Source organism: Pelophylax lessonae, assembly GCF_965119305.1.
Source record: "Pelophylax lessonae genome assembly, chromosome: 1".
Lineage (NCBI taxonomy): Eukaryota > Metazoa > Chordata > Amphibia > Anura > Ranidae > Pelophylax > Pelophylax lessonae.
The window spans coordinates 733,323,502-733,467,680 of record NC_138768.1 but is presented as its reverse complement, the minus strand read 5'-3'; positions in this window follow the sequence as shown (position 1 = coordinate 733,467,680).

The following is a 144,179-nucleotide window of genomic DNA, read 5'->3' as shown; positions in this document are numbered from 1 at the left end:
GAGTTGGGGAAAGTATTGGAGGTCTACTTTTGGGGGGCACCAAAGAAGAAAGTCTAGGGTGTTCCCTGGGACCGCCTGCCATTCAATAAGAACCCAGTCCGGTATATTAGTGCGCTTGTAGATCTCCGAAGTCTGGGCCAATCGGGCTGCCTGGAAATACCACCATAAGTTAGGCACTCCCAGACCGCCCTGTTTCCTAGATCGGAATAAAACCGTCCACGAAAGCCTATAACCCTTAGATCCCCAAATAAATTTAGTGATCCTACTTTGTAGGTGCTGTAGAGACCGTTTGGGAATCGGGATAGGGAGCGATCGGAAGTAGTATAATATTTCGGGTTGAAGAGTCATCTTTACAGAGTGGATTCTCCCCAGCCAAGAGAAACGCAGGTTCTTCCAGCTGTTGAGATCAGAGGATATGCATGCAAACAAACCAGGATAATTAGCTCCAAATAGCTGGTCCACCTTGGGAGTCAATTTAATGCCTAAGTATGGGAGGGAGGAATCTGTCCAGGAGAAATTAAAATTAGACTGGAGATTATATACCTCTAACTGATGGAGGTTAACATTCATAGCCAGTGATTTTGAGAAGTTCACTCTTAAGCCCGAGACTCTGGAGAAGGCCTTCAGGGTCCGGCATACATTCGGTAAGGAGACCAAGGGAGTTGTAAAAAACAGAAGTAAGTCATCCGCAAATAGAGCACTTTTGTGGTTGTTCGGACCGCAAGAAACCCCCTTGATATCCGGGTTATCTCTAATAGAGACAGCCAGCGATTCAATTGCTATGGCAAAAAGCAGGGGTGATAGAGGGCACCCCTGCCTGGTGCCACTAGAGATCAAAAGTGGGGCTGAGTAGTGGCCCTGCAATTTAATTCATGCTTTAGGAGTGGAGTATAGCACCCTAATAATATTCAAAAAGGAAGGACCAAACCCCCACTGCTGAAGCACTGCAATTAAATAGGTCCATGATATTGAATCGAAGGCCTCATGTAGGTCCAATGATAGCAGGAACCCCTTCTGTGGCTCTCCTCCATCCCAATTGGCCTGGAGAAGGGACACTATATCAATTTCTCTCCGAATCTGATCCAGTCCCTGTCTCCCTGGCATAAAACCCACTTGGTCCTTGTGTATGTAGGATGTAATAAAGGCGGCCATACGGTCAGCTAAGATTTTAGTCATGAGTTTAGGGTCATTATTTATCAACGAAATTGGTCTATAATTGTTTACGAGACTCAGATCTTTATCCGGTTTTGGTATGACTGAAATGAAAGCTGAGTTGAGTGATCTATCCAGTGCCAAGCCAGTGCGAAGAGCATTGAAGAATGCCGCTAAGTGAGTGGCCAATGTAGATGCAAAGGTTTTATAATATATGTTTGAAAAGCCGTCCGGCCCCGGCGCAGAGTTTGTTTTAGTCTGTTTGATAGCCCGTAAGATCTCATCCTCCGAAAAGGGAAGTTCAAGATCTGCGCAATGTTGTTCGCTAAGTTGAGGGAGGGAGAGGGAGGATAGGAAGGATTGTACTTCTGTCAGTGCAGGGGGCGAGGCAGGATTGTACAGGCTGTGAAAAAGTTCTCTAAAAGCATGTAAAATACGCTGTGGGTTCTGAGTCCACCCCGCTACTTTAAATTTTGGAAGCGCCTGCAGGCGATGTTTGGGATGTAGTCTGTGGGCCAGGTATGAGCCCATTTTATCTATTTGATGGTATAATTTAGCCGAGGTCCAACGCAAATGTTTTTCAGCCTTAGTAGTTAAGGCCAGGTTAAGACAGAGTCTGGCAGCACCCAGAGCTTCTGCAGACTGCCTAGAAGGGTCCTGTTTATGTTTGGCGCTTAGTTCCTGGAATTCCCTGTCAAGTCGTGCAACGTCAGCTTTATGTGCTTTGAGGGTGCGCAAGGAGATTTGGATGAGTACCCCCCCCCCCCCGAAGCGTGGCCTTGTGTGCCGCCCATAATGTCTCCTGGGAAATATCCTGAGTGTCATTCAATCAAAAATACTCCCGAATATCCCCATCAATCTCGTTAACAATGCTGGGATTACTCAGGAGAGATTCATTAAGTTTCCAAGTATAGTCACGTGACTGATGTCCTCCGTCCAGCAGATGCAGATAGACTTGGGGGCCAAGACTTGGAGGCCAGTGGGACATGTGTAGAAGATACGAAGATGTGGTGTATCCTAGCAAAAGAAAGGTGTGGATGAGAAAAATTAGTGTAATCTCTCCCATTCGGGTTGGTCTCCCTCCAAATGTCCACCGGACCCTGTCCAGTTAATAGCCTACAAATCCATAGACTTTGCTTGGATGGAGCCAGTCGCTGGTTTGACAGAGGTCATTTTTTTGTCAAGACTGTGGTCAAACGCTATATTAGAATCTCCCCCAAAAATGAATACCCCCTCCAACAGAGGGGACAATGTATCAAACATTTAGTGGAAAAATGTATATTGATTTTGATTCGGAGCATAGTAGGAAATAAAGGAGTATAGGGTGCCTGCTATTTGACCCTTTACCAGTATAAACCGTCCTTCTGGATCTGAATGCGTGGACACCATTGTAAAGGGACAGTTGCGAGAAAAAAGGATCGCAACCCCCCTTGTCTTGTTCTGCGCATTAGCCAGATAGAAGGAGGGATATTTAGCATGCAGGAAGGATGGGTTATAATAATGTGTAAAGTGAGTCTAATGGAGCAACAATATATCCACCCTTTGGGAATGAAAGCTCTGTAATACCTTTCTACGTTTGGTGGGTGAGTTAAGACCTTGCGTGTTTTGCGAGGGGGGGCGGGTATCATGTGTAGCCATGGAGGATGGGAGAATTCTTTAGCTTAAATGGAATGGTCTTACCTGAAAAGAAGGAGGTTCTGGAACCAAGATTAGGAGGGTTCAATGCTGGCCTGAGTTCCCATGAAAAGGTCTCCCTGGACAATGGAGAAGAAAGGGAAGGGTTAGACAGAAGAAGAAGGCTATAAGAGAGGATAAATATGCAATTGCCCCAACATGAAGGGGTCTTAGGCTGGAGTAAGGTTACCATCTTAAGGGGCCGGTAAACACAAAACCGGCCGGGATTGCAAACACAGAACAATATGAAGGCAAGACTAACAGACAAAGACATACAACACAGAAGGTCCTATAGGACCAAAAGTAGAGAGAAGGACTTTCCCCCTGGTGAGAGGGAAAGTCCCATGTTGGTAAAACTGGAGAACCAGCAACCAAAATGGGGAGAGGGGCATGATCACCGCCCCAGTGATCCGGATCCCCAAACATCAGCTGAACTTATTAAGAACCCAATAAAACTTTACATAAAAGACCAGAATTTTGATTACATTGGGAAGCTATCAAAAATGATCCAGGTGTACAGGGCTACAAATAGCCATGTCAACCCAGAAAACAATTCAGTGTCCAGCTTCCCACTTATCTAAAATGTGTGTACAAGGAGGTCCTTTTGAAACTGGTAAAAACAAGAACATAAACTCGAATGACCCAGTCCTTGTAATGCAAAAAGTAAAAAATGGGGAGAAAGGGAGAAAAAATAAGAATAAGTAATAAAAGAAAAAAATGGGCTGTTGTTCAGGAGAGTTCCAGAAGACGTCCACAGATCAAGTTGAGCCAGGAGGTAAGAGGAAGAGTCTCATGGTGGGCAGCCATCCTTAGATTTCTTGGACTTGGTTGTGTGCCATAAAGGTGATAGCGGGCTGGTAGGAAGTTGTCACTTGGTGGAGCTGGAAGCCGTAGATGAGGGGGGGGGGGGGGACCCAGGTTCTTGAGATATTAGATGTAGCTTGAGAAGATGTTTTTCACCTTCATGAAATGAAGAAAACGTATAGGATCTTTGCTTGTGATCAAATTTGAGGTTGAAGGGAAACAACCAGCGGTATTTGATGTTATGATGGATCAGAGCAGCCAGCAGTGGTTAAAATGATCTGCGACGTTGAATAGTGGTCGGGGATAAATCCGTGAAGATTTGGATAGGTGTGCCTTGAAAGGACAGGTTATCGTTGGAACGAGATTTCTGCATAACGTCCTCCTTAACGCCATAGTAGTGAGGTTTCACTATGATGTCTCTGGGCAGGCCATCCTGTCCAACTCCAATTTATGTGGGGCTATGTCTGGCAGAAGGCCCCTAATGATGGATTGCACTGCAGACGACACATCCTGGACGGATTCAGGGATCCCCCTGATCCCGAAGTTATAGCACCTACTGCGGTTTTCTAGATCATCTATTTTCAGGATTACTGTTTCCAACTGATCATGTAATTCCTGTAGACGTTGAGAGTTGTGGTTAGATTGGAGTACTGTGTGTTCAAGCTTGGTTTCTATAAATTCAATTCGGGTACCAAGGTTAATGAGATCAGCCTTAATTTCCCCAGTTATTTTAGAAGCTGTGTTAGTAAGGCCTCTGTCCAGTAGTTCTGCAAATTTATTAAACATAGCTTCCATCTGAGCTTGTGGGCTGTGAGAGAATACAGTTCCAGAGTAAGGAGAATGTGAATGGGCCGCCCCTGCATCCATGGGAGACCCTGGCATGGTGGACAACATCAGGCCGAACAGCGATTCTGTGGACGCTGGAGAGACAGACCCTCCTTTGGTACACTCACAGGGGAGCCCCCCGCAGGGCACGCTGATATGCCTTGACCCAGCGAAGAGGAGGGATGCTGAGAAGTGTTGGGGCCTATTGGGGCCTATCGGCGTGGCATCCACCATGTTGGATATTCCTGTCAGGTTTTCCGGAGCGGAGAAGAGTGCCGAAAGGTCCCTGCGGACCGAGCCCGATGACATAGGGTTGACCAGTGGGCTTTCCCCTACCTTCTGGTGCCGGTGGTGACAGGCTGCGGGTGAGTGGAGTGGCGCGGGGATCCGGTTCTATCTGGGGTGGGACGGAGCTCCGGCTTCAAGTGGCCATCTTGGAGTTGCCGCGAATGCGCTCTGATCCTCCCTCCTTTTTAACTAGTTGTGTGTAGGCCCATATTTGCGAATTAAAAATGCTATATTTGCGCCGATCGCCATCAGTGTTAGGTTATGCCACATTTGATCCACTAAAAAAATGATTAATATATTTTTAATATACCCTTTATCCTGGCACCTAGTGCCAGGATAGGCACTATTCATTGTAAGCAGCCACTTTTTACTTTTATTGTTCCTTATCATAATAAACACTATATTTTGGCTTCCCCACCATTTTTTCCATATACACCTGCCTGAGATCTATACCTAAAGGTCCTGAATTAAGAAAAGGAGGTGAAACAATCCTGTGCATACCAACATCCAGTCCCATTAATCTGCCACATTTCTGGAATGGAGGAGTTCGGTGCAGGATTGATCCATCCTTATAAAGGGATCAAAAGCGATTTAGGTCCTGGTGACCTAAGGCTATCTGGTAAGAGGCATCAATTGCTTGATTTCTCAAGAGCACAAATTGGAGCACGAGTCACTTTGAAGGTTTTCATTTTTGTATATGCACAGACTTTTTCACCAGTTGCACAAATTTTATTCAAATCACAGATTTACTATTCATATACTATTTATATGTATTGAATAGATAATACCATGATTTCATTTTACTAATAATCACAAGTGTCACACATTTGTATTATTAAACCATCATAAAAGTCACTATATCTGCACATAGCTTGTGACAGATTTTTTTGGATATTATTATTTTTTGAACAAGTTTTTTTTAATAAGTTTATATACTGGTATATCATACATGCATCAAGGTATTATTTGAGTTTTCATGCACACATAATTCACTGGCCACACTTCACTTGATAATAATAAAATATACATTAGGTATATATCCATATTGAAGATAGCCACATCTACTTATTATTTACAATTATATTGGCCATAAATACAATTTCATACGCCCACATTACCACCAGCGCCAATTTTTTCATCGTTTTAATAGTCATTGTTTTGGTACCCTTACCATTCAAATGAAAAGGGCAGCAGGTACTTTCTACCTATATAGGGCCACTCATTTAAACCAGACGCCTTCACCTTGAGAATTTAATACAGTATATTCTTTGAGCAAGTCCCCTGACGGATGTGTAACTACTGACCCCAGTCACACCTTCACCCACTGGTATCACCATGACCCTGAAATGCCTTTCCCTTAATGTAAAGTGCCTCAACCACCCTGCCAAGAGGTATTGCCCCTGGAAAGAGGCAAAAAAGGCCAAGGCAGACATGGTTTGTATACAGGAGACTCATTGCCACAACACAGCTACAGCTACTCCAAACTGCTATACATTAGTTATATATCCATATTGAAGATAGCCACATCTACTTATTATTTACAATTATATTGGCCATAAATACAATTTCATACGCCCACATTACCACCAGCACCCATTTTTTCATTATTTTTAAAGAATATACTGTGCCTGGAACCAGGGAGTTTGTGCTGGAGAAACAGGAACAATTAGGAAAACAAACTATATAACTTTATAGACATTCTAAGAAACAAGAACATAAAAAAAAGTGTCCATTGGAGAGACTGAGAGCAGAGAATCTGGTTCTGTAATTGTAGAGGGGACTTAGGAAAGCAATCAAACATTCCCTTGGCTGGGGTTTGTAGGTGTCTGTAAGATGGGATGAATCAGGAGCCACCTGTTATTTTTATCGTGGAAGAACACTTGTGGGAGACCACCTGTCAGTCGGAGATCCTCATCCATGGTTGTTATTCTCACAGCTGCTCCATTGTGGTTGATGAAAAGTGTGGCCGGGTACCTCTATTTGTGGAGCACTTTGTGGTTACGCAGAGCTTTGGTTATTGTTGTCAGGTTTCTATATCTTTGTAGAGTGTGCTGTGGTCGGAAAGGAACGAGGGCTTAAGCAGTTTGTGTATCCTGCCAATATCCATGCTCGTTAGGGATGGTGCCAGAGAGGAGAATAGGTCTTGTGCAAATTGTCAAAGCTGGGAGTCAGACACAGACTCAGGAACCCCTCTGAGCTTGATGTTATTTCTCCTGGTCCTATCCTCCAGGTTGGCTACTTTGTCCCTTAAACATGCAATTTCTTCAGAGTGTGCAGCATGGGCGTCAACCATGGTGTTGTACGAAGAGGTATATTCACACATTGAGGACTCCATTTTGTCCTGCAGGTCCCCTTTAAACTGCTGAACACATGTCATCATGTCAGTGTGCAGCGATGATCACAGTGAGAGGAGCATCTCTTTAAGTATGGTATTTGACACTGGTTGGCCCTGGGTTGGAAAGGCAGAGATTGGATCAGCGGATAGCTGGGGAGCTCCTGCTTGCTGGATTTGTAGAGTACCCACCTCCATATTGGGGTCCTGCAGGGTCCTCTGAGGTGAATCCCAGCTTTGACTTTACCGGACTGTGGGTGGTGGGAGTAGATGCAGCTGATGAGCCTCCGCTGCCCTGGGGTCTAGATGGGCTGGTATTGTGCCCTTGAAAGGTGCTAGGCCCTACTGGATGTTGTGATCGAGGCCCGCAATCACCTCCAGTTTGTTGTAACCTACGGCCTACCTTGTTAAAGAATCTGAGCAGTTTGCAAGGGTCTTTTCAGCAGCGCCATGCTGCTGGTCTCCTGCTATCCGGTGGTGGTCTTTAGGGTTTCTAGTAAAACACATCACATTAGTCCATAGTGGAAATTAAAACCAAGGTCTAGTGCTCAAAAATAGATAACCATCTTTGTCACAGTGCTACTAGCTGGATTAAAAGGATACTTTTACTGCTCTCATAAAATTTTATTTCTTAGATTAAGGAAGACAATTTTATCATATTGAAAGTATAAATTTTAAATAAAAAGGAGAAGATTAATTATTAACACAACATTCACACCTTCAAATCAATGGAAATGCGTGAAAATTTTGCTGAAACGTGTTTTAACTTCCATCACAATACACTTTGCATTGCATATGAAAGATACAGTGGGTACGGAAAGTATTCAGACCCCCTTAAATTTTTCACTCTTTGTTATATTGCAGCCATTTGCTAAAATCATTTAAGTTCATCCTTCTTCCTCATGAATGTACACATAGCACCCCATTCTGACAGAAAAACACAGAATTGTTGACATTGTTGCAGATTTATTAAAAAAGAAAAACTGAAATATCACATGGTCCTAAGTATTCAGACCCTTTGCTCAGTATTTAGTAGAAGCCCCCTTTTGATCTAATACAGCCAGGAGTCTTTTTGGGAAAGATGCAACAAGTCTTTCACACCTGGATTTGGGGATCCTCTGCCATTCCTCCTTGCAGATCCTCTCCAGTTCTGTCAGGTTGGATGGTAAACGTTGGTGGACAGCCATTTTTAGGTCTCTCCAGAGATGCTCAATTGGGTTTAAGTCAGGGCTCTGGCTGGGCCATTCAAGAACAGTCACGGAGTTGTTGTGAAGCCACTCCTTCATTATTTTAGCTGTGTGCTTAGGGTCATTGTCTTGTTGGAAGGTAAACCTTCGGCCCAGTCTGAGGTCCAGAGCACTCTGGAGAAGGTTTTTGTCCAGGATATCCCTGTACTTGGCCGCATTCATCTTTCCCTCGATTGCAACCAGTCGTCCTGTCCCTGCAGCTGAAAAACACCCCGACAGCATGATGCTGCCACCACCATGCTTCACTGTTGGGACTGTATTGGACAAGTGATGAGCAGTGCCTGGTTTTCTCCACACATACCGCTTAGAATTAAGGCCAAAAAGTTCTATTTTGGTCTCATCAGACCGGAGAATCTTAATTCTCACCATCTTGGAGTCCTTCAGGTGTTTTTTTAGCAAGCTCCATGCGGGCTTTCATGTGTCTTACACTGAGGAGAGGCTTCCGACGGGCCACTCTGCCATAAAGCCCCGACTGGTGGAGGGCTGCAGTGATGGTTGACTTTCTACAACTTTCTCCCATCTCCTGACTGCAGTGATCTTTGGGTTCTTCTTTACCTCTCTCACCAAGGCTCTTCTCCCCCGATAGCTCAGTTTGGCCGGATGGCCAGCTCTAGGAAGGGTTCTGGTCGTCCCAAACGTCTTCCATTTGAGGATTTTGGAGGCCACTGTGCTCTTAGGAACCTTAAGTGCAGCAGAAATCTTTTTGTAACCTTGGCCAGATCTGTGCCTTGCCACAATTCTGTCTCTGAGCTCTTCAGGCAGTTCCTTTGACCTCATGATTCTCATTTGCTCTGACATGCATTGTGATCTGGAAGGTCTTATATAGACAGGTGTGTGGCTTTCCTAATCAAGTCCAATCAGTATAATCAAACACAGCTGGACTCAAATGAAGGTGTAGAACCATCTCAAGGATGATCAGAAGAAATGGAAAGCACCTGAGTTAAATATATGAGTGTCACAGCAAAGGGTCTGAATACTTAGGACCATGTGATATTTCAGTTTTTCTTTTTTAATAAATCTGCAACAATGTCAACAATTCTGTGTTTTTCTGTCAGTATGGGGTGCTATGTGTACATTCATGATGAAGAAGAATGAACTTAAATAATTTTAGCAAATGGCTGCAATATAACAAAGAGTGAAAAATTTAAGGGGGTCTGAATACTTTCCGTACCCACTGTATATAGCATACATCAATACATGTCAACACAAGCATATTGATACATTGCATAGATGTGAACTTTTAAACAATGCTAACGTGTGTACGTAAATTTAAATATATATTTTTTTATGTTAAAAGATACTGGTGACATAACATTACTTATAGTGTGCAATTGAAAACTAGCCCAAATAGAAACAATACACTACTTCATACTTACAGAAAAAAAAGTATTCAGTGAATGTAAAAGGCATCACAGTTATCTATTTCAGACAAGAAACATCACAAATTCTTCAAAGACAGGTAATATCAGCTCCATGTCATCCGAGGGGCAAGCTTCCTTGCCATTGAAAAATTATTTTTGGCAGTGCTTTATCCCTAACAAGGGCAAGATGATAAAAGAGAAAGCGTACTGTATATGCAAAAATAGATAAAGAACAAAGAAAAGGCAATTTATCAATATATGTAAGAATATGTCATCATTTTGGGAGAGACACTTGGCCAAAAACGTTGGAAACCTGTACTGACAGAAATATGTAGGTTGCCATTGCAGACTTCAGTACTTTCTGACCCAAAGACCTGGAAAAAGTATAGAGCAATAAATACAGAACTCTTAAAGTGGTTCTATAGGCAGTAAACTCGATACCTTAATGTATTACTTGCATTAGGGTAAAAATCTCTTGTATTTGTATTGACCCCTCACCCCCTGTATAATGACCTGAGCCCAACCTTTATCTAGTACTGTACCTATCTACAGTGGCTCTCTCTTCTCCCTCTGCTCACAGAGGCAACAGTGGGAGCCATTTGCTCCTGTTTCTGTCAATCAAATCCTGTAAGTAGTGAGTGGGGGACAGGGCTGAGTCATGCTGTGTTTGTCAATAGAAGCACACAGACCGGCTCAGGAGCGAGTCTGCAGGTGCATCACCGTAGGAAGCTACTTTGCAATAACTTTTTTTCTGCATATGTATTACAGGTTAAATATTCAAAAAGGAATTTAGACATTGGATTTGCATAAAAGCCAGCAAAATAGTATGTGTAGAAAGCATATCAAGCATTTTCTCCCTATATATTTTTTTTTTTCAAGAAAATAGAATATTTATTGAGTAGAAACAGTACACTGAATAAATAACATAAACAGTTAATGCACCAGTGGTATAACCAGTGTTCAGAAACATACAAATGTATATAAATAATTATGTAACAGCAGCAGTACAAAAAAAAAAAAGTCATATCATCAATACAACAACACACTCAGGTGAACAGTACAGCAGAGGAAACAGTCCTGAGTATGTGCCCATGTGCAGAAGACAGGGATAAATAAGAACATACAAATATTCCCATCCAATAGTAACAAGACCATGCACATCCAGCAATATAATACATACCTACTGAGAATAGCAAAACACCCACTTGTAGTACTATGAGTAAAGGAGAAGGGAAAAAAAAAAACAGTGGCAGAAAACTTAGAAGGGAGGGGAGGGGGGGAGGGGGAAAGGAAAGATAAGGATGAGAAGATCCTGCATGTGAGACTGTCTCAAGAAATGCCACCCTATCCCATGAGCAGCCGATCCATAACCAGTTGGGGGGAAGCCAAGGCCGGGTCATCCAACCAAGGTTGCCTGATTAAAGAGGCATTGACCTGTGTTATCCACTGGCCCCTGCTTGGCACCCTGGAGGCGATCCAAAACCTAGCAATTAACTTTTGGGCAATGTATAACAAGCGCAACACTGCTACGTGAGCATTTGGGGTCAGAGTGTCCACCTCCAGAGCACCAAGCAAACAGACCACAGGATCCCTTAGCAGCTGAAAATTGTATACTCTAGAGATCGTGTCAATAACTTCCCCCCAGTAGCGAAATAGTTTGGGACATCTCCACAGCATGTGCATAAGTGTACCTTGGTCTCTCTCACATTTGGGGCACAGTGGGGTATCCCTGCATCCCCAATGAAACAGCTGCACCGGTGTTCTGTATGCTCTGTGAAACAGAAATAAATGAGATATCTTTTGAGATGCCGACACCGACACCAAAGGGATCGAAGAGAGACACAGATCCCCATCTATGGGTCCAAGAATCCCCTCCCACCCTGCACGAGCAGGGAGGGAAGAGGGGTCCTGCAAGGATCCCAACAGAAGGGCATACACCTGTGAGATCATACCCCTCTTGTCCGAGACCCGAAACACCTCACCCAACAGGCGGTGAGTGTCCGGTGTCAAGGTAGACAAGCCCGCCTGGGCCAGCACCGCATGTCTCAATTGTAAGTAGCGAAAGAAACAGTGCCTAGGAACATCAAACTCCCTCTGTAAGTGCTCCCTATATATTTATCTGACTGTATGTTTTGTTTTTTAATAACTCATCTTTAAGGACTGATTTTACCTCTTCCTGGCCACACAATGCATTTATGTGGGAGCAGGAAAAGTGGGCTTTCCCGCTCAGGCCCCACACATGGGTTTACAGCTATCTGAGGTTGTGTGCTGAACCCATGTTCCCTGTCTCAAAGAGCTCTTCATGGTTCCTGATTGGGAGCCAGCTGTGACTGCTGCGAGAGCCAACTAAATCAGTCACATGATTGGGAGGTCACTCCGCCTCCCTGCATTAATGGGCTACATCAGGAAGAGTTTAAGAAATAGATATTTTTTACTTTGCTGTGTGTTCCTCTCAGAAATGCCAAGGTCAGGGGGTTTATAAACTTCAATGAACCTGACTGAGTACTGGAAAGGAACCCAGATGACGATATGCAGACCTGTAAAATGCGTTAAGATTTGTACTTTTTGTCTCATTTGCTTGTTGTCCTGTCCCTTCTGTTTTTAACTTCCTGGTTTTCACTCTACTGGTTAAATCTCTGACTTCGTGCACCTTGATCTCCCCTACTCTCCCTGTCAGCATGTCCACTTAGCTCCGTCTCAGTTTGAAGGAGGCCATGATAATGCTGTCTGTGTGCTGTTTGTAGTCAGTACTGTACATGAAATTGAAATCTGTATCTTAGATATATGCCTTGCGGTCTTTGCAATCCAGTCCGTGTGTATGTGTATGTGTTTTTAAAGAGTACTCTGATTCTGTGATGACAAATTTTCTACCCAGCTCTTGATACTTTGGTTGCTTCTGCCTCTTTGTGTTCACCTTGGCAACAATCTCACTGAATTCTTGTTGACTTGTTGCCCTGCTCCCACTATTGTACCACTTGTTTTCTGTGTTTCTGTATTGGCCTTGTTTCCTTTACTATTTGATTATTTCCTGTATCGGGTTCTTTTTCACTATTTGACCTCTTTCATCTTCACAACAAACCCTACGTGTAGTGCGAGGTACTAATTTAACCTCTTTAGTTCCAAATATGCTAATGCTTGCTTTAGTCCCAAAAATGGAGATACTTGCTCTGTTCTCTCTTCATTTCAAGCTTTCATTTCATTACCATCATTTTTCTAGTAGTCATTGTATAATCAGTATTATTATTATTTATTACTATATTATTATACAGGATTTATATAACACCAACAGTTTGTACACGCTTAACAACGTTTGGACAAACAGTACAGTTACAATACAATTCAATACAGGAGGAATCAGAGGGCCTTGCTCGTTAGAGCTTACAATCTAAAAGGGAAGAAGTTGTTATTACTACTTGTGTGTCCCTCTGCTGGCAAGTCATTGACTCTGTTGCCCTCAACTGTGACAAGAGTAGGAGCGGTAGAAGTTGAGGAGGCAGATTACTACTAAGCTCTGATAGTTCTACCAAATTAATTCTTCTCCTGGCCTATAGCTAGGCACCCAGTCGGCCTCTTTTCCTCTTCTGCTTTAAATCTGTCTTCATATTGTCATTTTGACCTCGGATGACTTTCCCACTTGATTCTCCTCTCCTTTGTTGTTTCCATTATTACAAGCCTTAATCATGTCTACTTATTTTTTGTTAGCCTTAGCACTAATGCCTGATTCCTCTATTCCTGTCTAGCAGTATCCTACTGGTCCTGACAAAGGGTAAGCATTACTCTTTTAGCATCTCTGCTCCTTTATCTCTATACTAGTAGTGCCCAAAATAATTCACATTGCTGTTATGTATTAGGTTGCTGTTCTGTATTGTTGGTGGGGATGATGATTTTTTTTTTTTTTTTTCATTTAATGAAAGGACAGATACTGATGGGAACAGATCAAAACAGAGCTTAAGCTATAAACAAGTCATCAGCTTGCAAACCTAGCATATGGCTGTGCTTATTTACTCTAAATGACATGTATATTCATAGCATCAAACACAAAGACAACAATTATTTCAACACTGCATGACCTACAGCAGTGCTTCAGGGGAAACTTTGCTACTTCTACATTCATTATAACAAGTTTTATTTTTATTTTTTTCCCGCAAATAATAAATCATATATAAAACAGACATCAGTAAATATTTTGGTTTTGTGGGAACAAAATTTCAATAGTTAGCCATGTAAGGGGTATTTCAGATTCAGAGAATACTAGATGGTGGTAGCAGGAAAATATTTAATTTGATGAAGATATATATATATATATATATATATTTTTTTTTTTTTTTTTTTTTGAGCTGAGCTCAGATATAAAAATATATATAGATATAAGATATAAAAGTAAAAAAAAAAAAAAAAGAAAAATATAAAAGTAATAAAACAATACAGTACTGTAATTATTCATCATTACATGTTTTATTTTTTAATGCAAACAATGTAAGTACATGAATTTGATCTAATATGAGCCTCTTGCATTCCATGTACAGCAGGGATGGAGTTTGAGAGGAAGAAGCAGTACAAGGAGTCAATCAATCGATGTGAGGACAAAAAAGCAAGCTCTGAGGAAAAGAAATCAGAATGACAAAGAGATGAGCTTATCACTGTCCTATTTCTCTTTTCTCTGTCATAGGCTGGGAATGGGTGCAAAATGACCAAAACTCAGAGGAAGTGAGTGGAATGATGGCCATCAGGCTGAGAACATCTAGTGGCAACAAATAAGTACCGTTGCAAAATTCTAATATTCCAATCAGACCCTTATCCAAGGATGCAGCCTAGGTGGTCAGGAAAAGGAGGGCTGCAACTCCTTATGTCCTGATCAGATTTAGTTAAAGAAATCATCCAATAATTCTGGCAGTGTGTTTACATTTATACAGCTGGGCAATCTGTTAATTAGCAATTGGAGGGCAGTGTGAAGATCTTCAGGTAATGATTACCTTGACTTGGCTAGGCATTGTGATTAGCATGGATTTACATTGGGGTGATTAATAAAGTAGGAGTGGGCAGGTCATGGTGACATGTGCTTGTCATGTCCCCCATGTTCCCCTCCTTGTTGGGAGGGTCGCATGAGAGTCTTACCCCAGGGTGGGTTCTTCTGGGCTACTCTAGGCACTTAATACAGGGTGACTGCCATACACATGGGGTACCTTTACTTGAGCCACTCTCATGACCCGGACAGATGATCTAACATGAATGAACTCTAGTAAAATCTCATGATGTATTAAGCATCACCACAGTTACCCATGCATTTAGGTGGGACATGCAGAGCCCTTGTCCTCTCCACCTGTCCAGCATATCATGGCTAACTCACTGCCAGTAATGGGGTCCTGCTGTGCACCTAGCGTGGACTCCATGCACACACTTTTATTCACTTAATTATTTTCTTCCATACCTGTGTACAGGATGGGAGCCTCTGCAGTGCAGGTCCATTCCCATTGCGATGGGAGATGGATCTCGGCCAAAAGAGTGCCGAGAGCCTTGCTGAAAGAGGCTTTCCCATCTGCTGCATATACACATTTATGATAGGCTGCCAGAGAAATCTTTGTTACCCTTGGAAACCACTGTATTTTCACACTGTTATAAAGTGTTACTAAACCCAGGACCCTGAATTCACTATATCTGGTCTCCCACAGTACACAGAACATGGAGATGCAATAGTTTAATTAAATATAAACTGCTAAATATTTTTTTTCATCAGCAGTTAGAGCAGTCTTGGGACTTCTATCAGTGTCTAGTTTAAGCTTGTTGGAAAAGTTTTCATTCTCTCCTGGCTGCCCTATGAGGCTGCAGGACCCCTGATCCCCTGTCTGGACAGTGCTGATTGTCCCTGTGCCAATCACATGCACTCTCCCAAGAAAAAGACTAAAAAGACTCTCTAGCAATCAGTGTTGGTCATCTTACTTTAAAAAAGTAATTAGTTACAGTTACAAATTACTTTTCCCAAAAAGTAATTGAGTTACCACATTGAAAAAGTAATTAGTTACTCGGCAAAGTAACTGACTTTTTTTTAATATTCTATAATGCAATTACGTTCTATGAGATCTTTAATAGTGGTGGCGGTGTGGCACACTGTGGGGGTCTGAGTCCTGAGTCCTCCTGACTGTGAGTAACTATATTTTGTTTTGTTTTTTGGTACCTGCGGCCTGGAGTGGCTGGCTGTTGGTGGTGTGGCACACGAGTGGTGGCAGTGTGGCACACTGGGGGTGTGGCACGCTGCTGGTGGTGGTGTGGTGGCCGGTGGGTGGTGGCTGGTGGGGGTCTGAGACCTGAATCCTGACTGTCTGTGACTGACTGAGTTTATTTTTTTTTTGGTACCTGCTGTGCTGGGCTTGCTGGTGGTGGTGTGGCCTCTGGCCTGGCAGGCACACTGTTGTCTGGGTCCCTCTGGCTTCGTCCTCCTGCAGGCCTCAGGCCTGCCTGTCTGTGCCTCTCTCCTCTTCTGGGCTGGCTGTGTGCGTTGGACCATTGGTGGACTGGTGGTGGTGGACTTCCTGCTGCCCAGTGCCCTGTGGTGGTGGTGGAGTCTCCTGGACTATATTGTTTTGTAAGTAACTGCCACTGGTTGTTTTATATATATTTTGCCAGTCTGGCAAAAGTAAGGTCCCCCATAGATCCCCCTTCAGTGCAGGCCAGGGCAGGTCTCCCGTAGATCCCCTTTAGTGCAGGCCAGGGCAGGTCTCCCGTAGATCCCCCTTTAGAGCAGGCAGGTCCCCATAGATCCCGCTGTAATGCAGGTAGGTGCCCCATAGATCCCCCTTTAGAGCAGGCCTGACCAGGGTGAGGGTCCCCCATATTTATGCATCCCCTTTAGAGCAGGCAAGGGAGGCAGGTCCCCCATAGATCCCCCTTTAGAGCAGGCCAGGGCGAGGGTGCCCCATAATTATACATCACCCTTTAGAGCAGGCAAGGGCAGGCAGGTCCCCCATAGATCCCCTTTTAGAACAGACAAGGGCAGGCAGGTCAACCATCCCCCATAGATCCCCCTTTAGTGCAGGCAGGTCCCCCATAGGAGTCCCTTGCCTGCTCTAAAGGGGGATGTATAAATGTGGGGGACCCTCACCCTGGCCTGCTCTAAAGGGGGATCTAGGGGGGACCTGGGATGGCTGACCTGCCTGCCATTGCCTGCTCTAAAGGGGTATTTATAAATATGGGGGACCCTCACCCTGGCCCAGGCCTTGTCTTAAAGGGGGATCTAAGGGGGACCTGGGATGGCTGACCTGCCTGCCATTGCCTACTCTAAAGGGGTATTTATAAATATGGGGGACCCTCACCCTGGCCTAGGCCTGCTCTAAAGGGGGATCTAGGGGGCTCTAAAGGGGTATTTATAAATATGGGGGACCCTCACCCTGGCCTAGGCCTGCTCTAAAGGGGGATCTAGGGGGTACCTGGGATGGCTGACCTGCCTGCCATTGCCTGCTCTAAAGGGGTATTTATAAATATGGGGGACTCTCACCCTGGCCTAGGCCTGCTCTAAAGGGGGATCTAGGGGGTTCTAAAGGGGTATTTATAAAAATGGGGGACCCTCACTCTGGCATAGGCCTTCTCTAAAGGGGGATCTAGGGGGCTCTAAAGGGGTATTTATAAATGTGGGGGACCCTCACCCTGGCCTAGGCCTGCTCTAAAGGGGGATCTAGGGGGCTCTAAAGGGGTATTTATAAATATGGGGGACCCTCACCCTGGCCTAGGCCTGCTCTAAAGGGGGATCTAGGGGGTCCCCCCTAGATCCCCCTTTAGAGCAGGCTTAGGACAGGGTGAGGGTCCCCCATATTTGTAAATACCCCTTTAGAGCAGGCAACCCCCTAGATCCTCAATTAGAGCAGGCTTAGGACAGGGTGAGGGTCCCCCATATTTATAAATACCCCTTTAGAGCCCCCTAGATCCCCCTTTAGAGCAGGCCTAGGACAGGGTGAGGGTCCCCCATATTTATAAATACCCCTTTGTTAGAGCAGGCAATGGCATTGGCAGGCAGGTCAGCCATCCCAGGTCCCCCCTAGATCCCCCTTACAGCAGGTCAGGGTGACATTCCCCCTTAAAGCAGGCCAAGCAGGGTTCCCAGGCCTCCAGTCCAGTGAGTCCACCACAACCTTACCTACCGTTACAATCCTCCTCTGTTCTTCTCCCGCGCTGGACAGACAGTCACAGAGAGATCACTGCGCAGCCGCGCACGCAGGTCTCTCTCCAGTCTCCACCACGACTCCACTTTGTGGGCGGTGCCACTGCCAAACAGGAGGCGGGAGCGGACAACCCGAGGGAGGCCTGAGGCTCCGCCCCCGAGCGATCCGATTTCAGCAGACGGGCAGAGTGAGTCACTAGTTTCGGCGCGGCGGACACTGCAAGGACCGCTCACGGACACCAGTGTCCGTGTGCAGACACCTTGCCGACCCCTGAATACAATTACATCTACTGCCATCTAGTGGCGGTAAATGTAATTGCGGTAACGCAGCCGAAAGTAGCGGCAGCGGCGTTACAGGGACAAAATGAGTAATCTGATAGATTACTCGTTACCCTCAAAAGTAACTGCGTTAAGTAACGCCGTTTACTTAAACGCAGTTACTACCAACACTGCTAGCAATATACACCAAACTGAGCATGTTCAGCATATCCCCTGACTCTGTAATATCAGGATATGCATTGGGGACAGTGAAAGATGGGGAGGAACAGAGGAGACAGGATCAAACAGTATTTTTACACTTTTCACTTAGTACGTAGCACACTCTTGATATTTACACTTTGTATATAGCACATTCCTGATCTTTTAACTCTGTACGCAGCACACTCTTGAACTATAAACTCTGTACCCAGTACATTCCTGAACCCTGCAATCTACGTAGCACACTCCTGAACTGCATCAACGGTATTTAACAATACCCCATTAAGACTCTCCAATTGTTAGGCTGTAGTGGCCTGAGTAAGTTCCTGCACCTATTCTCTGAAAAAAAAGCCCTGCCTATAGTATGTCTGCAGTCTCTTACTGTCTCCTGTAATATGTCTGCAGTCTCTGACAATTGTTTCAACAGCCACAGCATGTACGCAGCAGCAGAGCAGGCATAACAGTCCCTGGGCCCCTATTCTTAGGTGCTAAAAGCACACAGGTTAGGGGGTTCAAATTACTTGCCTTGCCCCAAGTGCTGACAACCCACGTTACGACACTGAGAGGTGGCTCTTTAATTAAGCAGATTAGGTGATCACCTTAGGCCTCGCGGTCACAGGGGCCTCTCAGCTGCCTAATTTGCCTAAATTAAAGAGTAGGGATGATCGAACGGTTCGGGTCGACCATCGGTTCGACCCGAACATTGACTGTTCGAAATTCGGTTGAATTCTAAACTTTTTGCTGAAAAAGTTCGGAATTCGGCAACCAGAACCGACCAAAATGCAATGGGACTGGAACTCGGCTTTAAAAGCCCGTGATTGGACCAGAACCATCAGTAAAAGCCAATTGAGGGGGCAGGAGGATGCTAGAAATGTGATTGGAGTGACTAGGGGGTCCAGAGGCCAATCAGTAGTGAATACGCCCCCCCAGTATATAACATAGCCCCGCCAAATCTCTAGCATTGTAATACAGGGATGTGGAAGAGAGTGGAAGCAGTTCTGTTACTCCTGCTTCAAAAGTGTCATTTAGCAATTATTAGTGTGAGGAAAGGGATATCTAGTGTAGTTCGGGTACTATTTTCCACTATAGTTAGATTTAATAATCTAGTTTCTGTAGGGAAAGTGTTAAGTGTCAGGGTGACCGTAGTGTAGTGTAGGGTTAACTGACTCTGACTGCTATGGCAGGGTGACCAAAGTCTTCCATGTCAAGGTGACCACCATAGAAAAAAGATTGTTTGTATTAGAATTGCAGTAGAGCAGGATAGTGGCTTCGCTACTTTCACACCTGGCCGTTTTTGTTGCAGGCGTTTATTGGGCTTTTTTGTGGACGTCTTTGGAGGCAGGCATGACATCTGAACTTCTGTGTAGGGGTATATATACACACACACACACATGTATGTATATATACACATACACATATATAGGTGTCAAAGTAGCAGAACCCTATGCCTGCGCTAATGAAATTATTTGCAGGCATAGGGCTTTGCTCCTATCACACCTATATGTGTGTAAGTGTATAAATACATATATGTGTGTGTGCATATATACACCTATACAGAAGTTCAGATGTTATGCCTGCCTCCAAAGACGCCCAAAAAAAACGCCTGCAACAACACACCTGGGCGTTTTTGTTGCAGGCGTTTTTTTGGGAATTTTTTGGGCGTCTTTGGAGGCAGGTATAACATCTGAACTTCTGTGTAGGGGTATATATACACACACACTTATATGTATTTATACACATATATAGATGTGAAAGTAGCAGAACCCTATGCCTGCGCTAATAAAATTATTTGCAGGCTAAGGGCTTCGCTCCTATTACACCCATATGTGTGTATGTGTATAAATACATATATGTGTGTGTGTATATATACCCCTATACAGAAGTTCAGATGTTATGCCTGCCTCCAAAGACGCCCAAAAAATTCCCAAAAAAACACCTACAACAAAAACGCCCAGGTGTGTTGTTGCAGGCGTTTTTTTTTTTTTGGGCATTTTTTGGGCGTCTTTGGAGGCAGGCATAACATCTGAACTTCTGTATAGGGGTATATATACACACACACATATATGTATTTATACACATACACACATATAGGTGTGATAGGAGCGAAGCCCTATGCCTGCAAATAATTAGCGCAGGCATAGGGTTCTGCTAATTTCACACCTATATATGTGTATGTGTATATATACATACATGTGTGTGTGTGTGTTGTGGAATTTTTCCTCAGGTACAAAATACCTGTTACCTGTTAGTCAGTGATACCAAATCAGACAATATATAGCTATATATATAATGAGATCAGACAAGACTCAAGATGGTTGAATCATAGTGACCTGATTTATTACAACATTGCTGGAGTTTAAATATACTCAAAAATGGGTTTGTCATTACAATCTGACGTACAAGAAATGGGTTGTTATTAACATCTTTTGTCCAATCAAAGTTAACAACTAATTATAGTAAGCATTATGTCAATCTAGATCGTGATTCTCTGTCATAAGGGAAATTTCTTGGTGACGCTCAATAAAAGTTCCAAAGGGGTTTTTAGAAGATATTATTGGCTTTGTGGTCAGCTGTCCAGACAGAGTTGATATTCTGAGAGATAGGGAATTTCCACTGTTTCGGTCATCTGATATATTCTTAGCCTTTGCAAGCTCAGTGACACATGTAAAGAAATCAAAGTAAAATGAGATTAACTCAAAAGACATTTTGTTTAAGATAACCATTCTAAATGCCAGTCAAGGCATCCTGCATATCCAGCAAGGTATCTTGTAAAGGCCAATAAGGTATCCAGAAAATGCGAGATAGGTATGCCACGACATCTTCCCCCTCTTGAGAATTTATTGATCAGGCTAACTAACTACCTATTCCGCTTATCAGATTCCTCCAAGGGAGCAGCCCCTTACGCTTGGAACACTTGCCCAGAGGGCAAACCTCAGCGGGGGGTGTCCGAGTCTTGGTAAGGTTCTGAGGCGGAGATTACTTCATACATGGGGGTTTGAGGTGACAGATGTCTCATTACAGAATACTCAGCATCATCAATCCCTTCTTATTTCCGTATAGAGTTGAAATAGGTTGTCTCCTTGGCCTTGGTAACCTTATCAACCAAACACATAATTATTTTAATTCAACAGATAACTAGAGATCATAATTATCATAAACATTAATATAAATACACCACTTTCATCATTTTAGGAGATGAGGCACAACCTCCAAAAGACTGTGTTCATTAGGATGGGCAGACACCATTGGAAGTAAAGAAGTTGTAGTACCTGTTACTGTGACACACTGAGAAAGTCAACTATGGGCCTTATTGACACAGACATAATAGATTCCCAACCCCGAATGTGACCACCCTGGGGTGAAAATGGGTATTAATAACTTTTCTGCATAATACCCCAGTTTCTGTCTGAACAACAGAAACCTGAGGGCTTCTCCTAGGTGAGAAATGTCCATATTGTCATTTAATATGGCTCATATTTTATGTTTAACAGTTTCATTTCTGTAATGCATGCAAGTTTCATTTCATGGGCTGTTCACAGTCAGCTGTAGGCAGGATATGTTTATCAGTGCTTGTGAACAGTCCACCCTCCCTACATCAGTTTTATTTCCATAGAACACTATACACACTGTAGGATTCTTGAAACCTGCGACTTTTGGGGGAATTAACATGTCCTTTTGTGCACTGGTAATGTTTCTATAGGATTTTGAAAACTCTGTCTGATTTAGATCCTCTAATGCAAGTGGGTTTACTAGCACAGGTATAGTCTGGGACTCTGGGTGTAATTGTGGACATATCTAGCACCCTGAGTACCCTGACTTCCTGGCTACCTGGTATTTAAACTTAACAGTACATTGGGCCTTAGGTTGTCTGTCTCTTTTATTGTCCTGCCCCTTCATTATACCCAACATTCCCATACATATCAAAAATTTAAAGAAAATCATTGTACCACCTTTTTTCAATGACTGGCGTGAATCCATGTATCCCTTCTACCTTGAGGGATGTTGGTGTAACCAATTTCACTCTTAGTAGCCTTACTTTATGACTTAGTATCCTCATTTGGATCTGGTAGGGATGAAAACACACTATTATGCATTTTTGCATTTTTGTCAATTGCTAGAGTGGACAGACAACAGGGACACCTGCGTCACCACCACCTTATTAGAGCCAGTCAGCACAATGTTTTGGGCCAGCCCTGCCCTTTGGCTACTTGCATAGATAACTATTTTTACCTGCTGGTGCTGTCCACCCTGTCTACTGTCCACATGGGCTGGGTAATATACAAAACAGTACAATGGAGGTCCCCAGCCTACAAGCTCGCCAACAAAAAGTTTCCAACTGATCCAAGTGGCTTCCATTGTTTCTTTTTTGGGGCAAACACATACTGAAAGCTTCAGCTACCTTAAAACGGCCTTGTCTGAATGCTATTCAGGGTTGATATGTAAATATTAACAATGTGTAATCCGCAGTGCTGATTACACACATATATTAATCTCACATGTCATCCAAATGAATGAGTCATTCATTTATTCATTAGCCAAGAGGGAGGGAGGAATTAGTGGCTTTATAATTAGTGCTAGACCCTTTCGGGTCTGAACTGATGGCTTGGCAAAAAACATACAGAACCACCCCCCGCAGGTAGCCAGGAGCATACCTTATTCTTGCTGATTCAAAACAGTTCTGCTGCTTACCGATTTCTAGCATACAGTAGTATTTGATTGAAGAGCCAAGGATGCCAAGAATTTCAAACCTTTAGAATCATAAGTTCAGAATCAGGTATTCTTGAAAGAACAGGTTACCAACTACTAAAATATATTACAGGGTGGGGTGCCTTGGTGTCCTCAAACATCGCAAGCCTTGGACAAGAAACGTGTGTTTATGCTTCCATGCTTAATTTTTGCATTTCTCAATTATTTTTCACCTTCATCTTTACCAGTGCTTTAAGTGGCCCAAAAGAAGTGCCGGTACTCTTATTGTAGCCTATACATTTTGTCGCCCCCCCCACCCCACATCAGGGTCCCCACAGAGCACCCCCCCCCTGGCCTGGGCTGGGACTCCGGAGCAGGGGGACTCACTGGTCTGGCTCTGGAGTGGGAAATATTCTTGGGGGGGGGGAATTGAGGGCGCAGATGTCCAAAATGAGCGTACTGGTATGCTAAGGTGCACGGAGAGGTGGCGGTATGCTCAAGAGCCATATTTGGAAGTGGCGGTACTGAGTACCAGTGCATACCGGCCCACTTAAAGCACTGATCTTTACCTTTAATAAAAAAGTGCACGTCGTGATATCCCAATATTGTATTTTACACAACAAGACATGTAAAAATAATACATTATCATTTTTATTTCAATTTCAGTTTAAACTCTTTGTCAGTTACTTTAGAATAAAATCAATGAAACAACAGGTTCAAGTCATTTTTCCAGGATATAACATGGCTTCTAGTATTTCGTATAAGAGCAGCAGCTGTGAGCACATTTGATAGCTTTTAAGCTTTTTTATGATTTTCTTATTAGGCCTCACAGTCCAATAATTTTCTGTACTCTCATACACAAACTGATAATTTGGTACCAGCAGGATGGATCATGTTTTATTATATTTGATGCACTTCATCCTTGACAGACTGTAGCAAATTTGGTCAAATGACTAACAATTATTACTACCTTTAAAACATTTTGTGTATTAAAATTATGTTTTAACCGTGGTAAGTAAAATAAATTAATGTGTATAGGTGATTAGATTCTAGTTGGAACGCTTCATATTGTGTTAAACACATCACCTTTTTTTTTATTAATCTTTGGATGTTCATACAGTGTTTAAACTGAATGGTAGAAATGTGGCTGATCTTCATAAACAATTTCTGTTAAATAAAGTAAAATGTCAAGAATTACACTAAAGGGATGGTCCATTAACCTTTGTTTACAGACACATTTATCATGATCAATGTCAGCATTAATAAGTATTACACATGATATAAAAGGTATGATTTATTAAAAGCAGAAAATGTTCCCATGGTTCGTTAAAGCTGTATTTGCTTTAAACCTCCAATCATCTAAAGGAGACCTCTAGCCGGCATAAAAATTGCCAGTGAACATATAATATCAGTTCATGTGTATCTGCATTATTTTTTGTAATTCAAATGTAAATTGTAGAGATTTTGTATATTGAAGAGTATTAAACCAGGCTGGATTTTCAGGGAATCAATGTTTAACAGATGAAGATAATAAACTAGCACTGACATAACCAATTCTACACATAATATGTTCTTGTTCAATTGGTCCTAGGCTCATTTAGCACATTGTTTAATATTATATGTACATAAGGTTTAAGGAGATGTCTGCAGTGACTATACTGGACATTAAAGTGAGACGGTACTCCTGTGCTATCACTGTATGATGGTACGTGTAACCAAATGCTGCAGGCACCGATCAGCCAATCCGTAGCCCAAAGACAAATAATATAAAACAGTGGTTCTGCGTTGCCGAATACCAACAAATGTGTAACTAAAAGTGTGCAAATAACACAAGCTAAAGTGCATGTGCTAAAAATAAATGCATGTCAGTGGATACTACAGATGCAGAATATAGACAACTGATATACCAAATACGATGAAATGTTGTTTACTACAGCATTATTATTATCATTGTAAAGAGTAAAAAAAATGGAATGCAATTAGGAGACATGGAAAGAGGGTTGCCATCCTATGACTGGAAGTGCCTGTAAAAGGACATTCATGGCAGAATCAACAGGTATTTTTTTTTTTAATTAAAGCTAACGATTTAAAAATATTGAAAGTGGCTTTTGAAATGAACACGTTGAAGCTTATATGAAATTTTAGTGATTGAGCTTACAGAAACTTTAATACTTACTTAAATCTAAAATAAATTGACACTCAATCTTTAACCAATAAACCTAATACTAACCTAATCCCAAACTAAGCCCTAATATTATTTAACTCTTAATTATTTTGTATGCCCACCTCCTCCTGTATTTGCATTCCTTACAATGCTAGAATGAAGTCCCATGCTGAAAGCAGACAGCTATGATATCCTGTCAGCTAATTAAACTGATTTTAAATATAAGGTATGATTTTAATAGTATACAGTACATACATTTTACCTTAAATCAGACTGGGGACAAAGTGTAACAAAGTTATGATTATAATGTAGTAACAAAAAAAAGAAAAAAGTGGAAAGCCACAATCACAAATAGCATTACCACGGACACAGAATTAGGAAATTATGTAAATAGAGGTGTCCTGGTAAACCCCTTCACTCACCGCGGTGTCAATTGTACAGCGCAAATGAGTGATACTCTTAATGGTAAAAGGCATATAGAAAAAACAGGGACAACCAGAACCAAAGAGGGGGAAGGCCCTAAACCACTATATAAGAGTAAACGGGGTATAAATGAAATAGTTCCCTAACAAAAAATACTGACACAGAAATATATCAAAATGACAATAATTTATTAGAAATATACAATGTAATCCAATGTGAAAGAAAAAAAAAAGGAACCGAACCTTACCCTTGATCACAGTAAAAAACAGACCTGTATAGTCATTAAAAACAAGAACACATGCACCCCACACACATACTGCTGCGAACCACCAAAAGAGTATATATAGAATAATTGATAACTAAGATCATCAAATCAAAATCATGGGTCAAACCAGGGCTATCACCCAAAGCCAATCAGTGTCAGGACCCTTACACATGCAAGGATGGACATAGGCTGAAACCAGTGAAGGATCCAGGCACTGAGCTAAATATGATGAATAGCTGCTGGATAGATACACACACACAGGCAGACCAAAATTTCGCATCCCAACCAATTCGGCAAGGGACCAGTACTGTCTGGGTGTGGTAAGCTAGCCAACAAGATGGAGCCTGTCTAACACTGGAAGTAAAGCATTACCTCATTAAGCAGGAAATGCACAGCAAGGCCATATCTCAAAGAGAAAGGGCATAAAAAGAGGGGTAAGCTAAATGGATCCCCTATCCATCTGTTTTTGACAGATAGGATTGGATCAGATGTCGGTGGGTATCAACAGACACATGTCCGTTTACATCTCCCCCTCCATAGAGGGCAATGGATGGTCCGATCGGGTCTGCCTTGAAATCTGACAAACAGAAAAGCGGACACAGGTTCCCAGTGGTCAAGCATCCACATCGGGCATGGAAAAAGTTAACACACTCCCCATAGTGTAAAACCAACATTTAAAAGCTTTAATTATAAAAATTACACTTACTCTGTTAATATCAGTGAAAACAGCTGTACATAAAGAAATCCTTGTGTTGCAAACATAAAAAAATGGCTGCCATGCGGCACGCATGCATGGTGATGTATGCCCAGGCCCTGCCCTATGCATTTCGTCTGATGCAACATCATTAGGGGTTTTACACTATGGGGAGCATTTTTACTCTTTCCATGTTCGATGTGGATGCTTTACCTGAGGTGGATGTTAAAAACCACAGTAACACCTACCGCAGCACACTGTGAAATTCAAGAAGCATGGGCAATATAAGGATTTTTATAATAAAGTTGTTTTTTTACCACTTTTTTAGTTGAGGGTCAAATAAATTCCGGTAAACCACCTTTGTGCACCATTTCGGGTGATACACCTGTGTGAACCTAACTATCACAATCCCTGCAGGCACTGGGTAGTCTGCCTGTGTCATCATGGGACATTCTTTAACAAGGGTTACCTTGAGTTTGTTTCACTCTAGTGTTCAGTCTGGACATTGTGACATCATTTCCTGAAAGCATAGAGAGAGACCACTAATGAAAGCAGGGGATCCTGGGACATGGGGTCCTGAGAGCCAGGATTTCCATGGAACCAGTGCTTCTGCAGACTACAAGTTTTGGCTGGAGAAAGAAGAATGTTGGGTGAGGACATAAATAGCCTGGTCCGGGGTGGAGCTCTTTCTCTTGGGACCATAGCCTTCAGCTGAGAGCAGGGACTAGGCCACTCTGGTGAATGTAAGCAGGCACCGTGGCCTGGCCAGCTTGGAGAGTCTTTAAAGAGTGAACCATACACCTGCAGGCAGGTCTAACATCTCTTTACACCAGTGTTTTTCAACCTTTTTTCAGTCAAGGCACCCTTTAGATATGTGCACAATAACGGGGCACACCGGTCTTACATAGTTATATAGTTAGTCAGGTTGAAAAAAGACACAAGTCCATCTAGTTCAACCAATAAAAGAGGGAAAAAAATAATGCTACAATCCCATATACACAATCCTATACTGACAGTTGATCCAAGAGGAAGGGGAAAAACCCCAGGAAATCATTATCAAATTTGCTACAGCAGAGAAAAAAATTCCTTCCTGTTCCCCAGGGAGGCAATCGTATATTCCCTGGATCATCTTTACCTAAAAATGTTAGTACCCAGTTATATTATGTACATTTAGGAAAGAATCAATCATTTTTTAACGCAATCTACTGACCTGGCAAGAACCAGCTCTTGAGGGAGTCTATTCCACATTTTCAGAGTTCTTACTGTGAAGAAACCACTCCGTATTTGGAGATGAAATCGCTTTTCCTCTAGACGTAAAGAGTGCCCCCTTGTCCTCTGTGTTGACCTTAAAGTGAATAACTCAACACCAAGTTCACTATATGGACCCCTTATGTATTTGTACATGCTGATCATATCCCCCCACCCCCCCCCCCTTAATCTCCTCTTCTCCAGAGAGAATAAATTCAGTTCCTCTAATCTATCCTCATAGCTGAGCACCCCCATGCCTCGTATCAGTTTGGATGCCCTTCTCTGCTTTTTCTCTAGTTCCCTAATATCCTTTTTGAGAACTGGTATACTGGTAAACTGAACTTTATTATCCAGATGAGGTCTTACTAATGATTTGTACAGGGAAAAATTATATCTTGCTCTCTGGAGTCCATACCTTTCGTAATACAAGAAAGGATTTTGCTGGCTTTGGAAATTGCAGCTTGGCATTGATCCTTCTCCACCACTGATTCCCCCAGTTGTACTCCCCCTAGTATGTATTATGCATGCATATTCTTAGCAACTAAGTACATAACTTTACATTCATCAACATTAAAGTGTACCAGTATCTAGGAAACAGGTGCAGGTGTTCTAAAGGAGAAGATTGTGAGCAACAAACTAAAAACAAAAATTTAAGGCAAGTGTTTCTAAATCAAAAATTCTTCATTCTGCATAGAGACATGCTTATAAATCAAAGATACTTTGTTGTGCATAGAGATGGGCTATGTTCAGGAAAGGGAACAAACTGAGTGATGGCTGTACATATAAAGGAACCTATAAATGGCAGTACTATGATTACTGTAAATATGTATTATTAGGTAAGAAATTGATTTTGCTTAAAGTTCAGAGCACTCTGAATAGGCAACCGTTGTATTTTCATTAGAAATGAGTCACCATCTTAGCATGGTGAATGTTTTTTCATAGTATCTAACAAATTGCAGAAATAGAACATTCAGCGTGTTATAAATTGGGCAAAAGTTACAGTAACTATATTTTCTTTTTGAAGAAAAGGTGTCAGCATATGTCTGCCTAGGCATGTGAGGCCTAAATCTGCAGGCATCATCCTGGTATGACCACTCAAAGTCCAGCAATGTACCAGTATGTTGCTGATCCTTATTGGGCATATATTGTAAGGTTCTTTTTTTTTTTTTCATGCAGCCTGTGCCTTCGTTCACATCGATCGATGTGGATGAAGAAATCTCTGCCAAAAAGTGTGTGGTATGCCCACATTAGACCTCCCAACATCCACCCACATGGCATGCATGCAATGTTCTTTTTTTTTCCTTCAGCAGATTCCTCCATTCGCATCGATGAATGTGGATGAATAAATCTCTGCCAAGAAAAGTGTTAAAAAATATATGGCGAAGCATAGGGAAAATCCGCCCTCTGTGTCCACCCTATCCCCTATGCTTCGTTGTATATGCTCTTTTTTTTAACTGCGTTGGTGAAATCACCTCCTACAGCGCTGCAATCATTCATTTATGTATATGTTGAGAGCAAACGCTGTTGCTGTCAGAATAAACAAATCAGCGCTTTATCTGATGGGCGTACCTGCAAATCAAACAATGGTTAACAGTAAAACACAGTAACAATAAAACATTACATTAAAATAGCATACAGTATAGTAAAACAGTAGAATGGTGGTATCTGCAAAGTATACTATGGTTAACAATGAAAAACAGTAAGAATAAAACATTATAGTAGAGCAGGATATTATAAAGTACAGTACAACAGTAAGAACAGTAAATTGACTCAATAAAACAATTTTTGGCTTTTTTAATTTTTTTGTTTTTGTTTTTTATACTTTTTTTGTAACTGTAAGAAACGTTTAAACATTCCAGGCTAGGGTCTCTCAAAGTGCGATAGCCATCTAACATCTTTTGAGACCCTGTGTAAAATGCGCCCTAGACTGTGCCGTGCTGTACCCTATACTAATACTCTACTAGTGTGTGGTAGCGACAGAAACAGTCCCCGATGCAGAGACCAGGTTGGCAAGGACAGGAGGGACAAAAAAAAAAAAGCGGTTGTCACGCCTATATTCGCTTTTTCTACAAATAGGACATATTCTTTGGGGTGCTCTTTGGGTAGGAGTACCAAGGAGGACATCCATAAAATGCCTCTCATGCAGCTGGCTCACTGCATCTGGTTTGTGAATTTGGGCCACAGCAACTTCTGGATACAGAAGGGCAGTGATGGTCTCTTCCTGGAATTTTAGGAAGGATCCACTTCTTCCTTACGCTTTGTATAGCACATAGGCGTTCAGCAGAGCCAATTTGGAATAAGTATACAGACACTTTCTTGTACCAGCGTCTGGCCTAACGGGCAATTAATACGGCGCCATCATCTGGTCGTTGAAGTCCACCCCTCCCATGTTATGGATGCCTTCATGGACACAGAGGGGCTTCTCAACAACACCAGTCGCAGTTGCAATTTGGACTGTTGTATCTGCGTGAATGGAGGACAGAACAAAAACATTCCGTGTGTCCCTCCACTTCCCTGCTAACAATTGTTTACACTTCAAGCTAGGGATGCACCGAAAATGAAAATTTTGGGCCGAAACCGAAAATGCAGGATGCCATTGGCCGAAAACCGAAACCGAAACCGAAAATGACTTTTTCCCCCAAATAATTTTAAAATGGATAGAACAGGGGCATACGCCAAAAAACAGGCAGCGACGTACACCTGTCGCTGCCACCCTGTCACAGTATATGTACTGTCATGGGTTGGCAATAGGTTATTTTAATTACCAATGGTATTTGTATTATGCAGCATGAGGGGGTTAATGTATTGTCACTGCTGCATTAGTGACCGACCAGTGGCAGTTAATTAACCCCTTTGTGCTGCATTAGTGCAACCAGTATCAGTGTTAATTAACACTGGTTGCACTGATACTGGTTGCACTAATGCAGCACAAAGGGGTTAATTAAATGCCACTGGTCGGTCACTAATGCAGCAGTGACAATACATTAACCCCCTCATGCTGCATAATTAATACAAATACCAATGGTACGCTCGCCTCAGCTATCACCCCTCCTCCCCCCTCCCCCCCCCTCATCAGCCTCAGCGTCCCTCTCCTACTCACTCAGCTCCTACGGTGTCCATTATTCAAAAGTCCTGCCTCTGGCCGGCCGCCCGCCTCCCGGTGATGTCACTACTACTACGATCTGTCCATGAATGAACTGACACACCAGGCGGGCGAGCAGCCGCTAATATCTGAATATCTGTCACTATGTGAGCCTTCACTTCTCTTCAATTTCCTGACAGTCCAGGCGGGAGGGCGGGGCGAGCGGCCACTGATAGAACTATGTGATCCTTCCTGTCAGCTCAGCGGGACTGTGACTGTGTGTGAATGAGATCTGATCTGACCTGACACCGGGCGGGGGGGAGCGGCCGCTAATGGATAGAACTATGTGAGAGCTTCACTTCCTTGTCAGGCACGTATCTCCGCTGACAAGGAAGCGAAAGGCTCACATAGTTATTAGCGGCCGCTCCCCCCGCCCCCCGCCCCCCCCGCCCGGTGTCAGGTCAGATCAGATCTCATTCACACACAGTCACAGTCCCGCTGAGCTGACAGGAAGGATCACATAGTAATATCTATTAGTGGCTGCTCGCCCCGCCCTCCCACCTGGTATGTCCCTTCATTAATGCACAGATCATAGTAGTAGGGACGTCATTGAGAGGCGAGCGGCCGGCCAGAGGTGGGACTTTTAAAACCTGCCCTGCGCTGCGCCCTCCTCCTTCCTCACGGCGGCCATATTAATTTCGGCACTGTTAACCCATTATCGGCCGATAATTTCGGTGGCCGAAATTTTGGTGCATCCCTTCTTCAAGCAGACTCTCCCACCCTGTCTAAGTTGGGAATCTACAAGCCATTGGGGAAAGCCCCGGGGATTAGGTCACATGGTGCCATATGCGCCAATTCCAAATTCAAAAAGTTGACTAAAAAGTGGCATGCTTGTGTAATAATTGTCCACGTATACATGGTACCCTTTTCCGAATAAGGGTGACACCAATTCCCATACAATCTTGCCGCTGCTCCCTATGTAGTCTGGGCAGTTGGGGGGCTCCACATTGCTATCTTTTCCCTCCTAAAGCTGGAAACTACATGTATAACCTGTTGCCCTGTCACAGAGCTTATAGATCTTGACCCCATGGGAGTGGATCACCGGAAGTGAATGGCGCTGGACGTTTTCGGCTGAGCTCCGGATCGGCCGATACTTAATCTTAAAACATCGCCTCCGTGGTGGTCTCCACAAGCCCTACCACCCTTCGGGGAGCTTGGCACGGTGTCCCTCTATCCAGGGATACCTTCATCTCGGGGATCCGATCGGTTTGACCGCTCAGGCGGTTTGCGGCCTACCATCCGCCGTCCGCAGGGTGAAGCCGCGGCCTCCATTTTGAGCCTGCCCACCGACACTACCATCTGCGGCAATCCTCCATCCCTGCTAAACCTAGCGGCTCGCCACTGCCCTACCTTGCCTTGCCAGACTCTGAGGGGCCCACCAGGCAAATCATTTCTGCAATCAAGCCATCGGGACCGGACTTACTTCCGCGGCCTAGCTGGGCCTAAAGCCGGGGACTTTCCAAAGGCGGCACCTCGAGGCCTGCGCGGCCGCCGCGGCCCGCCATCGGGAGCTCCAGAGGGGAGGTAGGCACCAACAACATCCCCACACACCATCCTGTCCCACAGTGCTGCCCCTTCTCTGCTCTAATTTGCCCCGCTGTGCCTCCTGGACCCTCTCCACCGTCGGCCGCGGCCTGCATACCAACACCCGGCCGCCATCTTCCCGGCCCCCTCACACTTGCTGGGCACCTCTGGGACTCCCACCCCCCTCCCAGGACTCAGGACCCCAGACAGCACATTCTAGCAGTTGTGCCAATACCATCATTACTTACTGCTGTAGTGAGCTCTCACCATCTCCCTGTAAGTACTATCTGCCTCACTGTCATCTGAGTGATACCGCCTGCAGACTATTGCACCTTATCTGCCTCCCTGTCATTTGTGCGGGACTGCCTGCAGATTATTACACCTTGTCTGCCTCACTGTCATATGTGTGGGACTGCCTGCAGACTATTACACCCTGTCTGCCTCACTGTCATCTGAGTGGTACCGCCTGCAGACTATTGCACCCTATCTGCTTCACTGTCATTTGTGCGGGACTGCCTGCAGATTATTACTCCTTGTCTGCCTCACTATCATACGTGCGGGACTGCCTGCAGACTATTACACCCTGTCTGCCTCACTGTCATCTGAGTGGTACCGCCTGCAGACTATTGCACCATTTCTGCTTCACTGTCATTTGTGCGGGACTGCCTGCAGAATATTACACCTTGTCTGCCTCACTGTCATATGTGCTGGACCGCCTGCAGACTATCACACCCTGTCTGCCTCACTGTCATCTGTGAGTTACTGCCTGCAGATTATTACACCCGGTTTGCATCACTCATTTCAATACACTGGGCATACGCAGATATATGCCTTTCACTGTATTGAACATATATGCACTAATTAATGCAGTAATGTTCAGCGCTGATATGATCGAGTGCTAAGAGCGCAGCTTTATCGGAGGGGAGAGAGAACGGCCGGATCCCCGGGGCCAACTTAGCTTATACTTGCTCACAATTTTCAACACCCCCGGGGGAACACCTGGTGCATGCCGTCAGCCAAGAAAAAGAATCGGGGGGGCACGACAAAGCACTCCCTGACGACCTATCTGCTCCGCACAAAGGAAATCACCAAGATGTCTCAGGATGGCGCCCACGCCCCTCCATCGCCTCAGGCAAAACCCACACAACCACCTTCACCTCCCAGCCCTCAACTAGTGCCCCGTGAGAACTCATGTATGGTCACAAAGGCCGATTTAGATGCAGGTTTTGCTGCTATGTATGAAAAATTAGCAGACAAGTTTCAAACTGAAATTCACAAGGCCACTAATACGCTAACCCAAGAGATAGCTGCTTTGGGCGGCCGCACGGATTTATTGGAGACCAAGCACGACGAACTTTCTATCGCCCATAATGACCTTAGAAAGGACTTTGAGCTGCTTTCTGATAACTATAGCGTGTTACAAACACAAGTGGAGGACTTGGACAACAGAAATCGCAGGAATAACCTGCGCATCAGAGGCATTCCTGAAACGGTTACAGATCTGATCCCTGCAATTTCCAAGCTCTTCAAAGACCTGCTGCCTGACAAACAGGGGTCGGATTTTACCTGTGACAGGATTCACAGGGCCCTGCGCCCCAAACCTCCTCCTGACAAGCCTCCAAGAGATATTATTTTATGCCTCAAAGACTTCCTAATTAAGGAGGATATTCTGCGAGCCTCCAGGAACACTCCCAACATCTTATTGGAGGGCACTCGCTTACAGATCTATCCCGATATTTCTCAGGCCACACTTGAAAGGCGACGCAAGATGAAAGAGGTCACCTCTGTGCTACAAGCAGCCCGGATCCGATACAGATGGGGTTTTCCCTTCAAGCTGACAGTCCCTCACAATGGCACAGTGTACGTGGTGTATAACCTGGCTGAAGGAAAAGAACTTTTAGTCAAACTGGGCTTACTGGAAGCTGCTCCTGAGGTTCGCCCTCAGAACACCCCTAGGCCGTCGCCTTCTTGGTCCACCCCAGCAACCAGAAGAGACCAGCGGAGGTGGCGGAATCCTTTTAGAGATGGCGGTTTCTGAGGATGTCCACTATAGAGCTAGGAATTCCTAGTGATACTCTAAATATCACTTAAGGGCCTCCTTGGTTTTCTTGATCGGTGGTGTGTCCTTGCCCTAGTGGGGTCGCTCCCTACCATGGGGCGGCTCTGCTGGGGTAACTGTGCCCACTAGCGTTTATGCAAAGACATTCTGATGGTTTAAAAGTTCTTGATATAACTACTTGAATTTGCTTGTTTACCTTTCTCTCTCCTCTCCCGTGTGTTAGTCCCCCATGTGCCGTTTTGCGGATGCCTGTTCGCCCGAGGCGGGGGTGGTCCCCCGGGGCCTGCCGCGCCTTCGGTGCCCGGATTTCCGCACACGGTTTTTGGACGTTTTTGTCCAATCGGTAATGTTTTTTTGGATGGGTTTTATTTTTCTGCCCATCTCCAAAAAATTTTCTCAGGTTCAAAATTTTTGTATGATCTTCTTTTGTTTGATCAGTTGTTGTTTCAAAAAATGTTCGTCTGTTAACAGAAAGTCATTTTCTCAGGTCTTTATATATAACATGCAAGTATTTTGGTTGATCTATACCTTTCTTGCCCCTACTTGGGAGCGAGGTTTGCACTATACCGAATCAGAGATTCAACCCCCACTCAGTCTGGGGCCCACTCTTTGGGTTCCCCAGGGGGGTTATATGTTGGATTATTTACACTCGGCTCGGGTCATTTTTTCTTTCTCTCAAAAGTTTACCCTGCAGGAATTTCAGAATGTACGTAGTCCTTTTAATATAAATCATGGGGATTAAAATTTTATCACATAACGTTCAAGGATTCAATTCCCCCAATAAAAGAAATAAGGCCTTCAAACATTATAAAAGGTTAGGAGCGGACATAATTTTATTACAGGAGACGCACTTTGCAACTGACAGACACCCTAAATTCTTCGATAAATCTTTCAAGCAGTTTAAATGTTCAACTTTCCATAATAAAACTAGAGGAGTTGCCATCTTTATACGTAATAGTATAATATTTGATATATCATCCACGTACTGTGACCCAGAGAGCAGATTCCTGATTATCAAGGGGAGCATTGCAGGCAAAGCTATTACCATAGCTTCTGTATATGCACCTAATGATATGCATTCCACATTTTTTAAACAATTTTTTGAAGTTCTTGACAGGTTTGAATCCCCACACATGGTGGTGGGAGGGGATTTCAATCTAGCTGCCCATCCTTCATTGGACAGAAGTAACATTACGGCCTCATCCAAGGCTTTCCCTAAAAGCCTGAAACGTGCATTAAATGATAAACAACTGATAGACACCTGGCGTGCCCACAATGTTGGAACGAAGGGTTACACCTTTTATTCTCATCCCCACGATAGCTCGGCCAGGCTTGATTATATTTTTTGTACTCCGGTTTGGCTGGCTAATTCCTCAACTGCAGGTATACATGTCTGCCCTTGGTCCGACCACCAGATTGTGCTGTTCGAATCGGGGGGAGTGGGTCTGGGTGGCACGACATTTAACTGGAGACTGAATGACTCCTTACTGAATGACCCGGCGTTAGTTGCCCAGATCTCCTCTTCACTGACAGATTATTTCCAGATTAATGAGGATGGGATATCACCCACTCCTGTGGTGTGGACGGCTCATAAGGCAGTCATCAGGGGAAATCTGATTGCCCTGGCCTCAGTCAGGAACAAAGCTAGATTGTCAGACATTAAATCCCTCACGAAAGAATTAGATCAATTATACTATAAACATTACCTCTCCCCCTCCTCTACACTTATGGATCAGATCCATATTAAAAGAAAAGCTTTGGATGACATCCTTTCTAGTGATACTGAAAAGGCCCTTAGGTGGTCCAAAGCCAAATTTACACTCTACAGCAACTCCACATCCACTATGTTTGCAAAGAAACTAACTCAAACAACAAGACCCACTCATGTATACAAGCTCAGAAGGACAGACGGGAGGATGGTCTCGCACCCTAAGGAAGTCTTGGAAATCTTTACAAACTTTTACAAAAACCTCCTCTCGGTGCCCTCTACGCTACCTGTAAATGAGTTTCACCCCTGGATAGATAACTTATCTGTCCCGTCTTTGTCAAGTCCACAAAAGGATACTTTAGAGGCACCTTGTACAGTAGACGAGGTCCTAGATATGATTAAAGCTCTTAAAACCTCCACCGCCCCCGGCCCAGATGGCTTTTCCTCTTCCTATTATAAAACCTTTGCCACAATTCTTGCCCCCAGACTTGCTAAATTATTCAACCATGTTCTTCAGGGAGGAAACTTTCCAGCAGAAATGCTCCTGGCTAACATGTCCCTCATCCCGAAACCGGATAAAGATCATTCCTTTCCTCAAAATTATAGGCCCATCTCGGTCATGAATAATGACCTTAAACTATTCGGCAGACTGCTAGCTAACCGACTATCCAATGTAATTCATAAATTGATCCACCCTGACCAGACCGGGTTTATTCCAGGTAGACAGCTTTCAGACAATATTAGGCTAGTCGCTAATATTATTAATGATGCCAATCTTAGTAAATCCCCTACATGCCTTGTGAGTCTTGATATTCATAAGGCTTTTGATAGCGTCAGCTGGCCTTATCTAGAACACCTTCTTCCAAAGTATGGACTAGGTGAAGGGTTCATTCATGGATTTAAAGCTCTATATCAGTCCCCACAAACAAGAGTTCGCCTTCCCGGGTGTAACTCTGAATTTTTTCCCTTACATAGAGGTACGAGACAGGGTTGTCCACTTTCCCCCCTCCTGTTCGCTCTAGCAATTGAACCCTTGGCTACAGCCATTAGAAAGAATGGCCTTATTACTGGGCATTACAAGGGGGTAACGAATACAAATTAAGTTTGTATGCTGATGATGTTTTATTATTTTTATCCAAACCTCACATTTCACTCCCTCACTTGCTGATCGAACTAGAGAGATTTCGATCCATGTCGGGCTTAGGAGTAAACCTCTCCAAATGCTCAATTATGCCGATTAATCTGCCTAATTGGATGCAAACCTCCATCAGAGAGAGTTTCTCTTTCACCTGGTGTTTGAGATCTTTTCGCTACTTAGGGGTCCAGATTACTCCCCATTATGAATCACTATTTATATCCAACTTCCCTCCAGTATTTAAAAAATTAAGTTTGCTATTGAAGACGTGGTCTTCATACCACATCTCGTTTCTGGGCAGAGTTACAGCCATAAAGATGATTATCTTACCTAAGGTCTTGTTCTTCTTTAGGGCCCTCCCCGTTAATGTCCCTAAATCTCATATCAGCTCTTTTCAGCGGGAAATTTCTAAATTCATATGGAACGGTAAGAGATCCAGATATAACAGTCATATACTTTATGCCCCCCAGTCCCAGGGTGGCCTGGGCATTCCAGATTTATGGTCATATTATCTCTCTGCCAAACTCATTCAAATGGCTCAATGGAATGCAGACCCCGAGAGCATTCCCTGGCTTTCGTTCGAACAGGCCGCAGTTTTTCCGAACTTTCTCTCGGCGGGTCTCTGGAATTGTGCACAGCCGTCTAGTTATAACGCAATTGCGAACAAAATAGTTGTTCATTTATACAGGCTGTGGCAAAAATTTAAAACCCCCCTGGGTCTGTTGTCGCGAGTCTCTCCACTAACATCCTTTTTGGGACACTTTGACTCCGGTTTGCTCCCTCTTAGCAGAGAGGACTTATCCCCTTGGATAACCAGAAGCCTGGTGAACCTCAAAAGGCTCTCCATAGGCAATATTTTCTGTACATTTGAACAACTGGTAGATCTATACGGGCTTCCTAGCTCTGAAAGGGACCACTATACTCTGGTGAGGGCATTTTTTCAATCACAGGACCTCCTCACACTAAACCCTCCATTTACCATTTTCGAAAACATTTGCTCCGCCTCACCTAGAGATCGTGGGCTTATATCTAGCCTTTATTCTCATATTGTTACTAGCACCCTCCCAGATAAACATAAGTATATGACTAGATGGGAACAAGACCTAGGCTGTAGTTTCTCCATTCCAGAGTGGCAACACATGATCTCAAACATGCGTAAATGTTCACGCTCTAATGCATGCAGGGAGACACCCCTAAAAGTAGTTACAAGATGGTATTTGACTCCCTCCTTGATTCACTCCTTCTACGATTCAGTATCTCCCCTCTGTTTCAGGGGCTGTCCAGAAGAAGGTAATTTACTTCATATTTTTTGGAGCTGCAAATGTTTGCGACCCATATGGGATCAGGCACAGAGACTGGTGACCAGATTGGCTGGGTCAGAGGTTTCTCTCTCCCCTAAGATATGCTTGCTCTTTGTAAAAGTCCCTGGTGTCCCGAAGTCTACATCTAATCTGATTCATACTTTGGTGTGTTCCATTCAATGGATGATAGCTTGTAATTGGAAATCAGATACTCTAGTATGGTCTCAAGTGCTTTCCAGGATGGAATGCATCAAACTGACAGAAAAAATCTTTCATTCCCTTCATAGCACCATGATGACATACCATGCTAAATGGGACTCTTGGGACAATTGTGTTGGACCAGTTAGTACTTCTTAACCTGTATGTTATGTCTAACTAGACAGTTCTGTCCCCTCATGTGTATTCGACTACTTTATATTCTGCTATACTATGACCAATGTTTATTGCACACTTGTTATGTTTTCAGAGTATTTTTCTATGCAATATATTTTTATATATAGATGCGATATTATATTGTTGACCTGTGTAAAAGTTATTTTTTTTGTATTGACTTTCTAATAAAATCTTTTGTAAACAGATCTTGACCCCATATCTGGCACACTTGCTGGGGAGAAACTGTTTGAAAACAAGGCGGCCAGAAAATTTATTCAGTGACTCATTAATGCAGACAGCTTGTTGGGGCATATACAAGGCTGCAAACTTTTGGTTGAAGTGACTTACAAGGGGCTGAATTTTGTGGAGTCGGTCATTTTCAGGGTCACCCCAAGGACGACAGAGTTCATTGTCATTGAAATGCATGAACAACAAGATTTTCTTGTATCTACTCCTGGCCATGGCAGCAGATAACACTGGCATGTGATGAATAGGGTCAGTGGACCAAAATGACCGCAACTCACTCTTTTTAATAATGCCCATGAGGGATAGGCCCAGAAAGGTTTTAAATTCAGAAACAGTGATCCGTTTCCATGCAAATTCTCTGGCAAGGGTCAATTTGGATTTGCGGCTATAAAATTGATTGGCATATAAATTCCTTTGGTCCACAATAGATCTGTACAGATCTTCTGTGAAAAACAGCTCATAAAAATCAAGGGGAGTAAAATAGTTTCCACCTGAATTCCGGGTTGCCAGTGAATGGGGGAAATACGGGCGCTGCAGAAGTGGTGAGTTCACAATCAGGATTTGCAAGCACATCAGATAGGACACTATGGGCTCTATGGGCCTGTCTTTGAATTCTTGGTGCTCTCATCTGTCATGCTCAGCATTGTGTAGGCCTTTTTACTAGTGTGCCTCTGTTTGGACATTTTGGCCAATAAATTTATAGGTACTAGTGTTACTCCCAGGTAAAAAAAAGCACCTGGTTGCCAAGGACTTTTTGAACCAATACTAAAAAATTGAATTGCTAGTACTAGCAGAGATCAGGCCTGCTAACGCTGTGGTTTAGTGTGCTGTGTATTGGAAGTGACAGTAATCTGCTGATACTGCACTTCTTGGGGGCTGGGCAGAGGGGCTAAACACAGGAGCTGGCATGTGTCGGGGTTGATTCTGCTAATGCTGCCTTTTGGGAACTCTATACTAAACTATTGGGGACACTAATATAGTCCTGATCTGAGCAAAGATATTGATCCATTCAAGCACTATTACTAGTAATGGAGGTGTTTAGTGTGTGTGCGTGTCTTCAGAAAGGAAGATGGAGGAGAGAGTGAAAGAGGGAAGATGGAAGGAAAGGAAGTGGGAAATGGGAAGGTTGGGGGGGGGGGGAGTAGGGAAGGGTTCTTTTGCTTAGACCGGTTTAGTGAGAACTACTGTTAGGCCTGTATTCAATTGCTCATAAGGTCACTATAATGAATGAATAAGGGGACCATTGTTTTTGGAACAGATCATTTCTTTCAGTTCTGATGGCCAGTGTATCTTCCATTTCATAAATGTAACCCACCTTAGTGAGCCAGTCGGTGACAGCGGGGACCTTTTTGGAATTCCAGAATAAAGGTATCAGGGATTTGGCTGCATTTAAGAGATGTCGTGTCAGGGATCTTTTATATTTTCTGTAAGAGTATCAATTTATATGTAAAAGGCAACAGGCCGCGTCTAGTTTTAATGTGGTTTCTGTAATGTGTCGCACCCATTTAATAACCTCCTTCCAAAAGCTCTTCAGTGCCACGCAGTCCCACCATATGTGGAGGAAGGTGCCTCGGTCGGAACCACATCTCCAGCAGGTGTCTGATGATTGTTTGGACCATTGATGCAAATTGACAGGAGTGCGATACCACTGCGTTCTGATCTTATATGAGGTTTCTTGTAATTTGGTGCTTAACGAGCACTTATGTGAGAAGTAACAGGCCTTCTCCCATTGAGCCGAAGAGAAGGAGCATCCCATCTCTTTTTCCCATATGTTTTTATATGGATCTATAAAATCTGAAGGAGCTTCAATGAACCTTTTGTAAGATTGGGATGTGGCCCTCTCAATTCGGTCTCCGCATATGCATTGTTCCTCAAAATCAGTCAGTGGTCTACACATTAAATTCTTGTGTTTGTTGCATGTGATAAAATCACGTAGCTGCATGTATGTCCAATATGGTAGGGGTGCGTCGGACGAGCATTCCTGTTTCATCTCTTGGAAGGATTTAATGTTTGCATTTCAGAAGCATTGTTTAACCCGAAAAGGCTAGGTCTTACCCTTCAGGTGCAAAACAAATGTGCGATTGTCAATGCCAGGTTGGAAATCTGGATTGTTTAACAATGGGATGAGTAGACTTGAACCTGAGGAGATATTATGTTTAGTTGCGACTTTCTGGAATATCTTTAGTGTAGTTGCTATGAGAGGGTGTTTTTTAATTTCTGATGGGACGTTTCAGAGATCTGTTCACAAAAGATGATGGGGTGGGATGGCACTCCAACCCAATTCCATGCCCACCCAGTCTTTGCTATCAGAGTGACAATGCCAATCCAGGATTCTTGTTAGATGTGTAGCTTGGTAATACTTTTGGAAATCTGGGAGACCTATGCCTCCAGTCAGTTTCGGAAGTTGTAGATATTTAAGTTTTATGCGTGGCTTTTTGTCAGCCCAAACAAAGGCTGTTGGCAGATTGGCTAGTTTACGGAGAAAGGAGATAGGAATCTGGACCGGGAGGGCATTAAAGAGGTCAAGAAGCCTGGGGAGCACTGTCATCTTAATTATGGAAGCTCTACCAAACCAGGAGAAGGTCTTTACATTCCACCTTTTGAGATCAGTAGCAATTTGTTTCATAAGGGGATTGAAATTCGCTTCCACTAGATCCTCTAATTTTGGTGTGAGTTTAATGCCTAAATACTTTAAGGCATGTTTTTTCCCATCTGTATGGGCAGTTTTTCATTGTGAGTTTTAATGACTCAGGGGAGAGAGTCAAATTTAACGCCTCCGATTTGCTATGGTTTATTTTAAAATTTGACAGGAATCTATAGAGTTTAAATCGGTTGTTCAAATATGGGATAGAGATGTGTGGTTGAGAAATAAAGAACAAGAGGTCGTCCGTGTAGGCTGAGAGTTTAAACTCTCTAGCCCCTCTACAGAATCCGTGTATGTCTGGTGACATAACGTTGTTAACCTTTACTCTAGCCGTGGGATTTGAGTATAATGTCTGGATCCAAGTCAGTATGTTTGAGCCCAACCCAATGTGTTTACAAGTCTGAAGCAGGAAATCCCATGCCACCCTATCGAAGGCTTTTTCTGCATCAGTGGAAAGCAGAAGTCCCTCAATTTTAGAGCCCTGGATGCCATGAATCAAATTCAGAGCCTTGGTGACGCTGTCCTTAGCTTCTCTACCCTGCATAAAACCAACCTGCTCCGGTCCTATGATATGATGCAGCAGAGAACCCAATCTATTTGCCAGTATCTTGGTTAGAATCCTTAGGTCAATATTTAAAAGCGATATCGGTTGATAACTCGAGCATAAGGTTGGATCCTTATCCGCTTTAGGGATCATGGACACATATGCCATCAGAAAGTACCTTGTTGGAGTATGCAATTGAAGGATGGAGTTTAGGTCATTTGTAAGGTGTGGCGCAATTATGTTGGCGTATAATTTATAATATTGGGAAGTGAAGCCATCTGGTCCAGGGCTTTTCCCAGTTTTCAATTCCTTAATAACTGATTCCGTTTCCTCTACAGAAATCTCCCTTTCCAAATCTTCAATTGCATCCTTCAGTAACACAGGCAGACCACTGCGGTGAAGATATTCCTAAAATGAGTTGGTCTTGTGAACTATTGAGACCCTTTGGTTTGTTTTGTGGCGGAATATGGTATAAATTAGAGTAAAAGGAACCAAAGCGTTCAGCCATTTTGTGTGGGTCTCGCAAAGGGTCGCCTTCCTGGCCTTGGATGCAATGAATGTTATTATCAAATTGTGCTTCTTTCAATGCCTTAGCTAAAAGCTTGCCTTCTTTGTCTCCATGTTCATAGTAAATGGATTTCTTGAAAAATAATGACCTTTTCATTTTAGCTTGAAGCGTATCATTCAATGTTTTTCTATGAGTTAGTAGTTCTTGTTCAACTTTTTTAGAAGCGCTAAATTTATGTTGTATTTCAAGGGATGATATTTTCTCAACCATAGTTTTAATGATTTTTTCCCTTTCTCTCTTCTGAAATGCACCATGTCTGATCAGCTCACCTCTTATAACACTTTTGTGTGCCTCCCATACTAAAAGCGGGGAAACATCTGCTGAGATGTTATCTCTGAAGTAATTGTTTATCGAGTCACGAATATCGGTTGAGACATCATGTCTAACCAACAAAGAGGAGTTCGATCTCCAAGTGAACTCACCTCTGTATGGAGTATCCATTTGTAGAGCTATAGAAACAGGTGCATGGTCAGATAGTGAAATTATTCCTATGTCTGACTCAATTAATCTTGGGAGATCTCTTTGTGTAATATAGATGTGGTCTATGCGTGTATAGCGCTTGTGCAGGGCAGAGTAAAATGTATAATCCCTCTCTGATGGATTGAGCGTCCTCCATGTATCTACCAGAGTTAGGGACCAGAGTTGTTCCCTGATTCTTTTAATGATTCTATAAGAGATGCAGGTTTTACCTGAAGATGTATCTTGTAGTGGGTCCAGAGGTACATTAAAATCCACTCCTAACATTATACAACCCTTTGCAAATCTCTTTAGTTCATCTAATATCAACGTGCAGAAAGAGATGTGTGCTTTGTTAGGGAAATAGACATTTGCCAGAGTGACTGGATTCCCATTCAGCCAGCCAGTTAGAAACAGATATCTTCCATCTGGGTCTGAAAGTTGTTCATTTAGTACAAATTTACAATTTTTGTGGAGAAGTATTGTGACTCCTTTGGTCTTAGCCTGGGGGTTCGTTGCATGATAGGCTACGGGGAAATATTTATTAGCTAGCTTTGGAATGTATGAACTTCAGAAATGTGTTTCCTGTAGGAAAATCACTTGTGCTTTAGATTTCTTTAGTTCGTACAGTAGACGGCTTCTCTTCTCCGGAGAATTGAGGCCATTCACATTGTGTGAGATAAGGAATGGTGATTTACCTAAGTGTGAATAAGCCATCTTGAGGGTGTGGGGTCTAGGACTGGGAGAGGTAAGACGGGGAAGAGGGGTGAGGGATGGAGCTAGAGAAGAGTAAGTAAGAAGAGAAAAGGAAGAAAGAAAGGAAGAGAGTAGAATAAAAGAGACTATATAGTAAACGTCGCCCTCCCTAGGTGTAGCCGTCCAGGAGGCCAACACAGTAAGTAGGAAATAGAGGCAGCTACAGCACCCACTTTTAAGTGATGGTCTGCCAGTTCCTATTTGGGGTAAAGTGATTGGCGCGTGACGAAATGGTATCTACGAATAATCAGATGAAAAATAAAGGTGTGTAAACATATAACAGCCGGGGGCAGTCCCCCACCTCAATTGAAAAATAAATAACTTGTAAACCATAAAGAATACGGTAATAAACAACATGACAAAATAGAGAGGAAATGAATATGACTCGTTAGTATAGCAGATCTAGGCATATGACACACGATGCAGGATCAAACATAACAAGGTCCCAGATACCATGCAGTCATTCTTTGGTTAAATCAGATATCTTTTGTGTGCCCTGTGGGATATAAAATACCCTATGCATTAAACAGCTACAAGTGGTGTTATCATCACAGAAATATCGGACAGACACCAGCTATAAACATTCCAAAATCTCTAATCAGCATTGAGCAGGTATATAATTTGGCTGAGGTTTATGTATAGAAGGTCAATCATAATGGTATATAGGGTGGAGTTATGTTTTACCTGGTTTGTCCAAAACCCTGCGACGTACAACTCTAGACCTCACTCAGTGGTACGACTGAAGTAGGGTCACCCACTCATTTTAAAGTTGTGATCATGGAAAGATAACATGTAATAAAAAAAAATATGTAAGAACAATCAAGTAAAGGTCACAAGTGAGGCTTCCTCCACTCCTCTAATGATCTCCCAAGACGGAGAGTGATGAAAAATACCTCATTCCCATTCACTTCAATCAAGGCTATAAAGTTAGATAGACACTTCCATCTTGTGGCAGTTTTTGGGAATTACCTCTTTTATACTAGTACTATGTCGATTATTTTTTCAATTGTCAGAATAAGAGAAAAAAGAGGAGTTTGAGGAGCCATAAATGAGATGATGTTGGACATCAAAACTGGGTATAGACAACTGAGAAGTATGACTGTCGAAGAAATCAGGAAAAAGGGCATGTAGGTGTCCAAAGATAATGTTCTGCGGATTTAGATCTATCAACCTCCATCCAGGTGCTCGAGAGGTCAGTCCACGAAGCTATGTGCCACAGTGGAGGTCATGTAGCTATCTGAACAAATATACTCATAGTAGTAAGTTCCAGGAATTGTAATTCCCTGCTGTCTAAAATCTTCCTTCCTTGAGCAAAGTAGGGATGGGATGAAGAAAAATGTTAGAAAGGGCTAATGAAAATGTATAACAGCTCCAATGTGAAATTCTTCTGCCCTCTACAGGTAAAGGATGAAACTGATAAAGACGGCCTCTGACAATCAGCATGTCAGAGATCCATATGAGAGCCATTTCCAAGTAGACAGGCATTGCAGGGAAAAGTGCACTGAAATCTGGGATTAACTTGTCAACATCAATGGTAAAAAGGTTTATAGGATGGAATAAATGTTCGGTCACTTATGGTCTCGCAGTCTCGGTGTCCTGGGAGGCGAAGTGAACAGGTTCTTGGGGTCTTTATATTTCTGTTACTTCCCGCTTTTCCCAAAGGGAGTGTGTGCTGGAGAAGGGTTTGGGGCCCTAGGAGAGCTCTGTGGTACGGATGGGAGCATAAACTCTGCACACCATTCTGGAAGAACTACAGGTTCCCGCTGTAGAAGGTCACAGAAGTTTGGAAGTTCATCTGGGGTTCTAAGCAGGTATTGTCTGCCTCCTAGTGTGGCCTGTAGTGCGAATGGAAATTTCCAACGATATGGTATGTTTTTAGATTTCAGTATTTTCAGAAGGGGTTTCAGGGCTCGTCTATTCTTCAGGGTGATAGGGGATAAGTCCTGAAATAATTGTATTTGTTGGTCATTGAAGATGACTTGGTCATTTTGTCGAGCTTGTTTTAGGATTTCTTCCTTTAAGGGATGGTTGCTCAGACAGCATATGATGTCCCGTGGAGGTGTATTATCCGGGGCCTTGGGCCTGAGTGCCCTGTGAGCTCTATCAAAGTCTATTGGGGATTCTGCAGGCCTACCAAGTAGTCCATTGAAAATGGAGGTCAGGGCCGGCTTAATTTGTTCACTCTCTATTCCTTCAGGGATGCCCCTGATCCTGATATTGTTCCGCCTGCCTCAATTATCGAGATCTTCAAGTTGGCGGTTCATGGCAATGAGGTGTGAGGAATGCGAGAGAGTAATCTCCTCCAACCTGTGAATAGCCCTGTCCCTGGTCAATCCTGCTTTCTCCCCTATGGCCATCTGTTCTTTGATACTGATGATGTCTGCCTTAAGGTCAGTTATTGCTGCTGAGAATGACCCCTTGATGTCAGCTGCTATAATGGTCATATCGTTAAATGTGAGGGGGTGATCGTTTAGTGTGCACTCACCTCCCATGTCATCCGAGGTAGCCAGAGAGTCCATATCGCATTCATCTTCCTCGGCCTGGGTCGGAGCCGGCGCCATCTTAGCCGCATCCATGCCTCTCCTGCTGTGTGATTGTGGCTTGAAGAGATTGGGTATTAGCTTGCTGCTGTCCGGTCCCCCCGGGCGCTGGTGCTTAGCGTATGTGCCCTGCTTCGAGATTTTGCCCATAGTTGAGGCCATTTTGTAGTATATCCTTTACCATAATGTTTTTTTGTTCAATGGTTTTCATTTCTTCCAGGTACAGGGCGTAGCGATGGGGACTTGCTGTGCCCCATCCTACGCCAATCTATACCTGGGGGAATGGGGTCGTGTTTTCCTCCATTTGGATGATCTTTTTCAGTTTACTAAACATATTCTTTTATTGCTACGCTATATAGATGATGTTTTTAATTTGTGGGATGGCCCTCCAGATCTTCTACATCAATGATTATCATCTATGAATACAAATGATTACAATCTGTCATTTACCATGTCCTACAGTTCGGAGAAAGTCACTTTTTTGGATGTCTCCATAGAGGTTACCCCCGAGGACATGCTGGTGAGTGATCTCTACCGCAAGCCCTTGGCTGTCAACACTATCTTAGGAGCTGACAGCTTTCATCCAGAACCCCTCGCTCTATTGCATACTCCCAGTTCTTAAGACTACGTCGAAATTGTAGTGACGATGATAAATTTAAAGTGGCAGCTTCACAACTCAGAGGCCGTCTTCTACATTGGGGATATTCAAAAACTTGTCTACGAAAGGCATTTAACAAGGCCTTCAAATTGTCAAGACCTTCTTTCTTGCAAAATAAACCCAATGATGCCTCTTGTGCTAGACAACCTACTAGGTTTATTACCACTGATAACTCCCAACACAACATTATATGTAAACAGATCTCAAAATACTGCCATTTGATTCAAGCTGACAAGAAAATTGCAAAATTAATCCCTCCCAAGCCATTAATTACTTTTAGAAGGGCCCCCACTATAAGCGATAAACTTGTGTTGATTACATTTAATACCTCCATCCCTATAATTCGAACCAATCAAGGAACACATCCCTGTAGAAAATGTCAATGGTGTCAATATTTGATTGACGCCAGTTATCATATTTTGCCTAATGGACAGAAACATAGACCACGTCACCATGTGGACTGCTCGACAGTGGGAGTCATTTACTTAATGAATTGCCCCTGCGGGGCCTTCTACATAGGGAAGATGAAGAGGGAGTTTTAGCGAAGGGTGAAGGAACAGCTGAATTGGGAGATATTTATTCGTCAGCTGAACTGGGAGATATTTACACAACCATTGGTAGACATATAGCCTATGCCCATAACTATCATATGTCCAATTTGACTTTTTGGGCTTTAGAAACAACTAATTTTGATGGGAGAGGTGGGGACTTGAATAAGGTCCTCTTACAGAGAAAGGCCGAATGGATATACAATTTTAAAGCTACCCGCCCCCCAGGTTTGAACGAAATTTTGAGTTATAGAACCTTCTTGGAAGGCTTTGTTTCTGGTGGCTCTGAGCATCTTATGTAATAGGGCACTAACAAATCTTCCTGTCTTTTATAAATTATGAACAAGAGTATATCATAGGACTTTAACAGTGCTTGGTATAAACCAACATATGGGATAAAAAAGTATAAATTTCATTTATATCAAAATAAACATAAAAATTACATCAGCATAAAGTGCATTTTTACAGAAAAGTAAATGTGAAAACATGCTTCCGTCTGCACTGATTTAGCTTTGATGCTGACCAGTTTTGCCAGAAATGGCTTTGTCAGAGCAGTGCCAGACTATGAATGCTATTAATATATAAATACAAGTAAATACATAGCATTCAATTAATGCGCTCACAAAATATATAAATAAGGTGCCATGTGTCCAGATGGTGTGCACCAAAAACAAGGCAAAATCATACCTGTGACATGAAGCTTGAACCTGAGGGGATAGTTGTGTAAGCCTGATGTCAGGGAGCCAGAGACCACATAGCCAGATTACGTCATTTAGCACCTAAAGGTCTGCCCGCAGAGGGGGGGTAGCAGGAGCTGGAGTGTTAAGATTAAATGATTACTCAACCAATAGGGAAACAAAGTTCCTCAATATGCACAAAAAATCTGAGTTTATAAATAAAAATAAATATAAATTAATCAAAAAAAGAGATGGAACCTCACTCATTCATTGTAAATGCTGATTAAACTGGGCGGTAGCACCAGAATAAAGAGAAAAAGCAGCGCAACTAGGGATAGAGGGATTTGAGCAAAAATCAAGCACTTCACAGCAAAGTAGTGGGACCAGCTTGTGATTAGGGATGATCGAACTTTTGAAAAGTTTGGTTCGACCAGAATACCCGAACTTCCCGAAAGTTCGGCTCCAGATTCCAGAACCCCATTGAAATCAATGGGACCCGAACTTCGGTAATCAAAAAACACCATTTTGAAGCCCTAAAACCCAATAAATGCCCCTAAAAAGTGCCTAGGGTTATATACAGGCGTCTTTGGAGGCAGTTATGCCTGCCTCCAAAAACGCCCAAAAAATGCCCAATAAGCGCCTGCAACAACACACCTGGGCGTTTTTGTTGCAGGCGTTTATTGGCCATTTTTTGGGCGTCTTTGGAGGCAGGCATAACATCTGAAGTGCTGTATAGGGGTATATATACACACACACACACACACACATATATATATATATATATATATATATATATATATACACATACACACATATAGGTGTGATAGGAGCGGAGCCACATGCCTGCAAATAATTTCATTAGCGCATGGATGGGGTTCCGCTACTTTCACACCTATATGTGTGTATGTGTATATATACATATATGTGTGTGTGTATATATACCCCTATACAGAAGTTCAGATGTTATGCCTGCCTCCAAAGACGCCCAAAAAATGCCCAATAAAGGCCTGAAACAAAAACACCTAGATGTGACAGGAACAGAGCCACATCCCTGCTCTACTAAAAATTCTAAGACAAACAATCTTTTTCTTATGGCGGTCACCCTGACATGGATGAATTCGGTCACCCTGGCATACAAGGAGCGGAGCCCCATCCCTGCTCTACTAAAAATTTGAAGAAAAATGATCTTTTTCTTACACTACACTATGGTCATCCTGAACCTTACCACTTTTCCTACAGAAACTAGATTATTGAATCTAACTATAGTGGTATATAGTACCCTAACTACACTAGATATCCCTTTCCTCACACTAATAATTGCTAAATGACACTTTTGCAGCAGGAGTAACATAACTGCTTCCACTCTCTTCCACAGCCCCTGTATTACAGTGCTAGAGATTTGGCGGGGCTATGTTATATACTGGGGGGCGTATTCACTACTGATTGGCCTCTGGACACCCTAGTCACTCCAATCACATTCCTAGCATCCTCCTGCCCCCTCAATTGGCTTTTACTGATGCTTCTGGTCCAATCACGGGCTTTTAAAGCCCAGTTCCTGTCCCATTGCATTTTGGTCGGTTCTGGTTGCCGAATTCCAAACTTTTTCCGCAAAAAGTTCGGAATTCGGCCGAATTTCGAACAGTCAATGTTCGGGTCGAACGGATGGTCGACCCGAACCGTTCGATCATCCCTACTTGTGATCTGGATCAAGTTAATTAGCCTTCAATGAGACCCAAACACATCTCCAGATACAGATGTAAAAACCTAAAAAATAGTAATAAACAATGGTATATTAGGGCAAAGTCCTGGAAGGAGAAGAAAAAGCCCAATATATTGAGTCAAATAAATACCAGAATCTGTATAACTACCTGCTGTGAACTTTGTTGATGAGATAGGGCAATTAGGTTCTACATTATACTGAAAACCGTCTGCCGGTAACACGGTATTACATTCAATTAGCTCGCATCCCCTTCCTCTTATCTGCAGCATTCCATAATGCCAGGTTAAGAAGGAACTGTACTATGGACAGATATTTTTTTCGGGAGGCTGATACCCTTCGTGACCACTTGTTAGATAGAGGATATAGTAGAACAACCTTAAGGAAAGCCTTCACTCAAGCTAAACAGCAGGATAGCGCCTCACTTAATTACAAACCCAAATGTACCAAGGAATCACAAACCACTAGGATAAACACCACATATAACAGCCAACATAGCAAAATCAAATCTATTTATCAGAAATATTGGTACTTGTTGACTTGTGATCCTAAGATCAACAAGTACATCAAATTCTACCATGATATAACTTATAAATGTTCAAAATCACTCAAGGATAGTCTGTTGAAGAGTCACCACTCTGCTAAAACATTGGACAAGTCCCGACACTGCGAGAGTTGCAATTACTGTCACTACATCATCAGCGGCAAAGACATCACTTTACCAATATCTCTGTCTGAACACCCAAATATAAAGCTACGTGTCAGACTGTGGGCATTGTGTATATTTTTAAATGTAAATGTGGAGCCTTTTATATATATATATATTTATATAAAATGAAGCGTCCCTTCTTCAAACGAATAAGGGATCACGTTTCACTTATAAGGAATAAGAAACTCTGATTAGCCGACATGTTGGCTTATACCATCAATTTGATTTAGGGTCCTTTGGCTTTTTTGCATTGGAACATATAACAGCCCACGAGAGGGGAGGTGATGTTGATAAAACATTACTACAGATTGAAACAAGGTGGATTTATTCCTTGAGTGCTACTAGATACCCTGGCCTCAATGAGGGTATACACTACAAACCAATAGTAGGCAAATTAATGGAAACCCTATTAAAGGATAGGATTGTGGAACATCTTAAATCCCATGGATTGCAAGATGAAAAACAACATGGGTTTACTTCAGGGAGATCATGTCAAACAAATCTTATAGATTTTTTTGACTGGGTGACTAAAATAATAGACGGTGGAGGTGCAGTAGACATTGCATATCTAGATTTTAGTAAGGCTTTTGACACTGTCCCACATAGAAGACTTATCAATAAACTGCAGTCATTGAGCATGGACTCCCATATCGTTGAGTGGATTAGGCAGTGGCTGAGTGACAGACAACAGAGGGTTGTAGTCAATGGAGAACATTCAGAACAAGGTCATGTTACCAGTGGGGTACCTCAGGGATCTGTACTGGGACCAATTTTGTTTAATATCTTCATAAGTGATATTGCAAAAGGCCTCGATGGTAAGGTTTGTCTTTTTGCTGATGACACAAAGATATGTAACAGGGTTGATGTTCCTGGAGGGAAACGCCAAATGGAAAAGGATTTAGGAAAACTAGAAGAATGGTCAGAACTCTGGCAACTGAAATTTAATGTGTATAAGTGCAAGATAATGCACCTGGGGTGTAAAAACCCAAGGGCAGAATTTAGAATATTTGACACAGTCCTGACCTCAGTATCTGAGGAAAGGGATTTAGGAGTAATTATTTCAGAAGACTTAAAGGTGGGAAGACAATGTAATAGAGCAGCACGAAATGCTAGCAGAATGCTTGGATGTATAGGGAGAGGTATAAGCAGTAGAAAGAGAGAAGTGCTTATGCCGCTGTACAGAACACTGGTGAGACCTCACTTGGAGTATTGTGCGCAGTACTGGAGGCCAAATCTCCAGAAGGATATAGATACTCTAGAGAGAGTTCAGAGAAGAGCTACTAAACTAGTACATGGATTGCAGGAAAAAACTTACCAGGAAAGGTTAAAGGACCTTAACTAGTGTTGAGCGAACACGGACTGTATTATTCGTGTTCGTACCGAATAATTGGATTTTTTGTACCCGAACACGGACACGGACACTTTACTGTATGTTCGGGTAAAAATCCGTGTTCGGTCGTTTTATTTCCGGGTTTTGCATGCTTTGGCGCTCTTTTCATGGCGGGCTTTCAACAGCCAATCAACAATCGTTTAACTGGTGTGCCTTAAGCCATCCCAGCCATGCCTGCAAATGTCTCAGTAGCTGTGATTGGCCGTCTGAAGCATGTGACCAAGTCTTTATAAGTTCGAGGCATGCGCAGCGGCGTCATTATGCTGCTTAGATTCAGGGACAGAGCACACATCAACGTGCTGGCTGCTGATTAGGGAAAGATAGGCAGGAAAAAAACATTTGTGTCCGGATAGAATTGAGGGACAGGTCGGAGTGTTTAGGCAGGGCGAGTTGTAGGCATTTTAGGGATAGAGTCTGCTGAATTATAGGGTCAGTGTCTTCTACAAACTACAATCGATATTGCTGTGTGGGGGGTGGGGTCTGCACTCAATCCTGATCTACGATCTCTTCTCAATCCTGTTAGGGACAGAGTCTGCTGAATTTTAGGGAAACTGTGTTCTACAAACTACAATCGATATTGCTGTGTGGTGTGGGATTGGAGATAGGCAGGTGTCAGTGATCCACATCCATTTTTCTGTGTGTGAGCTGCAGTGAACACAATCTTTTTGGGCTGCAGTGAACACAATCTTTTTGGGCTGCAGTGAACACAATCTTTTTGGGCTGCAGTGAACACAATCTTTTTGGGGTGCAGTGAACAAAATCTTTTTGGGGTGCAGTGAACACAATCCTTTTTGGTGTGCAGTGAACACAATCTTTGTGGGGTGCAGTGAACAAAATCCTTTGTGGGGTGCAGTGAACACAATCTTTTTGGGGTGCAGTGAACAAAATCCTTTTTGGGGTGCAGTGAACAACATCCTTTTTGGGGTGCAGTGAACACAATCTTTTTGGGGTGCAGTGAACAAAATCCTTTGTGGGGTGCAGTGAACACAATCTTTTTGGGGTGCAGTGAACACAATCTTTTTGGGGTGGAGTGAACAACATCCTTTTTGGGGTGCAGTGAACAAAATCCTTTTTGGGGTGCAGTGAACAAAATCATTTTTGGGGTGCAGTGAACACAATCCTTTTGGGGTGCAGTGAACACAATCTTTGTGGGGTGCAGTGAACACAATCTTTTTGGGGTGGAGTGAACAACATCCTTTTTGGGGTGCAGTGAACAACATCCTTTTTGGGGTGCAGTGAACAACATCCTTTTTGGGGTGCAGTGAACACAATCTTTGTGGGGTACAGTGAACAGAATCTTTGTGGGGTGCAGTGAACACAATCTTTGGGGGGTACAGTGAACACAATCTTTGTGAGGTGCAGTGAACACAATCTTTGTGGGGTGCAGTGAACACAATCATTGTGGGGTGCAGTGAACTCAATCTTTGTGGGGTACAGTGAACACAATCTCATACTTCTGAAGGTTTGAGGGTGCTGCCTGTTCCATACTCCCCCTACTCCTCATCTAGCCTTTTAGGGGTACAAACAATAGTAATTGGGGCCTAGTGTGGTTGTGTACGTGTGATATACATACACTTTTTTGGGATCATATTTTCTATTCCGCTATTTAATCAAAAACCTTTGGGGATCAGTTAAATTGGGGGATAGTCTGTGTTGGTACGTGTGAGAGAGATCCACCTTTCCAAGTTGTTGGGGTTCATCTCATACTTCTGAAGGTTTGAGGGTGCTGCCTGTTCCATACTCCCCCTACTCCTAGCCTTTTAGGGGTACAAACAATAGTAATTGGGGCCTAGTGTGGTTGTGTACGTGTGATATACATACACTTTTTTGGGATCATATTTTCTATTCCGCTATTTAATCAAAAACCTTTGGGGATCAGTTAAATTGGGGGATAGTCTGTGTTGGTACGTGTGAGAGAGATCCACCTTTCCAAGTTGTTGGGGTTCATCTCATACTTCTGAAGGTTTGAGGGTGCTGCCTGTTCCATACTCCCCCTACTCCTAGCCTTTTAGGGGTACAAACAATAGTAATTGGGGCCTAGTGTGGTTGTGTACGTGTGATATACATACACTTTTTTGGGATCATATTTTCTATTCCGCTATTTAATCAAAAACCTTTGGGGATCAGTTAAATTGGGGGATAGTCTGTGTTGGTACGTGTGAGAGAGATCCACCTTTCCAAGTTGTTGGGGTTCATCTCATACTTCTGAAGGTTTGAGGGTGCTGCCTGTTCCATACTCCCCCTACTCCTAGCCTTTTAGGGGTACAAACAATAGTAATTGGGGCCTAGTGTGGTTGTGTACGTGTGATATACATACACTTTTTTGGGATCATATTTTCTATTCCGCTATTTAATCAAAAACCTTTGGGGATCAGTTAAATTGGGGGATAGTCTGTGTTGGTACGTGTGAGAGAGATCCACCTTTCCAAGTTGTTGGGGTTCATCTCATACTTCTGAAGGTTTGAGGGTGCTGCCTGTTCCATACTCCCCCTACTCCTAGCCTTTTAGGGGTACAAACAATAGTAATTGGGGCCTAGTGTGGTTGTGTACGTGTGATATACATACACTTTTTTTGGATCATATTTTCTATTCCGCTATTTAATCAAAAACCTTTGGGGATCAGTTAAATTGGGGGATAGTCTGTGTTGGTACGTGTGAGAGAGATCCACCTTTCCAAGTTGTTGGGGTTCATCTCATACTTCTGAAGGTTTGAGGGTGCTGCCTGTTCCATACTCCCCCTACTCCTCATCTAGCCTTTTAGGGGTACAAACAATAGTAATTGGGGCCCAGTGTGGTTGTGTACGTGTGATATACATACACTTTTTTGGGATCATATTTTCTATTCCGCTATTTAATCAAAAACCTTTGGGGATCAGTTAAATTGGGGGATAGTCTGTGTCGGTACGTGTGAGAGAGATCCACCTTTCCAAGTTGTTGGGGTTCATCTCATACTTCTGAAGGTTTGAGGGTGCTGCCTGTTCCATACCCCCCCTACTCCTCATCTAGCCTTTTAGGGGTACAAACAATAGTAATTGGGGCCTAGTGTGGTTGTGTACGTGTGATATACATACACTTTTTTTGGATCATATTTTCTATTCCGCTATTTAATCAAAAACCTTTGGGGATCAGTTAAATTGGGGGATAGTCTGTGTCGGTACGTGTGAGAGAGATCCACCTTTCCAAGTTGTTGGGGTTCATCTCATACTTCTGAAGGTTTGAGGGTGCTGCCTGTTCCATACCCCCCCTACTCCTCATCTAGCCTTTTAGGGGTACAAACAATAGTAATTGGGGCCTAGTGTGGTTGTGTACGTGCGAGATACATACACTTTTTTTGATCATATTTCCTATTCCGCTATTCAATAAAAACCTTTGAGGATCAATTGAATTGCGGGATAGTCTGTGTCGGTACGTGTGAGAGAGATCCACCTTTCCAAGTTGTTGGGGTTCATCTCATACTTCTGAAGGTTTGAGGGTGCTGCCTGTTCCATACTCCCCCTACTCCTCATCTAGCCTTTTAGGGGTACAAACAATAGTAATTGGGGCCTAGTGTGGTTGTGTACGTGTGATATACATACACTTTTTTTGGATCATATTTTCTATTCCGCTATTTAATCAAAAACCTTTGGGGATCAGTTAAATTGGGGGATAGTCTGTGTTGGTACGTGTGAGAGAGATCCACCTTTCCAAGTTGTTGGGGTTCATCTCATACTTCTGAAGGTTTGAGGGTGCTGCCTGTTCCATACTCCCCCTACTCCTCATCTAGCCTTTTAGGGGTACAAACAATAGTAATTGGGGCCCAGTGTGGTTGTGTACGTGTGATATACATACACTTTTTTGGGATCATATTTTCTATTCCGCTATTTAATCAAAAACCTTTGGGGATCAGTTAAATTGGGGGATAGTCTGTGTCGGTACGTGTGAGAGAGATCCACCTTTCCAAGTTGTTGGGGTTCATCTCATACTTCTGAAGGTTTGAGGGTGCTGCCTGTTCCATACCCCCCCTACTCCTCATCTAGCCTTTTAGGGGTACAAACAATAGTAATTGGGGCCTAGTGTGGTTGTGTACGTGTGATATACATACACTTTTTTTGGATCATATTTTCTATTCCGCTATTTAATCAAAAACCTTTGGGGATCAGTTAAATTGGGGGATAGTCTGTGTCGGTACGTGTGAGAGAGATCCACCTTTCCAAGTTGTTGGGGTTCATCTCATACTTCTGAAGGTTTGAGGGTGCTGCCTGTTCCATACCCCCCCTACTCCTCATCTAGCCTTTTAGGGGTACAAACAATAGTAATTGGGGCCTAGTGTGGTTGTGTACGTGCGAGATACATACACTTTTTTTGATCATATTTCCTATTCCGCTATTCAATAAAAACCTTTGAGGATCAATTGAATTGCGGGATAGTCTGTGTCGGTACGTGTGAGAGAGATCCACCTTTCCAAGTTGTTGGGGTTCATCTCATACTTCTGAAGGTTTGAGGGTGCTGCCTGTTCCATACTCCCCCTACTCCTCATCTAGCCTTTTAGGGGTACAAACAATAGTAATTGGGGCCTAGTGTGGTTGTGTACGTGTGATATACATACACTTTTTTTGGATCATATTTTCTATTCCGCTATTTAATCAAAAACCTTTGGGGATCAGTTAAATTGGGGAATAGTCTGTGTTGGTACGTGTGAGAGAGATCCACCTTTCCAAGTTGTTGGGGTTCATCTCATACTTCTGAAGGTTTGAGGGTGCTGCCTGTTCCATACTCCCCCTACTCCTCATCTAGCCTTTTAGGGGTACAAACAATAGTAATTGGGGCCCAGTGTGGTTGTGTACGTGTGATATACATACACTTTTTTGGGATCATATTTTCTATTCCGCTATTTAATCAAAAACCTTTGGGGATCAGTTAAATTGGGGGATAGTCTGTGTCGGTACGTGTGAGAGAGATCCACCTTTCCAAGTTGTTGGGGTTCATCTCATACTTCTGAAGGTTTGAGGGTGCTGCCTGTTCCATACCCCCCCTACTCCTCATCTAGCCTTTTAGGGGTACAAACAATAGTAATTGGGGCCTAGTGTGGTTGTGTACGTGTGATATACATACACTTTTTTTGGATCATATTTTCTATTCCGCTATTTAATCAAAAACCTTTGGGGATCAGTTAAATTGGGGGATAGTCTGTGTCGGTACGTGTGAGAGAGATCCACCTTTCCAAGTTGTTGGGGTTCATCTCATACTTCTGAAGGTTTGAGGGTGCTGCCTGTTCCATACCCCCCCTACTCCTCATCTAGCCTTTTAGGGGTACAAACAATAGTAATTGGGGCCTAGTGTGGTTGTGTACGTGCGAGATACATACACTTTTTTTGATCATATTTCCTATTCCGCTATTCAATAAAAACCTTTGAGGATCAATTGAATTGCGGGATAGTCTGTGTCGGTACGTGTGAGAGAGATCCACCTTTCCAAGTTGTTGGGGTTCATCTCATACTTCTGAAGGTTTGAGGGTGCTGCCTGTTCCATACTCCCCCTACTCCTCATCTAGCCTTTTAGGGGTACAAACAATAGTAATTGGGGCCTAGTGTGGTTGTGTACGTGTGATATACATACACTTTTTTTGGATCATATTTTCTATTCCGCTATTTAATCAAAAACCTTTGGGGATCAGTTAAATTGGGGGATAGTCTGTGTTGGTACGTGTGAGAGAGATCCACCTTTCCAAGTTGTTGGGGTTCATCTCATACTTCTGAAGGTTTGAGGGTGCTGCCTGTTCCATACTCCCCCTACTCCTCATCTAGCCTTTTAGGGGTACAAACAATAGTAATTGGGGCCCAGTGTGGTTGTGTACGTGTGATATACATACACTTTTTTGGGATCATATTTTCTATTCCGCTATTTAATCAAAAACCTTTGGGGATCAGTTAAATTGGGGGATAGTCTGTGTCGGTACGTGTGAGAGAGATCCACCTTTCCAAGTTGTTGGGGTTCATCTCATACTTCTGAAGGTTTGAGGGTGCTGCCTGTTCCATACCCCCCCTACTCCTCATCTAGCCTTTTAGGGGTACAAACAATAGTAATTGGGGCCTAGTGTGGTTGTGTACGTGTGATATACATACACTTTTTTTGGATCATATTTTCTATTCCGCTATTTAATCAAAAACCTTTGGGGATCAGTTAAATTGGGGGATAGTCTGTGTCGGTACGTGTGAGAGAGATCCACCTTTCCAAGTTGTTGGGGTTCATCTCATACTTCTGAAGGTTTGAGGGTGCTGCCTGTTCCATACCCCCCCTACTCCTCATCTAGCCTTTTAGGGGTACAAACAATAGTAATTGGGGCCTAGTGTGGTTGTGTACGTGTGATATACATACACTTTTTTTGGATCATATTTTCTATTCCGCTATTTAATCAAAAACCTTTGGGGATCAGTTAAATTGGGGGATAGTCTGTGTCGGTACGTGTGAGAGAGATCCACCTTTCCAAGTTGTTGGGGTTCATCTCATACTTCTGAAGGTTTGAGGGTGCTGCCTGTTCCATACCCCCCCTACTCCTCATCTAGCCTTTTAGGGGTACAAACAATAGTAATTGGGGCCTAGTGTGGTTGTGTACGTGTGATATACATACACTTTTTTTGGATCATATTTTCTATTCCGCTATTTAATCAAAAACCTTTGGGGATCAGTTAAATTGGGGGATAGTCTGTGTCGGTACGTGTGAGAGAGATCCACCTTTCCAAGTTGTTGGGGTTCATCTCATACTTCTGAAGGTTTGAGGGTGCTGCCTGTTCCATACTCCCCCTACTCCTCATCTAGCCTTTTAGGGGTACAAACAATAGTAATTGGGGCCCAGTGTGGTTGTGTACGTGTGATATACATACACTTTTTTTGGATCATATTTTCTATTCCGCTATTTAATTTAACTGGGCCTCCATGCGAGACCTGTGTGCCTTGTTGCGCTGTTTTGAGTACTCCACCAACATGGCCAGTGGCAATGACGCCGTTCTCAGCTTAACTATCCCACTTCTATGCCTCCTTGAAAAAACAATTCGGGCGATGATGGAAGAGGATGTGGCACAGGATGAGGAGGAGGAGGAGGATGAAGAGGTAACATTTCCAAGGCTTTCAGGGCAGTCATTCGCAAGGGGCTCCGAGGGTGGGTTCCTGCACACGCAAACGCCAGGGACGCAATTGTCCAGCAGGGGCACAGTTCTGGAGGATGAGGAGGATGAGGAGGAGGAGGAGCTGGAGGAGGAGATGGAACCATGTTCACAGCAGGGTGGCACCCAGGCCAGCTCATGGCCATCACTGGTGCGTGGCTGGGGGGATACAGAGGACACGGACGATACACCTCCCACAGAGGACAGCCTTTCGTTGCCTCTGGGCAGCCTGGCACACATGAGCGATTACATGCTGCAGTGTCTCCACAACGACCGCCGAGTTGCCCACATTCTAACTTGTGCTGATTACTGGGTGGCCACGCTGCTGGATCCCCGTTACAAGGACAACGTACCGTCCTTAATTCACTCACTGGAGCGCGATCGCAAGATGCGCGAGTACAAGCGCACGCTGGTAGACGCCATGCTGCTGGCATTCCCATCTGACAGCGGGGCCACAGTGGAAGCACAAGGCAGAGGAGGAGGAGGAGGAGGTCGCCAACGCAACCAGGGCACCGCCAGCACCTCAGAAGGCAGGGTTAGCATGGCCGAAATGTGGAAAAGCTTTGTCAGCACGCCACAACAAACAGCAGCACCAGCAGCTCAGATGGAACGTCTTAGCAGGAGGCAGCATTTTACCAACATGGTGGAGCAGTATGTGTGCACACGCCTACATGTAGTGAATGACGGGTCTGCCCCCTTCAACTTCTGGGTCTCCAAATTGGGCACATGGCTTGAGCTTGCCCTTTACGCCTTGGAGGTGCTGGCGTGCCCTGCAGCCAGTGTATTATCTGAACGGGTATTTAGCACGGCTGGGGGCGTTATAACAGACAAGCGCAGCCGCCTGTCCAGAGACAATGTGGACAAGCTCACGTTCATTAAAATGAACCAGGCATGGATCCCACGGGACTTTTCCGTACCTTATGCAGAATAGCAATGGATACCGACCTTACCCACCCATTGTTCCATTTTTGCTCTTTCTCACTCTTTTGGGGTGTACCCTCATTTAAAATTTTTGAAAAGAAGCAGTGTTGGCTACCTCGTCCTCCTCCTCAGGGCCAGATTAATGTAGGGGCTATTGGAGCTGCAGCTCCAGGCCCCTACCTTTTATATAGGCCCCGGGTTGGCCATATTCACTGTTACCGCTCTTCTGTCACTTGTAAACACAGAAGTCTGGCTTCTATGCTCGCTTCCCCAGGCAGCACCCTCAGAACCTCCCCACACAGCGTGAAGGCCGGACAAGGAGGGACAGTTGGCGATGCATGGATGTGTTTATGGGCTTCAGAGACAGCATCCCATGTTGAATTAGGCATGCATGGCTGCACCCTTCCTCCTCTGGGTGCATGGCAAGGCACGGCCCTTAAGGCCCTTCAAAATCCTCAGCACCAAGCCCATGATGCTGTTAATCCGGCCCTGGTCCTCCTCCACCGCCGCTTCCACCTACACCGCCCATAGGTGTGCGCAGCCTATTGCATTAAGGTGTGCACCCCAAAGTTGAAATACACATGCATGTGTTTGCCAGCAGGGAGAGTAATGTATCGGGGCCATGTACCTGTAGGCAAGGAGAAATAGAGCAGAGCAGGTCCCAGGGAGATCTTTCCCATCTCCTCACTGGCAATGCTATGTGCCCTAGGTGATTAGGGTGTGCCCAGGCACACCCAGCACACCCTGTGCGCACGCCTATGTCACCGCCACATCCACCACCACCTCAACCTCCCTCCTACTCCATATGGGCCTCGTCCTTCAGAGATGAAGAAGAACATTGTTTTATTTTTCTGTTTTTTTTTTGTTGTTTTAAGTTATTTCCCTATCCACATTTGTTTGCAGAGCACTTGCCATGCTCTTAATTACGTTTTGCTGCCATTTGCAGCACTCTAGCCCTTTCCTTTGGTGTTTTAGAGCCATTTTAGTGCCTTAAAGTTCGGGTCCCCATTGACTTCAATGGGGTTCGGTGTCCGGGAAAAGTTCGGTAAAAGTCCGGGACACGGACCCGGACTTTTTTTTAAAGTTCGGCCGAACCCGTCGAACACGGACATCTAGGTGTTCGCTCAACCCTAACCTTAACATGTATAGCTTGGAAGAAAGAAGAGACAGAGGGGATATGATAGAAACTTTTAAATACATAAAGGGAATCAACTCGGTAAAGGAGGAGAGCATATTTAAAAGAAGAAAAACTACCACAAGAGGACACAGTTTTAAATTAGAGGGGCAAAGGTTTAAAAGTAATATGAGGAAGTATTACTTTACTGAGAGAGTAGTGGATGCATGGAATAACCTTCCTGCAGAAGTGGTAGCTGCAAACACAGTGAAGGAGTTTAAGCATGCATGGGATAGGCATAAGGCTATCCTTCATATAAGATAGGGCCAGGGACTATTCATAGGATTCAGATATATTGGGCAGACTAGATGGGCCAAATGGTTCTTATCTGCCGACACATTCTATGTTTCTATGTTTCTATGTTTCTTTAATGAGATTTTTTCTTTTTTCCCTCCTTTTGAGGGATTGTGCCCCCTTGGGGGAGTAGATGTGTCAGCAGTGAGCCCGATACTCCTATATACTATGCATATGTACTTATTTGATTTCGTTTTTTCTTGTTATTGTTCAGTTTGTTGAGTCTCTTTTCATTATGTATGCTATGACTCTTGGTAGCTTGGAGCTATTTTATACATGTTCTTACTAACTTATATTAGCCTATGATTTATTATATAAGTTTTCTGTGGCTGATTATTATGTATCCATTAGTGATGGACGAACATCGGACAGGGCAGTTCGTGAACGCGACCCGCAAACTTTCTCAAATGTTAGCGAACCACAAGTTCGCTGCGGACCCTATTCACTTCAATGGCAGGTGAACTTTAAAAACCTCCAGGTCATATTTGCCGCCACAAAATACTTACTAGCTGTGAACACATAGTCCCACAACATGGACACTGATATACCAGAAGTATTGCTATTGGAAAAGTTGCCATAACATTTTTTTTTTTTAGCCAAAAATATTGTGAGGGATTAGCTCGGTGGCGGGCATGGATGACCCCTTGGGGGGTGCGTTTTCACAAGAAGATAGCCGAGAAATGCTTGCAAACAACAGTTTGGTTTATTAATGCATTTTTCTTCACCAGACTGCAAGCATCAAAACCAGAAAAATAAAATAAAAGACAAAATAAATCCTTGCCTCTGTGGGCGGCTACCTTCTCACACTGGAACCTACCCAAGAGTCTGTCCCCAACCTACTGTTGGGCAGACTTTGCTGATCCTACAGCAGACCATCAATAGTTCATTTATAATCTCTTCACACAGCAAACAGTTAATTTAACATGTCCCTTTTCCTCTTCAAAGGGAACATGTCCCTTTGTTTTCTCTCCACATAGAAAAACAGTCCATGTCCTCACCTTTGAGAAGTCTTCAATCTTACTTAATTTCCCCTTCACACAGGAAATGTCCATTGGTTTCTTTTCACCTAGAAACGATCCAAGACCTCACTTCGAGTAGTCTTCACACTTGTTTACCCTCCTTAGCGCACATCACTTCAGGGGGTCTTCTCCCATGCTCACCAGCTTGTCGGGAGGCACTCATCTGTCTGTCCTCCTCTCCCAGCCCACACGGCGACAGGAGGCAGCAGTCCTTCTCCCAGGCTTCCTCAGCGTCGGGAGGCACACATCTGTCTGTCCTCCTCTCCCAGCCCACACGGCGACAGGAGGCAGCAATCCATAGACTTCCTCTGGACAAATTACAGAGGCCTTCATTTCCTCATTCCGAACAGCTGAAGGCCTTTCAACTTCTTTACACCTTCCTGCTGCCTTTGGCAGCCGACACCCTATAGTAATTGGTGAACTTTCCAATCCAGGTGGAAATGTATCTCCTGCCTGTGACTACATTCCCAGATTTACCTGACTTCCTGTCACAATATATATATATTTTTTTCTCAAAATCAGCCAGAACTGACAGCAGCCGGTAAATACATGTCAAATACATATAGGGTCCATTCACACATCTGTAAAATGGGTCCGCATCCATTACACAATTTAGCGGAACGTTTACAGACCCATTGATTTTCAATGCCAGTCTGAAAAATTAGGCATTCACAGGATAAAGAAGTAAGTGTCGGCCAGTACAGGCCCCAAATTTAGCCAACAGGCGTTCACCTGACAGCAAAACAACTTTGTATACTGTGGCTGGAGGTACATTAGGCATTCACAGGATACAGAAGTAAGTGTCGGCCAGTACAGGCCCCAAAAATTAGTCCACAGGCGTTCATCTGACAGCACAGAACTTTGTATTCTGTGGCTGGAGGAACATTAGGCATACACAGGATACAGAAGTAAGTGTCGGCCAGTACAGGCCCCAAAAAATTAGCCCACAGGCGTTCACCTGACAGCAAAGAACTTGGTTTTCTGTGGCTGGAGGTACATTAGGCCAGTGTTTCTCAACTTCGGTCCTCAGGGCACACTAACAGGCCAGATTTTAAGTATTACCTTGGGGAGATGCAGACTAGAATACTGCAATCACTGAGCAGCAAATGATATCACCTGTGATGTATTTCAGTTTTCTTGCAAACCTGGCCTGTTAGTGTGCCCTGAGAACCAGAGTTGAGAAACACTGCATTAGTCATTCACAGGATACAGAAGTAAGTGTCGGCCAGTACAGGCCCCAAAAATTATCCCACAGGCGTTCACCTGACAGCACAGAACTTTGTATTCTGTGGCTGGAGGTACATTGGGAATTCACTGGATACAGAAGTAACTGTCGGCCAGTACAGGCCCCAAAAATAAGCCCACAGGCGTTCACCTGACAGAAAAGAACTTTGTATTCTGTGGCTGGAGGTACATTAGGCATTCACAGGATACAGAAGTAAGTGTCGGCCAGTACAGGCCCCAAAAATTAGCTCACAGGCGTTGTATTCTGTGGCTGGACACAAGTCGCTAGCTAATAGGTCCACAAAGGTCTTTTGTCAGTGTAGGGAGAGGTTGCTGTGTGGAGCTGGGACAGACTGTAGCAATTAGGCATTCAACGGACATAAAAGGCCTTTTATGCAGCTGTATTTTCCTAAGACAGGGACCATAAATTGTTATGGGTGGTGGCGGATATTTGTGGCATGTCATGAGGAATTTGAATCAAACATGGTCTACTGGTCACAGTGTTGAATTCCTCCGAGATCCATGCCTCATTCATTTTTAGAAATGTGAGGTAGTCAACATTTTCGTGAGCTAGGCGAGTGAGCTTATCGGTCACGATCCCCCCTGCTGTGCTGAGCGTCCTTTCGGACAGGACACTGGACGAGGGGCAAGCAAACAGTTCCATTGCAAATTGTGCAAGCTCTGGCCAAAGGTCAAGCCTGCCCACCCAGTAGTCTAGGGGTTCATCACTTCTCAGAGCATCCACATCAGCCGTTAACCCGATGTAGTCGGACACCTGTCGGTCTATGCGTTCCCTGATGCAGGAGCTTTTGCAGTCAATGCATAAGTCGCGGTAAGCCCAACACTCACCTAGGGGCGATCCGCTGGACAGATGGAAAATAGGGTTTCCATCCGTCCAGATTTGACGGATCGGATCGGATGTGAGCAGAAATGTCTCCACTGACATCCGATGCCCCATAGACATGCATGGGGGGACTGTTCAGATCCGCCAAAAAAATGGACAGGCAGATCTGAATGGGCTGCCTGTGTGAAAGGGGGCCTAAGAAGGCACTTGGACTCCCATCACCGAGCCCAGTGGGAGCAATGCCGTCAGAACCAACAAAGCCACACTCCAGACTCTCACTGTCCAGCCTCTTCTCCTTCTCCTCTCTCCTCACAATTGTCCTCCACTCCATCTTCCATCATGCCGTCCTCAAGTTTTTCTAGAAAAAGGCAGGCTTTCGTGGCCCAAATGTTCGAGTGTAAAAAAATGATGACGCCGCATAACACTCTTGCCCAACGGTTGACCGATGGCTTGTCGGAACTGATAGCCCGCCAACTACTGCCATATAAACTGGTGGACTCAGAGGGCTTTCAAAAATTTGTGGCCATTGGAACACTACTATGGGTGGTCCCAGGAAGGAAATATTTCTTGCAGAAGAGCATCCCAGAGCTATATGGCCATGTTCAGCGGCAAGTGAATGTATCTCTGGCACACAGTGTCGGTGCCAAGAAACATCTGATCACAGACACGTGGTCTAGCAAACACGGGCAGGGAAGGTATATAACTTTTACTGCCCACTGGGTGAACCTTCTGACGGCCGTCAAGCATGTAACCTTCTAGATTGTAAGCTCTAACGAGCAGGGCCCTCTAGTTCCTCCTGTTTTGAATTGTATTGTAACTGTATTGTCTTCCCTCACATTGTAAAGCGCTGCGAAAACTGTTGGTGCTATATAATAATAATAATAACCCGTGGCACCCATGTAGATTTGGTTTTACCGCCACGGATTGCATGCAGGCCTGCCTCTTCTTCTCCTCCTCCTACTCCATCCTCATTCTCCTCCTCCCTTTTCCGCTGCAACCGTCTCTTCCACTGCACCACCCAAGATCCCCAGAACCTATTCGGCATGCCAGGTGAGACATTGCCATGCTGTGCTGCATCTGTTGTGCCTGAAAGTCAAGAGCCACACTGGTCCTGCACTCCTTTCAGCTTTGCGTTCACAGGCAGATCAGTGGCTGACACTGCTCAATTTGACAGTTGTTATGGTAAAGTGGTGTTGCAACAACGGTGCCAATCTGCTGAGCGCGCTGAAACAGGGCAAAATTACACACGTGCCATGCACGGCACACGTCCTGAACTTGGTCGTGCAGTGATTCGTTGTCAAATACCCTGGGGTCCAGGACGTCTTGCGGCAGGCCAGGAAAATCTTGGGCCATTTCAGACGATCTTACACAGCAATGGCTCGCCTTGCTGATATTCAACAGCGACACAACCTGCCCGTTAGACGTCTTATTTGTGACTACCTGAAGGGTATATGGTGGTGGTGTTCGTTGTGGTGTCTTTGGGGGTGCACACAGCAAAGAGTGAAGAGGGTGCAGATAGAGAGGATGAGGAGGGTGCAGAAGAGGAAGGCTGAGTGAGCCATTCAACTAAGTCTGGTGCGTCCTTTGACGTTATCGAACGCACCTTCTGCAACTTCCCTCTTTGGTTTCAGCCTGGTGCTCCTGCCCTACCCCTACCACCTCTGCGGAAGGGCCTGCCTCTTCCTCTGCCTGTCATTTTTAAAATTATCCTTTGACAAAAGTCTCTAGAGAAGCGCAGTATATGTGGAAGAAGGTATATAATACCCAGCTTCAATCTGTTGTTTGGGGGGCCATTAGTCTATCACACCAGTTATAAAAAAAAATTTCAAGTAACTTTTGTCACTGTGTATAGCAGAGTTAACGCAGCGAAAGAGGCAACATTTCTGCAGTACCCAAATACACTATTATGAAAATATACTGTTATATAACACCCCGCTTCAATCTGGCATTTTGGGGGGCCACTCGTTTATCACACCAGTTATGAAAAATATTTTCTAGTAACTTTTGTCACTGTGTGTAGCAGAGTTAACGCAGCGAAAGAGGCAACATTTCTGCAGTATCCAAATACACTATAATATGCTTTCTATATTAGAAAGTATATTATAGGTGTATTACACCCCTATATACTGCACACCAAACAATAGTACGCCTATACCAGTCCTTTAAAGGACTTTTGTGGACCTATTACTGAGCGATTTGTGTCACTCAGTGCCAGTTCACACTGATGCGATGCAGGAACACTGCGAATATATCTGTGTGTTCCCGCATCGCATACAAACTGTATGGCTGAATTTGCACCGCACAGACATTGCATGTAATTTTAGGAGCAGTGTGTTCCAAATTACATGTGATATCTGTGATCGCATCAGTGTGAACCGGCACTAAGTGTTTGTATTGCTGAATTTGCACCGCAATCGCAGTGAACACGCACAGGACACTTTTTTTGGTCTGCAGCAGAATCGGATCGCATGGTGGTTCACACCAGTGTGCTCCGATTCTGTGCGAACTGTCAGATCGCACTGCAATATGCGATCTGAGCTGGGGGTGTCGTTAACTTTGAATTGACACCCCCAGTGTATCGCATATGGCAGTGTTAACTGCTTGTGCTGCGGATGCGATGCGGAAACACGCAGATATATTTGCAGTGTTCCCGCATCGTATCAGTGTGAACTGGCACTGACAGTCTGTCCCTGCTCCCCACAGCAAACCTCTCCCTACACTGACAAAAGACAGAATATAGACAGTACGCCTATACCAGTCCTTAAAAGGACTTTTGTGGACCTATTACCGAGTGATTTGTGTCATTGACAATCTGTCCCTGCTCCACACAGCAAACCTCTCCCTACACTGACAAAAGGCAGAATGTAAATTCTGTCAGCTCAGGTCTATTTATAAGGTAGGGGGTATGTCCATGTGTTGAAATGTCTCAACTGGCTGTCCTGTACCACCTGATGGATGTGTCATGGGTCAAAGTTCTTCACAATGTAAAAGAATATGGCGGCCGCGAACATCGCCATATGTTCGGATGATCGGCAAACAGCGAACAAGCAAAGTTCGCCGCAAACCGTCCTCCGGGCGAACCACAAGGCCATCTCTAGTATCCATTTTGTGTGCTTATTTTCTCACTCTTCATTTTTGTGCTCCATAAGTTTCTACTTTAATTTGTACTTTGGTGAGCCTGATTGTGTGAGCCTGTCGCCCCTATTCCAGATATCCCATGTTTTGTGCCTTTTTTTGTGTGTGCCGGTACGGACACCCGAGGTGTCCGGAGACTCACATTGGTTGTAGGTTTTCTGGCGCCGCCCTACCCGGAGTGGTGCGATTCCCGATCGGTGCAATTGCTTTCCTGTTTGGCATTCTCTGGCAGTGATTCCATCTCCCCACCTGAGTACGCTCCTTTTGGGCGTTACTCCATGACTCCATGTGTTGGTGACACGCAGCCATGGATCACATCCGGTTTGGTGTCACTTTCGCTTCAGGCTTTTGACGTCCAAAACCGGCCGACACGCCCCCACGCCGGCCGGGTGGAGGGGGTATATCTAGGAGCTCATTTTGACTCAGTATTTAGGTGCGGTATCCACTTGAGGACCTAGTTCTCTGGCGCAGCAGGTAGTTATATGGAATCTGGTATTTATTTGACTCAATATATTGGGCTTTTTCTTCTCAGTTTTGATTAGTTGGTAATCTGAAGGTGGACTTTGCCCTAATATACCATTATTTATTACTATTTTTTTTAGGTTTTTACATCTGAATTCCCTGTATCTGGAGATGTGTTTTGGTCTCATTGAAGGCTAACTAACTTGATCCAGATCACAAGCTGGTCTCACTACCTTGCTGTGAAGTGCTACCACCCAGTTTAATAAGCATTTACAATGAATGTAAGTGAGGTTCCATCTCTTTTTTTTTTATTAATTTATATTTATTTTTATTTATAAACTCATATTTTTTTGGTTAAATAATCATTTAATTTTAACACTCCAGCTCCTGCTATCCGCCTCTGCGGGTGTCCTTTAGGCGCTAAATGGCGTATTCTGGCTATGTGGTCTCTGGCTTCCTGACATCAGGCTTACACAACCATCCCCTCAGGTTCAGGCTTCATGCCACAGCTATGATTTTGCCTTGTTTTTGGTGCACACCACCTGGACACATGGCAACATATTTATATATTTGGTGAGCGCATTAATTGAATTCTATGTATTTACTTGTATTTATATATTAATTGCATTCATAGTCTGACTCTGGCGAAACCGGTCAGTATCAAAGCTTAATAAGCGCAGAAGGAAGCATGTTTTCACGTTTACTTTTCTGTTAAAATGCACTTAAGGCCCCTTTCACACTAGTGCGACTTGTCCCGCGATTTTGGACAGCAAAATCGCATGACAAGTCGTTTTCCATTATTTTCAATGAGCCCCATTCATATCAGTGCGTTTTGAAGTCGCACCGACTTCAAAGTAGTTAGTGCACTACTTTGCCACAATTTGATTGCGTTTTGAGCCATAGCCATAGCCATTGCTTTCAAAATCGCGTCAAAATCGCGGCAAAGTCGTGTCAAAATCGCTGTAAAATCACGTCACATAAGTGTGAAAGGGGCCTTATGCTGATGTATTTTTTATGTTTATTTTGATATAAATAAAATTGATACTTTATCCCATATGTTGATTTATTCCAAGCACCGTTAAAGTCCCATGGTATACTCTTGTTCTTAGTCTTTGTATGCAAAGGATGTTGGTGCTATGATCTATTGACTTACTGGCCCTCTTCACAATTTGTTCCACAATCTTTTATAAATTACACATGTAGGGTGGTCATTTAGTTGGATTTTGTGTTTTTTTTTATATTTTATTTTTTTGCTGTTTCTATGATACTGTCTTCTTTGTAGATCTTAGGATCTTTTATATTTGGATATATATTGGCTGTGCTCTTTGGTCTGTTGGGGTCTCAATCTCTGTGCCGGGGCCAAACCAGATCTCGCCCGTCACATGTAGCCCCTTCCTTTCGGGTTGGGGCTTTGAGGTGATGCTGTTTGGTCCATCTGGCATCTCCTCTTTCACCCAGCAGATGTCCGCATTTGCTGGGTTTCTGTGTCGGTGCACTATCCCTTACATTTGCCCTCTTCCACCATGGCCACCCCTGTCCACCCGCCCCTCGGCCATGTTCTGGGTGACCTCCATCGATCCTTGCGGCTGCTTGTTGCAGCTTGGGAGGATGTTGGGCTCCACTGTACTTTCGCCCTTTCCTCTGCATTCACTGCCGCTCCTGGATGTGACGTCAGAGTCAGGGGTTGTTAAGGCAACAGTGCGGAGGACAATCAGAGGCTCTTCCCTTGAATCAGGTCACAGATGTTACTCATTGTGCTCCAATGTTTTGAGCATTTTTGATGCTATATTATGCTTTATATATCTCTATTAGGACTACATTGTTCATCTATTCCTTAGTGCCTTGTGGGTTCTGGCTTGGGCCTCAGCATTTGGATGTCTCCCCCACAGATCATCCAGTCACAGCCATAATATAATTTTTAAAAAAAAAAAGACTTCCTTCCTTTTTTACTTCACTCTAATGTAAGTTTCATCTATATACATCTAGCACTGCCCCTAGAGGACTGCTGGTGATTGACACTTTTGGATTCCCATGGGTTACCCATAGCAACTGCATGAATAATTCTTAGCACTTTACGTTCTTGGCTCAGTCAATGATCAGTCTAGCGGTAGATGTTTTTGTTGTTTTTATTTTATATTGGGATGGGAGAAGGGATGAAGCTGTGATAAATGTTCCTGTTTGTTATTCTCTTCAGGGTACTCCCCCAGTACCCCCTTTCTCTATACCAGCTGACACCTGTCCACTAACTACACTCTCCGGAGTGGTCCCCTTCCTGGGCAGACCCCTGGGCAAGATCCTCTGTACTCACAATACTGCTTTCCAGATTCTCGCAGTGCCCCAACTCCTCAGTCAGCTCTCCTGGACCTCTGGGTTCAGCTCCACACTGTAGGTTCACCAGGCCGACTGCCGGTGACCATCACCAACTGCTGCAGAAGAGGAGGCAGCCGCCACCCTCCTTCTGGGACTCTGCTTCCCGCCAAAGACCTCTACCTCACGTGCCTCTGGCTTTTTATACCCTGCCCCACAATGCACCGAGACAAACAGTCTGTGCCAATCCCTGGGGCGGTATCAAAAGCCTATGTGCATTGGCCAGGTTTCCTCCACTGTCAAATGTGCCTCCCCATTGGACACAGTGGGGGCACTCCCTCAGACCAGATACATAACACACTGGGCACACTGAGCAGACCTAATTTAAAGATCCTGCTTTCTGTTAAGCAGAGTGCAATATAGAATTTACCTGCTGCTCCTCTGATAGGCAGACAGAGTCAAAACTATACTCACTCTCTAGCACCTATCTAGGAGGGTGCTACATACAAATATATAATACACTTAAACGTTTTTTATGTGGACCTTCATGTCTTCCTTGTTTGTTTAATCATTGTTGTCATTTCATGTATATTATCTACCTGTTGCATTATATACTGTATATACAGATATGATTTAAAACTCTGTACAAATATATCCCAGAAGAAGACCTTCGGTCGAAACGCGTAGGAGTTTTGGAGTCCATATGTCTTGCTATACATGAGTGTTTTTTGTACTATATGTAACCTTGTGCACTTTTAATGTTTGTTGTAATAATAATGTTTTTGTATCAATAATTCTGTGATGCTACTATAGCATATTGATTTTTTACTCTGATATAATAAAAATATAACTTTTGTGTACTTTTGCATTCACACTTTCCATTATACCTCCTTGGTATCGTAACATCCCTTTCCCCGATTGCTACTCCCGTTTGGGATCGATTTTTTCATTTCTGATTTTTGGATAGATACCACATTTTGTAGTTTAGAGTGGAACTAGATATTTTTTCTTTTATAATTTTGTTGCTGACTTTATAATGTTTTGATCTGAACTCCCCATGCTATGGAAGTTTTTGCAATATGTTTCTGCCTTCTGTTTTCCCCTGTCAGGGAGAGGGCTGCTCCCCCAGGTCTGTGTGGCTGCCTGGCAAACAGGGGCACCTTTCCTGCCTTAACTGGAGGAGAGGTGGCCTCCCTTTCAGCCCTTGACATTTTAGGGCTAGGCCATCTTGCAGACGAGGCTCGGCACTGGCCTCGTTTTCTATCTTTACACCGCCATTGGCAATTTTTTTGGTCTTTAGTGTCAGGGACTTGTCTATCTTGGCTCTAGCCTGGCTTCTTGCTTTTGCCCTGCCTAAGGGAACCCTCATGCATCTTGGTGATGTGTGGCATTGTCACGCCAGTGGCCATGGCTTCACGACACAGTGCCGGGGGGGGGATTGGCCTGGGCTGTCTACGTGGAGATGATTGGCGGCTAGCCATTCTGAGCTCCACACTATCCATGCTATTGGTGCCATTTCTGCAGAGCTAACAAAATTTCTGTCCTACGGTGACATCCCTGCTGTGTTGTCACCCAAGGACAATGTGGTGGTACTACCTCACCTAATGAAAAAAAAGTCTAATAAAAAGTGAATCATTTTTACTTTTGGGTTTAGACAGATTTTAAGGCTTTCTCTAATGTAAAGTTTCTCTAATGTCCCATATTGTACAGGCAGCTGGATGCTGGAGAAGACTTTACTTCAGGGATGCCTGTCTTCTTCCTGTCTCTTAACTTCTGGTGTTGCAATGGTTTAGAGCTCTTTCTTTAGGCAGATAAGCAGTGCAGATAATCCAACAAGGACATACTCATTCCTTCCTCCTCTGTTGAGAAAATTCTTTCATTATTTACACTACTTGTAACATGATCTATGAATGAAGGAAGAGTTTGATCAGTCACAGGATTCCATTTCCATTTCTAAGCTGTGTTACAAGCAGTGTAATAAATAAAAGAACATATTGTAATGAAGGAGAGGGCAGAAGGTGGCCATATACACTGCTGTTCTGCCTGAAGACCCAAAGCTGTTAAACTTTGCAGTACTGAATTTCAGAGACCGGTAGAGAATGGGAATTCCTGCAGTGAAGATTTCTCCAGCATCCAGCAGCCTGCATAACTTGTGACATACTGTATTTCATTACAGGTAAGTGATGTGTCTAAAGCTGTAGGGATTATGTATTTAAAAAGAGGGTATCAGGCATGTGAGGGTTTCCTATCTGTCTTCAAGCCTACTCATTAAATAAGCATGCCATGCAACATTTTCAATATAATTTAGCAACATATAAATGTTATTGGATATATGAATGCTATTTACTTTTCTATTCACGTTTGTCTTTTTGCATTATAGTTTGTTTACTGAAATATTACAATTGTACCATGGCTTCAAAGGCTTAATTGGACATTAGTGTCACAAACTAGTTGAGTTACTATAGACAATATTCGTTTAATTACAGTTTACATTTAACTATTAAAATGATTTCTTATTTCTAATTTAAATCTTAATTACTATCTTTTTTTTAATATAAATAAAAAATTAATTAGGCAATAACTGTGCTGTATTTGTGGTTTTATTCTGCAAAAAGCACAACAAAAATATTTATTATTTATTTGCAAAAATGTCTTTTGTGGGAAGATGGCAGTGTATATATATATTTTTTAGTTTCACAGCTAAATATTTTAAGACATAACCTTATTGGGTTTTGAGAATTTTTTCTTATTCCATTATGACCATTTGTTAGATGTACCAGAACATGTTATATACAGTACGGTCCATATGAATTAGTATTTAAAAGTGTTACATTTTCACTAACTTGGTTTCCTTTTTTTTTTTTTTTTACAGATTTGATATGCATACAATAAGTAACTTTAGCTGAAATATCAATTTCTGAAAAGTAGCCTAGTCTATTTTTGACTGAGAATAGATGAAGGATTACAAATGGTTCTAAGGAGGCTAGGTGTTAGGATTAAAGCCCCATTTTGTGCTGCTGTTAAACTTAAATGATAAGTTCACTTTTTTTTTCTAACTCCCCTATGTGCCAATATAATATTAGTATACATTTTTTGCAGAAATAAAAAAGCTTTCTATTTATCTTACACACCCATTAGGCCCCTTTCACACAGGCGGACCATTCAGATCCACCTGTCCGTTTTTTGGCGGATCTCAACGGTCCCCCCATGCATCCCTATGGGGCATCGGATGTCAGCGGAGATAGTGTGATAGTGTGAAAGAGCCCTTACCTCTTTGCTGTAAAAAAAAAGTCTCCATTACTTCCTGGACAGTCCTTGGGACCTAACACAGAAAGGAATTTACCAGCTGACCTCATTAGCACACACTCTGCATCATCCACCCTCCTACTCCAGTAGATCACTACGACCCCTCGTCAGGTGCACGTTTTCCCTATGCAACCATTAAACACCATTCTCACTAAATACTCAGCCATAGAGCGTTCATTTGGGAGTGTGCAGGAGCTGAGCGATTAGATGGCACCCCATGTGGATAGAGCTGTAATATTGAAAACAGGAAAAGTATTCCTGGATTCTGTAAAGCTCACCATACACTACAATCTGATTTCACAATCTCAGTCTCTCTGGACATCTGGAAAAAGAGGTGGTGGGGGGGGTTATAAGATAAATAGAACGTTTTTTTTTTCTGCAAAAGAAGTACACTAATGGTATATTGGTACATAGGGGAGCTGGAATTTAGAGGAAAAAAAAGGTGAACATATCCTTTAATTCATCAGTGGGGTCCTCCGACATTGCATCTGTTAAATGTGTGTTTGGATGGGGACAAGGAATAAGCACAAATAATAACCTTAATTCTCCCTCTGGAACTGGCAACTGGAACACTCATCCACTGCCTGTCTGATGCTCTGGCATAACCATTAATGTCCTCCTATAAAATTCAGGACTACTGGTCAGAAAGCTGCAACCAGCTAGGCAGCAAAGTGATCCAACGTTTAGGGAAAGGGGTGTTTGCACAGAGAGGAGAAAAAATTGCAGGAGTGAGGAATAAGTTAACTATTTGTATTAATTTCTCTCTCTCCTAGCTAAACAAAGATTTAACCCATAAAGTGCAAGGGGACCCCACTGCATAGGTGAGTTCAAAAGGAGTCCACAGTTGGTTTTTAAATTAAAAGGGAGGGAACAAGGTTTAGTGCAACCTATGGTTCAGGTTAGGGTTGGTGGTTAAAGTAGGTATCTACTCCAAAACAACCCAAACCCTCCTTAATCTAAAAAAGGCTGACACATTTTTTTTGTGTTAATTTACCTTTCCTTGGTCCATCATGCCCCCCCCGCCTCTATTCCCACCTGGGCAAGAATGACTTAATCCTGTTTCTTTAGTCTCTTGAGATATCAATTTCAGCCACTCCTGCGGGCATTTAGCTAAAGTGACACAGCACTGGAGGAGGGATGACGTTGTGTCACATCATAAGGGAGCCAGCTGCAAGAACTCACAAGTGAAAGATGGCTTCTAATGATAAAGAAAGGAATATAGTGGCAAAGAACTCAGTGTGTCGCAGTGGAGTGGTGGATCACAAAAGATCAGCAATGAATTTTCTGACCATATGGGGGATGTGGGAGAAAAACTTTTTTGTGCATAAAACCCCACCAACTACAGGTTTTTGGCAAATTAGAATCTTTCATAGTTGGAATCAATGACAAGGTATAGAAAAAAAATTTGATACTGTACTCCATTGCAGTAAAACAAGATATTTACATTAAATTAAAGTACTGTATATATAAACTTAATACTTTTTTGTATAGTTTTGAATACAGTTTGGAAGTGTTCCAAATCTTGTCAAGTGTTTTTAATTGTATTTTTATTGGAGTTTTTGTTTTTTTCAAAACAAGAACAAGACAGATAGAAAATAAGAGTGACATACACTGGAGATGCTCCAGACATTTAAAGAAGAGACAATGTAAAGCAGATCAAGAAAACCATTATGTTGGATCATAAGTGTACAGACTAACATATATAACTGAAAGCAAATTGCATCACATACAGTTGGTGCTATGGTACATCACAAAGTTTAAAAGCATGCCATCTGTATGTCTAACATATGCAAGTGTCATAAAAATAATTTAACCTGCTTACGACCGCCCGCCACAGTTATACAGCGGCAGGGAGCCGCTCCCAGGCGAATCGCCGTGGCTAAACGTCGCTTACTCGCAGGAGACTAGGGGGTGAGCGTGTGCCGCTGGCGTGCTCCTGGCCCCCGCTCGTCAGCGGGGAAGCCGATGCAGCGGGCAGGCGGCTCAGATTGCTGCCTGACACCGGCGATCATTCCCCGCTGAGAGAGAAGAACGGTCAGCTGTTGTAAACACAGCTGACCGTTCTTCTCCTTGAAATGATCATAGAGCCCTGTGATCCTTCTATATAGGATCGCATGTCTCTATGGTCATTTAAGAAGCCACGCCCCCCCCCAGTTATAATCACTCCCCTAGGCTCACATTTAACCCCTTGATCACCCATAATGTTAACCCCTTCCCAGCCAGTGTCCTTATTACAGTAACAGTGCATATTTTTTAGCACTGATTACTGTAGTAATGTCACTGGTCCCCCAAAAAGTATCAAAAATGTCAGTCAGGGGTCCGATCTGTCCGCCGCAATGTTGCAGTCCCGCAAAAAATCACAGATTGCCGTCATTACTAGTAAAAAAAAAACACAATAAAAATTACATAAATCTTTCCCATAGTTAGTAGACGCGATAACTTTTGCGCAAACCAATCAAAATACGCTTATTGCTATTTGTTTTATCAAAAATATGTATCAGAAAACAAATTGGCCTAAAATGTTAAAAAATTTAGATTTTTACATTTTTTTTTTTGAGAATGTCATATAGCAGAATGTGAAAAAAAAATATATATTTTTTTTAAATTGTTGCTCTTTTTTTGTTTATATAGCAAAAAATAAAAATCACACAGGTGATCAAATACCACCAAAAGAAAGCTCTAATTGAGGGGAAAAAAAGGACATCAATTTTATTTGGGTACAGTGTCGCATGACTGGTAAATTGTCAGTTAAAAAACGCAGTGCTGAATCCCAAAGTAGGGCCTGGTCAGGAAGGGGGCAAATCCTTCCGGTCTTAAAGTGGTTAAAAAAAAATTGAGAAGTTTTCCATAAGTGAACATTCAAGCATACAAGGAACATAACCTTGGGGACATACCAGAATGTAGAGGGGTTAATCTGTCTATATTGAGTAAGGCAGGCTATTGTCATCAGAGGGGGTAGAGTACATCTTAGGTAGACCATAAGAGGAACAATCCCATCTATCTCTGACTTTTGCTGTAAGGGACTCCATTACCTCATGTCTACTGTCTACTACAGTGTTAAGAAGTTAGATCTGAGACAGAGTTATAGAGGACCTCCAGTGAATTGAAGTAATTTGGCAGCAATACGGATGTGAGTGGCCAGTTTTTTAGAAGATTTAAAAATACTTGGCAAAGGCAGTCCTAGAAGACAGTGGAAAGGGTCTAGTAGTAATAATATGCCTAAAACTTGTCATTATTATCTGTAATACATTTATCCAAAGAGGTTGTACAAGAGAACACTGAAAGAAAATATGGTACAAAGTACCGATAGTGTGGCCACACCGACAACAATCTTTAGACACTATCAGAATATAAGCCTGTCGAACTTCAGGGGTCTTATACAAAAAAAACATCAAACTCTTATACATGTTTTCCTTATATATCACACATAAAGAAGATATAGCAGTCGCTGACCAAATTTGTTCCCATAGTGCTAGATATACAGAGTGCTGAAAGCCGTTTTCCATTTTATCATCTAAAAATGGTTATCACCCATTTTTGAAATGCTTCTTGCAGTACTTTGTAAATAGAGGAGCTCAAATGTGTTTGGGAGGGGCCTTGTGTGCATATGCATTCAAATTTAGTTGGGCAATCCAAAATTAGGGAGAGTTCCTTTGTAAAAAAGTAATTTTTAAACTTTAGGTAAGAATAAAGTAAATGGGTGAGTAGTTTCTTTCTAGAAGCAAGCTTTTCAAAGGGACACAATTTTTAAATAGTAGGGTGAGTAAAGTGTAATATCTGGAATATCTTGGCTTGTGACCAGAGTAACATACTGTATGCATAGCAGACAAATTTTCCATAATCCATGCGTTGTACAAAGCATTGCTTAGGGTTGAAGACAGAGATATAAGAGGGTAAGGCTGCTGACATTTTTTTAAATCTTTTGCACAAAAGCGATGTATAAAAGAGGCGTAACTACTTTCAATGTTAGGCCATTTCAGCGAGTTAAGATGTACAGGAAATAGTTAGCTCTGCTCTGATCTCTGTCCATCGGTTGAAAGCATATTGAGAGAACCAGGACGTAATATGGCGGAGGTACTTAGCATAATAATATTTGATTAAATCAGGAGCCCCCAACCTACCTCTAGTTTTTAAAAAATACAGAACAGAACTAGCTATTCTATGAGCCTTATCATGCCTGATGAATTTAGTAAATGCCCTTTGTGAATGACATAAATGAGACATTGGAAATGAAACTGGAAAAGTCCCAAAGAGGTACAACAATTTAGGAAGTATGGACATCTTAAGCACTGAAATATGGCCAAATAGAGAAAGATCGCAGCAGCGGCATTGTTTTAATAGCCTAAGAATTTCTTTAATAAGTGGGAGGAAATTTGTATTATATAGGGTTGAATATGCGGGGGTGATATTTGTGCCAAAATATGTAATGGAGTGTTGACACCAATGGTAAGGATAATAACACGCATATCAGAGTTGAGAAGGCGATTCAGTATGGGAATAGGTAAAGCTTCCATCTTTGTAGAGGTTATCTTATATCCTGACACACATCTAAAGTATTCATAAAGGCATATTAAAAGTAAAGCATTGTTAGTAATATGTCATCAGTAAATTGAGAAAGCTTATATTCCTAATGCCTACTAGGAATTCCTTAAATATTTTCAGTCATTTGGACGGCTTCTGCTGAAGGCTCCAAATTAACTATAAAAAGATAGGGGAGACAATGGACACCCCTGCCTTTGTATGTTATTGTTAGTGCTTTTAACTGGCAATGGAAAGCCAGTGGAGGGATTGGCAGAGAGGGGTGGCATTACACTGAACAGTTGGTAAGGTGGATAAGTCTGGCAGCAGCATTCGTGATAGACTGAAGAGCGGATAGCCTGAGGAGAGGTAGGCCAATGAGGGGGAAGTTACAATAGTCAAGGTGAGAGATAACAAGATAATAAGCTGCTTATTGGTTAAAAAGGGGCGTATTTTGGAGATGATATGGAGGTGAAGTCTTCAAGATCTGGACAGCGAATGGATTTGCTGAAAGAATAGGTCACAGTCCAGGATTACCCCTAGCACCCTGGCATGAGGATTGATGGTTGTATTATTGATCTTTATGGAAAATTCAGGAGAGGGGTCAAGAAATATTATGAGCTACAATGTAGATGTCTTGCTCACAGTACCTGCATTTATTTGAGAAAAATCCCCAAGTGAAGAGGTTAAACTGGAAATCAGGATGTCTAAGTAGCATATCATTTAGACTCTATTGACAAGTTCAGAGCCTCAAATCAGAAACCTTTAAGTCTAAAGATAAAATTCATAGCACCTGTGTGTGGCATTCTCAGAGCAGGATTACACGTTCCTCCCATAACCAAAGATGGCGCCGGCATGCGTATCAGGCCTCGGTTTCACTCTGAAACCAAGCCTCGATTTAAATCGCCTATCAGCGCCCGCTGAGAATACGGGTCACACCATCTGATTAACAACGCCGCGCGTGTCGGGCTGTGGTATCCCAGGAACATGGAGTATATATCACATTTTCCAATAACTAATTAACTTTGCAAAGGGACATGACGTTTTGACATAGATTGCTGCATTGATATAATCTTTGCTTGATGATTTTTAAGAGTGGTAAGTATGCTTTGTTTAACAGGATGGGGAGAGAAAGTTGACAAGGGACTAATATCTAACTGAAATCAGATGCACTGGATGGAATGCTGCCTATTAATCTGATTTAATGAATTTAAATAATTAATACGAGCAAAACCAGTTGTGCTTGACCTCCTCTCCCATTCTTCAGCAGCATATTGTTATTTACATTTTTGTGTACATCAAGGCTGACTCTGTTCTTTGTTCCTTGGCAATCATTATCAATTAAACACGGACAGTCTAGAGGAAGGAGGAGAGCAATGGGCCATATGGGCTGGAAAAGAAGCGAAGGCCAAGATGAATAGTTAGCCATGTGTGTGAGCTGAGCAATAGGGGGCTCAACTGGTAACATCAACCTCATTCATCAACCACTGGAACTCCTGATTTAAGTAAAGTTCTCTTACATTGAGTGGGCATAGGACTATTGCTTTATTAGCTACTTAAACCAGGATAAAAATAGTTTTGTTTGGCTGCATGTGCTTATGCATGTGTATAGCTGAATGTTTTTACTGCAAAGTTTTTATTGCTCGGTTTACATTGTTCTGTAGCTGGCATCTTTTTGTTATTTAGATCAGTAATAATATCTGTTTTTACAACTTCAATTTGTATAATCTAATAGTCCCCTTGGAAATTGCTGTATGTATGTATGTATGTATGGTTGATGTTTAAAACATAGACTACAGAACTACAGAGAAATTGTGAGTCAACCTGAAGCAGAAAGAACAGGAAAAAGAAGACCAAAAATGAATGGAGCCAGGTCCTACAGTATTCATTAGCAAGATTCTGAAAATTAGTTTGTACATTCTGGATTCCATTTTGAATTGGAGTGAGGGTCAGGTAGCATGTGTCATGAGATGTTGGCATATGTACTTTTTATTGGGTTAGCTGCAGACATTGAATTTAAATTTGAAAGCTGCTAAATCTCTTTTTTTTTTAATGCAAATATAATACAAATGTCTGTATTTTACTGGGCCTGAATAAGGTAATCATTGATGCAAAAGCCTAATGTAAAAGTAAACAGAAACTGCATTTTTGCAAATAATTATCATTATTTGAAAGTATCATGTGCTCATGCACAAAATATTCATTTGATAAATTCAGCACGCTCCAGACATCTGGAGAAAATGGAATATTGATGTATTTTAATAAAAGCAACATCTGTCTTTGAATGTGTACATGTATTTACAGAATAGGGTGAACAGATTGGTACTCAGAAGGCTTCACGCAGTGAAAACAAGATTTATTGATTACATGTAGCATCAATATTTCAGAGTCATCAGGGTCCTTTCTCAAGACAATTCAACATTTACACAGAATGACTACAAATAGAATATAAATAACAGTGAATTTATAATACTGTATTTTTATTTGCCTTTAAAAAAAAGTTATGAAATTGAGATTTATGTTTTTAATCTAATCTACAAAATGGATTAGAATTGAATTACATTTTGGCCTATAGTAAGTCAGTTTTAAGACACCCCTGGTACATGACATTTATCTCTCCTTCAGTCACTAAATAAATGTAATAGTCAGGATCAGGAAGAAAGGAGTCCATGGCTGATCAGTAGCTTAGTTGAACTCCAGACAGATATAAAAGACACCAATTAGTGTAGCTGTTTAATTATAACAAAAGACACCAATTGACACAGTTGTTTATTTATTAGCATATTATTAGAATATTACTTGATATTAGCTTCCTGTAATCCTATGTATAGCAGAACTGGATTAGGAAGGGACAACATTAGGAGCCAATATCTGCACAAGTGACATGAACATGCTGACAGGTGAAGAAATCAAAGTGATCACCTCGTCAGTGTTCTGCTGCTCCTTCCTCACTGTCCATTTTAATGCTGTGGGATGGAAAATGACTAGGCTACATTGCTTGACTACAGTAGAGAAAACTTGTCTTTACTATGTGAAAAAACTTTGTAAATCTGAGGAAGATGTACAGAAATAAAATATCTTTTGGCAGGTAAAACTGTTACCATATATAGTATGTATTTGAACTGTGTATCTAACTATTTACCTGAAATTCAGTTTTGAATTTTGCTGCTGTGATGAGGGGACATTTCTAAAGGGGTGATGGAGTTATAGGAAGGTCTGAAGTACATCACTGCTGCCTAAAGCCGCAAGCTATCACACCCGGGTGCCCACACTAGAGATGCCGGCGCTGCAAGGAGAAGAGGGAGAGAACCGAGGCTCCCGCCAGCCTCATTGCTGAACCGTGGGACAGGTGAGATGTGTTTGTTAAAAGTCAGCAGCTACACTTTTTGTAGCTGCTAATTTTTAATAAACACAAAAAAAGGTGGAACTCCACTTTGTGGGTGCACTATGGTATCCCCTTATAGAACAGGTCCCCTCTGGGGAATTCCTTGCACATTCTTCTGTTATGCCAGCTGAGGCTCTGGTTAAATGTTTTTATGAAAAGGTGTATGCTTGAAGTATAGTCCAAAGTTATTTTTCCTCCTCTTCTATACTAGCATTTATTCAATGTGTGGGAGCAATTGATTCCTTTTCTATGCTCCCTAGCCTTCTGCTAAGAAGTGAGCGGGATTTTGGCTGAGGCGCATTTTTGGTTACTCTAGGAAGGTCTCATCACTGCTGGTGAATTGTAATTATCACTGTTTACCATGCGCTGTATTTATAACTCTGTCAAATATAGAGTTAGCTCCACATACAACAATAGCAGGCCAAGAGAGTCATCTGGAAAAATTGTAAAAATATTTAATTTCACATTTAGAATAATTTCCATTACAGAGGAGGAGAAGACATGCCATGGGACATATTACATGTCACTGGATACAATAACAGTTAAATTAAAGTGAAACTGAAGGGAGGTTGGAGCCATATGAGCACTTGCCATAATACTGCATACTTGCACATTGTGGTATACTGACCTTTGGGTTTGCCCTCCTTTTTTTAAATGCAGTGAAATGCGATTTTTCGTAATTTTTCCAAAAAAATTAGTTTTAAAGACCGCTGCGCAAATACCGCGTGACAAAAAATATTGCAATGACCGCCATTTGATTCCCCAGAGTCTTTGCTAAAAAATATATATAATGTTTGGGGGTTCTAAGTAGTTTTCTAGGGAAAAATACTGATTTTAACTTGTGAACAAAAAGTGTCCGAAATAGGACTGGGGCTTAAGTGGTTAAAGTGGTTGATTTACATCTACAACTTAGTTGATTCATTTATCCAATGACAACAATTTTGGACTCCTATGAATGTATTTTGCCATTCAGTCACTAGGTGCCGCCAACGGACATTAATATAACATTGAGCATGTATATAGCGTGTGTTGTTATTTTAACCATGTATTTAACTATTCATTTTTATGCTGTAATATACTTGGGAGGATACCTTAAGTTTTTTATTTAAATGGACATCTTTACAATTGAGTTTCTTAATTTACATCTGCAGATTAGTTGTTTAATTTATCCAACGACAACAATTCTGACTCCTATGGAGTTTTTTTTGGAATGTATATTGCTATTCAGCCACTAGAGGGTGCTGGCAACGGACCTTCTAGTGTGCTTGACATTTATTATTAATTCACTCACTTGATTCCTCCCCTTTTGTTAGATTGCTTGTCCAATCGGGTCTCTCTATGTATATATATGCGTGGTATTTGCGTGTGTATGTACCCCTGATGACGTCACGTATGATGAAATGTGTTAGGTCTAGCTGCACACACACGCTACTACGCATGCACGGTCTATGTAAGCCATTTTAATTATTGGAAAGACAGATGTATCTATTACATGCTTCTCCAAAGGCTTTCTATATGTTAGGGTTACTCTTTTTTTGCACTATATTTCATTTTAAATGAGATTACGCTATTTACATAATTTTATTTGCATGAAATCCTGGTCACTTGAACGCTCCTTGGTGTATCTTTCATGAACGAGGGAGGCAAATGTTGCCATATTGTGTCTGGTGCCGTTCAGCTCGAGGGAGCTTCTTCCCAGAAATTTGGATACTGCTTCCAATCGTTAAACAAAGTGAATGTGACCTACTTTATTAGGAGGTCACTAGATTAGGGTAAGTGTGCTGTGAAATCACAAGCTGGTTGCATTTTTGCAAGTCTTCCATCACTTTTCACAGATTGAGGAATTTCCTTATCTTTCTCAGTGTTTAATGGGACTGTTTACATGGACTTTCATTACATTCATTTAAATAGCAGAGCATGTTTAGCCCAACCTAACATTCCTGTACATCAAAACTTGTTCCCATAGATGTGTACATATAACTATATCAAACCATTAAAGAGAAACAATATCTCTGTCAGGGAAGGCAGGTCCATAGTACAAATGGAGTCTCACGGCGCACACATATGCGCATACACAGGCCAGCATCTAGCCGAGCAGATGTGCATAGTCACAGGCTTGTGAACACGCAGAGGCACTCATGCATTTGCACTCGCGCTTCTGTGCACACGCGTGCGCGCACCTGTCACTAATGCTGGCGCCTACCGGGCTATTTAAACTGGCTTCCCTATGGACTCATTGCTATTCGGTCTGTAGCTTCTGTGTGTGTTCTAGATTCCTGGGTTGACCTCTGTTCCTGATCCAGCTTACTTCTGACCTACATCTGTCTGCTGCTACCCTCACCTTGGCTTGTCTTGGATTCCAATTCTGCCTCCTGTCTCTGCTTGATTGATCTTCCGTTACCGACTCGCCTTTTGATCAGATAATTCTGTTGTCTGGTGTCTATGCCAGATCTGCCTGACCATTACCGACTCGGCCATGCTCCTGTGGCTGCTGTCTCACTATCAGTGGCCCCCGAGCAGGAGCTGTACAAGAGACCCTCCTCTACACGTCAGCCTCACTGACCAGGTACGTGACAATCTCATACCACTAATCCTTGTTTCTAATTTAAAAATATATATACAAATACTTACAGTTGCTAATAGACATTACACATAAAACTCTTCATAAGGCGACAAATGCTAAAATTAAAATTAGAGTCATTTTAGAAGCAAAAATAATGTTTATTAATTTTAGAAGCAACATCTTTTATTTATCTTAAAGAAAGGCAAACAGCGCTTTAAAGCTGAACTTCAGCAAGATATGTATTTAAAAATAAATGAAGTTATTTGTATTACATTTATTTTAAATGCAGCTAGTGTAAGGCTGTACAACATGCACCCGTGGTGACAAGGAACTTGCTGTCAGAAAGAGAGATGATGTCATCAGCTCCTTTATTGTCCAGTCACAGGCTGTTGGCAGGGTGGTGTCAAAGTTGTACTACTTAAAGCGGTTGTATCCCCTGTGAACAAAAAGAAAAACCTGCAGGACAATGGAATAATGTGCTAGTATGCATAAGGTCGCCCGGACACCGATGAGTGAGCTGACATGTTCCCTCGGCATCTACCCGGTTCGGTGGCTCCGGTGCTGTGAGTGGCCGGAACCGCGATGATGTCACTCCCACGCATGCGCACTGGAGTTCACTTTCCGGCAAGGCGCTCTGAAAGTCCGGCAAGATATGTCGGACCTTTAGAGCGCATGTGCCGCTGGTGTCAGCAGCTGCACGCAGGGTGAATATCTCTTAAACCGCGTAGGTTTAGGAGATATTAATTTTACCTACAAGTAAGCCTTATTATAGGCTTACCTGTAGGTAAAAATTAAAAAGCGGAGTATACTACCACTTTAACTAGAGAAGATAATTCAGGTCCTCGACAACTGTGCTGTACTCTGACTTGTTAAGCAAAATTACCAATCCTTTGTCAGAAAAAACAGCTCCCATATATGGATTTCAATTATGTATTCAGCTATTCAGTTAAATTGATATTATGGTACAAAGAGCCATAGTTTGCAGACCTTTATTACAGTTATTACATTAAACTTCTAAAAGCTATAATTCAGGATTATTTTCTAAAAATAACAGCACAGCATTGTGCTTTGTACTGTATTATCTAAGCCCCAATAAATTATTTTATCTAATAGAACATTCTGTTTTTTTTCCAATGTATTTTAGTATTTTGACCACTGTCCATATCTGGCAAAGGTTTCCAAAAGTGCAAAACTTGCATGTACACCATGGAACACTGAGTCAGATTTAATTTTCTATGAGCCCTAGTGCTGTTCCGAATGACACTCAGTTCACTAGCTTCTAAAGGATCTGGGCTCCCAGTAATTACTCAGACTACCCCAGTGATAATAGGTGTCTGCTCTAGTTTTCTTGCTGTTCAATGTCATAGAGATAATAATGAATCTTCCCGCCTACTATGACAGTTACTTATATTTAATGGAATTTGAAATGCTAATTAAATGCTGATATATGGAGGAAGAGAAATCGGAAAGCATGAGCGGCTGCACTCCATTACCTAATTTAACCAGTGAAGGCCAAGTCTTTCTAGTTATGCGAGGAATTTCTTTACTTAAGGAGTTTTGTATTCTGTAAGTAAGCAGTCGATAATGACTAATGTGCAGAAGCAGAAGAGAGGAACACTAAAAAGAAAGTACGTGATTTTAAACATTGGCTAGGAGGGAAAGAAAGCAGAAATGCCAGTATAGCTAAAACAATACAATAAATTAATATCTAAGAACTGTAATTATTGGAATGAGTAACTTTTTTTTTTATAGAGCAATCACATAAAGAATTCCTCAAAGCTGGCAGCACTTTTATTCACCCTGAGCATATATTAAAGTAATGTGGTCAAATCTAGACATCATCTCTATAGAGTAACATTTTCTAGCAAAAACTAGCACCCAAAATGAGCCAAAGTCTTCTCTTTTGTTGGGTACAGTGGAGCGTGCTACACATACACTAGGTCTATCTTTTATATTGAAGTGCAACACCAAAAATAAAAATTGTGCTGTAATTTCCTTCTGCTATAGAGTTATTCCTTCCCCCCCTCCCCCTCCCCAATCCCACCCCACCCCACCCCACTTTCAATTTCCTCTCTCCAGAGTTCCATTTCTTTCCTTTGACGCCCCTCTACCACAGTGATGCTCATCTCTTTTACCCATCCATAATGACTCTCTTCTCCCTCCCATATTCATAGTATAGCTCCTCCCCATCTCTTTCTTTTTCCAGTACGCATGTTGTTTTGTGCAGTGATATTTATTGGAGATATTATTAGCACTGCTATGATGTAAACTATGCTCATTTAAATATATGCATGTTTCTTGCATATCTGTTCATGCTACATTTCAAAATGTTTGATTGCATCTGATGCAAATGAGCCCTTTGGTTCACACTTGCAACTGCACTTAGTATTGTTTTTTTCCTTCAATCAATGCAAAAATAAAAGGAAAATGATTTCAAAAGTAGCTAATGTGTTGACAGTTGAAGAGCTAATTATCATCAGTTGTTGCAGACATATTGGATATTGTTTTTTTCAACAAAATGGAGTGTACAGGTCGATGAACACAGGCATAGTACATAGGATAAATGTATCCTAGCACTGCAATCCAAAGCATAGTTTATTAAAGTAGATGTAAACCCAACCACTAAAATCGTATATAAGTTTTAACATTGTAAAATTTCTTGGTAAGCCTATTTGTATTTTAATGGCTAACTTTCAGGAAAACGACAGCTGGCAATACTGAAATAAATGTTTTGAAATAAATACTTTGTGTTTTATGGTGACAATGCTCTGTTCCTATTTCCCAAATTCTCTTGCCTGTAAATCACAATGCCACATGCTCTCCCAAAGGAAACTATGAGCTTCTGCACAAGCACTATTGTCAACATTTGAAAAAAAAAAAAAAAGGCCTACTAAAAAAAAAACAATTGCAACCAGCAAGAATTAGGAAACATGTTCTTTGAAAACCACATGCAGCCTGCTGTCACTTCACAAAGACAGGCTGTAAAAAAAGTCAGTTGCAGCTAGAAACAATTACAATATACAGTATATGCCCTGTGAAAAAATTGAGATGTCCCACTATGACCGGAGTTCATGTGGACAGAGACAGCCTTTAAGAAAGATGCAAGAAAGCAGCAGCATTAATATTTTAAAAGCCTTCTCTTTCCCAACCATTACATTCCCCAAGATACATAGCATTTTGCTACCTACACAATATTCAATTAGGTTAAAAGTCAGCGATCACAAGCCCTATATAAATCTGTCACTTTGAACTTTATCAGCAGTACTTCCAATGCTTTCCCTTTCACAGCTAAGCACATTGTCAATATGGGTGCTGGGAACCCTGTACTTTATTGAGGGGGGTTGGCTTATTCGAACTTCCCACTTATTGGCTCTTCTAAGCTGTCAGATCTAAGTTTAAAAGCCAGGAAGTGCGTTATGGATACATGGTTGCTGTGGAAGCAAAATTGCACATTATTTCACTCCATGAATGGGCCAGGTTTGCCTCTAATCCATGTTAGGCCTGAATCGTAATCTAATCCCTAGCTATAAAGAGGATAGGTGGAGGAGATGAGGGATGCTAATGAGATACAGTAGATAGGTAGGCCACTATCAGCATGTGATTTTTGTTCCTCTTTTAAAACCCTTAGGAGGATGACCAAGGGAATGTATTTTATTTTTTTAAGCTTAAATCACACCTATATTTCATAAATGGGCACACCATAAATTGAATTGTTGGTTACACATTTTATACTTACGCTCCTTTCCATCTGGCACACAGTCCTGTACTATAGCATACACACAAACTATTTTAGACTTCTACACGCACACATACTCCTGCACTATATACAGTATAGAATCATGCATACAGCCCTGCACTATACATACAGACAAACACACACTCCATTATAAACATAAACAATCATACACACAAGCATACACACAGACAGCACATTACACACAAACATACATACAATCAAATACATTAAGGCTTGATTCACACTTGCTGCAGCCGCGGATCACAGCAGGGGGTCCAGTGCGTTCCTGTTCACCCATTCAGGTGCGAATCAGGTCCAAATTTCTGCCTGAATTCGCAGCTGATTCAGAGCCAAAGACACACAGGACCCTTTCCAAATGCGGACTGCGACCGCCCCGGAGGTGTGTAAACCAGCTCCCTTGAGAGCCGGTCACACTCTCATGTCATGCGAATTGGATACAGGGAAACCAGCATCCAATTCACATAAGTTTGAACCCAGCCTAAAACATGGCTCAACTTCACACACAAGTAGAAGCCAACCCATTCCTCATAGGTTTCTGCCCCACTAGAAGACCTATTCCTGTTCTGCAGCATGTAGTTTCTCTCCTTTTACAGAGAGATGAATGAGGACACCTGGTGCTTTTGCTGTGTTCTATTCTTCTCTCAGAGCTGAAGATGAAGCTCTTGATCATTAGTGAGAGCTTCAGATCATAGTGAAGCTCTTTAGGTATAGGGACAGCTGTAGGTGGGAGGGAAATTCCTAGAGGCCAGCTTACCTCTCTAAATACCATCCCTGTGTGTCTTTAGCAGGAAGACATTCCTCATTTTCTGCCCCAGAGGCAATGGCTACCAGAGAGGGTAGTGAGAAAAGAATTTCCCCAAAACAAAGATAGAAATAAATATCTGACAGAGGTTCTAACCCTTTCCTAACCTATCCAAAACAAAAAGGGCCTGGAGTCTCTCATTGTACAAATTGATAAACAGTTTAAGAAATAATTTCATACTGCAAATATCAGATAAGATAAAACATTGATTCTGCAAAGTAAAACAATCTCTTGAAAAATAATTATTATAATACTCAACCCCTGACTTTAAATTTCAAAGTTATTTTTTTATTTCTTTTTATATGTTCACTATAATATGTTATAGAGGTGATGTATAAAAAGAAAGTGCATTTTTTGGACAAGGCTTAATGATCAGTCTCAATTCACTGTTGCTTATTGCTGAGTAACAGCCATATTAAATTCAAAACAAGAAAGTCTGCTGATAGAGGGTAATATATCAGCACAACAGTAAAAATCGGATCCATGGAAACAAAGTTGTTATTCTGAATCAGATGCAGCAAATACTTATCAAGATGAATTTGCATTTATAGAAGTCTGCATCTGCTGGAAAAATACAGTTTTTCAAAGTACCGTATATTTTAACAACAACACAAATCCCACCTCTGGCATTTCTATTAAATGCATAAAATTAGCTACAAGTTCATGTTAAACTTTTCATTTTTACATTTTTTATATTTAAAATTTCTTTCCCAACAAAGTCATATTTAATCTGTGCCCAAATTAAATGGGATTTCCCACATCAGACCATAGGTCTATTTTTTAATGTTCAGTTTTGATTTATTGAGATTTCAAAGAATGGTGCATCCAAGCATATACTTATTATGTGAGATTGACGGTTGTACAGTATGTTGGTTGATATTATGAGGAAAATGGGTATCTTATATTTAAGACATATTTCAGCTGTACCGGTGTATATAGTATTCTGAAATAATGTAACTTAAATATCCAAAGAACCTTTGAAAACAAAGTAAAACAACATAACAAAATTGAAAACAACACTTAAGACTATGTCACACAAAAAATGACCTAAATATGGCATCTGACATTTTATTATACATTTCTAAAGATTTTACCATAATAACCATGTTATATAATTGGTAAGGTTGTATATCAGACTCAGCTGTTCTTTATTTTACAATGTTTTATATTTGTTGTCATCATCAATTATTATTATATGTATTATGAATATGTATGGCTATATTTTATGTACATATATGAAATGTCCTTATCCATGCACATATATGAATTACTATATCTATGCAGATGTATTTAATTGTTACCACTTATGTTAATATTTAACAAATATTTCATAAAAAAAATAAAAATTTATTATCTTCATTTTTATTTTTTCTACTGTTGACTGCCTCATATAAAGTCCCTACATCCCCTCATGTGTTTTATAGGAACCTAACTATCTTTATATGCATTCATTTTATTGCTGCTAAATTACCCCTTTTGTTTACATATATATCTAGTTGTTATTACCATGGCAACTTTGTATGAATATGTTATTTTTCCTTTTTATTATTTTTATACCTAACTTATCCCCCCTTTATACTTTATTTTATAGTTTTGACTTTTTTTCCCTCCCCCTTCCCCCCATTTTTTGACCTTAATAGGGATGGAGGTGCCTTTTTCATAAGCACCTCATATAAAGTCCCAAAATCTCTTTTTTTATTCATATATTTCAGCTGTGCCGGTGTATATAGTATTCTTAAATAATGTTACCTAAATATCCAAAGAACCTTGGAAAAAGAAGTAAAACAACATAACAAAATTGAAAACAACACTTACAACTATGTCACACAAAAAATTACCTAAATATGGCATCTGCCATTTTATTGTACATTTCTAAAGATTTTACCATAATAACCATGTTATATAATTGGTAAGGTTGAATAAAGACATCAGTCCATCCAGTTAAATCTGTGTAGATGTGTGTGTGTTCATGTCAAAAATAATTTCCTATATCCCTGTATACTGTGTTTGCCAATATACCCATCCAAGAGTTTTTTTTAAAACTGTCAATACTCCTCGCTGACACCACCAATTGTGGAAGTGAGTTCCACAGGCTTACCACCCTAACAGTGAAAAACACTCTAAGCAGTTTAAGTCTAAACTGTTTCTCTTCCAATTTCATTCAGTGGCCCTGTGTCTTCTTACAATCTCCGAGGTTGAATAGCTTATTCCTTGTGCTATAAAATAAAAAAATAAACATACTAGAAAGTAAATATGTGCAGCACACAAATCCCCCTAATTTCCCCCAAAAAAGTGTAAATCAGTGCTCTGTATTTCTTACAAAACAAATTGCATACTAACAATAAATGTATTATTCCAAAACATAAAATTTACATTAATTAACATCCACACAATATAGTGCATACTGTTATAATGTGTGTAACAAAGCAAAAACACACTTTGTGTCCCTAAACAGTCCATAAATACCTCCCAGTGCACTTCAAAATGATTTGTGAACTCTTCAGTGTTGTAAATGAATGTCCTCACTGTAATTTCACCTCTGCCTTTTTACCACCATTTAACTGTGATTAGATATGCACTTGCCCTTGTTGATTTACCTCTAAACTATAGAAGCTCAATAGGTGTTTTTAAATAACTGCAGCAGCATCCAGCTCTCCTAAAGCACAGATCATCACTGGTTTTCCCCCAGAATTCCAGTTCTTATGAATCAGTCCCTTCATTTATGCCCTCGTATGTAACATTCTCATAAGGAAAAAAACAACATCGAGTGCACTCTGTATCAAAATTATCAAAACAAATTAAAAATAACACACACACAAATCACAGAAGTATAAATAAAAAGTGTTTTTCATATAAAAGTCTCGACCTGGGAAAATGTTTACAGAGTCACCTGAACACACAACACTAGTCTTCGGCATTCCGGACTGCTGATGCGGTTTTCCCTCGCTAGCACAGTTACATCACAAATTAACAGGTTGACTCCACTTAACATGTTGTGTCCCTGGCTTCCTTAGAAGCCAAATGATATCCAGACTTGTAGTGGTAGAAAGAGTCAGCGCAACAAGGGCCCTTAGGAAGTTTGATTGGCAGAGGCACTTTTATCACCTTGAAAGTGGCAATTTTAAAGTCACAAAATGTTTTTTATTGATGAAATAAAGTGATTGGATGTTTTACTAATTCTGTATCCTTGTTTCTATATTATTCTACTATACTATAAGGTCCCTCCTGCCTCCCTCTCTTTTCTTTTACAATGGAAACTCTGAGTTTTACCAGAAACCCCCGGTCAGCTCCTCAGGATCCTTAGGTCCATGATCTACCACCACACCCCAGACCCTAGCCAAGCTTGTAGGGTAGCCTGTATAGTGGGATAGGGTGAAGTCAATTGTGAACATTTGTAACATATAGTTGTGTCAAGGCAATAAGTACTTCTCTAGATTTGCCCATTTATTTTCTGGGGATGTATACCACCCATACTTAAATTGGTCTAAGATCAGTCAAAATATAGTCACATATAAAGAAAGACCCAGAAATCTCAATTTCTTGTTCACAGTAAGGACTTGCATGGGGCATCTTGCTCTTTTACCTCCCCAGATAAACACAGAAATAATTGCCTAATTAATTGCCTAAAAGGGTATTGGGATTGTAATGGTTCTGGATAGCGATGAACCGATGTACCTGTGAATGTTATCAAAGTTCAGATCTGGCATCTGAACACCTTCGAAAATAATAGGAACTGAACTTTAATTTTTAGTAATGGACATTTCTTAAACTAAAAGTCAAGGGATTGACAAATACAGTACATTTTTGACAATTATTTGACCTCTCCTTTTTACACTGAGGTCAACACTTCTGGTGAGTGGTAGCAATATATATATCTATCAAAGCTGGATTGTTATGTGTGCAAAAGATAATGGAAATTATTTCTCACTTGTGGTGCTGCAACTGTGTTTTATTTCCTTTAAATAACATACTTGGGGGATGCTTTGAATGTGTAATAATAGAATGTTTTACTTACGGGGGGGGCAGCGCCAATGACAGCATATTCTGACATCACATAAACTGCATGTGTAAACATTTTCCTAACTTTTACATAATTTCTTGGCATACATACAGCAGCAGCAACCCAATATGATATACAGTAATTCCACCACAAATGAAATTTGTAGTAGGAGGGTTTTGCTAAAACAATAGATTTTTCTGTGTAGCAGTAATAATTAAGCGTTAGAAGCAGCATAGGCAATACAGCAAAAAAGTATTGTAAGATATATAAAAAACTAAAGCTACCAATGTCATATAAATTGTCATGTAGATATAAGGGGGAAGGGAATAAAACGGTTATTACCGGGTACAAAGGAATCAGGAATTCGGCATAATGTGTAAGGTGATGTAATAAATAATATATATGATCTGTTACATAACATTAGTATTATACAGCCAATTGCCAAGTATTGTTAACAAGGAAAAAACGGGAAGGGGAGGAAGACGGGACTTTGTATGAAGTGTGTGGGAGTGGTAGAATAGCAGAGTCACTAATACAGAAAAGAAAAATTTCATGATGAATATCATCATAATATATAACATTACAATAAATGCATGATACATACATGTGACAATTGAATCAATGATGCAATAAAGAACATAATAAATAACAATTCATGCAAAGCTGATAGGATGTACATGGGAAAGGAATAATCATTGATAATTAACATGTATAAGATCCAAATATTTGATAGCTTTAAAAGATACATCAATAATAGGCTCAACGCGTATCGTGGATGAATTCCACTTCATCAGGAGCGGGTGCATCCCAAATCCAACTCAACAGTAGAGTCAGTATAAAATAAAATAAGGATATTGTGGACAATAGTCCAACAGGCAAGAAGTCTGTGCCGGAAGCTGTAGGAGCCCGATCTGCGGGCAAAAAGTCACTCTAAGTGGGCTTTCTAAGAGAAACATGGGTGACCGAAGTTGGTAAGTAGTGGAGGTGTCACAGATAGAGATGGCCTTGCGGTTCGCCCGGCGGTCAATTTGCGGCTAACTTTGCTCGTTCGCAGCCCGCTGATTTTGCGAACATACGGCGTAGTTCACGACGGCCATATTAGTTTACATTGGGGAGAACTTTGACCCATGACACAGCCATCAGGTGGAACGGGACAGCCAATTGAAACATTTCAGCACACGGACATACCCCCTACCTTTTAAATAGACCTGACCTGGCGGCCATTTCACATTCTGCTTTTTGTCAGTGTAGGGAGAGGTTGGCTGTGTGCACCAGGGACAGATTGTCAGTGACACAAATCGCTCTGTTAAGGTCCACAAAAGTCCTTTTAAGGGCTGGTATTTTATATAGGTGTACTGTGTCTTTTGTCAGTGTAGGGAGAGGTTTGCTGTGTGCAGTAGGGACAGATCGTCAGTGACACAAATCGCTCTGTTAAGGTCCTCAAAAGTCCTTTTAAGGACTGGTATTTGGTATAGGTGTGCTATTCTTTGGTGTGCAATGCACTATATAGGGGTGTAATACACTTATAATATACTTTCTAATATAGAAAGCATATTATAGTGGATTTGTATTGTGCACTGTGCAGCATTGTGACTGGTGTGTTGAGCGTTTCTGCAATAATACTACAAACAATTGCAAAAGCACTTTTAAAAAAGTATTATAACTGGTGTGATAGACCAGTGGGCCCCCAATACCACATATTGAAGTGGGGTGTTATCTGAGTATACTTTTATAAGTGTATTTGTGTCCTGCAACAATATTGCCTCTTTTGCTGCTTAACTCTGCTACACACAGTGCGAAACTCACTGGCCAATTTTTTGTACAACTGGTGTGATAGACCAGTGGCCCCACAATACCACATATTGAAGTGGGGTGTTATCTGAGTATACTTTTATATGTGTATTTGTGTCCTGCAACAATATTGCCTCTTTTGCTGCTTAACTCTGCTACACACAGTGCCAAACTCACTGGCCATTTTTTTGTACAACTGGTGTGATAGACCAGTGGCCCCACAATACCACATATTGAATTGGGGTGTTATCTGAGTATACTTTATAAGTGTATTTGTGTCCTGCAAAAATATTGCCTCTTTTTCTGCATTAACTCTGCTACACACAGTGCCAAACTTACTGGCCAATTTTTTGTATAACTGGTATGATAAACCAGTGGCCCCCCAATACCACAATACCACATATTGAAGTGGGGTGTTATCTGAGTATACTTTTATATGTGTATTTGTGTCCTGCAACAATATTGCCTCTTTTTCTGCGTTAACTCTGCTACACACAGTGCCAAACTTACTGGCCAATTGTTTTTTTACATCTGGTGTGATATACCAGTGGCCCCCCAATACCACATATTGAAGTGGGGTGTTATTTAACAGTATACTTTTAGAACAATGTATTTTAGTCCTGCAAAAATTTGGTCTCTTTTGCTGCGTTAACTGTGCTACACACAGTGACAATAGTTACTGGCCAATTTTTTGTACAACTGGTGTGATAGACCAGTGGCCCCCCAATACCACATATTGAAGTGGGGTGTTATCTGATTATACCTTTAAAAGTATATTTGTGTCCTGCAACAATATTGCCTCTTTTGCTGCGTTAAATCTGCTACACACAGTGCCAAACTTACTGGCCAATTTTTTGTACAACTGGTGTGATAGACCAGTGCCCCCCCAATACCACATATTGAAGTGGGGTGTTATTTAACAGTATACTTTAAGAACAGTGTATTTTAGTCCTGCAAAAATTTGGCCTTTTTTGCTGCGTTAACAGTGCTACACACAATGTCAACAGTTAAGCCCCGTACACACGTACCGATCGTCAGCCGAACGATCGGCCGTCTTTTGTCCGAGGGCTGTCTTGTCTGTTGAAAACTGCAAAAGACTGCACATGAATTTTGTCGGCCATCAACAGCCGACTGCAGAAGTGATGTCATGTGATGGTTAACTTTCCTGGTCTTTTTTCTTTTCTGAGCATGCCTAGTCTTGCAAATCTGCTGTCTGTCAGCCGAATTCTGTACTGACTGGCGAACAATCGGCCATTCTGGTGTTGGCCAACAAAAATTTTAATGCTTGCACGACAGATTCTTTTCAGCTGAAAGTGCGCTGTCGGCTGTCAGAAGCATCATACTAACAAGCCTACAATCGGCCGATCGGTCGTCGGCCGAATCTTTACGGCCGACAATCGGTACATGTGTACGGGCCTTTACTGGCCAATTTGTTGTAGAACTGGTGTGATAAACCAGTGGCCCCTCAATACCACAGATTGAAGCGGAGTGTTATATACCATGTTCCACATATACTGCGCTTCTCTAAAGACTTTTATGACAGGGTAATTTAAAAAATGACAGGCAGAGGAAGAGGCAGGCCCTTACGCAGGAGTGGGAGGGGTAGGGCAGGAGCAGTAGGCCGGAGTCAAAGTGTGAAGTTTCAGAAGGTGCGTTCTATTACCTCAAAGGACGCACCAGACTTGGTTGAGTGGCTCACTCAGCCTTCCTCTTCTGCACCCTCTTCATCCTCTCTATCTGCACCCTCTTCACTCTCTGCTGTGTGCACCCCCAAAGACATCACCACCAACACCACCACCACAATATACCCTCCGCTTGAGTCACTGGAATTCTTTTCCGATCCATCACAAGACATTTGTGATGCGCAGCCATTTTTGGCATCGGATCAGGAAGAGGAGGTAGCAACAGCCACCACTCAGCAGTCTGACGACAGTACCAGGATCAGCCCAAGGAGGTTGGTCCCCGCTGTTGCTGCCTACTCCGAGATCTCGAATTTTAGTGGTGGGGAAGGTGGCGTGGATGATGACGTGTCTATGGACGTCACATGGGAGGCCACAAGAGAGGAAGAGGAGGGGAGTTCAGAGGGAGAGACCATCAGATAGGGAGGAGAATCAGGCAGAACTTGCATTGCACAGGAGGGACAAAGCAGACTGCAAATGTATCAGGAGCGTGCCATCAACCACGTACAGTCACATCTGGCGCTCCCAGGATGCCGGCACATGGCTCCGCAGGGTGGACTTTTTTAATGTGACTAAGTGCATCTTATTTGTAATTGCCCGACGCGATGGAACTCAATGTTGCATATGCTTGATAGGCTGCTCCAGCAGAAACGTGCAGTTAACGACTACCTGTACGAACTCTGAGGCAGGACAGGTTCTGGGCAGCTTGGGTTTTTTTCACCTTGCCAGTGGCTGCTCATGCGCGACACATGCAGACTTCTGCGGCCATTTGATGAGATCACCAAACTGGTCAGTCATGGCCCGGGCGCCATCAGTGATATCGTACCTTACGCCTTCTTTCTGGAGCTTGCATTGCGTCTTGTCATTGATCAAGCCTTCGAGGAGCAGGGGCAGGAAGATGAGGAAGTCGCAATGTTGGATGAATTCCCAGGGGGTGCTACTCCATCTGAGACAGGTCGACAACAGGAGTCTGAAGAGGAGTCAGAGAAGGATGGTGCCGGGGCGGATGAGGAGGAGTAAGAAGAGCATGCTTTAAACCTGTCTGGGATCCCTGGTGTTGTCCGTGGATGGGGGGAGGAGAACGAGGATGACATTATCCTGGATGATGAGCTGGAGCCAGGCCACTACACCACTTCCAGTTTAGTGCAAATGGGGGCCTTCATGTTCCAGTGATTTAAGGGGGACCCCCGTATAAAATGCATAAAGGCCAAGGACCAGTACTGGGTGGCAACGCACTAATACCCCAGGTACAAACAATAAATGGCAGAAATGTTACCACCATCACAGAGGGCGGTCAGAATGCAGCACTTCTAGGCCTTGCTGCGAGAAATGCAGCATTCTGCTTTTGTGTGCGCTGGCAGAGGAATTTCCACTCACAGAGAAACAGTTGTGGGTAGCAATCCAACAGCACCTGCAAGAAGAGGGCAGTTTGAAGATGTGTTGGTCACTTCAGATTTGAGATCCTTCTTTCAACCGACCTATTGACAGCTGTACTCCGGATCAGGCATCAGTGAACGCCTAGACCGTCAGGTGTCCAACTACATCGGGTTAACGGCCGATGTGGACGCTCTGAGGAGTGATGAACCCCTGGACTACTGGGTGGGCAGGCTTGACCTCTGGTCAGAGCTTGCACAATTTGCAATGGAACTGTTGGCTTGCCCCCCATCCAGTGTCCTGTCCGAAAGGACGTTCAGCGCAGCAGGGGGGATCGTGAGCCTAGCTCATGACAGTGTTGACTATCTCACATTTATAAAAATGAATGAGGCATGGATCTCTGAGGAATTCAACACATGTGACCAGTAGACCATGTTTGATTACAATTTGCTCATGACAGGCCACAAATATCCGCCAGACCGCCATCCACCCACAACAATTCATGGTCCTTGTCATCGGTAAATACAGCGGCAGAAAAGGCATTTCATGTCCATTGAACGCATCATTTTTGGGGCCTTTCATGGACGACAATTATTTTTTCTGTCAATGCCTAATGGACCTCCAGCCACAGAATACAACATTCTTAGCTGTCAGGTAAACCCATGTGGGCTAATTTTTGGGGCCTATACTGGCCAACACTTACTTCTGGATCCTGTCATTGCCTAATGTACCTTCAGCCACAGAATACAACGTTCTTAGCTGTCAGGTAAACCCATGTGGGCTAATTTTTGGGGCCTTTTATGGCAGACACTTACGTATTTATCCTGTGAATGCCTAATGTACCTTCAGCCAGAGAATACAACGTTCTTAGCTATCAGGTAAACCCATGTGGGCTAATTTTTGGGGCCTTTTATGGCTGACACTTACTTCTGTATCCTGTGAATGCCTAATGTACCTTGAGCCACAGAATACAACATTCTTACTGTAGCTGTCAGGTAAACCCACATGAGCTAATTTTTGGGGCCTTTCATGGCCGACACTTACTTATTTATCCTGTGAATGCCTAATGTACCTTCAGCCACAGAATACAACGTTCTTAGCTGTCAGGTAAACACATGTGGGCTAATTTTTGGGGCCTTTTATGGCCGACACTTACTTCTGTATCCTGTAAATGCCTAATTTTTCAGACTGGAATTGAAAATCATTGGGTCTGTAAACGTTCCGCCAAATTGTGGAATGGATGCGGACCCATTTTACAGATGTGTGAATGGACCCTATATGTATTTGACATGTATTTACCGGCTGCTGTCAGTTCTGGCTGATTTAGGGGAAAAAAATACATTTTTTTGCTGTTAAAAAAAAAAAAAAATGTCCACAACATCCTTATTTTATTTTATACTGACTCTACCATTGAGTTGTATTTGGGATGCACCCACTTCTGATGAAGTGGAATTTATCCACGATACGCATCAAGCCTATTATTGATGCATCTTTTAAATCTATCAAATATTTGGATCTTATACATGTTAATTATTAATGATTATTCCTTTCCAATGTACATCCTATCAGCTTTGCATGAATTGTTATTTATTATGTTCTTTATTGCATCATTGATTCAATTGTCACATGTACTGTATGTATCATGCATCTATTATAATGTTATATATTATGATGATGTTCATCATTAAATTGTTCTTTTCTGTATTAGTGACTCTGCTATTCTATATGCCAACCAATCCCACACACTTCATACAAAGTCGCGTTTTCCTCCCCTTCCCGTTTTTTCCTTGTTAACAATACTTGGCAATCGGCTGTATAATACTAATGTTATGTTACGGATCATATATATTATTTATCACATCACCTTACCTAGCATTCTGATTCCTTTGTACCCGGTAATAACTGTTTTATTCCCTTCCCCCTTATATCTACATGATTAGGGATGGAGGCATCAAGCCCTAGATGGGCAGTGCCTCATATAAAGTCTCAACTTTTTAATTTTGCTTTTGTTTTGTCCTTGTTCTTGATATAAATTTTCATATAAGAATTAAGTCATAGAGCATTGTTGTAATCTTCTATTGTTAAACAAAGTGTAAGCCGAAAAAGAGCATCAAAACCCCTCCAAATCACAAGCCCACATTGCAGAGCTGAGACAGGTTGCCACATTTCAGAAACATATTACAAAATAATCACTGAGTAACTGGAAAACATTTAGGCAGGGAGGAAGGGACAGGCCAATTTGTTATCAAGAAAATACAATTATAGTATGATATTCTAAACACAACAGCCCTAAATATTGTTACTGCGTTACATACTGTAGTTAGACAGGTTGATAAAAGAGTTTTAACATAATAACAACATAAAAGGCATAAAGGTGAAGGGGTTTTTTGCCTTGGATCTACCCCCTCGACGAGGAGATTTTGATAAGATCCTTCTTCAGAGAGAAAAGGCCTGGATATTCAGACTAGGGACCCTAGTGCCTCATGGTCTGAACACAGAATTGAATCTAGGGGTATTCCTTAATCAATAAGGAAAACCAATCTGCCTCGCCATAACATCTATAGACTATGGCCAATAACACATATATATATCTTTTGATTGGCTTATATGTTCTTCAATGCCATTTCATCTAACATGCATTCTTATATTCGATATAGGAGGTGATAAATAGATAACACTATCCTGCACCCTCAATATTAAATCTTTTGATGAATCCCAATTTACATTTGCAAATATTTTGTAAATGTTGAGGTACATTAATAGATAACGGTAAACATAAATACATCACAGGGGAATAATTAAAGGTTTAGTCAATATCATATGGCTGTATGGGTATATGTAAACTATATGAATTATCCTGCTTTATGTTCGACTATGAATGCAGGTTACTGAATTAGGTACTGGCTATAGTCTATGTTTACATCCTCAGACACTTTCTATAACTTGAAATCCATATATTTGTTATATGTCAAAATGAGGTTTACATACTTCTTTCCTCCTCCCCCTTCTTAAAAGAAATCAATTAGTTAAGGAGATATGAAAATTATCTATAGAAAAATTAAAATAACTTTTAAATGTTATATTGCCTTGATCTGCCTTAATATACCAGGGCAGATCTTCAAATTTCCAATTATCTAAAGTGTCGTTAGTTTAAAATGAAATAATATATGGAACTTGGAGTATTAGAGTCTCTATTCCGTCCACTAGAGGTCAACCTTGCGTGATTGCACATAACCTGACCCCTTGAGCGGTAAAATACGATGAATATCATGGATCGGGTATAAAAGGACCGACGTGCTTCACGTTCTCTACGTCCTGAAGAAGCGTGCTGCGTCACGCGAAACGCGTTGACGTCAGACGCACCATAGACCTCACGACGACAGCTCCACCCACCTAACCCGGAAGGCACGCCATCACCACCTACGAGCACGGGAGACAAATTCATCTGCCTGATCAAGCGGCCAATATACACCAAATATTCTTTCCGGACCATGGGAAGTTGATCGGCCATCCTCCGTTCACCTGGCTAAAACATCCACTCTGATAACTAAGCACATTTACTTCAAGGACTTCCGGACTACTTTGCATCTATCGACAGAGACATCTGGAGGGATTCGGCATGTATACATCCTGTCCGGACATGTGAGTTCAGGATATAAATATATCCATATAACCAGTCCTGTCAATTGCTTGCAAAATCTGTCTGCTGCTTTAGACTGCTTTCGATACTTCTATCAAACATATGTGCAGCCTTCTCTCCGTGCCTAAAAATTACAAATGAGGGTCCACATATTCTCTACATGTGAGTGGAATAATACCTCATTATAGACAAAACTTTTAAATCAGGAGAATAAAAGGCAACACAGAGTTTGAATAGCAATCAGCTAACTATATATGCTTCATGTGCTGCTGCTTTCATGTTGTCAGTTCGTCCTATGAACCATCTGCAATTTGATGCACCTTTACTATGGTAAACCTTCTTTGAACAAATCAAACGTGGAGGGTCCACACTGATCAACTTTGTTGGAATAATTCCTCCTAACGAACTGTTCTTTCATTACTTGGAAAAATATTGTGTTGAATTTCAGAGAGCATAGACATATAAAGAAAATCAAATGTCATTATTACATGTTATGAATTTATTCACCACACGCAATAGGAATTAACTCCGTGAACCTATTTGCTGCAATATTTTTCATAACCTCTTCTGAATACCTTATCTGGACCGCATCATGATAATGGATGTAGCGAGTTGATGATACGGTTTAGGAATATAGCCAATTGTATCTACTCCATGGATGGAAATTAATCTCTTTATATCTCCCACTGCCTTCTTTTTGGCCCCAGACTTTCACTCTGCCTTGTACCTAATCAAGCGCCCGTCAAGATTACTACTTGTAGAGATCTAAGGCGTTTTCCATATATGATTAATGAACTATATTAAGTACATGGTTGCCATACAGTGATTCAATGGACACCTACCTACATTCTACTACCAGGGCCGTTTTTGGTAGGTGGGTGGAGCTTTAGTGAGGTACCTTGTTGCTATCAAGGCGGATCTCCTATACACATGCATGTGTTTTTATTTATGTCACCATATCCTTTTTGAAAATGTATCAATGTCGTATTTGATTTTATCTTGATTCACTCCAATAAAGTAGTTTTTTTCTTACCTACTACCAGTGTTTGAGCCATACATGCAACTCCTCTCTGTCATATTTTTTTCATATGTTATATAGTTGCTTGGCTCACCGGCAACACGCCGATTGGTAACATAGGTATTATTCACAATTTACGTCACATCCCACCACATCCCTGATAAACCTAGGAAGTGTGGGAATTATATTGGTCCGTCCCATTCCCCCCTCCCTTATTTTTTGATAAAAGAGTCCATCCGGTTCAACCGAAAAAAAAAAAACAGTATTGAAAACCCAACCATACAATCCCATATACACAATCCTATACCCGCTGTTGATCCAGAGGAAGGCGAAAATAAACCTCAGCAAAGCATGACCCAATTTGCTACAGCAGGGGAAAAAATTCCTTCCTGGTCCCCCGAGAGGCAATTGGATATTCCCTGGATCAACTTTACCTAAAAAAAAATTAGTACCCATTTATATGTACACCTAGGAAAGAATCCAGGCCTTTTTTAAAACAATCTAGTGAGCTAGCCAGAAACACCTCTGGAGGGAGTCTATTCCACATTTTCACAGCTCTTACGGCAAAGAAACCTTTCCGTATTTGGAGACGAAATCTGTTTTCCTCTAGACGTAAAGAGTGCCCCCTTGTCCTCTGTGTTTACCTTAAAGTGAACGACTTAACACCAAGTTTACTATATGGACCCCTTATGTATTTATACATGTTGATCATGATCATATCCCCCCTTAATCTCCTCTTCTCAAGAGAGAATAAATTCAGTTCCTCTAATCTTTTCTCATGCTGAGGTCCTCCATGCCTCTTATCAGGTTTGGTTGCCCTTCTCTGCACTTTCTCCAGTTCCCTGATATCCTTTTTAAGAACTGGTGCCCAAAACTGAACTGCATATTCCAGATGAGGTCTTACTAATGATCTGTACAGGGCCAAAATTATATCTCTCTCTCTGGAGCCTCTGTTAATACAAGAAAGGACTGTGCTTGCTTTGGAAACAGCAGCTTGGCATTGCATGCTATTATTAAGCTTATAATCTACCAGAACACCCAGATCCTTCTCCGCTATGGATTCCCAAAGTTCTACTCCACCTAGTATGTATGATGCATGCATATTCTTAGCCCCCAAGTGCATAACTTTACATTTATCAACATTAAACCACATTTGCCACGTAGTTGCCCAATGAAACAGTGCATTGAGGTCAGCTTGTAAGTTGGAGACATCCTGTAAAGAAGTTATTCCACTGCAAAGCTTGGTGTCATCTGCAAAGACTGAAATACTACTTTTAATCCCAGACCCTATATCATTTTGTTGAGATTCGATGCCCATTTGGAAGGAATTGTACTTTGACAGAGTAAGCAATGAGGCATTTTTTATTTAGGTAAAACAAAATAGCGATTGAACAGGCATTTAGCACCCATTAAAACAAGGGTGTTTTTTTAATACTGATAATGGAAATAGCACACCAGTTTGCACCACAGCTAAAATGCTTGTTTGGACAGGCCAAGTTTGAAGTGCAAGAGGCATACCAAAAAAACGAAAGACCAAGAGAGGTCAGAAAAAGCGGGACTATATGGGCATGTGTGTGGTTTGAAAGGATGCAATCACAAAACCATTATTTTAAAAAACATATACAACTTTATTTAGAATATAAAAAGACAAAAATTATCAACATGACAAAAAATAACAGACATGTATACAAAAATACATGGATCCATGATAACCATACACTTGTGATGGATACAGTATACCATAACAACGGATCTCAATGTATGTGCAGTCTGATGATCCCCGGTAAACCAACGCGTTTCGCAATTATAGCTTCTTCAGGGCACTACAAAGACCAGCAAAATGCTGCACTGAAAACACTCACAATGGAGATATACAGTATAGCAGGCAAGGGAACCACACTCCTGGGCAGGCATCGGGAGCCCCATTCAAGTGGACCAGTGTCGGTGGTGGGGAATAAGTGTTATATAAAGGACAAGGAACCCCCTCAAACAACCCCCATAAAAGAGGACAATGATATCAGGAAATAATGGAAACTAGATATTTAGAGGGGGGAGGGGGGAAGACCAGGGCTAATTATGTTACAAAGCAACAATTAGTCTCTGAGTATCACCGTAGGCAATGGTGAATTAAGTCCTCATTGTTCGTATATGGGGAAGCATGAAAAACGCCAAAGATTCTCTCAGCCCCATATCCTTGAAACTATAGGGACAGGAGTGCCAATTGTGACATCACGGTGAAAAAGGGACGCATGAGACCCAAAGCCCGGTAGAATAGCAACGACCCCCCCACCTTACCGCACAGCGTCTCCAAAATGTTCTGCCTGTTATTTTTTGTCATGTTAATCATTTTTGTATTTTTATATTCTAAATAAAGTTGTATATGTTTTTTACATAATGGTTTTGTGATTGCATCCTTTCAAACCACAAACATGCCCATATAGTCCCGCTTTTTCTGACCTCTCTTGGTCTTTGGGTTTTTTGGTATTTCATTATTGGGGACGATGGCATGTATATCACAGGATCAAATTTTGTACTAAGTGCAAGAGGCACTGATGCCTCTGGAAATTGTTGTTCTAACAAGCACAGCTTGTAGCCTTTTGGATAGGCCAATATTTTTAAAGAAACTGAGTTTGCAACCTTAACTTTAAAAAAAAAAAAAATAGGCTGTATATTTGTGGAGATATTATATACATATTGTACAGATTTCAGAAGGAGAATCCTTAATAATTGGAGGTTAATCTGAAGACAGAGAATTGGCCTATTTCAGCCTGAAATTCTAAAGGAAGCTGTTCTTAGGTGCATGCTGATAATGGAAATTGTACACATATTTACAACACAATCTAATCCTTTTTGAGATAAGGCAAATATGGAGGAAGTGTGAAATGTGCAGAAACTGCACTAATTCCAATATATCTCTAGCTGCTCGCATTACTACGAACATGTCATTGCAATAAACAGATAATCAAAGAAAGTGCAGGGCTAAACCAAATTGCAAAATAGATATCCCATAATAAAATGAACAAAAAAATGTGAAGAAATATATATAACAACAATAATAAAATGACAGTGCAGTCAAAGGAAATAAAGTCCGCAGAATAGAAAACATATATCCCAGTGCAGTGAATAATCACAGAACAGGGCCATGCCACCTTCTGCGTTCCAATCCTCAATGTGAAAAATTTCTACCACTTGTAAAAATGACTGCTTACCAGAACATATGGACTCAGTTACCTATACAGGTACTGGCTCAACCACATTTTGAATGTGTCCAGGAGTGGTACTAGAAGACTCCAAACTTTTTTACACTTAACAACGTGATGAATCCCCTCCACATAGATTGGTGTCAAAACAGGGCATTGGACCATAAAGATAGTGTAAAACTGTATCTCCAAAACGTATTTAAAAAGTAGAAAACTTACATCATTCCCAATAAACAAGTGCTTGTAACATCATCCAGTATACAAGATCATAGTGCAATGGCCTGAATGGTAGGAAACCCAATGCGTTTCATCTTCAAAGACATCATCTGGGGTCTGAAGAAATTCTGGCCATTGCTTATATATATATATATATATATAACATGTCAAGTAATTACCTTATTTGCTGTCCCCCTGAAGGCACTGAATCATTACTTCCTGGAAGCAAACATGGCGGTGTAGAGTGCGCTCCATGCCTCACTCAGGATTCACATGTGTGAATTTTAACTGATTGCCGACCACCCGCTGCAGTTATACAGCGGCAGGCAGACACTCCCAGGCAAATCGGCTTAGCTGTATGTCACTCTCGTACACGTGGCTAGGGGGCGAACGTGCGCTGCTGGCCACCTGACACCCGCGATCGTTCCCCGCTGAGAGAGAAGGATGGTCAGCTGTTTTAAATAGAGATGGCCTTGCGGTTCGCCCAGTGGTTGGTTTGCGGCAAACTTTGCTCGTTCGACGAACAAGCAAACATATGGCGATATTCGCGACCGCCATATTCTTTTACATTGTGAAGAACTTTGACCCATGACACATCCATCAGGTGGTACAGGACAGCCAATTGAGACATTTCAGCACATGGACATACCCCCTACCTTATAAATAGACCTGATCTGGCTGCCATTTTACATTCTGTATTTTGTCAGTGTAGGGAGAGGTTGCTGTGTGGAGCAGGGACAGACTGTTAGTGACACAAATCGCTAGCTAATAGGTCCACAAAAGTCGTTTAAGGAATGGTATAGGTGTACTATTGTTTGGTGTGCAGTATTTAGGGGTGTAATACACTTATAATATACTTTCTAATGAAAGATTGAAGCTGAAGCAGGGTGTTATATATGCTTTCATAATAGTGTATTTGGGTACTGCAGAAATTTTGCCTCTTTCGCTGCATTACCACACAGTGACAAAAGTTACTGGAAAATTATTTTTATAACTGGTGTAATAGACCAGTGGCCCCCCAAAATTACAGATTGAAGCGGGGTGTTATATAACAATATACTTTCATAATAGTGTATTTGGGTACTGCAGAAATTTTGCCTCTTTGGCTGCGTTAACCCTGCTACACACAGTGACAAAAGTTACTGGAAATTTTTTTTTATAACTGGTGTGATAGACCAGTGGCCCCCCAAAACGACAGATTGAAGCGGGGTGTTATATAACAATATACTTTCATAATAGTGTATTTGGGTACTGCAGAAATTTTGCCTCTTTTGCTGCGTTAACTCTGCTACACACAGTAACAAAAGTTACTGGAAATTTTTTTCTATAACTGGTGTGATAGACCAGTGGCCCCCCAAAACGACAGATTGAAGCGAGGTGTTATATATACCTTCTTCCACATATACCGCGCTTCTCTAGAGACGTTTGTCACAGGGTCATTTAAAAAATGACAGGCAGAGGAAGAGGCAGGCCCTTCCGCAGGGGTGGTAGGGGTAGGGCAGGAACACCAGGCCGGAGCCAAAGTGGGAAGTTGCAGAAGGTGCATTCAATTACGTCGAAGGACGCACCAGACTTGGTTGAGTGGCTCACTCAGCCTTCCCCTTCTGCACCCTCCTCATCCTCTCTATATGCACCCTCTTCACTCTTTGCTGTGTGCACCCCCAAAGACACCACCACCACCATATACCCTCCGCTTGAGTCACAGGAATTATTTTCCAATTCATCACAAGACCTTTGCGATGTGCAGCCATTCTTGGCATCGGATCAGAAAGAGGAAGTAGCAACAGCTGCCACTCAGCAGTCAGACTACAGTATCCTGATCAGCCCAAGGAGGTTGGTCCCCACTGTTGCTGCCTACTCCAAGATCTCTAATGTTAGTGGTGGGGAAGGTGATGTTGATGATGACGCGATGGAACTCAACCTTGTATATGCTTGGTAGGCTGCTCCAGCAGAAACGTGCAGTTAACGACTACCTGTATGAACTCTGTGGCAGGACAGGTTCTGGGGAGCTTGGGTTTTTTTGCGACTGGTCAGTCGCAGCCAGGGCGCCATCAGTGACAACGTACCTTACGCCTTCTTTCTGGAGCGTGCATTGCGTCGTGTCATTAATCAAACCGTCGAGGAGCAGGAGCAGGAAGATGAGGAAGTCGCAATGCTGGATGAATATAGAAAGCATATTATAGTGGATTTGTATTGTGCAGCATTGTGACTGGTAAGCGGTTCTGCAGCGATACTACAACTACAAAGAGTGAAAAACGCAATTAGAAAAAAGTTTTATAACTGGAGTGATAGACCAGTGGCCCCCCAAAACGACAGATTGAAGCGGGGGTGTTATATAACAATATACTTTCATAATAGTGTATTTGGGTACAGCAGAAATTTTGCCTCTGCATCATCGACGTCACCTTCCCCACCACTAACATTAGAGATCTCGGAGTAGGCAGCAACAGCGGGTACCAACCTCCTTCGGTTGATCTGGGTACTGTCGTCAGAGTGCTGAGCGGCAGCTGTTGCTACCTCCTATTCCTGATCCAATGCCAAGAATGGCTGCGCATCGTAAATGTCTTGTGATGGATCAGAAAATAATTCCTGTGACTCAAGCAGAGTGTATATGGTGGTGGTGTTGGTGTATTTGGGGGTGCACACAGCAGAGAGTGAAGAGGGTGCAGAAGAGGAAGGCTGAGTGAGCCACTCAACCACGTCTGGTTCGTCTTTTGACGTAATCGAATGCACCTTCTGCAACTTCCCACCTTGGCCTGGTGCTCCTGCCCTACCCCTACCACTCCTGTGGAAGGGCCTGTCTCTTCCTCTGCCTGTCATTTTTTTCCCTGTGACAAAAGTCTCTAGAGTAGCACAGTTTATGTGGAAGAAGGTATATAACACCCTGATTCAATCTGTCATTTTGAGGGGCCACTGTTATATCACACCAGATATAAAAAAAATTTCCAGTAACTTTTGTCACTGTGTGTAGCAGAGTTAACGCAGCGAAAGAGGCAAAATTTCTGCAGTACCCAAATACACTATTATGAAAGTATGTTTTTATATAACACCCCGCTTCAATATGTCATTTTGGGGGGCCATTGGTTTATCATACCAGTTATGAAAAATATTTTCTAGTAACTTTTGTCCCTGTGTGTAGCAGAGTTAACGCAGCGAAAGAGGCAAAATTTCTGCAGTACCCAAATACACTATTATGAAAGTATATTGTTATATAACACCCCACTTCAATCTGTCATTTTGGGGGGCCATTGGTTTATCATACCAGTTATGAAAAATATTTTCTAGTAACTTTTGTCCCTGTGTGTAGCAGAGTTAACGCAGCAAAAGAGGCAACATTTCTGCAGTACCCAAATACACTATTATGAAAGTATATTGTTATATAACACCCCACTTAAATCTGTCATTTTGGGGGGCCACTGATTTATCACACCAGTTATGAAAAATATTTTCTAGTAGCTTTTGTCACTGTGTGTAGCAGAGTTAACGCAGCAAAAGAGGCAAAATTTCTGCAATACCCAAATACACTATAATATGCTTTCTATATTAGAAAGTATATTATAAGTGTATTACACCCCTATATACTGCACAGCAAACAATAGTACACCTATACCTGTCCTTTAAAGGACTTTTGTGGACCTATTACCGAGCGATTTGTGTCACTCAGTGCCGGTTCACACTGATGCGATGCGGGGACACTGCGAATATATCTGCGTGTTCCCGCAGCGCATCCACAGCACAGGCAGTTCACACTGCCATATGCGATATGCTGGGGGTGTCAATTCAAAGTTAACGACTTCCCCCAGCTCAGATCGCATATCGCAGTTCGATCTGACAGTTCGCTCAGAATCAGATCACACTGGTGTGAACCACCATGCGATTCGATTCTGCTGCGGACCAAAAAAAGGGTCCTGTGCATGCTCACTGTGATTGCGGTGTAAATTCAGCCATAAAAACCATATGGCTGAATTTGCACAGCACAGACATCGCATGTAATTTTAAGAGCAGTGCGCTCCAAAATACATGCAATCTCTGTGATCGCATCAGTGTGAACCGGCACTGAAAGTCTGTCCCTGCTCCCCACAGAAAACTTCTCCCTAAACTGACAAAAGACAGAATATAGACAGTACACCTATACCAGTCCTTAAAAGGACTTTTATGGACCTATTACTGAGCGATCTGTGTCACTGACAGTCTGTCCCTGCTCCCCACAGCAACCTCTCCCTACACTGACAAAAGACAGAATTAGACAGTACACCTTTACCAGTCCTTAAAAGGACTTTTGTGGACCTATTACCGAGCGATCTGTGTCACTGAAAGTCTGTCCCTGCTCCCCACAGCAACCTCTCCCTACACTGACAAAAGACAGAATATAGACACTTAGACAGTACACCTATACCAATCCTTAAAAGGACTTTTGTGGACCTATTACTGAGCGATTTGTGTCACTGACAATCTGTCCCTGCTCCACACAGCAAACCTCTCCCTACACTGACAATAGGCAGAATGTAAAATGTCAGCCAGATCAGGTCTATTTATAAGGTATGGGGTATGTCCATGTGCTAAAATGTCTCAATTGGCTGTTCTGTACCACCTGATGGATGTGTCATGGGTCAAAGTTCTTAACAATGTAAAAGAATATGGCGGCCATGAACATCGCCATATGTTCGCATGATCGGCAAACAGCGAACAAGCAAAGTTTGCCGCGAACCGACCGCCGGGCGAACTGCAAGGCCATCTCTAGTGAACAGTTAAGCCTTCTTCCACAGCTATATTGTTATAGAGGTAGTGGTGCGCTTCAGGGGTTAGATGTTAACTGAATCTCTAATCAAATGGGTGAGTGTAAGGTGCATAAATGACAATCAGAAAGTGCTCAGTGTAAGGGGTATGCTCATAAATGAACTTGTTGAGAAATTAATGGGTGATTATAGATGAGGGTGCGTGGTGTTCCCAAAACAATGTGTGTGTCAGTGAGTGGATCAAATGTCAACAAAATCTTCCTTTACACATGTGATATTAATAATAATGAAATCTTCCTTCACACATAAAATGAGATTAAAAGAATACTAGTGCATAGTGTTTCCCAAGGTGATGTGTGTATCAATCAATAAATCCAATAAAAAATCCAATAAAAAATCCAATAAAAAATTTTTTTCCTTCACATATGAAACGATAAAATCTACCATGAAAATGTAAACGAAATATGAAACTACAATCCAGTGATGACAATAAGATGAATATATAGGTGCTCATATAAAGTGCTACATGCTTCTTCCAATTGCCATATAAAGTGCTGCACAGTGATTCTAATAGGTGAAACTAATAAATCAACACCACTGTGGGGTGCCTAAAATATACAGTTATTGCTAAAATAAAGTCCAGACAATATATATTGTTTTCCAAAAATCAATCTTGTGTATATTTCTCCTTTGTGTCCGTGCTTCAATGGTTAAATAAAGTGACTTCAATCTCCTCCACCTTGTGTGTCACCTCTATGTGCGCTAAACTTTCACCTTAAAGGCAAGAAAAATATGCCTCTGGTATATATCCAGACTTTAAATGGATGTTTCTCCTTTTGCCTCAGTTTGCTTAAATCCAGATCATCCGTCCTTATTTTCCTTCTTCCACAGCTGCTAACCTCTGCATCCCCCATTTTCATCTCATCTTCTCCCCTCTTCAGGTTTGACCTCTGCATGCACACCCCCTTAAAAGCTCCACCATCTTCCACATTGTTGTTGTATTAAGCTGAAGCACCCAGCTGGATCTAGTACCTCCCTGCACAAAGTAGATGCCTTTTTCACTTGCAGGGAGATCATCCAGTGGGGGCGTCGGCATCCATAAAAATCAAAAATCTCTCTCCCTGCCAGTAATGTATTTATTAACTATAGAATTCCACTTATAAATCACCCGCTGGCCAAGGGATTCAAACCCACAACCAGCAAGGCTGGTGTTCTACCAGCTACGCCACCATCAAGCACGCTTAGGTTGAACACACTTTCCCTGCTTAATTAACTAACTCCTATCTCACCCTACACACAGTGGACAAGATAAAAGTTAGGGAGAGTGTGTTCAGCTTAAGCAGGCTTAACGGTGGCGTAGATGGTAGAATACCAGGCTTGTAATGACATGGCTGTGGGATTTGAATCCCCTGGCCAGCAGATGATTTATTGAAATCAGAGGTCAGAGTCCATGATAATGCAGGAACTTGAAGTTCCCCCAAAGAAGCCCATTTATTCATCATTCGACGAACGAGCGAACAGCCAATGTTCGACTCAAACTCGAAGCTCATCCCTAGTGCTACTAAACAAAGTTACAGACATTTTTTGAACCATAATTTAACTTTAATGGCCCCACATTCTTTGCAAAAATTATTTCAAAGAGCAACAAGCAAAGCTAAACATTGTCTAACGTAGTGTTCACAAAATATTAATTTGCTTTGTTATCATCTACAAATCTAACAATCAAAAGGTGTACCTTTTGAAAATATATTTTACAATCCACAGGCTGAATATGTGTGATTTAAAAAGTAGTTTGATCATGGTGAAATCAATTTGTCTTTATGTGTCTTCAATTTTATTTCATCGCTTAGCGACCGCCCACTCACTATATCCTGCGAGTGAGCAGCCGCTGTTGGGAATGCTATGTACCTGTAAATTGCTGGCTTTGGCCCTGATCTACAACACATAGCTCTATATACAGGGAATGATCTCTGTGTTTTTTAGAGATCAGTTAGTAAAAGCAGCACACATTACACATAGTTAGGAACATATTTAACTACTTGATTGCCCTAAAAGTTAACACCGTTGCAGCCAATGTCATTAGTGTCATTAGTGACAGTGTATATTATTATAATGTCACTGGTGATGTCAGGTGCAGTAAGTCAGTGTCCCCCCCCCCCAGCATCAGTTATTGCACTCATCGATCGCCATTATTAGTAGCATAAAAAAATTAAAATTCCAGTATATATACCTAGTTTGTAGACGCTATAACTTTCAAGCAAACTAATTAATATACACCTATTGGGATTTTTTTTAAAAAACATGTAGCAAAATACATTTTGGCCAAAAATTATGAAGAAATGTAGTCTTTTTTAAAAAAAATATTAGATATGTTTTATAGCAGAAAGTAAAAAAACAGTTTTTTTTTTGTTTTTTATTTCCTGTCTTTTTTCATTTATATTGCAAAAAATAAAAAACCCATTGCTGATCAAATATCACCAAAAAAAAACTCTATTTCTGTGAAAAATTATATTAATTTTATTTGGGTACAGCATTGCAATCTCCAGTTAAGATAGCGCAGTGCCAAATAGCAAAAAATGGCCTAGTCATGAAGAGGGTGAAATCTTCCAGAGCTTAAGTGGTTAAAATTGTCTGTTTTTAATTAGAAATTGTTACTTCTTGTACAGTACAGATGAGTCTCTGTTAAATTTGTTCATGGACATTTAGGCTACAAGGCTATTCTGGCAGCAGGATCTGGGTTTACAGCCAACTACTTTGTAAATTTGTTTTTATCTATCCTTTGTTTTTATGTAAGTTTTAATCACAATAATTAGGTATTTTATCATGACATAGGTGCTCTTAACTACTAGCTGTTAGCTACTATTAGTTTGTCTCTTAAGCCAGGACTAGCTCTTACTAAACATAAGAAGAGCCCAGGCTAAAAGGTGATAGCAAGTATGGTCAATGGTATGTACTGCTTACATATGTAATTTTAATGCAACGTCTTCATAAACATGTTTATGAAAGAAAACTTAAAATGCACCAAATAAACAGAAAAAGATGCTGGGTGTATCTTTTTTTGTATGTTCCCTGCTACAGTAGTTATTAATTAGGAACCACTGATCAATATTTGGATAGAAGTTGCTTATCTATAAAATTTCCAAAACAATCCAAATTATGATTTATGGCTCACTAATGCAAGTGCAGGCACAACAGCATGGGCAAAGTTGAGTTCCAGCATATGGGTGTATTGTGTACCTTAGTTGTCAAGCAGCGGGTGTTGCTGTTAAATTTCAGCTAGACGAGAAGTATCTAAAGTGGCAGCAGAGGACATCATGGAAGTAGGGGGTCCATTCTGGAAACTGCTGGACCACCAGGCTGAAGATGTATATAGTGGAGGAAAGGATGGTGGTATTGTCCCCTCTTGTTAGACTGTGGCAGTCAACCACCTTTTGGCTTTCCCTGGTTTTCCCTATGCAAAATGTGGCTCCTGTCCTCCAGGCATACCAGTTGCAAAACAGTGTGGCAATGTGAAGTAGGTTCTTGGTTGGTTGGGTGAGACTGGTGATTCTGAGGATTTATCGGCAGATGAATTCAATAAGGGGAAGGGGTGGAGGTGACTGATTTATCATCATCACCAAGTTTCTTGATACAGGGCGGTACCATTAGCTCCAGCAGTGTGCCCTTTTCTACATTCCCAGCTGCCAGGAATTTTTTTTAGTAGGCCATGCCAGCTCAACCACATGTCTGAGAGTATATGGACTCTGTGGAGGACAGCTTGCTCCAGTGACATGGAGACATTACCTTTCACATGCTGGATGGATTTTGGGGTAAAAAAAAAATGGCAGTTCAGTACTTTCCATTGAGGTTCAACTCATTTAAAAAAATTATGAAACAGGTGCAGCTGAAAAGTCAGCAATTTTTGCAAAGCTAGCATTGATTCACTGGGCATGTGAGTGACTGGGCTCATGTAAGGCTCCAATCACTGGATAAAAGACATCCACATAGTCAAGGAGACAGCTTCATGAGGCTAGTAAGTTGCAGCTGCAGGAACATCAAAGGTAATCATGTTCTCCTGCCTGTTGTCCATTCCCCCTATGCTACATTCTATAAGATACAATAGAGCAGCGCTGACGAATAAAAGAGCAAATGAATACATTCCAGTGGTGATAGAAACAGAATTAGTCCATGCAAAGCCCGTGATGAAAGGTGACCCACACTTTCTGGTTGGAAAGACCGGTGCTCTTTGTGCTTTCACATCCACCACCAAGTGAAATGGCCTCTCACCTTAAGCCTGCTAGTAATGAGCACATAACTCAAGACCTCATGGAACGATCATCCCCTCTGGATAGAAGGCTGGTTGGATCTGTCTCACTATTGTACTCCACCACACAAGGACCTCACAATGATCTTAGGCAGACTTCACACTGATCTTAGGCAGACTTGAGCCAGCAGCTCCCCTCATAGCCATGAAATAGGGAAAAAACCAGGCAAGCCCATAGCGTGATACTGACATAAACTTTATTCAAACAGTGCAATAAAGACAGCCTCTTACTTGTTTAGAAGAAAAAAACAGCAACAATGATCCAGCATTACCGGCGGGTCCTGCAGGTACCTCGCCGGGTTTCCAGACAACAGCGGCGACGTCTGATGGCTCCGCCTTCCCCCCGGACGCGTGTTGTCCCCCAATGGGCGGGGACTTCTTCAGCGGTGTATGAAGGCTGTACATGACGTCGCCCCTTATGTATACCGCATTGTCCACTGATTGGACAAGCGGTTCGGATCTACTGATTGGTTGGCCTCCGTTGCCTAGACATCAACTGACGCCACTGTTCTCTATAGAGCGGAAGCGTGGACGCTCAGTGCCAGGAGACCGCCCATTGACCGCTCCCTGATTGGACGAGCGGTCTGGATCCTCTCATAGGCTGATCTCCTGTAGTCATGACTCCGGCCGACGCCGCCGCTCTGCACGGAGAGGAAGCGCCAGCACCTCATGCCGGGAGACCGCCCCTTTACTTCTCCCTGATTGGTCTGACTGGGTATAAACAATGCAAAGTAACAATACTAGGTGTTCATGGCTACACCACTAATATGTACTAATGACTGGCGATTGGGCCCAAAGTGTCAATATTTTGTGTGGCTACCATTTTTTTCCAGCACTGCCTTAACCCTCTTGGGCATGGAGTTCACCAGAGCTTCACAGGTTGCCACTGGAGTGCTCTTCTACTTCTCCATGAGGACATCACAGAGCTTGTGGATGTTAGAGACTTTGCGCTCCTCCACCGTCCGATGTCTCACAGATGCTCAATAGGCTTTAGGTCTAGAGACATGCTTGGCCAGTCCATAACCTTTGCCCTCAGCTTCCTTAGTAAGGCAATGGTCATCTTGGAGGTGTGTTTGCGGTCATTATCATGCTCTGATTGAGTATGTCACAGTACATGTTGGCATTCATGGTTCCCTCAATCAACTGTAGCTCCCCAGTGTCGGCAGTACTCATGCAGCCCCAGACCAGGACACTCCCACCACCATGCTTGACTGTAGGCAAGACGCACTCCTCACCTTAATGCCGCCACATACGCTTGACACCATCTGAACCAAATAAGTTTATCTTGGTCTCGTCAGATCACAGGACATGGTTCCAGTAATCAATGTCCTTAGTCTGCTTGTCTTCAGCAAACTGTTTGCAGGCTTTCTTGTGCATTATCTTTAGAAGAGACTTCCTTCTGGGACGACAGCCTTGCAGATCTATTTGATGCAGTGTGCAACGTATGGTTTAAGCATTGTCAGGCTGACCCCCCACCCCTTCAACCTCTGCAGAAATGCTGGCAGCATCACACATCTATTTCACAAAGACAACCCCTGGATATGACGCTGAGCACGTGCACTCAACTTCTTTGGTCAACCATGGCGAGGCCTGTTCTGAGTGGAACATGTCCTGTTAAACAACTGTATGGTCTTAGCCACCGTGCTGCAGCTCTGTTTTGGGGTCTTGGCAATCTTTTATAGCCTAGGCCATCTTTATGTAGAGCAACAATTCTTTTTTTCTTTGCCATGAGGTGCCATGTTGAACTTCCAGTGACCAGTATGAGAAAGTGAGAGCGATAACACCAAATTTAACGCACCTGCTCCCCATTCACACCTGAGACCTTGTAACACTAACGAGCCACATGACACATTTGCCCAGGAGCAGCTGCCTGTCGCAGTAAATCGCGGTAGGCGGTTGTTAAGTGGTTAAGTGTCTCTGCCAAATTGTGCATAGTTGAGTTAAAGGAGTATCCCACTCATCTCTTCTCCCATCCAAGTTCCTAAATAAATCAAAAACCCAAATATACTGGACTGCTCATTGTCTCAGTGCTCACACTTGGAGAAACATGCTTACATGTGCTGTTGTTGCTAGTGGTAACCCAGGGGGACCCATATCCAGCAAAATGGCTGGGAATTGTGATTATATATATATATATATATATATATATATATATATATATATATAAAGTATGTACTGTATATAAATTGCCATTTGATTACAGAGTAGATCAGAGGTCTTTCTTCAATCCAATTACTCAATTACTCAGCTTAGATACTGGCATACCAAATGTAATAATACATGTGCATATCATATACACACACATACGAGTGCCAATGTAGACAGAATCTAATTCACCTACCTTCCTAGGAGGAAACTCACATGAACACTTTTCAAACTCAATGGAGATAGTTCCCTAGACAAGATTTAAACCAAGGACTCCAGGGCTACAGTATAGGAGTACAGAGTACCAAATTGTAACGCCACAATTAATCACTATTCAGGGTAGTTGAATAAAAATGCTTGGCTTTGGCTAGTATGATGCCTGGCATGAAGACCTCCTAACCAGAAGGGATTTATTTATTTTCAGGCAAGCATAAAATATGGCATCCAAATTCAAGTTATTAACAATATTCAAGTAAGAAAAGAACATTCTGCACAAGTAATATTTATATTTAGTGTTGAGCGAACACGGACTGTATTATTCGTGTTCGTACCGAATAATTGGATTTTTTTTACCCGAACACGGACACGGACACTTTACTGTATGTTCGGGTAAAAATCCGTGTTCGGTCGTTTTATTTCCGGGTTTTGCATGCTTTGGCGCTCTTTTCATGGCGGGCTTTCAACAGCCAATCAACAATCGTTTAACTGGTGTGCCTTAAGCCATCCCAGCCATGCCTGCAAATGTCTTAGTAGCTGTGATTGGCCGTCTGAAGCATGTGACCAAGTCTTTATAAGTTCGAGGCAGCCGCCGCAGCAGCGTCATTCTGCTGCTTAGCTAAGGGACAGAGCACACATCAATGTGCTGGCTGCTGATTAGGGAAAGATAGGCAGGAAAAAAACATTTGTGTCCGGATAGAATTGAGGGACAGGTCGGAGTGTTTAGGCAGGGCGAGTTGTAGGCATTTTAGGGATAGAGTCTGCTGAATTATAGGGTCAGTGTCTTCTACAAACTACAATCGATATTGCTGTGTGGGGGGTGGGGTGAATCTGCACTCAATCCTGATCTACGATCTCTTCTCAATCCTGTTAGGGACAGAGTCTGCTGAATTTTAGGGAAACTGTGTTCTACAAACTACAATCGATATTGCTGTGTGGTGTGGGATTGGAGATAGGCAGGTGTCAGTGATCCACATCCATTTTTCTGTGTGTGAGCTGCAGTGAACACAATCTTTTTGGGCTGCAGTGAACACAATCTTTTTGGGCTGCAGTGAACACAATCTTTTTGGGCTGCAGTGAACACAATCTTTTTGGGGTGCAGTGAACAAAATCTTTTTGGGGTGCAGTGAACACAATCCTTTTTGGTGTGCAGTGAACACAATCTTTGTGGGGTGCAGTGAACAAAATCCTTTGTGGGGTGCAGTGAACACAATCTTTTTGGGGTGCAGTGAACAAAATCCTTTTTGGGGTGCAGTGAACAACATCCTTTTTGGGGTGCAGTGAACACAATCTTTTTGGGGTGCAGTGAACAAAATCCTTTGTGGGGTGCAGTGAACACAATCTTTTTGGGGTGCAGTGAACACAATCTTTTTGGGGTGGAGTGAACAACATCCTTTTTGGGGTGCAGTGAACAAAATCCTTTTTGGGGTGCAGTGAACAAAATCATTTTTGGGGTGCAGTGAACACAATCTTTTTGGGGTGCAGTGAACACAATCTTTGTGGGGTGCAGTGAACACAATCTTTTTGGGGTGGAGTGAACAACATCCTTTTTGGGGTGCAGTGAACAACATCCTTTTTGGGGTGCAGTGAACACAATCTTTTTGGGGTGCAGTGAACACAATCTTTGTGGGGTACAGTGAACAGAATCTTTGTGGGGTGCAGTGAACACAATCTTTGGGGGGTACAGTGAACACAATCTTTTTGGGGTGCAGTGAACACAATCTTTGTGGGGTGCAGTGAACACAATCTTTTTGGGGTGGAGTGAACAAAATCATTTTTGGGGAGAAGTGAACAACATCCTTTTTGGGGTGCAGTGATCAAAATCCTTTTTGGGGTGCAGTGAACACAATCTTTTTGGGGTGCAGTGAACAAAATCCTTTGTGGGGTGCAGTGAACAGAATCTTTGTGGGGTGCAGTGAACACAATCTTTGGGGGGGTACAGTGAACACAATCTTTTTGGGGTGCAGTGAACACAATCTTTGTGGGGTACAGTGAACAGAATCTTTGTGGGGTGCAGTGAACACAATCTTTGGGGGGTACAGTGAACACAATCTTTTTGGGGTGCAGTGAACACAATCTTTGGGGGGTACAGTGAACACAATCTTTTTGGGGTGCAGTGAACACAATCTTTGTGGGGTGCAGTGAACACAATCTTTGGGGGGGTACAGTGAACACAATCTTTTTGGGGTGCAGTGAACAACATCCTTTTAGGGTGCAGTGAACACAATCTTTGTGGGGTGCAGTGAACAACATCCTTTTAGGGTGCAGTGAACACAATCTTTGTGGGGTACAGTGAACAGAATCTTTGTGGGGTGCAGTGAACACAATCTTTGGGGGGTACAGTGAACACAATCTTTGTGAGGTGCAGTGAACACAATCTTTGTGGGGTGCAGTGAACACAATCATTGTGGGGTGCAGTGAACTCAATCTTTGTGGGGTACAGTGAACACAATCTCATACTTCTGAAGATTTGAGGGTGCTGCCTGTTCCATACTCCCCCTACTCCTCATCTAGCCTTTTAGGGGTACAAACAATAGTAATTGGGGCCTAGTGTGGTTGTGTACGTGTGATATACATACACTTTTTTTGGATCATATTTTCTATTCCGCTATTTAATCAAAAACCTTTGGGGATCAGTTAAATTGGGGGATAGTCTGTGTTGGTACGTGTGAGAGAGATCCACCTTTCCAAGTTGTTGGGGTTCATCTCATACTTCTGAAGGTTTGAGGGTGCTGCCTGTTCCATACTCCCCCTACTCCTAGCCTTTTAGGGGTACAAACAATAGTAATTGGGGCCTAGTGTGGTTGTGTACGTGTGATATACATACACTTTTTTTGGATCATATTTTCTATTCCGCTATTTAATCAAAAACCTTTGGGGATCAGTTAAATTGGGGGATAGTCTGTGTTGGTACGTGTGAGAGAGATCCACCTTTCCAAGTTGTTGGGGTTCATCTCATACTTCTGAAGGTTTGAGGGTGCTGCCTGTTCCATACCCCCCCTACTCCTCATCTAGCCTTTTAGGGGTACAAACAATAGTAATTGGGGCCTAGTGTGGTTGTGTACGTGTGATATACATACACTTTTTTTGGATCATATTTTCTATTCCGCTATTTAATCAAAAACCTTTGGGGATCAGTTAAATTGGGGGATAGTCTGTGTTGGTACGTGTGAGAGAGATCCACCTTTCCAAGTTGTTGGGGTTCATCTCATACTTCTGAAGGTTTGAGGGTGCTGCCTGTTCCATACTCCCCCTACTCCTCATCTAGCCTTTTAGGGGTACAAACAATAGTAATTGGGGCCTAGTGTGGTTGTGTACGTGTGATATACATACACTTTTTTTGGATCATATTTTCTATTCCGCTATTTAATCAAAAACCTTTGGGGATCAGTTAAATTGGGGGATAGTCTGTGTTGGTACGTGTGAGAGAGATCCACCTTTCCAAGTTGTTGGGGTTCATCTCATACTTCTGAAGGTTTGAGGGTGCTGCCTGTTCCATACTCCCCCTACTCCTAGCCTTTTAGGGGTACAAACAATAGTAATTGGGGCCTAGTGTGGTTGTGTACGTGTGATATACATACACTTTTTTTGGATCATATTTTCTATTCCGCTATTTAATCAAAAACCTTTGGGGATCAGTTAAATTGGGGGATAGTCTGTGTTGGTACGTGTGAGAGAGATCCACCTTTCCAAGTTGTTGGGGTTCATCTCATACTTCTGAAGGTTTGAGGGTGCTGCCTGTTCCATACTCCCCCTACTCCTCATCTAGCCTTTTAGGGGTACAAACAATAGTAATTGGGGCCTAGTGTGGTTGTGTACGTGTGATATACATACACTTTTTTTGGATCATATTTTCTATTCCGCTATTTAATCAAAAAACTTTGGGGATCAGTTAAATTGGGGGATAGTCTGTGTTGGTACGTGTGAGAGAGATCCACCTTTCCAAGTTGTTGGGGTTCATCTCATACTTCTGAAGGTTTGAGGGTGCTGCCTGTTCCATACCCCCCCTACTCCTCATCTAGCCTTTTAGGGGTACAAACAATAGTAATTGGGGCCTAGTGTGGTTGTGTACGTGTGATATACATACACTTTTTTTGGATCATATTTTCTATTCCGCTATTTAATCAAAAACCTTTGGGGATCAGTTAAATTGGGGGATAGTCTGTGTTGGTACGTGTGAGAGAGATCCACCTTTCCAAGTTGTTGGGGTTCATCTCATACTTCTGAAGGTTTGAGGGTGCTGCCTGTTCCATACCCCCCCTACTCCTCATCTAGCCTTTTAGGGGTACAAACAATAGTAATTGGGGCCTAGTGTGGTTGTGTACGTGTGATATACATACACTTTTTTTGGATCATATTTTCTATTCCGCTATTTAATCAAAAACCTTTGGGGATCAGTTAAATTGGGGGATAGTCTGTGTTGGTACGTGTGAGAGAGATCCACCTTTCCAAGTTGTTGGGGTTCATCTCATACTTCTGAAGGTTTGAGGGTGCTGCCTGTTCCATACCCCCCCTACTCCTCATCTAGCCTTTTAGGGGTACAAACAATAGTAATTGGGGCCTAGTGTGGTTGTGTACGTGTGATATACATACACTTTTTTTGGATCATATTTTCTATTCCGCTATTTAATCAAAAACCTTTGGGGATCAGTTAAATTGGGGGATAGTCTGTGTTGGTACGTGTGAGAGAGATCCACCTTTCCAAGTTGTTGGGGTTCATCCCATACTTCTGAAGGTTTGAGGGTGCTGCCTGTTCCATACCCCCCCTACTCCTCATCTAGCCTTTTAGGGGTACAAACAATAGTAATTGGGGCCTAGTGTGGTTGTGTACGTGTGATATACATACACTTTTTTTGGATCATATTTTCTATTCCGCTATTTAATCAAAAACCTTTGGGGATCAGTTAAATTGGGGGATAGTCTGTGTTGGTACGTGTGAGAGAGATCCACCTTTCCAAGTTGTTGGGGTTCATCTCATACTTCTGAAGGTTTGAGGGTGCTGCCTGTTCCATACCCCCCCTACTCCTCATCTAGCCTTTTAGGGGTACAAACAATAGTAATTGGGGCCTAGTGTGGTTGTGTACGTGTGATATACATACACTTTTTTTGGATCATATTTTCTATTCCGCTATTTAATCAAAAACCTTTGGGGATCAGTTAAATTGGGGGATAGTCTGTGTTGGTACGTGTGAGAGAGATCCACCTTTCCAAGTTGTTGGGGTTCATCTCATACTTCTGAAGGTTTGAGGGTGCTGCCTGTTCCATACCCCCCCTACTCCTCATCTAGCCTTTTAGGGGTGCAAACAATAGTAATTGGGGCCTAGTGTGGTTGTGTACGTGTGATATACATACACTTTTTTTGGATCATATTTTCTATTCCGCTATTTAATCAAAAACCTTTGGGGATCAGTTAAATTGGGGGATAGTCTGTGTTGGTACGTGTGAGAGAGATCCACCTTTCCAAGTTGTTGGGGTTCATCTCATACTTCTGAAGGTTTGAGGGTGCTGCCTGTTCCATACTCCCCCTACTCCTCATCTAGCCTTTTAGGGGTACAAACAATAGTAATTGGGGCCTAGTGTGGTTGTGTACGTGTGATATACATACACTTTTTTTGGATCATATTTTCTATTCCGCTATTTAATCAAAAACCTTTGGGGATCAGTTAAATTGGGGGATAGTCTGTGTTGGTACGTGTGAGAGAGATCCACCTTTCCAAGTTGTTGGGGTTCATCTCATACTTCTGAAGGTTTGAGGGTGCTGCCTGTTCCATACTCCCCCTACTCCTCATCTAGCCTTTTAGGGGTACAAACAATAGTAATTGGGGCCCAGTGTGGTTGTGTACGTGTGATATACATACACTTTTTTTGGATCATATTTTCTATTCCGCTATTTAATCAAAAACCTTTGGGGATCAGTTAAATTGGGGGATAGTCTGTGTTGGTACGTGTGAGAGAGATCCACCTTTCCAAGTTGTTGGGGTTCATCTCATACTTCTGAAGGTTTGAGGGTGCTGCCTGTTCCATACCCCCCCTACTCCTCATCTAGCCTTTTAGGGGTACAAACAATAGTAATTGGGGCCTAGTGTGGTTGTGTACGTGTGATATACATACACTTTTTTTGGATCATATTTTCTATTCCGCTATTTAATCAAAAACCTTTGGGGATCAGTTAAATTGGGGGATAGTCTGTGTTGGTACGTGTGAGAGAGATCCACCTTTCCAAGTTGTTGGGGTTCATCTCATACTTCTGAAGGTTTGAGGGTGCTGCCTGTTCCATACCCCCCCTACTCCTCATCTAGCCTTTTAGGGGTACAAACAATAGTAATTGGGGCCTAGTGTGGTTGTGTACGTGTGATATACATACACTTTTTTTGGATCATATTTTCTATTCCGCTATTTAATCAAAAACCTTTGGGGATCAGTTAAATTGGGGGATAGTCTGTGTTGGTACGTGTGAGAGAGATCCACCTTTCCAAGTTGTTGGGGTTCATCTCATACTTCTGAAGGTTTGAGGGTGCTGCCTGTTCCATACCCCCCCTACTCCTCATCTAGCCTTTTAGGGGTACAAACAATAGTCATTGGGGCCTAGTGTGGTTGTGTACGTGTGATATACATACACTTTTTTTGGATCATATTTTCTATTCCGCTATTTAATCAAAAACCTTTGGGGATCAGTTAAATTGGGGGATAGTCTGTGTTGGTACGTGTGAGAGAGATCCACCTTTCCAAGTTGTTGGGGTTCATCTCATACTTCTGAAGGTTTGAGGGTGCTGCCTGTTCCATACCCCCCCTACTCCTCATCTAGCCTTTTAGGGGTACAAACAATAGTAATTGGGGCCTAGTGTGGTTGTGTACGTGTGATATACATACACTTTTTTTGGATCATATTTTCTATTCCGCTATTTAATCAAAAACCTTTGGGGATCAGTTAAATTGGGGGATAGTCTGTGTTGGTACGTGTGAGAGAGATCCACCTTTCCAAGTTGTTGGGGTTCATCTCATACTTCTGAAGGTTTGAGGGTGCTGCCTGTTCCATACTCCCCCTACTCCTCATCTAGCCTTTTAGGGGTACAAACAATAGTAATTGGGGCCTAGTGTGGTTGTGTACGTGTGATATACATACACTTTTTTTGGATCATATTTTCTATTCCGCTATTTAATCAAAAACCTTTGGGGATCAGTTAAATTGGGGGATAGTCTGTGTTGGTACGTGTGAGAGAGATCCACCTTTCCAAGTTTTTGGGGTTCATCTCATACTACTGAAGATTTGAGGGTGCTGCCTGTTCCATACTCCTCCTCCTACTGCTCAACCATCCTTTTAGGGGTACAAACAATAGTAGTTGGGGCCTAGTGTGGTGGTGTACGTGCGAGATACATACACTTTCTTTTTGATCATATTTTCTATTCCGCTATTCAATTAAAACCTTTGGGGATCAATTCAATTGCGAGATAGTCTGTGTCGGTACGTGTGAGATCCACCTTTCCAAGTTGTTGGGGTTCATCTCATACTTCTGAAGATTTGAGGGTGCTGCCTGTTCCATACTCCTGCTCCTACTGCTCAACCATCCTTTTAGGGGTACAAACAATAGTAATTGGGGCCTAGTGTGGTTGTGTACGTGCGAGATACATACACTTTTTTGATCATATTTCCTATTCCGCTATTCAATAAAAACCTTTGAGGATCAATTGAATTGCGGGATAGTCTGTGTCGGTACGTGTGAGATCCACCTTTCCAAGTTTTTGGGGTTCATCTCATACTTCTGAAGATTTGAGGGTGCTGCCTGTTCCATACTCCTCCTCCTACTCCTCATCCATCCTTTTAGGGGTACAAACAATAGTAATTGGGGCCTAGTGTGGTTGTGTACGTGCGAGATACATACACTTTTTTTGGATCATATTTTCTATTCCGCTATTTAATCAAAAACCTTTGGGGATCAGTTAAATTGGGGGATAGTCTGTGTTGGTACGTGTGAGAGAGATCCACCTTTCCAAGTTGTTGGGGTTCATCTCATACTTCTGAAGGTTTGAGGGTGCTGCCTGTTCCATACTCCCCCTACTCCTCATCTAGCCTTTTAGGGGTACAAACAATAGTAATTGGGGCCTAGTGTGGTTGTGTACGTGTGATATACATACACTTTTTTTGGATCATATTTTCTATTCCGCTATTTAATCAAAAACCTTTGGGGATCAGTTAAATTGGGGGATAGTCTGTGTTGGTACGTGTGAGAGAGATCCACCTTTCCAAGTTTTTGGGGTTCATCTCATACTACTGAAGATTTGAGGGTGCTGCCTGTTCCATACTCCTCCTCCTACTGCTCAACCATCCTTTTAGGGGTACAAACAATAGTAGTTGGGGCCTAGTGTGGTGGTGTACGTGCGAGATACATACACTTTCTTTTTGATCATATTTTCTATTCCGCTATTCAATTAAAACCTTTGGGGATCAATTCAGTTGCGAGATAGTCTGTGTCGGTACGTGTGAGATCCACCTTTCCAAGTTGTTGGGGTTCATCTCATACTTCTGAAGATTTGAGGGTGCTGCCTGTTCCATACTCCTGCTCCTACTGCTCAACCATCCTTTTAGGGGTACAAACAATAGTAATTGGGGCCTAGTGTGGTTGTGTACGTGCGAGATACATACACTTTTTTTGATCATATTTCCTATTCCGCTATTCAATAAAAACCTTTGAGGATCAATTGAATTGCGGGATAGTCTGTGTCGGTACGTGTGAGATCCACCTTTCCAAGTTTTTGGGGTTCATCTCATACTTCTGAAGATTTGAGGGTGCTGCCTGTTCCATACTCCTCCTCCTACTCCTCATCCATCCTTTTAGGGGTACAAACAATAGTAATTGGGGCCTAGTGTGGTTGTGTACGTGCGAGATACATACACTTTTTTTGATCATATTTCCTATTCCGCTATTCAATAAAAACCTTTGAGGATCAATTGAATTGCGGGATAGTCTGTGTCGGTACGTGTGAGATCCACCTTTCCAAGTTTTTGGGGTTCATCTCATACTTCTGAAGATTTGAGGGTGCTGCCTGTTCCATACTCCTCCTCCTACTCCTCATCCATCCTTTTAGGGGTACAAACAATAGTAATTGGGGCCTAGTGTGGTTGTGTACGTGCGAGATACATACACTTTTTTTGATCATATTTCCTATTCCGCTATTCAATAAAAATCTTTGAGGATCAATTGAATTGCGGGATAGTCTGTGTCGGTACGTGTGAGATCCACCTTTCCAAGTTTTTGGGGTTCATCTCATACTTCTGAAGATTTGAGGGTGCTGTCTGTTCCATACTCCTCCTACTCCTCATCCATCCTTTTAGGGGTAGAAACAATAGTAATTGGGGCCTAGTGTGGTTTTGTACGTGCGAGATACATACACTTTTTTGGATCATATTTCCTATTCCGCTATTCAATAAAAACCTTTCTAGGGCAAGATCTTAAATTACAGAAATATGAGGAGACCGTCAAATAAGGGCCGTGGCCTGGGTCGTGGTGCTGCTGGTAGAGCTCCTGTTGCAAGGAGAGGACGTGGTCGATCTGTGCCAGCTACACACACAAGTGAAACACCTTCCTCAAGTGTGAGTAGGCGACAGAACCTGCATCAGTATTTGGTAGGGCATCAAACGCCCCTAGAAGTGATGAGGCCAGAACAAGTTGAGGCGATAGTAGATTGGTTTGCTGCTGACAGTGCCTCCAGTTCCTTCACATTGTCTCCCACCCAGTCTACTGCAGAAAGGTCAGAGTTGGCACCTGCAGCCAATGTCCAACCGTCTTTCACCTCACCCCCTTGCAAATCAGGCCAGCAGTCTGAGCCCCAAGCCATACAGCAGTCTCTTATTCTTTTTGAGGACTCTGTCAGCAGGGTTTCCCAGGGCCATCCACCTAGCCCTGCCCCAGAAGTGGAAGAGATTGAGTGCAGCGATGCCCAACCACTTATTTCTCAAGATGAGTACATGCAAGGATCATCGCAGCACGTCTCCGATGATGACGAAACGCAGGTGCCAACTGCTGCGGCGTTCAGCATTGTGGAGACCGACAAGGAGGGCAGGGGTGAAGACTGGGTGGAAGATGATGTGGAGGACGATGAGGTCCTCGACCCCACATGGAATGAACATCATGCAGGTGACCTGAGTAGTTTGGAGGAAGAGGCGGTGGTCGCACAGAGCCACCAGCACAGCAGAAGAGGGAGCAGGGTGCAGAAGCGGAGCGGCCGTGCCCTAGACACTACGCCCGCTACTGCCCAACGCAGCAAGGGAACGAGCGCACCAAAGTCAGCTCAAAGGAGTTCTCTAGCGTGGAAGTTCTTTAGAAAATGTGCTGATGACAGGACACGAGTGGTTTGCACCCTGTGCAATCAGAGCTTGAAGCGAGGCATAAACCTTCTCAACCTGAGCACAACCTGCATGATCAGGCATCTAAGTGCAAAGCACGAGCTGCAGTGGAGTACACACCTTCAAAACCAAGAAACGTCTCTGGCTCATCCTGCTTCCTCTTCTGCTGCAGTCTCGGCCGCTCCAGCCACATCTGTAGTGATACCGGCACCTGCCACCCCGCAAACAGACGATCTGTCAGCAACACCACCACCTGGGTCACCAACAACCATCTCCACAATGTCCCGTGGAAGCGTTCAGCTTTCCATCTCCCAAACACTTGAGAGGAAGAGGAAGTACCCCCCTACCCACCCGCGATCCCTGGCCCTGAATGCCAGCATTTCAAAATTATTGGCCTTTGAAATGCTGTCATTCCGTCTGGTGGAGATGCACAGTTTTAAAAACCTTATGTCGGTGGCTGTCCCACAGTACGTCGTGCCCAGCCGCCACTACTTTTCCAGGCAAGCCATCCCTTCCCTGCACAACCAAGTGGGGGAAAATATCAGGTGTGCACTGCGCAACGCCATCTGTGCCAAGGTCCACCTAACTACGGATACGTGGACCAGTAAGCACGGTCAGGGGCGTTATATCTCCCTAACGGCACACTGGGTAAATGCAGTGGCGGATGGGCCTGAGGCGGATAGCAATTTGGCGCATGTCCTTCCACCACCGAGGATTGCAGGGCGCTTCAGTTTGCCTCCTGTTCCTAACTCCTCCTACTCCGCTTCCTCATCCTCTACCGCCTCCTCATCCGGACAGCGTAACACCTTCACCACCAACTTCAGCACGGCCAGGGGTAAACGACAGCAGGCAGTTTTACAACTTGCCTGTTTGGGGGACAAACCACACACCGCGCAGGAGTTGTGGAGGAGCATGGAACAGCAGACAAATGAGTGGTTGCTGCCAGCGAGCCTCAAGCCCGGCCTGGTGGTGTGCGATAACGGGCGAAATCTCATAGCAGCTCTGGGCCTAGCCGGTTTGACGCACATCCCTTGCCTGGCGCATGTGCTGAATTTGGTGGTGCAGAGGTTCCTTAAAAACTACCCCGATATGTCAGAGCTGCTGCAGAAAGTGCGGGCCGTTTGTGCGCACTTTCGGCGTTCTCACCCTGCTGCTGCTCGCCTGGCAGCGCTGCAGCGTAACTTCGGCCTTCCCGCTCACCGCCTCATATGTGACGTGCCCACAAGGTGGAACTCCACCTTGCACATGCTGGAAAGACTGTGCGAGCAGCAGCAGGCCATAGTGGAGTTTCAGCTGCAGCACGCACGCGTGAGTCGCTCTGCGGAACAGCACCACTTCACCACCAATAACTGGGCCTCCATGCGAGACCTGTGTGCCTTGTTGCGCTGTTTTGAGTACTCCACCAACATGGCCAGTGGCAATGACGCCGTTCTCAGCTTAACTATCCCACTTCTATGCCTCCTTGAAAAAACAATTCGGGCGATGATGGAAGAGGATGTGGCACAGGATGAGGAGGAGGAGGAGGATGAAGAGGTAACATTTCCAAGGCTTTCAGGGCAGTCATTCGCAAGGGGCTCCGAGGGTGGGTTCCTGCACACGCAAACGCCAGGGACGCAATTGTCCAGCAGGGGCACAGTTCTGGAGGATGAGGAGGATGAGGAGGAGGAGGAGCTGGAGGAGGAGATGGAACCATGTTCACAGCAGGGTGGCACCCAGGCCAGCTCATGGCCATCACTGGTGCGTGGCTGGGGGGATACAGAGGACACGGACCATACACCTCCCACAGAGGACAGCCTTTCGTTGCCTCTGGGCAGCCTGGCACACATGAGCGATTACATGCTGCAGTGTCTCCACAACGACCGCCGAGTTGCCCACATTCTAACTTGTGCTGATTACTGGGTGGCCACGCTGCTGGATCCCCGTTACAAGGACAACGTACCGTCCTTAATTCACTCACTGGAGCGCGATCGCAAGATGCGCGAGTACAAGCGCACGCTGGTAGACGCCATGCTGCTGGCATTCCCATCTGACAGCGGGGCCACAGTGGAAGCACAAGGCAGAGGAGGAGGAGGAGGAGGTCGCCAACGCAACCAGGGCACCGCCAGCACCTCAGAAGGCAGGGTTAGCATGGCCGAAATGTGGAAAAGCTTTGTCAGCACGCCACAACAAACAGCAGCACCAGCAGCTCAGATGGAACGTCTTAGCAGGAGGCAGCATTTTACCAACATGGTGGAGCAGTATGTGTGCACACGCCTACATGTAGTGAATGACGGGTCTGCCCCCTTCAACTTCTGGGTCTCCAAATTGGGCACATGGCCTGAGCTTGCCCTTTACGCCTTGGAGGTGCTGGCGTGCCCTGCAGCCAGTGTATTATCTGAACGGGTATTTAGCACGGCTGGGGGCGTTATAACAGACAAGCGCAGCCGCCTGTCCAGAGACAATGTGGACAAGCTCACGTTCATTAAAATGAACCAGGCATGGATCCCACGGGACTTTTCCGTACCTTATGCAGAATAGCAATGGATACCGACCTTACCCACCCATTGTTCCATTTTTGCTCTTTCTCACTCTTTTGGGGTGTACCCTCATTTAAAATTTTTGAAAAGAAGCAGTGTTGGCTACCTCGTCCTCCTCCTCAGGGCCAGATTAATGTAGGGGCTATTGGAGCTGCAGCTCCAGGCCCCTACCTTTTATATAGGCCCCGGGTTGGCCATATTCACTGTTACCGCTCTTCTGTCACTTGTAAACACAGAAGTCTGGCTTCTATGCTCGCTTCCCCAGGCAGCACCCTCAGAACCTCCCCACACAGCGTGAAGGCCGGACAAGGAGGGACAGTTGGCGATGCATGGATGTGTTTATGGGCTTCAGAGACAGCATCCCATGTTGAATTAGGCATGCATGGCTGCACCCTTCCTCCTCTGGGTGCATGGCAAGGCACGGCCCTTAAGGCCCTTCAAAATCCTCAGCACCAAGCCCATGATGCTGTTAATCCGGCCCTGGTCCTCCTCCACCGCCGCTTCCACCTACACCGCCCATAGGTGTGCGCAGCCTATTGCATTAAGGTGTGCACCCCAAAGTTGAAATACACATGCATGTGTTTGCCAGCAGGGAGAGTAATGTATCGGGGCCATGTACCTGTAGGCAAGGAGAAATAGAGCAGAGCAGGTCCCAGGGAGATCTTTCCCATCTCCTCACTGGCAATGCTATGTGCCCTAGGTGATTAGGGTGTGCCCAGGCACACCCAGCACACCCTGTGCGCACGCCTATGTCACCGCCACATCCACCACCACCTCAACCTCCCTCCTACTCCATATGGGCCTCGTCCTTCAGAGATGAAGAAGAACATTGTTTTATTTTTCTGTTTTTTTTTGTTGTTTTAAGTTATTTCCCTATCCACATTTGTTTGCAGAGCACTTGCCATGCTCTTAATTACGTTTTGCTGCCATTTGCAGCACTCTAGCCCTTTCCTTTGGTGTTTTAGAGCCATTTTAGTGCCTTAAAGTTCGGGTCCCCATTGACTTCAATGGGGTTCGGTGTCCGGGAAAAGTTCGGTAAAAGTCCGGGACACGGACCCGGACTTTTTTTTAAAGTTCGGCCGAACCCGTCGAACACGGACATCTAGGTGTCCGCTCAACCCTATTTATATTAGCTAATTGTTTTTTTTTTTTTTTTTCATTCAAAAAAGGACTTCATTTTAATAAGGGCATAAGTAAGTCTATAAAATGTAGTAAGAAAATAGGTTGAATTGTATTATGCTACCCAAAGCAGTATTAAACCAAAAGCAAAAATTATATTTTTTACAAACTGCCAGTTCTTGGATAGGGTGGCTGCTTTCGTTTTCTTTTTTTTCTATCTAGCAAACTTTGACAGTTCGAAAATTAAGACAAATTATTTAACACAGTTTTCTTAAATTGGTCAGCTGTAATTAATTTACCTTTACCCAAAAGTGAAAAAAAATGTTGCTGTAATTGCTATCTCTAACTTTACTTTGTTGATCAAGCCAATCTATATTTGCTAGTGCATCTAACACTAACCTTCCCACAGGTGGACAATGCTCTTGTCCAAAGGTGACTCTATTATTCATACATACAATGAAGCCACCCTAAAACAGGAAGTGTGTTACTAGCCCTGATCATAAAGGAAAACAAAAGGATAAAAAGCATTAAAAAAATGAAGCCAGCACATTTAACCACTTTACCACCGGAGGATTTAGCTGACCTACGTCCAGGCCACTTTTTGCGATTCGGCACTGTGCGACTTTAACTGACAATTGCGCGGTCATGCAACGCCGTACCCAAACGAAATTTTTTTTCCCACAAACAGAGCTTTCTTTTGGTGGTATTTGATCACCTCTGTGCTTTTTATTTTTTGGGATATTAATAAAAAAATGCAAACATTTTGAAAAAATAACAATATTTTTCTACTTTGACAGCTAAAAAATATCCAATATATTCAATTTTTGTCATATATTTAGGCCAAAATGTATTTAGCTACATGTCTTTGACAAAAAAATTATCAATGAGTGTATTTTTAACTGCTTTAAGACCGGAAGATTTTACCCCATTCCTGACCAGGCCATATTTTGCGATTTGGCACTGCTTTACTTTAACGGACAATTGCGTGGTCGTGCGATGCTGTACCCAAAATAAATGTATGTCCTTTTTTTCCCCACAAATAGAGCTTTCTTTTGGTTGTATTTGATCACCTGTGCAATTTTTACTTTTTGCGCTATAAACAAAAAAAGAGTGACAATTTTGAAAAAATAACAATATTTTTCCATTTTTTTTAAATCCCCCCCCCCCAAAAAAAATGTAGAAATCAAAGTTTTTAACATTTTAGGCCAATTTGTTTTCTGCTACATATTTTTGGTAAAAAAAAAAAGCAATAAGCGTATTTTGATTGGTTTGCGCAAAAGTTATCACAGCTACTAACTACGGGGAATTTAGGTAATTTTTATTGTTTTTTTTTAACTAGTAATGGTGGCGATCTGCGATTTTTTTTGTGGGACTGCAACATTGCGGCGGACAGATCGGACCCTTGACTGACATTTTTGACACTTTTGGGGGTACCAGTGACATTACTACAGTAATCAGTGCTATAAATATGCACTGTTACTGTAAAAATGACACTGGCTGGGAAGGGGTTAACTTTTATTGGTGATCAAGGGGTTAATGTATGCCTGGTGCTTACTAACGTGTGTGGGGGGAGGGGACTGTGTGGCACAGGCACAGATCGCAGGTTCAGCTATGCTGAATCCTGCAATCTGTCCCTGCCTGTCACTTAGGAGATCCGCCCGCTTTGTTTACACAAGCGGGCGGATTTCCACACTCGATCCCCGATGATCGGGGAAGAGCGGCGGTGATCACCGCCTCTCTTCCCCTGGCCAGACTCCCGCTGTGGCTTAATACAGCGGGAGCGAGCCTCCGGCGTCTACCTCGCTGGACGATATCGAGCCACTTTGCCGCAGTACGGTCAACGTGACCGGTCGGCAAGTGGTTAAGGATTGGTGAGTTTATATCAAATATATAATTTGTTTATTTTGTGTCTAGTATTAGTTTAATCATATATATTTTGAATTCCCTGCCTAACCCAATAAATGTACAATATATAACAAACAAGTATATTAAGTTTAGGCAATGAAACCAGTATAAACGATTGTTGAAGTTATTCAATTTCTGTGCATTCTAAGTTGTACTTCAAACATATTGATTTGTGCTCTTTGTAACATAAAAGGAAACAGATTAATTTTAAATTATAAATATGGTGTTGAAGCTAAAACATGACATGTGGTTTCAAGCTGTTTGTTGACCCTTGGGCTTTTATAAAGGCAACATTTAGTTTTTAACACATCTTATACAGCTTTCAACATTTGTTTTATCCCACACTCTCAGTGATTTGGTAAGTGATATGATTTGGTGTTTATGATTATAACTCTTTTCTTTATTTTCTATTATATGTCATCATAACCATTTAAATTGTGCAAGAGATTGTCAACTGTTCTCTCTATCTCGTACATACATTTTGATGTTAACATGTTGTAGCATACAGATGAGATCTAGTCTGCCAGTATATTTACTTATTTTTTTAATTACCTGAATGATACTAGCCCAACCCACCAGGCATGCAAGCTTAATGCCCAAAGCTGGTAAACGGATTGTGGGTAAAGCCTCTTGGCAGTATATGTCTTTTAGCTCTCAGAGGATGTTTAATGAGTTGCCCAAAAAAGGGAACTAGGTTCCTCCACACCAGTATTCAGTTAGGGTACTCAATTAAACAGTGGACTGCAAGTATATGCATGAGGAATTCTGGGGGCTACATCAATGTAACTCTAAAAGACACACAGCATTTTTGTTAATAATAATAATAATAATAATAATAATAATAATAATAATAATGATAATAAAAATGTATCCAAGTATTCAGCTGCAAAACTATGTAACAAAGCTTATTGCAAGAGTTTACAGTAAAATTAATTATGATTGGATAGACGAATGGATGAATAGATAGATAGATGGATGGATGGATGCGTGACTGGATGACCTGACAGACAGAAAGAAAAATGGATAATATATTGTTTTTTTTTTCAATGAAAAATATTATTATAGATTTTAAAAATGTGATTTTATTGTTACTTTTTGTAGTATTAAGGCATACATTTTAATGCATGTTCAAATGCATTTGATTTGAAATGACTGCAGTAGAAAATAAATATTAGTCTGTTCGCAGAGTGAACTAATAATGTCATGTAGTACAGGAACAATGCACCAAGTTCATTTGGAACTCTGTGTATTTCAGAATATTTCATTGTGTTCAGGAAAACATTTTTAATATCATTTGTCAGGAAATATTCTTAGAAAAGTCCCATCATAAACATGACAGCTTAACTACTGCATACCAAAACATTGCTGTCATTGACTAAACAAAGAATCTACAGACTGTGCTCTTTTAGGAGTAATGTATTGTTAATAAATTCTTTGTTCAATGCAGTTTTTTTTCCAAACCAGCATCTGGAGATAACATTTTCAATTTTGTGAGTGGTGAAAGATTGGAAGATATTGCAAATAATTTAGTATCAAGCACAAAAAATAATCCCTTTGTGACAAGATCCAGTCAAAAGGAATATTAAAATCTATAGGAGAAAATAGAAAAAAAGATGACTCTACCACAATTCAATTAAAAAAAAAAATCTGTAATGTAAACTCATAAAATGTGTAAAATCCCAGTAGTCTATAAAATATAATTTTTTTAATGTATACATGTATTATTGTTTTTTATGACCAAGTTAATAATTACAGTATATGTAATTTTTATTAGTACTCTATCCAGTGAGCATATATAATAGACCACATTGTTACCAAGTATTGTAATAAAACCATGCATAGCGGGGGGGGGGGGGGGGGGACACTTCCGGACCTGGACAAAACAGGGATGAACTATAACTTCCAGCATAAAAATTAATTATTTAAGGCAGTCGTAAATTTCTTGCAGCAATTAGTTTAATATACTGTGTGCGTGTGTATATACTGTATATATATATATATATATATATATATATATACCATACCAGGCTGCTTGCCCTCAACATGGGGAGGGTGCTTTGAGGTGCCCCACCAAAGCACCGTGTCCCCATGTTGATGGGGACAAGAGCCTCTTCCTGACGACCCTGGGCTTTGGTTGCGGGGATCTGTGAGTGGGGGGTTTATTGGAATCTGGAAGCCCCCAGATCCTGGCCTTTAAAAGAAAAAAGATGTAAATCCATCATCAATTCTTTTTAATAAAGGACTTGTCAAAAACTGTTTCCTGTTGTTTTTACTTTTTTACACTTTTTGGTGAATGGGTATGGTATGGTGTGCCCGATACCCATTTACATGGGGTGGAGGGGGGCAGGATCTGGGGGCCCCCTTGTTAAAATGGACTTACAGATAAGCCCCCCACTTGCAGACCCTGACAACTACAGCCCAGGGTTGTCGGGAAGAGGCCCTTGTCCCCATCAACATGGGGACAAGGTGCCTTGAGGTGGGGGGCTTGTCTCCAACCTTTCCTGACCTGCCAGGCTACATGCTCGGATAAGGGTCTGGTATGGATTTTAGGGGGGACCCCACGCCGTTTTTTAAAAAAAATTTGGTGTGGGGTTCCCTTAAAATCTGTACCAGACCTGAATGGTATGGATTAGGGGGACTCCACACTGACTCCACACTGTTTTTTTCTAAATTTTTCTGACTTCTTCATTGCCAGCATTCTGTTTACATTTCAGCTTTCCTCAACTGTTTTTTAATTTTTTTTTTTATCTGTTACAGCTGCGAGCAAGTTTAGATGACATCTTTTCCTTTGGGAAATTTCAGTATTGCTGCTGCAGGCTCCATACATTGTACAGATGTGTCACTTTACAGGCACATTAAAGAGACACCCCCCCCCCGGCACAATATTTAAAAAAAATAATAATTTCACTTTAAGCATCATTCAAATCACTGCTTCTGTAAAAATGATTGTTTTAAAAAAAATTGTTTGCATTGATTCATGTCCCCCAGGGCAGTACCCAGGTCCCCATACACCTTTTGAGGCAATAACTTGCATATAAGCCTTTAAAATGAGGACTTTTGATTTTTATGTTCATGTCCCATTGACTTTAATAGAGTTTGCATGTTCCCTAGATCTTTTTCCCAGTTCGAGATGTTCTGGTGCGAACCGAACAGGGGGGTGTTCGGCACATCCCTATTTAATAATGACATAATGGTCATAACCTCAAAACAGGATATAGCATCTTTTTGAAAAGACTTTGATAAAATAGGGGTGGGCAACTACATGGAAAATTAAGTTCAATGTGGAAAAATGTGAAATAATGCATTTGAGGTCTAAAATTATGCACTCAACTTACACGCTGAGGGGAACAAGTGACAAAATCGAGGCTGGAAAAGGATCTGGAGGTCCTTATAGATGACAGGCTCAGTAAAAGCATGAAATTCCAAGCTGCAGAAAGTAAGGCCAGCAAACTATTAACATACATTAAAAAGGGTATTTACACAAGCGATAAAGCAATAATTCTACCGCCTTATAAAAAAATCTGGTTTGGTTAATTCCATCCAGTTCTGGTCACCAGTCTCCAAGAATGATGTGCTATTACTTGGAACTGGAGAGAGTCAAGAGAAGAACAATAAAACTAATAAAGGAGCTTGAGGATCTCAGCTACGAAGAACAACTACACACGTCACACGTATTTTCCCTGAGGAAGAGACACTTAAGAGTGTCACAATGATCACAATATACAGAGATCTAAATAATGATTCTAGCCTTGGGAGAAAACTATTCAGCGTCAGGTCACTAAAGAAGGCACATAGCCACTCATTGGAGTTAAAGCGGTTTAACCTTAAACTGTGTAGGGTTTTTTTTAGCTGTTAGAGCTGTAAGGATGTGGAACTCCCTTCCATAATTGATTTTTTCAAATAAATAATTTAGATGGTCATCTTAGTGAACACAATATAGAGGGTTATGGGAAGTGCTAGATACATGAATATATACACTCACCAACACAAGTTGAACTGGATGGACTGGTGCCTTTTTTTCAGCCTTACCAACGGTGTAACTATGTAAGTATGGATGATAGAAGTCAGCAGAATTTAAACAAATTAACTAAGCAGAAATTAACTAAGCTAAGGGAAAATTCCCTTGCTAATGTAAATATTATATGTAAACAGGCTGCCTTTAGAAAATTAACCTTACCTTGTATGACTGAAATTTTGGGGTGAGCTGTTTAATAAGATATTTGTCCCTGGGATGTGCCACTGCTGATCATTCTTAGAGCTGTGTAAGCTACAGATTTCTTACATTAAGGAAGCCAAGTAAGAGTTTTAGGCCTCGTTCTTCTGCATGAGTTCTGCAAGGGCAAAAAGAACACATTTGTTCTCTTGTTCTTGTAGTGCCACAGCACCAGTATCACACTTGGATTTGTTCTGCGCAGGAATCTGCAACATGTATACAGTTTTCTGCTTGGAAAAAAAACTGACATGACAGCAACATTGTGGTGTGAACATGGCAAAAAATAAAGTGTATGTGCATGAAAACAGATGTCAATGTACATAAAAACTCAATGAAACACACATGAAAACTGATGTAAAATTTGTGTTTCTGTAGATGAAATCTGCATGGTTTTCCCATCAGTTTTTATGCATGTATGGTGCGAACGAGGCTTTCAACACCAAAAAGTCCAAAGTTCTACCAACAGATTCAAAAGCATATTTATCATAATTAAAGAAAATTTTTTTTTTTAGTTCCTAATAAATAAAGCAATTATAAAAACAGCCTATATACCAACTGGTCAACTGTGTATTAGCAAACTAAAATACTTCAGAGATAGCAATGATGCCAACGCCAAATGTAATATGGCTAGACTACGAAAAATTTGGGTAATATTCACATATGAGAAAAGAAACATATTTTGAAACCAGGACAGATTTTTGCATTACTGAAATGTGGGTATTATTTTATTACTGTTATAGAACATAATGGGGGGAATTCAATAAAGCTGCTGTGCCACTTTTCTGGCATTAATCCCTCTTGTTAATGTATTCCACGAAATTCATGAAGCATTTACTACACTTTTGGTTCTGACAGAAACTAGTGCACCAAAATTCACCAAGTTCTAAAATGTGTCTCATTGAATCCGCCAAATGTAAACATGGAGCTAATTAAAGCGGAGTTCCACTTAAAACTGTTCTGCTTCCTCCCCCCTCTGGTGCCCCATTTGGCACTTTTCAGGGGGGATGGGGGAACGGTACCTGTTTTTGACAGGTACCCTTCCCCACTTCCTGGGAGACGCCACAGGGCTGTCACTTGGAAGTTTGGCCCCCTACTTTTTCCTCCGCCACTGGGCCAATTACAAAGCGCAGTGCCCTTTGCGAATGCACAGTAGGGAACCAGCAGTGAAACCGAGAGGCTTCACTGCCAGGTTCCCCTACCCTGGATGGCGGCGGTGGCACCCGTGAGCCGATACGTAAATCAGCTTCGGGTGCCGACATTGCGGGCTCCCTGGACAGGTAAGTTCTACTATTTAAAAGTCATTATTTGTAGCTGCTGACTTTGAATTTTTTAAGGTGGCGGAACTCCGCTGTAACATCAGCTCTCTTCTGTACAAAGAGAAAATGTCTCAGACAGATTTTGCGATAGTGTCTCTTATGTATTCTAAAGGTGCCACAGGATGAGCCAAAATCAAGTACAAGTTCTAGACAGGTATATTAATTTCACTACTTTTAGAATGTACAAGGGACACTTTTGTCAAATCTGCCTGCATCACATATGTGCAAATTGAATGCGGTTTTCCCTGCTTCCAATTTGCATGACATGAGAGTGTGACCGACTCTCAATGGAGCCGGTTCGCACATGTCTGGGGAGGCCGCGGTCTGCATTCCACGAGGGTCCTGTGCGTGTTTGGGTCCAGTTCAGGTGCAAATTGAGGCAAAAATTCAGGCCTAATTTGCACCTGAACCAGTGAACAGGAACTCACCGAACACCATGCTGGGAACCGCGGCCAAATATACAGTAAGTGAACCCAGCCTAAGTCTTTATGAATTCATGGGAATGTCCTCTAGCTGATGGCAGTAATACCTTACAGTATATTTTGTGAAGTACATTGAAACACATCTCACTGTCTGAACTTTCACTACTGAGTATCACAATAAAGTATGAATTAATGTTTTATGCATGTTTGTACTTGTACTGCTATGAAGGACATTACAAATTTAGAGTTTTTATTTTTTAGTTTTAAAGCCTGACCATACAAATTTGATGTCTCTGTCCACTGTTGTTTCCTCCTCCAAATGTATCATTACATGTTATTTATATGTTTACAAAAAAATATATAAAGGTGGTCACGGGACTTTGAGTGAGGCCAACCACATTACCAAAGTAGACATATAAAGTACATATGTTAACAAGTTGGTTAGAGAAATAGAACAATACAGTGAAAATAAATGCAAAAAGAAAAAACAATTCCTGAATGAAGTTAAAATATATATATGTATTTGAGAACTGACATATAACAATTCATGATAGATACAGTAAATACATAATACAATTACATGATAATATATATAAGAAATAAATACATGATAGACATGATGAATAAAACCACTTGGCATTCTGACGCTGATGGAGGCCCCCCACTGTGTTTGCTCCGGGTCACTAAACAACTGTTTTTAGATGTTATTTATATGATATTTATATATATATATATATATATATACATATATATATTTATATATTTCAAACCTACCTTTTGACACGGATCTTTCAAGTAATGCCCATGTTTTCCTGGCTATGTGGATAATGTAATTCTCGTACTCTGGCTATTTACCACAGGGTATTCATTTTGTATGGTGCAGGCTGATAATTGAGGTATACACAAACTACATCAGAGATGTTATCTTTTTTTTACATATGTCAGTGGATTTTTTATTTACAGTTGACCTTCTGTTTGACTTCCCTATGTCAAGGGCTCAGTTGCAGTAATAATGAAATATTTAATTTTAATTAACAATTGTATTACAACTACAGTATATTAGTGTTGAATTTAGTGCTGAATATATTACTAGTAACAACATGTCAGAAAGCTTTATGTAAATTAGAAGATAAGGTCAAGTAATGATGTTATATATAGTAGCCAATTATATTCAAGCAGTCAGTTTTCTACAGCAGAAAAGTAAATGAAAGTTAACTCTTATTATGGGCAGAAATGTATTTTTGCTTAACATGATTCCTCAGACATTGCAAAAAGAATTCAGTGGCCCTTTTATGCATGCCTTCACACTACACTGTAGCTCAGCAATTATTCCTGAGGATATCTGGTGCCAAGAAATGCTTCATTTTTGTGGCGTAGAGTGATATGCAGGATGTTCATGTGCATGTACTGTCTGTGCTCGAACTGGAGAGAGTCCAGAGACGGGCAACAAAGCTAATAAAGGGACTGGAGGACCTCAGCTATAGGGAAAGACTACAAGCATTGAACTTATTCTCTGTGGAGAGGAGAAGCTTGAGAGGGGATATGATATCAAAGTACAAATACTGTACTGGCGACCCTAGCATAGGGAACAAACTTTTCAGTGAAAAGGGAATTTAAAAAGACACACAGCCATCCACTAAAATTGGAAGAGAAGCAGTTTAACCATAAACTGCGTGGAGGGTTCTTTACTGTCAGAGTGGTAAGGATGTGGAATTCTCTTCCACAAGCAGTGGTTTCAGCAGGGAGCGTTAATAGTTTGAAAAACTATTATATGGGCACCTTAACGACCACAACATACAGAGGTATACAATGTACTATTGACATAAACACATACACACACACACACACACACACAAATCATAGGTTAAACTGGATGGACTGGTGTTTTTTTTAACCTAACCAACTATGTAACTATATGTAATATGTATACAATATAGGTCACAGTGGTTATGGACTGAAGTTTTTGTTATATTATACAATACTCAGGACCATTTGCTGAATCAGTTTTTAGAAGTCATAGAGCTTAGAGACAAATATCAATATTGTTAGGTGCATCTGTGTCCAGAGAGTATTTTCATTCTCAAAAAAAAAAAAAAAAACAGTAAAAGAGCTTTAACACAAGCACTCGCTGACCTCTGTAGCTGCAGGTACTGTGGAGATATCAGTTTCAAAATTACAATGGCGGTCAAAAGTCACAGCTTCTCTTCCCTTTTTTCCTCCAGCAGCAGAGACTTGGCAGCCTGCACGTCTTCTAATGTAAACAAAGAACAGGTGCTATAAGCTGTCAGAAACTGACTGAACCCCAACATCAGAGTCTTTGTTGTGATCTTTGAGGATTTAATATTCTACAGTACTTGTAGCTACATTGGTCAATGATGCCTTTTTTAACCACTTGCCGCCCGCCCTATAACAGATTGACAGCAGCAAAGTGGTTGTACTATCCTGACTGGCAGTCATATGACGTCCAGCAGGATAGAGCGATTTGCACTCCCCCGGGGGGCACGCAGAGCATCTTCGATCTTGGTAAAGAGCCTAATGATGTAGGCTCTTTACCATGTGACCAGCTGTGTCCAATCACAGCTGGTCACATAGTAAATAGGAAGTGCCGTTGATCGGCTTTCCTTAGTTCATGCCTGACAGGCACGAGTAGAGGAGAGCCGATCTGCGGGGGGGGGAGTAGGGGGGGATTAGAGTCATGTAGATACGTGGAGCGTATCAAGGGATTATGTTAACAAGCCTACTGGCTGAGACCCCTCTCGGTGGAAGGTAGGGAACGAAAAGAAAAGAAATACGCCTACTGCAAACCATCAACGGATATTGGCAGATGCCTGTGCAGCAGACAAGGGAAGTAGGGGGGGGGGACAAGGGAGGGTAGAGAAGGAAAAGAGGGGAGGGATCCAAGTGATATATGACATAAACATACATCATTAGCCAGTACATAGCAGACAGTGTATTAACAGTTTCAAATGAAATAATTGACTCGACAGAGGTTATAGATAGAACTATGAAAAGGGGGAGTAAGGGGAAGGATCTCCAGTGTCTGTGGAGGCAGGGTAGCTAACACTCGGGCTACGGGGAAGATGAGTGAAGTTTTGCAAAACAGAGTATACAGACCTTTTTTTCCAGAATCTTTGTGGGTCAGTTTTGGTGAGGAGTATGTCCGGATGCTCCCTTTGCATGAGTGTATTCAGATCAGACTTGACTTCTCCCACCAATGGAGCAGTGGAGGACACCCAGTGACGAAGGATGACACTCCTGGATATCATGAAGCAGGTGACAATTCAGGGTTTATGGTTTCGTATAGTTGTGCTCCTTTGTTTGGTATGGGTCCCAGGAGCAGATTTGGGGAGACCCTCCAAGTATCCAAAGAGTAAGAGAAAAAGGTCTTTGGCTGGCTGCAGGCCAGTAACTCTGAAGGCGAGAGTTTCCACCTGATCCCAGAAGTCCCGAAATGAGGGGACACGACCACAGCCTGTGTAATAAGGTGGACGGTGGGCTAAGCACCATGAACAACCTTGATAGGGGGAGTGCAGTGGTGAAGAGGAAAAGGGGGCATAAGCATGATAGAGTATCCTAAGTTGCTGCTCCCTCCAGAATGTGTTGCAAATGAAAGTGTGTGTAGTGTTGAAGCCTGCCAATAGATAAGGCTTCGTATCCGGGAGCAACAAAGCCTTGTCCCATGACGATCGTAGGCAATCTTTGGCATTGGAGTGCAGGAGAGCTTGGATGGGTTGGTACAATTGAGAAAGTTTCAAGGGAGTATTCGGTGGGAGAGAATCCAAAGGATCGGGCTTAAAGCGGTTTTGTTTCGTTGAGCAGAGGGAGTTCGTAAAGGCATGTAGTTGGTATACATAGAAGTAATGAGTTGAAGGCAGTCTGTATTTTTCTTGGAGAGTGGTAAATGAGATTAGGGAGCCCGAGATAGGATCAAAGAGTTGTGCCAGAAAACATAGTCCAACATAGTCCATGGGATGCCCAGAGGGAGTAGACACGTTCCAGATGGAGATGGGCACTTGCAGGGTGACCACTGATGAGGATCAGTCGTGAGATATGTTGTGGGAGACCCAGTTTCTTGCGAAGCTCCTTCCAAGCAGCCCGAGTGTCTCTAAGAAGAATGTGTTGGCGAAGGGATAATGGTAGGTCGCTCAATTTGCAATGGAGAACACCAGCAAGGGAGTAGGGGTGTACTATTTGGGACTCAAGGAGATAGTTGGAGAAGTTGGACGAACCCTGAATCCAGTCTAAGCCCACTCTCACTAGACTACACAAGTTATAAAGCCTGATGTCAGGAAGGTTCATGCCACCCCTGAGTCTAGGAGGGTATAGTTTATGAAGGGCAATATGGGGCTTTTTGGCGGACCACAAAAAGGCAGTTAAAGATTTACGAAGCGTGAGTAGGTCTTTATGTTTGATAAGCAGGGGAAGGGTCTGGAGCACATACAGTAATTTTGGAAAATAGACCATTTTGTATAGATGGCACCTGCCCACTAGGGTAAGGGGATGTTTTGACCAGCCAGCCAACTCCTTGGTAATTTTGGTGAGGAGCGGGGTGTAATTTAGCTGATAGAGGGAGGACGGGGTTCTACCAATCAGTATCCCCAGATATTTAATGTGTGTTTTGGCTATTGGGAAGAGAGAGGAGCTGGACCAAAATGGGAGGTGTGGGGAGCTCAGTGGGAGTATCTCACTTTTGGC